Genomic DNA, 144,179 nt, shown 5'->3' with positions numbered 1-144,179 from the left:
CATTGAACAAATATGCATAAATAGCATAATGGAAATTATATTTATTTTCAACTTGATGAATAAAGGGAGGTTCTTTTAATTCACATTTTGCCTAGGGGCTTTAGGTGCAGTCAACAGAAAATAACTTTGAATGGTGACCTCCAAGATTTTTTTTGCATGCTTAACCATCAAGTGTACTTTTATAATATAATTACAAGGAATATCACACAAGGCAAAACAAACGACTTCTACGTAGAGTTGCATGTTACATTCAGGATATTAATTTCATCAGATAATGAAAGGCGGAAAATCATAACTTAGTTTTTGGGTCACTAAAACTGCAGAGATTTTTTGTTCTGAGAAGGTAGAGAATGCCCCTATTGATGGATTTATTTGGCTTCTTTTGGGTCATGAGACAGGTCTTAAGACGAACATCCTTCCTGATCATGAGATCCCAAATTACTTAGAATTGTTCAGGTTTTTCCTTCACATGCTTATCACATGAACAGAACTAATATAAAAGGCTCTGGATTCAAACTGTTGTCAGATAACTGGGGCATTTGATTTAGCAACAAGTTGCCTGCATTTGTACGGGTGTGCAGGACTAATGGAGGGTAACGGACAAAGACAAGATGAAAAATAGAGTAAACTGAGAATGAAAAGTGGAGAGATAAAGAAAGAAAGGAATTTAGGAATAGGCAAGACAAGGAAATTGAAACATGAAATAACATTTCAATGCAATAGTGTTTTTTGTTTCTGGTTTTTCTAAATTGCATGAAGCGATTTTATGTATTTAATTTACTTATTTTCTTTGAACATTATGTTTGGTGTGAATTAGTGTTTAACTATTTTGACTGCACTGTGCTTGTTTGATGAACACTAATTTATAATTGTATTCTTCAGTCTGACTGCAGGTCCTCTCTCTGCTAAGCAAAGATTGCGATGGAAGGAATGTGAGACCAAGAAATGAAGAAAATGGCGTGAGCTTCTCTGTCTCCTAGTTGTAAGACATGGAAGCAAAATTATTTCCCTAATACAAACATAGCAAATGGGGATAAAATAGCTACATCAGCCATGGATCATCTCAAGCCATTCCGCTGTGCACATTAGAGGTACGAAAGGAATTGTTTGATTTACATAAAACTTAAATTTTCTTACATAAATTTTCTTTCCTTGTTCTATCCTCACAACTGAGAAATTAATATGTTCCCAGACTGCAAATACTGTGGGAAACCCAAAGATTTGACAGGATTTCATCTGCCCAGGTACTCCCTATATTAATGTTGAATATAAAGCCATAGCTGGTCCCAAATTTTTATCTGGCATTTGATGTTGACAAATTCCTGAGTAAATATATTGTGGAACTTTTCAAAATGTTCTGAGAGATCTGCTGGCACTTAAATGGGACATAACCTCCTTTATCAAACCATTTTGTGAAAAGAACATTGTGGTTAGATCTTGTCAACAGTTCCAACTAAACATTAGTAAGGTACAGTTGGCAGTTTTTAAAAAAAAAGTTTCCAATGCTAAGCAGAAATGTTAGATGTGATTTACAGCTGTAAAGGTTCTATTCATACATTGATTTGATTAACAGGTTCTTGTGGAAAACGACCTAGACGAGATTGTATCTAAAGGTATTTTACACAATCTAAAAAAATGTTTCTGTCTGGGAAGAAGTTGCCAATCTCCATAGTGCTGCTGGGCTCCATTGTATAGTGTGGACACTTGTGAGCAAAATACAGAGTTAATGGAATACCAGGATATCAACCGGGAAAATGTCTGTAGTCCAGAAAATTGATTCCTACCTTAAATGATTGAACCAGATAATGAATTCCACCATATTTGTCTTAGTTCTGATCAAATTTCTCTTTTGTTCTCTCTCTCTGCTCTGGTGAAAGTCATTGCAACAGGAAGCTCTATTACAACAGCTCTCTGTGAGTGAGCTCTAGTGCCAGTCAGAAAAATAAAATAGTGGCTGCAAACGTCATGATTAATAAAGGAGTGTCAATATGGGGGACTGGTGGCTTCAGCCTGACAGCAGGCACATCGACTCTTGTTTTCCTGCTGCCATTGGTTGCAAGACGGTCAGTCTTCTATAGTAAGATTCTTGGAGGGAGAAGTGGACGTTTTCTGTCAAGTGTAATAGAAAAGTATTTTGATACTTTATTTGTACTGCACCAGTCAAATCAGCACCAAGTGCATTGCTACAGGGATAGAGGCAGAGAAGAGCCATGTTCTTTGCTATGGGACAGGGAAGCCAGAGCTCAGTAAATGTATGCACACTCATACACAGGTATTGAACCCTGTAACCAGTCCTGTGACTAGCATTTTGTATTTTACTAATTACAAGAGGGACAAAACAGCTCTTTATTTCATCCTTATAAGGTGAATGGTGGTGTAATAACTGTTAGTCATATTTTTTTAATTTTCCTCTGCTAATTTTCTCAATTCTTCCCTTCGGAAAGTGTTGACTCCTTGCTGGGGTTTTAAAAGTGCTCATTACCCTTTGGCACACTTTTCCAAATGTCCGTTGTTAGTGTGAACCTCGACAGTGAGTGCCAGCAAACTATTCGCATCATAGTCAAGCCTGCTCCTTCCCTCACCTGATGCCCACACGCGTGCACTTGCCAGGAGAGTTCACTGGCCAATACCGTGAGTGGGTGCTGAGGCCAATTATAGTATCCCGAACAATACCAAGCTGATGACAGCTGATTTAGCACACAGAGCAGGAATTGAACTTAGTTTCCCACTGGTCACTAGGCCTTTGAGCGAACCACCATTTTAAGTTTTTTTTAACAGTAAGTTCAAAACGTGGGCTTCGCACTGTCTGCAGCTATATGAGTAGGCAATATTTCTACAGTCACAAGTTTGTGTAGAGCTGCCATAGAAGCCTTGATAAGTTGCTGCAGTGTAGATTGTACACTATGTAGCTATGGTGGGCCAATGGCGGAGAGAATGGATAATTAAGCTGGTGCATGTTGATGGTTTACTATGGTATCGAGCAGGCTAGATCTATCTCCAGGAGCTAGAATTCTTCCCTCCTCTCCAGATAATTCGGCTTGCTCTAGTGATTAAGATTGTCCTAGCTGGACAAGCAGCAGGGAGCATACCAGTGTTTTTGCCATTAGAGTGCAAGTCTTTAACTGGAAAACTCCACCTTCTTTTCAGTCTCAGGGTAATTTTTGCGAAAAGGCAACAGAATAATTCTCAACTGATCCGAACATTTTTGGCTTTATCAGAATGCTTTTTAACAGAGAGAATGGAGGACTCTGAGAATGAGAATATTTTAAAAATGAATAAGTATTAAATAACATGGATAGCTTGGATAAGTCTAGAAACAAGCACTTATTATTCTTAGTATGGGGAGGGGGTGGACAGTTTGCTGCATAGCAATTAGAAGTGGAAACATTAGCTTATTTATGTCTCCCTTCTCTAACTTAAAGGAGCATCTTCTGCTATCCTACCTGAGATTAGATAATGTAATATCAACTAAGGATCAAACCAGGGACCTTCCTGGTCTGTATGGGGTAATTCTTTACTGGACAGCACATTTGTCGACTGAAAATGAGGGAGCTGTAAGTAACCATTTTAATCCTGAAATTTTATATGGCAAAATGTGATTGTGTGATATTGTAACATCATATTGGATCCAAAAAGTGGAGCCTTCATTCCTAAACATTTAAGGACTGTTCCCTAATTAATTTTTTTTCTCTCATATGTGGTATTTTCTTTAAAAGACTCCAATGGGTACTAGCTCATCTCAGTGATAGCACTCTTGCCTTTGAATCTGAAAATTATGGCTTCAAGTCCTAATTTAGGTTGCTGCTTTAGTACTGACACTGCTACTGTTACTTTAGTACTGCCACTGCCACTGTTACTTTAGTACTGACACTGCCACTGTTACTTTAGTAGACACTGCTACTGTTACTTTAGTACTGACACTGCCACTGTTACTTTAGTACTGACACTGCCACTGTTACTTTAGTACTGACACTGCCACTGTTACTTTAGTACTGACACTGCCACTGTTACTTTAGTACTGACACTGCTACTGTTACTTTAGTACTGACACTGCCACTGTTACTTTAGTACTGACACTGCTACTGTTACTTTAGTACTGACACTGCTACTGTTACTTTAGTACTGACACTGCCACTGTTACTTTAGTACTGACACTGCCACTGTTACTTTAGTATTGACACTGCCACTGTTACTTTAGTATTGACACTGCCACTGTTACTTTAATACTGTCAGAATTCTTGTCTTTTGGGTGACATGCTAAACAGATGCCCCACCTGCCTATTCAGGTTCAGGTAAAGGACCCCATGTAATTTTTTTAAGAATGGGCAGAGAGTTCTCTCAGTGTTCTAGCCAATATTCATTCCTCAACTGATGGTACAAATGCAGAATGGCTGGCCTTTAATCTCACTGCTATATGTGGAATATAGCTGTGTGCAAATTGGCTGCAGCATTTACCTTTAAAACAACAGTGACTACCCTCAAGTAATTCATTGGACATAGAGCCCTTTGGGATGCGGCAGGTGTCATGTAAATGCAAGTTCTTTCTTTGAATGAATGAATGGGAGGAGTAACTAACAGTTTGACAAATGTACCCCCTTCCCACACTACTCAGTGATAGGGCAAGTTCCTTCCCCATATACTCCCTGTGAAGAATGGGCCCAGACTTGTAAGTGGCATAAATAAAGCAGTCAGAAAGCTTTCCTTTGAAGTCAATCCCAGGGCTCCTACAGACACCCACTATGTTGACTGAATGAAACTTTACATGCAGCAAAAACAAGGTCTGCAGCATTATTAAAGGGTCAGTCCATCCTTATTATAGCCAGGGACACTATAACTAGCAAATGCTTTAGTTTTATTGCTGTTTTAGAGTAATTTTGGAGGAGGTCTACTATGGTATCAGAGCCTTATCATGCAGGTTAACAGGGGGAAAAAGAAACTTGAAAATATTTTCATAAAAGAATGTTATAAGTAGGTTTTAATGTATGTCAGGATTTTGTTTCTTTAACAAGCAGGGTTCTGTCAGGCTAAGTTTTACTACTTTGATAAAGACTAATTAATTTCTGTAAATGAAAGCAGGCAGGTCATTCTGTGAACAATTGTGCTTAATCATGTGACTTGTGGGCTTCCCTTTGTCATCCTATGCCTGATGGTATGATGGGGGCTGGGACGGTAAGGGGATGTTCAGCTGTCAATTACTCCATCATTTTCACTGTTCTGTCAAAACAAAATGGTTACAACCGGTTCATTTAACCACAAATTGCGTCAAAGCAGTTTCCTCTTTTTTTATACATTAGATGTTAGGTGGCATAACAACACAGTGCAGAGGAAGATGATTATAACAAGAATAAATGCCTAATAAACTTGAGCCCTGTGATTTTTGAATCCAAATTATGTACATGTGAATTACTGAAAATAACAAATGAAGGTCCAGGCTGGGACTGTTCCACAATCATGGGAATTAAAGGTTGATTACCCACTCTTGCCAAAGTGCCAGTTACACCAGAATACACCATGTGCACAGTGCTCAAGTGATTCAGAGAGTTGGCCATGTGTGACATTACAAGGTCAGCATCCTTTAATAATTGTCAAACTTTCCCTGCATAGATTGACTAATGCATGGGGAATGTGTGCATTAGCTAGATATCCAATGGCATCAGCAGGTGTTAAAGAGCTGCTGCTCACAGTTTAGGCAGAGCTGCATAGTTTTAAAAAATGTTAAAGCTTTGCTGCTGGCAATTGAAAATGGAAGCCAAGAAGGCCAAGACCAGGTCTGCTCCTTTGAGAATGCAGATCTTTCCCAAAAGGTGGATTTGCTTCTTTAGAGTTGAGGGGCCCATTCCAGTTAGGAGCAGTGCTAGAAGTGCTTAGGTTGAAATGGAGTCATTGTAGTCTTCTCTGTCCATAGATCATAGGAGCAACAATAACAATTTGCGTTTATATAGTGCCTTTAAGATAATAAAAACATCTCAAGGCATTTCACAGGAATGTTATCAAACAAAATTTGACATAAAGCCACAGAAAGAGATGTTAGGATGGGTGACCAAAACCCATTCATGCCAACATAAATACAGGATGCAATGGGGCAGCAAATTAACAACTGGGCCACAACTGAAACCAGCAGTAAATACAACAACAAAAAACTGAATTAGCATCGCAGGAAAAAACAGTCTTTCGGCTAAGAAAGGCACTCCACTTTTGAGAGAAAAATAGTCAAAATGGTTGAAGAGTCTTTTTATACAATTCCCATTTTAAATGGGTGCTGAATGACTTTGGTGCATTCATGTTGCAAAAAGTAGGAAATGACACCACCAAGTAATTAATGCAATTTGTGCATCCTTAATTAGGATATATATTGCATGTAAAAGTAGGATTGCCATTCACACTCAGAAAGCAGCCAGACCACAGAACAGCTCTTGGCATTGTCACCATGTGCAAATATCTTCTTGCGTGTCTAAATAGAAATGTTTGGGCCTGTAGAGACACAAAGTCACATCTTACATAAGCTAAGAAGGTACTGATTGCACATGGCTGGCAGGCCTTTTAATTCTCCTCTCTAAAACCTTGCAAAACTGGAGCGGTGTGTAGATGAATGCATATATGTATCACACACTAATATTTCTGAATTAAAAGGCTGAGCTAGCAGATGGAGTACAGCTTTAAGAATCTGAGATTGCAGGTTAAAAGCCCTTTGTTCCTAACCACAAAATTGAAAAGGTGATCATGACCCAGCTCTACCACAAAGAGGCTTTATTAAATAAGAAAATAAGTCACGATTGTGAATTTTTGACAAAACCCCACTTGTAAAACATTGGTGAAGGGGTCTCCCTTGAAACACATGTTTCAAACAGGTGCTGCTCAGGTACCTCAAGCACATTATGGAGCTGTGACCAGTGCATACGCTGACTCTAAAGGCTGAATTCTATAAGCCTGCTGCCGAAATTAGCGGCGGGCGAAAAAATGGCAGTCCGCCTTTGCGAGCCGCACTATTCCAAGCTCATTTAAATAGCCAAGCGGGCCACCTCCCCACCCCCTCCGCCCACCCCGATCATGTGGGGAGGGTGGGCTGTCTGTCCCCGGAAACAGCATCTGCTGCCAGTGCATAGATGCTGACACCATCTTTAAAGGGCTGTAAGCCCTACCTGCAAATTTAAACATTTCAAGTTAAATGGCATAAAAAAAAAACCTTTCTTTTGCCCCTCTCCCACCCCCAATAACAATTAATTATTTGCCCTTCCCCCCCCAACACTTAACTTCACAATCCGAAAACTGCACAAACTTTACACTATAACCCTTCCCACTATCCCCTACACCATGACGTTAATTTGAACCCGTCCCCTCCCTCCCACACTGGGAAACTTACCTCCTCTCCCCTCCCCACCAGTATTGCACCTCATTTCCCCAGTCAGGGATCTGAAAGCATGGTAGTGCCGGCTGTCAGGGTGAAGATCATGGCGAGCTTCAGGAGGCGACGGGAGTGTCCTTAATGCAGGTAATTTAATTTCTTTACATTGCGGCCCCGTCGCTGAGCGTCGGTGGGGGTGGGGGTGGGGGTGGGGGTGGGGGGGGGTTGTGGAGGAGCTGCCACGAGACCTGGCCACTGTCAGCAATATTGGGCCGAGCCCTGCTTTTTTTTTAACTTTGCAAAACATAGCTTTATTTGTCGTGTAGATACACCGACAGTTTATGCAGTGCTGGAGGAAGCCATTGCGGCGCGTCTGGGCTTCGGGGTGGTCCCTTCACGGAATCCATTCCTGAATCTGCGATACACCACCTTCAAGTGCCTCATGCGGCCTGTACCAGTTGTGTTTCTCCTTTTGGCTTTAGTACTCCAGTTGTACTTCCTCTTTCTCTTGGCAGGGTAGGCCTGCTGGTGTCAAGGTCCGTGGTGGGCCTTATCCAGGGCCATGCTCATGCCCCGCCCCGCCACGCCATGGATCCCAATGTCAAGGGCTCTATAGAATCCTGCCCTAAGTGTGCAAAGCACATGGCATGCACATTGGGTGCAGAGCATGACACAGACCTCCACGCCTGATGATACAGGCTTCAGTGCCCAATGCAGAGCAGTGCCTTGACCACCACACAATGCATTGCCCCTGTATGCACTTTACTAACTTTTAGTTAAATTTAATCATGACAAAGTCTGCTCAGTGACAATTTCAGTCAAGCACAGGTCTTTGTCAGGAAATCCTACATTTTTCCAAGAAGAATCAACTGCTATTGTGCTTTTCTATAAGGGAATCGCCATAGCAATACAGGCTTGTTTCCACTAAAGACTTTGATGTAATTATGTCATTACAAGGCATTAGGTGAATTCTTTTTAATAAATTCAGACAGTGATCTATTTCAGAAGCTCCTGGAGTCTGAACATGTGAAATATCAAATCTCAAAAATATATATACACTTCAATAGAGATATACAATATAATCAATATAACATTTTCACACATGGAATTGGTTGTAAAGTTTCAATTTTCCTCCATTTGTTGCTATCTAATTTCACCAGTGTCCTTTAAGTGAAATGTTTGCACCGAGTAACTTAAGTTTCTGTTTATGTGCAAGTAAAACATTTATGCTAATGTACATGACTCTATTGTAGTTTTGTAAAGTGTCATAATCACACCAGCACTGTGACACCCTCTATTGTGCATTTGGAATGAGGCGTGAATCTTTGCTGCATTGTATCTGTCTTTCCTTTGAAATAAGGCGGTAGGGAGCCAACTACAAGCACATGGCGGTTTATTACATCGATGCGGAGTTCTCTATGTGCAGCACTCATTTGTATAAAAAAGTAGCAACAATAATTTGCAGGCCTGATTTGAGCCCCGCCTTGCCTGACAAGACCTGAGCATGTGGGGTGTTAAAATAGGGGCAGAGTATTTACCTCTCCCCCATTTGAGCTGCACATCGCCCACCATTAATTTAACACCAGGGTTTCAGGAAACGTATGACCCTGTTTTAGCAGAGTGAGGACAGTTAGACCCGAGAGCATTTGATGTGGTCCTGCAGAGCTGATGATTAATGGCGCAACACATATGCTCAGTCTGCACTTCTTAGACTTGAGGGATCACAGATCAGGGTAATATCAAAGGGAAAAACCAGGAAAGGAGGGAGGAAAGTTTTTACTGAGGACGTGGATATCAAAAATGTTGGTGTGGGAGTGATTGAGTTGCAGAAGTATTGGAGTATCAGCTGCAATGTCTTCTCTTCCCGATTCTGCATTGTTACCAAGGATCTCTCCTGTGCCCCCTTCTATTTCTCAACTTCATGCTACCCCTTGGCAACATCATCAGAAAACACAGCACCAGTTTTCACAAGTATACTGACAGCACCCAGCTCTACCTTAACCAGCACCTCTTTGCCTAAATTTCTCCTCCTCTTCACTGCCTCTAAATTGCCAGAATGCAGGTCTGACATCCAGTACTGGATGAGCAGAAATTTCTTCCAATTAAATATTGGGAAGACCGAAGCCATTTTCCTCAGACCTCACTACAAACTCTATTCCCTAGCCATCCACTCCATCCCTCTCCCTGGTAGCTGAACCAGACTGGTTGCAACCTTGGTGTCATATTTGACCCTGAGATGAGCTTCCGACCACATAATCACGCCATCATGAAGACCACCTATTTCCAACTCTGTAACATCTTGCGACTCCTCCCCTTGCCTCAGCTCATCTGCTGCTAAAACCCTCATTCATGTCTTTGTTACCTCTAGACTTGACTCTTCTAATGCACTTCTGGCCTGCCTCCCACACTCTACCCTCTGTAAACCTGAGGTCATCCACAGCTCTGCTGCCTGTGTCTTAACTCATACCAACTCCTACTCACCTATCACCCCTGTGCTTACTGACTTAAATTGGCTCCCAGTCAAGCAACATCTTGACCATCTACAAGATGCTCTGCAGCAATGCACCAAGGCTCCTTAGACAGCACCTTCCAAACCTGCGACCTCTACCACCTCGAAGGACAACAGCAGCAGATGCATGGGAACACCACCACCTGCAAGTTCCCGTCCAAGTCACACACCATCCTGACTTGGAACTATATTGCCGTTCCTTCACTGTTGCTGGGTCAAAATCCTGGAACTCCCTTCCTAACAGCACTGTGGGTGTACCTACCTCACATGGACTTCAGGGGTTCAAGAAGGCAGCTCACCACCACCTTCTCAAGGGCAATTAGGGATGGGCAATAAATGCTGGCCTAGTCAGTGATGCCCACATCCCATGAATGAATAAGAAAAAAAAATCTTGATTTTAAAATTCTCATTCTTGTTTTCAAATAATCCATGGCAGTAATGTGTTCTTTATGTTGTCTTGTGCAACATAAATGAGATGTGTGGAGTCCAGTTGGTTGAAGATCTCAAACAGGGTTATTAACAGCTAACAGGTATATACAGTACAGAGCAAGCTATTTACAGAACCTTCCTCTATGTGTTACAGTTGCAGAGTGACTCTGGCTTCAAGTCACATGATGACGTCCTGGTACTTAGCTCGTTAGTATACTAAGATCTTAAAGGGATATCACTCTTAAAGCAATCATATAACATCCCCTTTCTTTCCAAAGATAAATCTCGTATGCTGCAAGTAAAAAAACACATACAATTAGATATCAAAATTAGTTATATGGGATATAGATTATAACATTTACAAGTATAGAAGCTTAAGAGTCCATATATCATGGTTTGACAACTCTTCCAGATCAGGTTATGGCGTAACCTTCTGGGGATGTGGATTTCGCCATTGACTGTTTTGGGTTTGCTGGCATGTTGTCAATGTGTTGGTTGTTGTCCTGTTGTTCCGTCACACCCATATCGTCTGAGTGTGTTCTTTCGAGTCCGCTGTGTGCAATTGGAGTATTACACACTTCTCTTAGTTGGCATTGGTTCCTTTTCAACACCGTTCCGCTGGATGTTGTAATCTCGTAGGACCTAGGTTCACCACATACTTTGGATACCTCTGCGGGTAACCATGTTCTCATCGTGGGGTGTATGACCCTGACCTTTTGCCCTGAGGTAGTTCCGCCCCTGTGTGTCGGTCATGCACCATCTTCATTCTCCCCTGTTTTTCGAGCAGTTTCTCCTGCATCTCAGAAAATTTGTACATATGATGGCATGGCAGAGTCATCCGCACTTGTCTGCTAAACATGATCTCTGCTGGTGATGGTAAGCCCATATCCATAGGTGTAGCTTTGAGGTGGAGCATGGCAACATGAAAATCTTTTATCACTGTCCTACACTTCAGGATAAGTGCTTTGAATGTGTGAAACATTCGCTCGGCAAGACCATTAGACCTAGGGTAATGTGGTGAGAACATCACATGGTCTACGCCCCATTTGGCACACATATCCCTGAAAGGTTTGCCCTTATACTGTGGTCCATTGTCAGAAATAATTTCTTCAGGTGCACCGAATAGACTGAATATGGCATTCAGTATATCTACAACGACCACGTTTGAAGTGGCTTTTACCTGTCTGACATTTGGAAATTCGGAGAAATAATCAGTGACTAAGATAAAGTCGTCTCTATTAACGGAAAATAGGTCAGTGGCGATTTTGGGCCGAGGGACGAACGGAATCTCGTGAGGGTGTAGAGGTTCTTTGCTTTGTTGTGCCTGGTGGATCTGGCATGCCTCGCACCTCCTCACTAACTTTTCCATGTCACTGTTTATCCCTGGCCAACAAACAGTGTCCCATGCCAGTTGTCTCATTTGCTCTATGCCCATATGGCCTTGGTGAAGTTGTGACAAGATATCCTATCAGAGAGCTTTGGGCACAATCATTTGTTTTCCCTTGAAGGTGACGCCTCTCGAGATACCAAGTTCATCTCTATAAGGCCAAAAGCATCTGAGGGTTTCTGGCACCTCTTTTACCATGCCAGGCCAGCCTTCTATGATGACTCTCCACATGCCTTTAGTTGCTGGTCATTGCCTGTTTCTGATTGTAGTTGGTCACATTTGTGTTGCCCAAAATGCAATAAATTGATTTTGAACACATCTTCCACCTCGATGTCCATGCAGTCCACTTGTAGATCCAGTGGAACTTCTTCATTCTTGTTCGGGTTTGGCAATTTGCTCAGTGTATCTGAGGTGACCATTTTGGTACCCGGCTTGTAGCAGACGTCGAAGTTGTATCCCTGTACTTTCACTAAGAGCCTCTGTAGTCGAGGTGGTTCGCTTGTCAATGGTTTGAGCCAGATCATCTCCAGTGGTTTGTGGTCAGTTTCCACAGTAAACTGCTTACCGAGCAGGTAGGTGTGGAACCTTGTGACCCCAAACACCGGAGCAAGTGTTTCACGCTCTATGTTTGAGTAATTGGATTGTGCTGGGGATAAACATTTGGACCCGAATGCAATCGGTTTGTCATCCTGTTGGATGCACACTCCTAGCCCTTTCTGTGAGACACAACTTCCAGGATTGTCTTCTTCCTTGGATCGTAGTACTGTAAGGTGCAGGCTTCTGCTGACAATGCTTGTTTGAGAGACTCAAACATATGCTGATGGTCTTCCTGCCGTACAAATGGTACATGTTTCTTTAAGAGCTCCCTCAGCAATGATGCTTTGTCAGAAAAATTTGTAAAGTATTGTGCCAAGAAGTTGAAAAATCCAAGACATTTCTATAGATCTTCTTTGTCTTGTGAGCAGGCATATGCCTTACATCTTCGATTTTGCCTGGGTCAGGACGGATTCCGCAACCGGAATAGATGGAGCCAAAGAAATTGATCTGTCTTACATTCATCTGGCACTTCTTGCTGTTAACAATGAGCAATTCACGATGAGCTATTGCCATCAGTGAATCAAGATCTCTATCATGCTCTTGTCTTGTACAGCATAAATGAGATGCATGGAGTCCAATTGGTTGAAGATCTCAAACAGGGTTATTAACAGCTAACAAGTATATACAGTACAGAGCAAACTATTTACAGACCTCTAGGTATTACAGTTGCAGAGTGACTCTGGCTTCAAGTCACATGACTACATCCTGGTACTTAGCTTATTAGTATACTAAGATCTTAAAGGGATGTCACTCTTAAAGGCAATCATACAACAATGGCCTCGCCCCTTCCTATCTCTGTCACCATCTCCAGCTCACAACCCTCCAACCTACCTGTGCACCTCTAATTCTGGCCTCTTGAGCAGCTCCGATGGTAACAGGGTCCTAAGCTCTAGAATTCCCTTCATAAACCTCTCCACCTCTCTGCCTTTCTTTCCTCCTTTAAGATGCTTCTTAAAACCTGCTCTAATAACTTCTTATGTGGCTCAGTGTAACATTTTGCTTTATAACTCTCCTGTGAAGTGGCTTGGGACATTTTATTATGTTAAAGATGCTATATAGATACAAGTTGTTGTTGTAAATGGAGGGCCAAAGGCTAAACAGTTGGCAGTTTTAAATTACAGTTGTCAGTGATATAGGAGATATTTTGTTTACCAGGGTAACTGCAGGAAGGCAGTTTGAAAGGATGAAAGGAAATGTGGCTAATGAGGGATATAAAGAAGTGGTCAGAGGTGGTGGTGGCTGTGATTGAAATGATGGCAAATTCAAGGGAATAGTCATAACTCAGTAGGGATGCTGAGTTTTGATCCCACTACCAGTATCTGTGAAAATATAGCCGAGTAAGAGTCAGTTTCTTCAGACGAGGGGTATAAATTTGGGAAAAATGGGAAGAAATTACATAATAATTGACATCATATATTGCTGACTGTTATTCAACAGTACCTTGAAGAATCGTACCAATTGTGTATATATTAACCAAGTATTGCATTGAGTATTAATTATAATGTTAACAAGCACTTATATATGTCATTTAATGTGCTTTACATTCTTAAGTGTTACATAGAAGAGAAACTAACTCTGATCAGTAATGGGAGAATTGGCGAGATGCCCAAAAGTATGATCAAACCAATACATTTTCAGTAGGCTTTGATAACAGGGAGAGAGTTAATGGGATTAGATTTGATCACCTTTATAGTAATCTGGTACAGCAATCAACACCCTTTATAGAATCTGTCCAACTTTAATTCAAAAACAACGACAATTTGTAGATATACACCCGGGTGTGGGGGTAGGGTTGGGGTGGTGGGTATTTTGCATTCCAGGATGATCCTGCAGCCCAGAGCTTATGGGCTGACCTTTTTAAAGTATAACTGATGACGCCACTTTAAGAAGAAAGGAAGCAGTAATAAAGAAAGTTAAGAATAGCGGCCACTTGCAGTTCAGAAGCTGAGCACATCCATGATCAGACTTTTTTCTGTTGGCTTGCATTCAAAATAAGCATCACATTCTAGCATATATTTATGCCATGTCATCTAACTCATTGTTCACAAGCAAGAAATGAAAGTTGGTTTGGTATGAAGATATAATTGCTGAACACTGACAAAATCATCGGCCACAAAATTGGACAGGGCCAGAAATGGTGGGGGGAAGGGGTGTGGAATCACAATGCGGGATTACTCCGCACCTATTTCTTCTGACGTAGTCAGGGTGCAAACTTTGTGCTGCCTGCTAATTTAAATGATATATTACATTTAGCGGGCTGTTGAGTTGCTGCACACCTGAGGGGGCAGTAAAATCCTGAGAGGCTAGTACACATTAAAGTCAATCTGCACCTCTTCGAGGTGAGGTGCATTGTGGATGCAGTAGGTGTTGGAAGTTATTCTAAAAATGATTTTGACATGTGGAACACTCAACAAGGCAGGGAGGGCTCCAAGACTTTATAACACTGCACTGGAGGCCTTGGTAGTGTAGGTGGAGAGGAAGAGATCTGTCATCTATCTGCAATGGACTAGGAGGTCCTCCAGACAAAATGCGAAGGCAGTTGGACCAGATAGCCATGGCTGTTAATGCCAGGAGTCCAGCCGCAAGGACATGAATGCAGTGTTGCAAAAAGTTAATTGACCTCACACGAGTGGTTAGGGTAAGTGAATACTTCTAATGCCATATCCCACCAACTGCACCACTAGCCTCACACACTGCTCAATGCATCACACCCACATTACTCACTTACCGGCAATCTGTATCAATCACCCCTTATACCTAACATTTATGGCTTCCTCCCTCCCTCAAACACTTAGCACTGCTGCAAGCCTCACACCCACATCTTACACCTTGCACTCACTGCCAGCTATTCAACCATGGCAATTACATCACCCAAACAGATTGCCCCACACTCACTAACACACTTTCCTCTCCCTTGCAGGACAAAGTGATGCACAACTGGAGGCAGCGGACCTAACTGGCAGGGATGCATATTAATACCCCGATTGAGGAAGCTGTTGTTGTCCTCATTGGACCAGCCTTGGCTGAGGCTGTGGCCAGTTGAGGGGCTGAAACCATTGCAGGTGACAGTATCCTCTTATCTGATCCTCTTTCTCACATCCCTCTTCCGCCTCGTCCCACATTCTCTTCTGATTTACAAGCTGCAGGTGGTGTAAGCATGCACCTTTTTCATTCCCCCCTCCCCTCACCACAGTCTTACCTTTGTGCCTTTTTTCTTTCTGATACCCAAGAACTGCAACTCAGGCCAGACGGTAGTGGAAGAGTAAAAGATGGAAGAGCAGGAAGATAGTGATGAGGAAGAAACACCATCACTCATTCTTACACTTGCAGCCACCTGCTCAGATACTAGCTTAAAGGTGGGATCTGCACATGGTGAGACACTGGTCATGAGTGGCCTGCAGCCTGGGCAGAGGACGATGATAGTGCAGATGTCAGCTCGCTAGAGGGCAGGGTGACACGTGTTCTGCTGCAGAGGAATCAAATGAGGGTTTTGATGTGGCAGTCTACAGAAGAAGGCTGATGGGTTTGTACAATGAAATACTTGGTGTAGTGGCAGGCTTGCCAGAATGCCTGCAGTCAATGTCAAGGAGCATGGAGGATTCCGGCACCAACTTGGCACACGGCTTTGCTAAGAGCTTGGAACCCATCCTTTCCACTGTGGAAATGGTGACCAATTTCATTAGCACAATTTGAAGATCCAACTATGATGCAGCGTCTGGCAGCCAATGTCTCAGCTTCCATTGCAGCACATACAAAAGCCATCCAATGTCTAGGTGGTGCAGTGGAAGCTCAGACTGCTGTCATGTAAGCTGAGCTTGCTCCTGTGCAAACTGAGACTGCTGCTATCATTGCTGCAGATGCCAGTGTTCAAAGGGACTTGTAGGGTATCACAACAGCCCAGGAATCTGTCCTGCAACAGATTACTAGGATTGCTGAGGCACTTCCCCAGGTAGTGACGCTGTGGAGCAAGAACCTGTTGTCCTATCTTAGAAGTTTGCACATGTGCCATGCCAGACGTAATTTAGGAGCCAAAACGACACTCACAGCACCAAAAAAAAACAGGAGCTAATGAGCTGAATTTCATGAACATGGTCTCTTATTAGCCAACATTTCAGAAGTGCAGAGTAGTACTGGTGATCACAAAGTTAACTATAGATATTATAGTAATCTTTGTGTCAGTAAAATTTCTAATATTTTCTTAAAGACTCTTTAATGTAACAATGTTTTATGTATATTGAAATGCAAACCAGGTACAAAGGAATTCAATTTTTTTTTGTCACACAACAACATGCATTCACAGTCTCTGATGGATAAGTCTTCCAGCTCTCGCTGTTTTATCAGTGCACAGGAAACTTCTGCAACTTCAGAGTGATGTGGTCGCTTTTGGAATCCACTCACCCTGTTCTAATAGTAAGGTAAATATCCCAAACAGGATTCTGTGATTTGACATGGTGGGAGGTGGTGAATTTCTGTGGGTGCTCTTCTGCTTCTCCATCATAACTTCATTGGCAGAAGTAAAGATTTTAGTTGTCTTGATCGATTTGCATTAAAATAATGGTATGCAATCACTATGATTTAAAAAAAAAAATTTCTGTCTTTATGCTTGACTTTTGCATTATAATTAGCCCTACATACCTCCATGTCAAATCTGTGATCAAATTCTCGTGATTCATGTTGCATGGTACAAAATTATCACACCAAAGCTGTTTTGAGGATTTGGATAAACAAAGACCAAGGAACCTTAGCGATTACGGTTTGCACTAAAAATGTTAAATATCACCAATTTAAATCTTTTTATTTATTTATCCTAGCCAAGAAATGTCATGAATTGAAAGAGGCACTTAACACTTTAACATTCTTTTAGCTTCAATCCCTCAGGAGCCTTTCTGAGTTCCCGTTGTGAAGGCTGGAATAAAGTGTGCAGTGTATAATGCATTGGTTCCATGCTGGAATGGCGGAATAGAGAAGTGATTAAAGCATGAGGCAATAGTCAATGTTTTAATTAGCTTAAGATCCCATATATTTCAGCACAGGGCCTCTGTGATTCCACACTGTAGCCATTATACTCTGAATAAACACAGGACTGCTCTGCACGCTGACCAGCTAATCAATCAGATCACTGCATTTTAAAAACTACTTAATATTGCACATTCCAAATATTTTGTAACATTTGAGTAACTGAATCTAGATGTCTAAAGTTGTGAAGGAAGTTCAAAATTCAGTTAATTTCTGTGTTGCTGCTCATGAGTCAACTTATTTTGGTGCACCAGTCCAGAACCATAGAATAATTATGGCACAGAAGGAGGCCATTCAGCACATCGTGTCCATGCCGTCCGAACAAACTAGCCACTATTTAATCCCACCTTCCAGCATCTGGTCCATTGCCTTATGGCTTGCAGCACTTCAGGTGCATGTCCAGGTACCTTTTAAAAGAATTGAGGGTTTCTGCCTCCACCACCATTCCTGGCAGTGAATTCCAGACACACACCACCCTCTGGGTAAAAAAGTTTTTCCTCATGCCCCCTCTAATCCTTCTACCACTCACCTTGAATCTGTGCCCCCGGTAATTGACCTCTCTGCTCGGGGAAACGGTTCCTTCCTGTCCACTCTATCTAGGCCCCTCATAATTTTGTACACCTCAGTTAAGTCACCCCTCCGCCTCCTCTGTTCTAGGGAAAACAACCCTAGCCTATCCAATCTTTCCTCATAGCTGCAACTTTCAAGCCCTGGCAACATTCTTGTAAATCTCCTCTGTACTCTCTCCAGAGCAATTATGTCCTTTCTGTAATGTGGTGACCAGAACTGTACGCAATACTCCAACTGTGGCCTAACCAGCGTTTTATACAGTTCCAGCATTACCTCCCTGCTTTTGTATTCTATACCTCGGCCAATAAAGGAAAGCATTCCATATGCCTTCTTCAGCACTCTATCTACCTGTCCTGCACCTTAAGGGACCTGTGGACATGCAGTCCAAGGTCTCTCACTTCTTCTACCCCTTTCAATATCCTCCTGTTTATTGTGTATTCTCTCGCTTTAATTGCCCTCCCCAAATGCATTACCTCACACTTCTCTGGATTGAATATAGAACCATTGGGTTTGACAATTATTTTTCTTATCAGTGTTGTGGACTCTCATGTTGATCTCATCAATGATGCAACTGTATCAAATTTTAATTTTTAAGCTTTTGACTGATGGGAAACTGGCATTTGGAGCTTACAATCTATTAGAGTTTGAGTTTTGCTTCCATGGGTCTCAGCTCCAAAATGGAGAACAGAGCAGAACCTGCACAAAAACACAGGGCGGCTTCTGTTTTTAAAGAAAGTAAAAAAAGTTAATATTGATAGGAATGATATAAGTGCTGAGGGTGTTTTGGTCAGTTGGATATCTGATATCCACACAGTGCTCAGATTGCATGATCTTCAGGTGATAAGGTAGTCACTAATAAATCCAATAAAGAATTCAAGAGAAATTTTGTTACCCAGAAAGTGGTTCGAATGTGGAACTTGCTATCTATCACATGAGTAGTTGAAGCAAATAGCATAGATGCCTTTAAGGGGAAGCTAGATAAGCATAAGAAGGAGAAAGGAATAGAGGAATGTGCAGTTAGGGTTAGATGAGGTAGGGTGGGAGGAGGCTCATGTGGAGCACACTGACACAGACCAGTTGGGCTGAATGGATTGTTTCTGTGCTATAGACTGTGTGTAACTCTATATAGATTCTGTTTGCTCAATATGGAGTGCTTCTCTCACTATAGGAATGCATTGCACTTACCTAAAGCGTATAATCAGGTTGCCAAAAGTCAAAGCTTAGTGAATCCCCAAGATGTGCAGCTGGAGTTGAACCAGCTAAAAGTGAGCAGCTTCCCATCACAAAACACTGGTAAACTTTCTGCTGTTTGTCCAACTGAATCATCGGGATATTGCCAAAAAGGAAGTACCTCTGCTCTTAAAGACCAATCCACCCCACCAGGTGCCAATGTGAGCCAGAGAGGCAGGTCAATTATCAACAACACACAAGAATACAGCAGAGCTCTAGCTCCTTGCCCCAGGTATTGGATGGTTTTAAACTTTCATCACGAGTGTGTAACTTTGGAACTTCCCAAGCACAACTAGATGTTGCTCATCTCTCCCCAAGGAACATAGTCATTCCATGGCCTCTCCCTTCCCAATTTCTGTAACTGCCTCCAGCCCTACAATCCTTCAAGATCTCTGCACTCCTTGAGTTCTAGCCCCTTACACATCCTCGATTTTCATTGCTCCACCATTGGCGGCTGTGCCTTCAGCTGCCAAAGCTCTAAGTCCTAGAATTCCCTTTTTAAACATCTTCGTCTCTCTATATCTTTCTCCTCCTTTAAGAAGCTGCTTAGAACTACCTCACCTGTCCTAATATCTCGGTGTCAAATTTTGTTTGATAATGCTCCTGTGAAGCATCTTGTGATGTATTCCTATGTTAAAGGTGTTGTTGTTATTGGTGGGGGAATTTGATAATGGGAGATGTTTAAATTCTTTCTTTTTGGAGATGGTCATTGCCTGCACTTGTGTGGCGCAAATGTTACTTGCCACTTATCAGCTCAAGCCTGAATGTTGTCCAGGTTTTGCTAAATGCAGGCATGGCTGCTTCATTATTTGCAAACATCAGTGAGCATCCTCCCTTCTAGTCTTATGATCAAGGGAAAGTTATTGATGGCCTTTTACTTTACTGGCAGTCCCTCAACCCAATTGGAATAACTATCCACACAGGTCTTTTCTTTCCTAAGGAATACTTCAGGGAAGCTTCACAAAAATTGTAATTATAAGCTTCACTTCAGTCACTGTAAATTCTTAACTCATAGTGTTACGACCAGGTGAGAAAGGTATCTAGGGCCTTTTACTGTCTTCACCTGGTCTTATTGTAACAGGGTTTAATTTTAAACACATTGTGTTTTGAGCTCCCTCTTTGGTGAATCCTTGTTCACTTTCCAATTATAAGGCAAAGAAATGAGCAAAACCAGGTTTTCTTAGGTTTAAAGAAGAAAAGTGAAATTTATTAAACTTACTTAAACTCTAATACGGTTAATGCCTACGGATCGGGTATATGACACTCCCACGCTAGCATGCACACACGATACACACATGCAGATAGGGACAGAAAAGAGCAGAAGAAAGATAAAATGGAGAAGTTTGAGGCAATCTCTGAAGAGGGTTTTTTTTACTGTGCTTCGAGCTCTCTGTAGGGTCCTTGATTGTAGGTAGTCTTGCTTTTCGTTGGGGCCTAGTATTCTTCTTAAACCTTGTTCACTGTAGGAGACTTTTCTCTCTTGGGGTTCATATGTCTTCAATGGTTTCCGAAGCTGATGAGAGTAGACAGGAGAGAGGTGTTCTATGTCCAGGAGCAAAACAGCTTTCTGAGTTCAGATTCCCTGTTGGAAGTTGGAAATTCAAAAAACTCCAACAGTCAGTTAGTCATGTGACTAAACTGGTCTGACCACATCTGTTTGTGCATTCAGCCATCTTAGCCGTTAACCTAGAATGCTAGCCTTTCCACCTTTAGCGTCTGGTCATCAAAAGTTCATTGTGGATTAAATTGGAGCAGGGTATAGCTCCTTTGTCCTTTGAAGTACTGTCTGTTGATATGCTAATGTCTCTCTCCAGCCAAAGTCTCCAATTGTTTTTTAAAGCAAGTTCTTTCTTCACCATCAGTTTAAAATCAATGTTCATGTGGCAAAATTAATTTTCCTCATTCTTGGCAGGTGGAGGAGCTTGCCTGACAATTGACATTGCTCCACAAATGGTAACAATTAAATTGTTCCTGTGCTCAGGCTCCTGTGATGACTTAGTGGGTGGGAACTGAGTGAGTTGCTCTTTTGGAGAGCCAGTGCAGACACGATGGGCCGAATGATTCAGTGATTCTGTGAAATAAACCTCAGGGCTGAACCACTGTGACCATAGGAAAGGCCAGGCTCAATTCTGGTCCATGCAGAGTTAGCTATCTCACCGCAGTAGGGATGCTGCAATGGGTCCCAGCGTCTTCAAGCTAGAGAAAGAAATTCAACCAATGTTCCCACTCTTGATTACTATGCATTGATCCCCTGCTGAAAAGCCCGTGTGTTTGTAGATGTCAAGTGAGGAAAGTATTAGAATAAAAGCAAAATACTGCGGATGCTGGAAATCTGAAATAAAAACAAGAAATGCTGGAATCACTCAGCAGGTCTGGCAGCATCTGTGGAAAGAGAAGCAGAGTTAAAGTTTCGGGTCAGTGACCCTTCTTCGAGGAAAGTATTAGGTACAGTTGTGATGCCCCTATGGTAGATTAGCCTGCCAATGCACTAGAATTTCCGATCTGCATAATTTTAACAGGTTAAAATAATTGGGTTACCGCCAGCATCAAAATAATGTCAATCCGAAATCTGAGCTTCAGTGCCTAATGCTTGAAAATGGGCAAGGTATCAGAGGGCAGCCAGTGGTCATGGACTGTGTTAGTATGAGGTACTAGGATAGACAAAGGAGACAAGGGGAGAGTATTGAGGAACTAAAGCACGATTGCTGTGTTCATTTTAGGAACCGTGTGATGAAAATTTAACTGTCTATTGTCAGGGAGGATTTTTTATAATAAAATTTTATTTTAATTTGGTATCTAGCTCAAACCTGAAGACATGGATTGGGGATTACACACCCAGGACTTCGCACATTTTTCCAAAATGACTGTGCAAGCAGTCTAGTGGTCACAATGATTCTCACACTCACTCACTCACTCACACTCACTCACTCACTCACACAACATCCATTTGTGAAATAAAAAATAAAGCATGTAATTAAAAGGTTTACTTCCAGTTTTTACCAAACAGTAGCAAGATGAAGGTCAGTAATATAATATAATTTTCATGAGCCCACCCTAAATTACTTTGTGAATGTATAGACCTCTTCTATAATTGACAAGTTTCCTTGGGAAAGAAGTAGTCTAGTCTTAAAATAAATGATATAGGATGTAAATACCACATTTGTCATACCATGCGTATCTATGAGAGCAATTGTGTTAGACCAGTGGACCTAACATATGTACATCAATCAAGCTTAAATAGAGCTTTATTCCCCATAGGAATACAATCTGTTCAGTCATGAAAATAAATATTTTTTGGTAGATCATTTTCAAAGCTCCAGCTTAACAGTTATTTTAACCCTTATCCCTGGAGCTGTTGGAAACATATTTTACTCTTCTTACAAGACATTTATGGAAACTACAATAAGCACTGAACAGAGGAACAGAATGAAGAATATGCCATTGTGATGGTATAAAATACAAAATGCAGTGTCTGTTACTTATATGTTACTGCAGATAAAAAGAACACAGATGAGCCAAAAATGTATATTTCTGCTAATACGGTATTTTCCCTTTGCACAGCTTAATTTTTCTTGTTTATGTGGGACTGTTTTCAGTGTTTAATAAAAGGCACCGCATTTAATAAGTGAAAAAATAGACTTGCGTTTATATGGTGCTTTATCATATCTAACAGAAAGCTCTCTGTGTTTCGCATTTTGACAACATCTCAATCACCATGGAGATGGATTCAGCTAAAAGAGCCATGTGCCATATCTTTAGTGATGGCATCATACACAATTAATCTGATAATCCTACGACATAATCACCTGTTTACGCTGAGATGAAGAATGTTGTGTCAAGCATGGGGATCAAAATGAGGAGAGGAATATCAATTAAACAGAGTTCAAACAATAGAATAAATAGCTCAATATTTCCATTTCACAATGGAGGTAAATGATATTGATTCACTACGAAATGTATTTTATATTCAGGTAGAAGGGGAAGAAGCAAAAAAAGATGTGTAGACTATATGCCATGTTTTCCACAGCTATAACAAATGAAATGTAAAAAAAAAACAATGTTCTGGCTTATTTTTAATGGCCTGGTTAATAATGTCAATGAATGGCTGTTAATGGCAAGCACTCCATCAAATGCAATAAATTCTGTAATGCCACCCATTGCTCCTGACTTGAAGTATTATAAAGTGAATGTGCTGGAGATCCTTTACAGCTGCATCTCTGCTGCCTATAGCAATGGCTCCGTGGAAGAGTCACCAGTGCACACAAACTAACCCTGGGGCTTTGCGTGGCTCTAGGCTAAAGTCCATCTTTTTGTCTATAACAGAGCAACCGTGCATGCATTGGCTGAGGCTGTCTAGGGGAATAGTTACTGACATGTGCCACATCCTGACTGAAAGGACAGTCTTCCGTTAGGATTGTCCTCCCTGTGGCAGTCAGAAATAATACCAGCTGTCTATGCCACTGGCCCTAACAAGAAACATCATGGATGTGAGCTGCTATTTAGTCCACTGTAGCCACAAAACAGGTGACTAGTGCCCTATATGGCAACGTCCAACAGTACATCAACTTTGTCACCAAGCAGTATGTGCAATTACAAAGGCAACAGAGTTGCTGACAACACATACAGTTGCCCTGGATTTAGGAAATAATTGATCATGCCCATGTGGCTATTTGAGCAGGCTAGTAATGACATGGCATGCTTAACTCAAAAAGGTTTCATTCCTTTAATGTGCAGATGGTACATGACTACTGATCTTAGATTATATGACTCAATGCCCACAGTGCCGAAGTACCATTATTTATAAATCCTGAGCCAATTGAGCATTAACAAACCCTTCTAAAAGGAGGTAAGGCTTGGTCACTTGTTGCTGGGAGACAGGGTAATATGTTGTACCACATGGCTGATCATGTCTCTACACAACCTGTGTACTAGGTATGAGGTGCATTGCAATCAGGCACATGATCAGAACAGGGAGCTGATCAAGCTATGCTTCAGCTACATGGACCAGCTTGACAGCTACGTCATGTATGACCTAAGTAACTGGATACAAAAACAGGTTTTTGCCTAAGGGTACCCATGGTTCATACATCCTGAGCCAATACAGAATATGGCCAAAACAGCAATGGTGTGCTTACTGTCGCAGTTTACTACTGGAAATGAGAGAAGGATGAGTAGGGGCTACATTATTCACCGCTTGAGGAAGAAGAACCAACCCATGCTCGTGCAGGACGCCATTGTTCTGATGAAAGGTCATCAACATGAAACGTTAATTCTTTACGTAGAATTACATGGAATGTACAGCAGAAAAACAGGCCCGACTAGTCTGTGCTGGTGTCTATGCTCCTCCCACTTCTGATGAAAGGTCATCGACTTAAAATGTTAACTCTGTTTCTCTCTCCACCCTTGCTGCCAGACCTGCTGAGTATTTCCAGCATTTTCTGTCTCCTCCATCCCTCTTCATCTAACCTGATCAGTATAACCCTCTATTCCAGTTTCCCTCATTTGTTTATTTAGCTTCCCTTTAAATGCATCTATGCTATTTGCCTCAACTACTCCTTATGGTAGTGAGTTTCATATTCCAGGCAAAGATGTTTTTCCTGAATTCCCTCTCTATATGGAAGAGCTCATGCACACAAAGCCATGAGCCATGGTGGCACACATGAGCTGGGGGAATTCCTCAATCCTCAGTCTATGGCCCCGCACTGCCTCAGGGAACTCTGACATGTAGAAGCACATCTGCTGCTGTTGTTTCAGGTAGAGCCTCCTTTCCAGTGACTCCTGAGGCCCTGCATCTATGTCGAGCTGAACAAGGCCGTGTCTGTCCTCGCTCCTCTGAGGGGAGCTGCCCACAGCTGCCTCTGCCTCTGGCACCTCCTCCTGCACACTTGTACTGCATTCCTCACCCTATTTGAATGTGCGCTGGGTATGAGTATCTCTCATAGAGTCATAGAGTCGTACAGCATAGAAACAGGCCCTTCGGCCCACCACTATCCTGGTGGATAGTGCGCTTGTCAGGCATGATGCTGTTTTTATTATCAGAGGTACATTGGGATTGATCAGACTTCCAGCAATAATATTAACCTAAACACTGTGCCCTCACTGAATGTTTATGTCTCCAGTCTTCAGCATTTATAGTGGTTAATAATTGTATGTGAGTTGTTAACTTCGACCATTAACAAATAATCTAAATCTCTATATTTCAGTTCCACACAAACAGAAAATCTTGCAAATTGGAGCAAGCAGCAGCTGAATTTCTGTAATTTATTTTCCCCCTTTCACATGCTTAGGCAAAGTGTAAATTGCAAATGCTAACAATCATGTTTCACCTCTACCAGAGGCAAACTGGGACTAAAAGTCCACAGGCCCTGGCCTCTCAGTGCTGATTTATGACTTTCGGCGCAATACCCACCAAAGTATGTGGGGTCAGGAAGAGGTCACCTTACCTAAACAGGCCAGTGGCACCACATCTCAGGTCAGATGGGGAAGGCCAAAAAATCTAGCAGTGACTGGTTGCCCCCAGAAACAGTTACCGAAGTTCCCTCCAGAAACAGCCCAATTGTGTCTAATTGGTTCCCTTGATGAGTCGTCAGAGGTCCAGGCTGTTGCAGGCCAATATCCGGCCAATATTCCGATAAGCTGGGTACAAAGCAACTGCCAACCTGAGAGTCACCTCACCCAGCCAAGCCTCCTCTGATGCCAGTATTCTTTCTTGGGGAGAGCAAAGGTTCGACCTCAAACAAGGCCCTGAGAAGCTGCCAAGGAAGATTGGGAATTGGCTTTTTCAGGTCCCAACCAAATTCTCGACCCTTCTACTACATTCCAAATGGACGTGTTCTGGGGTGCTCTGCAAGGGTTGCAGATTTTCCTCAGAAGCCCGTCTTTCATCAATTGCAGCCCCTCTGTTTAGTTTCAGTCTTTTTTTCTCCTCCTCCAAATATGGCAAGCCATGCTCAGATAGATCCCTGGCCGCCAAAAGTTTTCCTGTACCTCTGTCAGAGTGACTATTCTTCATGTATGAACTTAAACATTGCTATTGCAACATGGGATGAAGGAATCACAGTTGATCCTGATCCTGTCCATATCCAATATCCACAAATATGTACTTTCTAGGAAGGAGACACTAGACAAGGAATGGGAATGGTAATTTGGTTGAATTTTTTCATCTGCCTAGGCCAGAGGCATTAGGGTAGATCTTGCATTTGTGTGCAGTGTAAAACAGGTGATAATGAGTCGGCAGTCCATTTTCATCTTTCCCAATTCTTCTTTCCAAGGGACTGTTCCCACTGTTCCAACTGAGATCTGCACAGACCAGGGATCAAAACTGAAAACTTCTTGCATGTGAGGCTAAGAACCACTAAACAATCAGGAGAGTCCAGTAACATTTTTTATCAGTAGATGACACCTTGGCACTGTCTTTGTTGGGTTCATCTGTTTCCTGGGTGCAAAGGTTTGGAAGAACAGGGCAGAGGCCCTAGCTAGTGGGCTCCAATCTGTTTAATTGGCGTAGGATTTTCAGAACTGTCCCTGAGGTGCAGAGGTTGCTGGCATAGAAGAGCATTCCAGGTCTTCCCATCTCACTTCCCTGCCATGGCAGCATACCCAAAAGAGGAGACAAGGGGCTGGGGCTGGCTCCACTCATCAGGAATAAAAGAGTTGGATTTCTTTTTATTGTTGTGGGTTTATCTTTTTCCCATTGTCCCATTCCACATGGTATTTCTTTGTCAAGGTGATGGACAACTGACTCAAATTTGTGCCTTGAACTACATCACTTTGAAGCAGTCAGTAAACCAGTGGTATACTTCAGTAATATGTATTGACTTGTCCTTCAGGTTTTTCTTTCATCTTCGGGAGACGTGCCCTCTGATTGAGATCGGAAGCTCTGTGTGGGAATAACAGGAACTGCACTAACCCCTCAGGGTGCAGTGTATTACCAAACAAAAAATTATTTCACTAAGTTCTTATTACAAAATCACATCCTTGAAAACTATAGTGCTTGTTTTAAATAGTTTATTTTATTTCAATGTGCCCTGTACATTGTGTTTTTCAACTGAGATTATCTCTTAATTTTAGTTAACCTTTCATAAATACTCTCCCAATAGAGGGCAGAATTCTATTTAGAATATTTGCATTGGAAAAGATGACAACTCATTGTGACTCAGAGTGCCTCAAGATGTTTTGCTCGGTTCCCCTACAACAGTACTTTACATTGCCAAATAAACATAAATTGTCTTATTTCCATTAACTTTGATTTGTTTTTAATAAAACTAGCAAAAATTTTGTTGTGCTGGTTGCAATTAGTGATAAATTATGTAACTGCACCACTGACTGCATCACCATGCCCTGCTGTGGGGTTTTTCCTCTTCAGTTTTCCCTTCCTGCCCAGAAGTTACTGACTCATCTCAGGGTACAGTTCCCCAGGTGTTCCATAGGCCAGTCAGTGCTTTGCCAAGTAGCCAAGCTTCAGCTGTGAGGTTAGACAGTGAGTGTTAACAGAGTATATATTATTTTCATCTCCTCATCTCTGAACCTAATTACAACTCCCTTCCCCTTCCCCATGGCTTCTACAGCTGAGGTTAACTAACTCAGCTCAAACCCAAAACTTTAGAAGATTGCTAGTGGTACAAAGGGTAAATATGTTGACCAATGTAGCCATGAGTTGTAGGAGACCAAAGAAGTACCAGGTTTGATTCCTGGTCTATGCCTGATTATTTAGCTGATCTCAGCCAGGGAAGCAGCAGGGACGTTGCAATTGGTTTAGCACCCATGGGCCAGAGAGGGGAAAGCTCAGCCAGGGTGTCTGCTCCTAATCGCTATCCTAAGGGACTCAAGCTGAAGAATGGAAAGAAGGGCAAGGTAATGGAGGATGTTTTGTGCCCTACAAGCTCCCCTAGATATCTGCGCTCTGCCAGTTCTGGCCTCTTGAGCATTCCCAATTTTAATCGCTCCATTGGAGGCTGTGCCTTCAACTGTCTAGGCCTTAAGCTCTGGAATTCCATCCCTACATCTCTCCGCTTCTCTACATCTCTTTCCTCTTTTAAGAGGCTCCTTAAAACCTACCTCTTTGACCCCAAGCTTTTGGTCATCTGGCCTAATATCTCCACATGTGGCTCGGAGTCAAATTTCATTCTATAAAGCTTCTGTAAACTGCCTTGGAACCTTTTACTATGTTGCAAGAGCTATATAAATGCAAGTTGATGTTGTTGTCGAGCCACACCCCAGCATGAGTTCTGCCTTCATATAGATTTTTTTTAAAATCTGAGATCTTCCTGGGCTCTATACTTCAGCACCACAGCACGGAATGAATACATTTACTTACCGAGCCATTGTGGGAGCTCCGTCTTCTGCTATTAGCTTTGAAAATGACATCACTCCACTCTTGGTGTTATGATAACACTTGGGCTAGCTGTTCCAGTTGTGGTGTTTTTGCCCCAGACAGCCAGACAGGCCCCTAAGCTCTGCCCATATAAATGAACAATAAGTTAGTTTTTCCAGTTTACTGTGTTTTTAGCTGTCAGTATTTATTGTAGAACCTAGCACCTGAGTTAGTTTAATATGGAGTCCTAAAGTTAGGATTCAGTCTATTTTTGTGTATCCTGATTCCAAATAAACTCCTCACTGTATAAAAGAAGTCATTCAGTTCAATTCACCAGAACGTGACCCTCCTAAATAAATGAACTGAATCACTGTTTAAGGAAACCCAGATTGAGCTAATTTTAAACCACGTATCAAAGTACAGTAAATAGAATCATTGACTGTCCTAGGTGCAAGTACAGCCCACAGATTACGCAGTCTAAGTGACTGCTTCTTCGATCAAATGCAGTCACTGTATGAGAAAGGGTATGAGTGGAAAGGAATTAAAGTAAGATTTGTCTTCCATGGTAGCATTTGATAATTAGCCAAGACTGTCGAGTATTCTGATCATCAAACATTTGTTGCTGCTTTAAGAGAATGTTTGTTGTTCAGCATACAATTTCCTCAAGTGTGTAAGTAAAAGGAAGCCAAGACTTCAATGAGCGTCTTTTCTTATGCCCGTATATGGAACGAGTACACTCTCTGGAGGTATCTCAAAAGTGCTACTTTAACTCGAGGTATGTAAAGTGTTTAAATTATTCACAACTGCATTGCATAGTATTACAGTTGTAATTTTAGTCCTGCTCTTCATCCTTTTTAATTATGATTTTCCCAAAAAGGGAGCAGTTCCTGGAATCAGTGAAACATATTGCATCATTGCCAACAGTTTGTGGCAACTGGAGTTTACAAATATGCAGGAAATGCAGAACTACTGACTTTTGTTCTACTTTACTGATGCTGAATTTCTCAGAATGGCAGATCAGTCTGAACTGTACTTTATATTCTGGACTGCTATTTACAGGATTTTATCATGGATGCAGACTTCAGGATGGAATGTAAATATGTGTTATCTTTGCACTTCTGTATATGCATTTATAGGTGTGTTTGTAGGGTCACTGACCATTTTACTGTAGGATTGTTCTTACACATCATTACATCTCATAATTATTGCTGTCATTTTTTTCGTGTTTTGGCCCATGTTTATTGCTGTCAATTTGTTTTTAAGTGTCCATCTTCTGTTTCAATCAGTATATCTAAGGATGTACAAAAACTCTTCTTGAGCTGGTCTCGAGTGTTTTGTTTTCAAAAGTGCTGTGGGTTTATTATTGGATGTTCTTCCCCTTACTAAGTATCTGTGAGGTGAATTTTGAGGGCCATGTCCAGTGGAAACGGGTGGTAGTACCTTGAAAATCACAGGGAAAGAGTCACTCCCGCATTTCAATGGTGCTTCCAGGGCCATTTATCCAGGATCTTATAGGTGACTATAGCAATCAGTTAATAATCTTATACAAATCTAGATCCTGTGATGCAAATTAGATCCCAATGCTATTTTTAGTGATTAAAACAGAAGTAGTACTGAAGGATAGGACCATTCTGTAATCCTTGGTAGTAAAGGCCTATTGTCTTGGATGATGACACCCATCCAGCACTCAGGAACCCCAGCTGAAACTGGGTGTTTCCTTCAATATTGACCACATTGCATCGCCTGTATCATGGATGGCTGCTGCATCCTCTGCAGCAGAAGCAAGACATTGAGCCAACAGCAGCTGAGGAGGACTCACCTAGAAGAGCCGCAGGATGTAGAGGATGCAGGAAAAGCTGCAGCAAGACCTGCACCAGTGAGCAGCCAGGACTATTAGGCAGCACCTCATAGACCACTGCTTCTGGTAAAATAGCACAGCCAAACCATTCACATTTCCCACTGTATTAACAATTCCTTCAACACCAATCCACCTTAACCCTCTTTGCACAGATACCATCTGCCATTGTTGGCTAAATACCTCATTATAATCTAGTGAAGAGACAAACATACTCTGCTCGGCTGTTGTAATTTTTAATGCTTTCACAGAATAGGCATTACAGAGTAATTTCACCTCAGTGTTATCCCCATTATGCTGTCCTTTCGTTCTTTTACCTAATCAACTGATTCTATGAAGTGCTGCCCCAATGGCTTCAGTAGGGGTGGGGGAAGTTGATTGATGTTCAGGTGAGAGTCCTTGAAATGCACATGGCTGTCGACCTCTGGCAGCTCCGGTCTTGAGAGACCAGCTGGGGGCTGTGCATCTTGGCTGATGCTGGGGCTGTCTGGCGAACTGTCATTCCTGCAATAATGTGAACTCTGGGTTCAGTGGGAGGAGTGGGAACTGGCCTGCTGTCATCCTGAGAGAGGGCAGCATGTGCCACTCCCATTGAGCCACTGTCACTCCCATAGGGCTGCTGGACCTCACTAATAGTGATTTGCAGCAGAGCAGAGTGTAGGAGATGAGAGACGCTTTGGAAGCCCACATCAAGCTCCACCAGCATCTTGAAGCTGGCAGTTACTGAGGAGGCAAGAGACTGAATGGCACCAGTCTGGGCCTCCTTCAAAGCTGCCCGAACTAGTGATACAGACTCGTGTACGTTGGGCCTGGCTACAGTGTCCATGGAGGTGACCATATGCTCTGTGGTAGGCTGCAGTCTGCAGAAGCCACTGCATAGAATGCCGCACACGCTAGAATGGAACTCTGCCATAGTCTCAAAACGTGTTGCAGTAACTCCTAGGCAGGCAGTTTAACAACCCCAACAACTTCTCATGTGTGTCAATGTAGTTTGAGCCTCTGAGGTCTGCATCTCAATCCTCTATATCAGAGCTAGTACCTGGGCTTGCGCAATGGAAAGCCATTTCCTGGATTTCCCTTTCCATTTCCTCATGCTCTTGCTTGCAAATCCCTTTGTGTATCCCCCTCTACCCCAACTGGGGTGCTGATCTCTGAACTGGTGTTTGGGAGAGATAGAGCAAGGAGCAGTGCTTCTTTGGAAGGTCTCTCCCCTCCTAAACGTCTGCTTCACCTTCCAAATGATGAGGAGAATCTGAAGAAGGGGAGAAGGCACAAGGGCTACTATGGAGATAAGAGCTAACAAACCAGTGGATGACTGCCAGCTCTAGACAGCATCAACATGCCACACCTGCAGGTAGCAAGAGAAAAGAAAGATTGTAGTAATGAAGGCAGAACCCCCCCCTCCATCCCCCCCCCCACTGTGAGCTATGCCAGCCTCACTATTTCCACTGCTTCTGCCTGTTCCTTGCCCCAAGTTTGGTATCATTTCCTCCTGAATGAGTAGGTGGATGGAGGTGGGCTCAGTGCCCCCTCCCCCACATTTGGGTCTCTCTTTTTGTGGGCTCTCTTCTCATTGAGAAAGAATTGTATTTCTTTTCTATAAACCACTGATCAGCTGCATGAGGCTTCTTTGTCTAAAGAGCATGCCGTAGGGGAGAAGCAGCAAGCTTTGTAAGGATGGGGAGGTGTTTGTGCGAGGGAATGGCTGCATAGAGAAAAAGTGAAAGTAATGAGTAGAACAGCAAAAGGCTTCCTAGTTGGGAGCAGATATGTCTGTCTGGTACTCTGCGATTTGTTTCTCTTGTCTACATGATCTGACACTTTGCACATTTTAATTTGTTCTAGTCCACTGTACCACCTAAATCTTTCAATGATTTCACCCACCAGTGGGTTAGGGTACAATCCCTTTATTTCTGAGAGCTGCAATTGAATTTGGCTTAGAATTTTTAAGTCAGATTCTGGGAGGCCAGCATCTGTGACCCAATTCCTGGCATTTACACTGTTAAATCCAGCACCCTTATTCCAACAGCGGAATCATAGACCCATGAAATGCTAATAGAGTGAATAAGAGAAAAGATTTAGTATTGTAAACATAGAAAGCTAACTTATGGGCATGATCTGACTTAAACAAGGGCCACATAAAATCAGCTTTTGTTTGCTGCCTTCAAAGACCCTAAGTAAAATGAGTACGGGCATTTTCCAGCCAGCTATTAGTCGGCCAATAGCATTGAACTCATTCTTTTGGCACAGCCGTACAAATGAACTGAACTGCTTGTCCATTACCTCACAATTGTTCACTTGTTGATGGCTGCATGAGTTTATTTGATTGCTGCATTAAAGTCACTTACTGTTTTCCTTCTGTGAAACAGCACTGCGGGGGCACCTTCACACCACAGGGACTGCAGCACCTCCTTCCCAAGGGCAACTGGGGATGAGCAAGAAATACAAGCCTTGCCAGTGATGCCATATCCAGAGAATTAATTTTTTTAAATGTTTCTATGGCATCAAATCATTTCGAGGTTTCAACCTGCTGTTTTAGCACATTAAAGGCAACTTTCCTAAAAATGTCTTAAATTCTTTTAGGTTTTTAAAAAATTATATCAAGCCACATTCCAGTGGTTCATGAATAAATGTGTTACTAAGTGGACTTTAGATCTGAAAGCTCCCAAATTTAATCCGAACTCTGTGTTGAGTTAGTTAGTGCAGTGAAAGGAATTATTTTCAGAATTATCTGCATTGGAAGCAGTACAGCGAAGGTTCACTAGATTGGTCCCTGGGTGAAGAGGGTTATCCCATGATGAGAGGCTGAGTAAATTGGGCCTCTATTTTCTGGAGTTTAGAAGAATGAGAGGTGATCTCATTGAAATTTACAAGATTCTGAAGGGGCTTGACAGGATAGTCACCGAGAGCTTTTGGTCAGCAATGTGGCCTTGTCCAATCTATACCTTCTCCTTTGATATCTCTTGCCCCACCCCCACCTCACTTGCTTATAACCTGTGACATTTCTAATATTTGTCAGTTCCGAAGAAGGGTCACTGACCCGAAACGTTAACTCTGCTTCTCTTTCCACAGATGCTGCCAGACTTGCTGAGTGGTTCCAGCATTTCTTGTTTTTATTTCAGATTTCCAGCAGCTGCAGTATTTTGCTTTTATTATAGACACCGAGAGGTTGTTTCTGCAGATCTGGGAATCTAAAACACAGGGGCATAGTCTCAGGATTACGGGACGATCATTTAGGACTGAGATTAGGAGAAATTTCTTCACCCAAAGGGTTGTGAATCTTTGGAATTCTCTACCCCAGAGGTACCTTGTGTCCTCAGTACCTTGCTCTACGGCAGTGAGGCCTGGACAACGTATGTCAGCCAAGAGCGACGTCTCAATTCATTCCATCTTCGCTGCCTCCGGAGAATACTTGGCATCAGGTGGCAGGACCATATCTCCAATACAGAAGTCCTCGAGGTGACCAACATCTCCAGCTTATACACACTACTGAGTCAGCGGCGCTTGAGATGGCTTGGCCATGTGAGCCGCATGGAAGATGGCAGGATCCCCAAAGACACATTGTACAGCGAGCTCGCCACTGGTATCAGACCCAGAGGCCGTCCATGTCACCGCTTTAAAGACGTCTGCAAACGCGACATGAAGTCCTGTGACATTGATCACAAGTCGTGGGAGTCAGTTGCCAGTGATCGCCAGAGCTGGCGGGCAGCCATAAAGGCGGGGCTAAAGTGTGGCGAGTCGAAGAGACTTAGCAGTTGGCAGGAAAAAAGACAAAAGCGCAAGGGAAAGCCAACTGTGTAACAGCCCTGACAAACAAATTTCTCTGCAGCACCTGTGGAAGAGCCTGTCACTCTAGAATTGGCCTTTATAGCCACTCCAGGCGCTGCTCCACACACCACTGACCACCTCCAGGCGCTTAGCCATTGTCTCTCGAGATAAGGAGGCCAAAGAAGACCCCAGAGGATAGTGGATTCCAGATCATTGAATATATTTAAGGCTGAGATAGATCAGATTTTCGGTCTCAGGGAATCAAAGAATAAGGGGAGTAGTTGGAAAAGTGGACTTGAAGCCCAAGATCAGCCATGATCATATTGAATGACGGGGTATGCTCGATGGGCTGTATGGGCTACTCCTGCCCCTATTTCTTATGTACTTTTGTGTCCCTGGCTAGAGGTGGGGAAAATCAAACAGGATTCCTGATGTGTATTGGATTCCATGCCTCTTTCTTCATTGGATTACTATCCAACAGTGGAAAGTACACTGATGTGGATATTGGGTGTAGACAAAATTGGGCTTAGTTATAATGCTACCCTCACTAATGTAGTATTAAGACAGACAAACAAGAAGAACTCAGGTTCAACTCATAATCTGTGCTGAGTTAACTGGTCTCAGCCAGCATGGTAGTTGAGGTTCTATATTTGGCTTCCAAGGCTAGTGAGGGAAAAATCATTCAAGATACCTGCAGCAATTTCTAGCCAGTGACTCCTGCTGGAAAATGTGGATTTGTGGACATTGGATGTGGGCTAGATCAGGTTTACCTATGATAAACCTACAATTTAATAGCTGGCCAAGGGGGAGGGTGAACAGCCAGTGGTCGTGGTACACATTGGTACAAACGACATAGGTAAAAAAAAGGATGAGGTCCTAAAAGCAGAATATAGGGAGCTAGGAAGTAAGTTGAAAAGTAGGACCTCAAAGGTAGTGATCTCAGAATTACTACCAGTGCCACGTGCTAGTCAGAGTAGAAATAGCAGGATATATCGGATGAATACTTGGCTGAAGAGATGGTATGAGGGGGAGAGTTTTAGATTCCTGGGGCATTGGGACTTGTTCTGGGGAGGTGGGGCCAGTACAAACAGGATGGGTTACACCTGGGCAGGACCGGGACTGATGTCCTAGAGGGAGTATTTGCTAGAGTGGTTGGGGAGGGTTTAAACTAAAATGGCAGGGGGATGGGAACCTTTGCAAGGAGTCAGAGGAGGGTGGATCAAAGACAAGAAAAAAAGACAGTAAGGGGAATAAGAAAAGTGATAGCCAGAGAAATCAAGGCCAGAATCAAACAGGGCCACAGTGAAAAATAGTGGGAAGGGGACAAGTAATGTTAAAAAGACAAGCCTTAAGGCTTTGTGCCTTAATGCGCAGAGCATTCGCAATAAAGTGGATGAATTAAGCGCACATATAGATGTAAACGGGTATGATATAGGCGGGATTACGGAGACATGGCTGCAAGATGACCAGGGATGGGAATTGAATATCCAGGGATATTCAGTATTTAGGAAGGACAGACAAAAAGCAAAAGGCAGTGGAGTTGCATTGCTGGTTAAAGAGGAAATTAATGCAATAGTGAGGAAAGATATTAGCTCTGATGATGTGGAATCTGTATGGGTAGAGCTGAGAAACACTAAGGGGCAAAAAACATTAGCGGGGGTTGTATATAGACCCCCAAACTGTAGTGGTGATGTTGGGATTGGCATTAAACAGGAAATTAGAGAAGCATACGATAAAGGAACATCTGTAATTATGGGTGACTTTAATCTGCATATAGATTGACAAATCAAATTAATCACAATACCATAGAGGAGGAATTCTTGGAGTGTATATGGGATGGTTTTCTGGACCAATACGTTGAGGAACCAACTAGAGAACAGGACATCCTAGACTGGGTATTGTGTAATAAGAGAGGAATAATTGACAATCTAGTGGTGCGAGACCCCTTGGGGATGAGCGACCATAATATGATAGAATTCTTCACCGGGATGGAGAGTGACGTAGTTGATTCTGAGACTAGGGTCCTGAATTTTAGTAAAGGAAACTACGAAGGTATGAGGTGCGAGTTGGCTATGACGGATTGGGAAATGTTACTTAAATGGATAATTTTAAGTGGATAGGCAATGGCAAACATTTAAAGAGCGCATGGATGAACTGCAACAATTGTTTCTCCCTGTCTGGCACAAAAGTAAAACAAGAAAGGTAGCCAAACCATGGCTTACAAGGGAAATTAGAAATAGCATTAGATCCATGGAAGAGGCATATAGATTCACCAGAAAAAACAACAGACCTAAGGGTTGAGAGCAGTTTAGAATTCAGCAAAGGAGGACCAAGGGATTGATTAAAAAGGGGAAAATAGAGCACAAGAGTAAGCTTGCGGGGAACATAAAAACAGACTGTAAAAGTTTCTATAGGTATGTGAAGAGAAAAAGATTGGTGAAGACAAATGTAGGTCCCTTACAGTCAGAAACAGAAATTTATTATGGGGAACAAAGAAATGGCTGAACAACTAAATGCATACTTTGGTTCTGTCTTCACAAAGGAGGACACAAATATCATACCAGAAATGTTGGGGAACACAGGGTTTAGTGAGAGAGAAGAACTGAAAGAAATCAGTATTAGTAGAGAAATAGTGTTGGGGAAATTGATGGGATTGAAGGCCGATAAATCCCCAGAGCCTGATAATCTACCTCCCAGAGTACTTAAGGAAGTGGCCCTAGAAATAGTGGATGCATTGGTGGACATCTTCCAAGATTCTAGAGACTCTGGAAAAGTTTCCTGAGATTGGAGAGTAGCTAATGTAACCCCACTATTTAAAAAGTGAGTTAGAGAGATAGCAGGGAATTATAGACCAGTCAGCCTGACGTCGGTAGTGGGGAAGATTCTAGAGTCCATTATCAAAGATTTTATAGCAGAGCACTTAGACAACAGTGGTAGAATCGGACAGAGTCAGCATGGATTTATGAAAGGGAAATCATGCTTGACAAATCTACTAGAATTCTTCAAGGATGTAACTAGTAGAGTTGATGAGGGAGAGCCAGTAGATGTGGTTTATTTGGACTTTCAGAAGGCTTTCGGCAAAGTCCCACATAAGAGATTAGCGTGTAAAATTAAAGCGCATGGGACTGGGGATAGTGTATTGCGATGAATAGAAAATTGGTTGTCAGACAGAAAACAAAGAGTAGGGATAAATGGGTCTTTTTCCGAATGGCAGGCAGTGACTAGTGGGATACCGCAGGGATCGGTGCTAGGACCCCAGCTATTCACAATATATATTAATGATTTAGATGAGGGAACTAAATGTAATATCTCCAAATTTGCAGATGACACAAAACTGGGTGGGAGGGTGAGTTGTGAGGAGGATGCAGGGAGGCTTCAGGGTGATTTGGACAAGTTGAGTGAGTGGGCTAATGCATGGCAGATGCAGTGTAATGTGGATAAATGTGAGGTTATACACTTTGGTAACAAAAACAGGAAGGCAGATTATTATCTGAACGGCTATAAACTGAGAGAGGGGAATATGCAACGAGACCTGGGTGTTCTTGTACACCAGTCGCTGAAGGTAAGCATGCAGGTCCAACAGGAGGTAAAAAAGGCAAATGGTATGTTGGCCTTCATAGCGAAAAGATTCAAGTACAGGAGCAGGGATGTCTTGCTGCAATTATACAGGGCCTTGGTGAGGCCACACCTGGAATATTGTGTGCAGTTTTGGTCTCCTTATCTGAGGAAGGATGTTCTTACTATAGAGGGAGTGCAGTGAAGATTTACCAGACTGATTCCTGGGATGGCGGGACTGACGTATGAGGAGAGTTTGAGTCGGTTAGGATTATATTCACTGGAGTTCAGAAGAGTGAGGGGGGGATCTCATAGAAACCTATAAAATTCTAACAGGACTTGACAGGGTAGATGCAGGAAGGATGTTCCCGATAGTGGGGGAGTCCAGAACTAGGGGTCATAGTCTAAAGATACAGGGTAAACCTTTCAGGCCTGAGATGAGGAGAAATTACTTCACCCAGAGATTGGTGAGCCTGTGGAATTCGCTGCCAGAGAAAGCAGTTGAGGCCAAAACATTGTTTGTTTTCAAGAAGGAGTTAGATATAGCTCTTGGGGCGAAAGGGATCAAAGGGTATGGGGCGAAAGCGGGAACAGGTTACTGATTTGGATGATCAGCCATGATCATAATGAGCAGCAGAGCAGGCTCGAAGGGCCGAATGGCCTACTCCTGCTCCTATTTTCTATGTTTCTATGTTACTATCTTCAATGGAAAAGAAAGTTGGCATGGTCTAAAATGGGAAGCCCATTCGCACTTTGCTCTACTGGCATTGACCAATTTCACCCCTGTAGTGTTGAGATGTTGGAAGTTTAGACACCACATAGTAATACCCCAAGTGCCCATTCTGCATCTCAGCATTCCCTTGTGCAATATAAGTATGCATGTGAAACTAGGCAAAGTGTAAGGTTTTCTAGGTGGTTTGTGTATGGCTTTAGTCAAGGTGTAACAAGTTGTAAGGAAACTCTTTGCATTTTGCATATTTGTCTTATCCATTTTGTATATTGTCACGATCCTGTGTTTTTTTTTTCCGCTGAGGAAATATTGTGGTGCGCCTTTGGCTGTAAAAGCTCAGTACTTATTTAAGGCAGCAAGCTCTGGAAACTGTTAGCCAAAGTGCATTCTGGTTGTCAGGCAACAGCCATACAGAGAGGGAGAACGGGGCTTCAATGTATCCATTTTGACTTTGAAACTGGCTAGCAGAGACACACAGTTGACAGACTGATTCAGCACGTGAAGGAAATAGGAGAGCTCTCTCTCAGTCAATTTAAACCCAGGGTAGTTTCTCTCTCAAACTTCTAAAAAGCTTCAAGCCAAATTAATTCCTTAAAGAAATAACAAATTATTGATCAGCTGTGTTCATCACTGGAAAAAAGAACTTAATACTACAACTGCCAAACTGAACAGTTGAACCCCTTTCTCTGGAAGGGCCTTTTTCTCATCGCATCTTGGAAGACTGCAAGTGAACTTTGTATTGAATTAGAAGACCATTGGTCGGAAGCACAATCTGCAAAGACTTTATTGTTTTTTTCTATTTTTTCGGGCAGCTAATTAAAAAACAAACTACTGTTAGTTTGAGAATGGCCGGAATTTTACACCGCCCCAGCGAGATGGATGGTGGCGGGGCTGGTGGTGTAAAATGGAGCGGGAGCCTCAGGAAGGCCTTCCCAACCCGCTCATCTCTGCCCCACTTTACGTAGGGTGGGGGGGAGCGAAAAATGGGCCTGCCCACACCGAGCCAATCAAGGCCCTTAAGTTGCCAATTAACAGCCACTTAAGGGCTTTCGCCTGCCTCCACGGGGATTTTACCCATGGCAAGTGGGCGTCCTGGAGCCGGGAAAGGCCACTCGGTGAAAGCTAGCGGCCTCTCAGCGTCCCACGCGTGGGCCCTGACAAACGGGCAGAGGTTGTCCGATCAAGGGCCGCCGCTACTTCCCCAACCACCCCCAGGACACAAGACGTCCCCTTTTCCCCCTTGCCTCGCTGGGGCCCAACCGATTACCCCCGGCGAGGCAACCCAAACTCACCTGCACTCCTGGCTCCATGTCCTCGCATGGGCTGCAGTCCCAGCAATGGCCACCGCTCCCGGTGGCACTGCTGGGACTAAGAGCTGCCGGTCCGATGATTGGCCGGCATCTGAATGAGGTGGGACTTCCTCCCTCACGCAGGTGGAAGTCCCGCCTCAGAACAATTAAAGCAAGAGACCTGTAAAATGCAGGACGGATCCCCAAGCTAGGCAGAAGCGGGGTCGCCACCGATGTTTACGTCAGTAGCCAGCTCCCATCCGCCCGACATAAAATCCAGCCCTATATGTCTGCGAATACAGGAGTTAGATTTTTAAATAAGACGTTATACGGTCTTTAGATATTGGTTTATCTTAGTCGTGCTTAAGATTTTGTTTAATTTTTTTAATAAACAGTTAATTTGTGGATATTTAAAGATACCTGGTTTGGTTCGCTTCATTCGGGGGTTACTAGATTGTTTCAATTCGGATTCTACTCTCTTCGATTTGGAAAGCTTAAAGAAATATGATGCGGCCTCTGAAGCAATGGGACTGAATCGACAGTGCGTTGCTCCCAACGCAATCATAATCATATATTTTGATTGGGGGCTTTGTCCTGAGCAGTTGTAACAATATGGAAGTGTTGCGTAAGTCTTACCTCAGCATATTTCTGAGGCTGGCAAATGTTTTCCTCATTTGTTCCCAAACCCTCTGAATATTGGACACTACGTTGACCCTTTATGCCTCCTCCTCCCATTGTAGGGAGCATGCCTTTCAGGGGCAAACAAAATAACTCTCCTTAGTGAAGGAGAAGCTCCACGGTTGCAACATTGAATCGAGGAATACTTTGTGAGTCTGCAACATTTTGGACGTCCTATCTAGGCTGGAAACTTGCAAAACATATTTAATAGGAGCCGTTCCTAGAAGATTTGCTGGGGTTGGCAATGCCTATTGCATACAAGAGCAGAGATCGGAGAGACTGGGCCCACAGCCTGATTGCCAATGCTGGGAAATTTATCCAATAGTTGCTTTAAACATCCTGGGGTAAATTTTCTGCATGGTTTCCCTTGATCTTCTGCTTTATCTGTGGCAGCAACCCCAGAGAAACGGTGTCTCTAGAACATTTAGACAGTTGGTGTCATTAAAAGTCATGGATGATGTAAGAAGAAGACACTGAAATGTTAGCTCAGTTTGATTGTTATTCCACAATCACAAACCTGGATTCTGCTTATTTATTTTTTAAAAATCCTAACTACAAATCAATGGCAAATGTGCACTAAAAACAAAAAATGCTGGAAATACTCAGCAGGTCAGATCGCCTCTGTGGAGAGAGAAACAGAGTCAATGGGCAGAACCTTCTGAACTTACTCCCTGCCGGAATGCTGTGACTATTTTCGGGTCTGGAACCCAATTTCCTAATGGCCGGGCATTGCTGAGGCTCTTTCCCAGAGCAATTTTTTATTTTTTAGAGATACAGCACTGAAACAGGCCCCTCGGCCCACCGAGTCCGTGCCGACCATCAATCACCCATTTATACTAATCCTACACCAATTCCACATTCCTACCACATCCCCACTAGTCCCTATATTTCCCTACCACCTACCTATCCTAGGGGTAATTTATAATGGTCAATTTACCTATTAACCTGCAAGTCTTTGGCATGTGGGAGGAAACCGGAGCACCTGGAGGAAACCCACGCAGACACAGGGAGAACATGCAAACTCCACACAGGCAGTACCCGGAATTGAACCTGGGTCGCTGGAGCTGTGAGGCTGCGGTGCCAACCACTGCGCCACTGTGCCGCAATGTTATGAGACTGCCGCTTCTGGCCTCCCCGACCAATCAGGGAGGTCGGGCAGGACGACGCGTCCATTCAGTCAAAGAAAGGATTTCTAATTAAAGGGACTCCGGCATGGGTTACAAGTGCTCACCAGCACTTGGATTTTTGAGACTGCAGCAACTACAGGAATGGAGAGGAATCCTGGGAACATTGCCTCTGGGTCTCTGAAACTTACCTGGGTGTCCTGCTGTGAGATCTGTGGGGCTGCAGTGAGCTGAGCTCTCCCAAGGACAATAGGAAGAGGGAAATCTCTCCAATCAAGCAATTATGGATGGACGTGGCTGAGGAAGTCAATGCAGAAGTGTGGTCCCTTCAACCTGGAGACAGTGTACCAAGGGGACTCAGGACGACATGAGGGCATGACAGGTGAGTGGCATAACACTTTCAGGTGCCAAGCCCCACACTCTGACTTGCCCAACACTCCTCAGTTCAACATACCTTGCAGCTCCATTCATTCCTCTCTCTTCAGGCACCTCACATCCCCTTCTCAACAGTTATCACTCACATTTATCCCCAGCCTACTGCCCTCTCATACCCATGCATCACAGACACCCTCCACAAATGGTGTCTTTCCCTGCTCTCCACAAAAACCATTACAAATATTCATGCCTCTCTTCTATCTCTCCTTGCAAGAGGAGATAACACATAAGGAGATAAACTCTTCCCGCTGGGCATTCGCCTCAGTGACCCTGGCGAGTCGCTGACAGATCAGGAAACAAGTCCCCTAGCTTGGAAATCCAGAACTGAGGGTTAAAACAGTTCTTGATTGACTTCTAAACTATTATAATTACTTACCCGACAGATCCTTGCCTTCAATTCCCCCCTCCCCCAGGAAAGTTGGAAGAGGATGGGATGATGACAGGATCCCAACCTAATGCCAATTTCAGGGGATTTAACTCCCTGCATGCTCACTCCCCAAAGTTTCTGACCTTTTTTCAGGACTGGAAGAAGTTGGGGACGTAACAGTTTTAAGCAAGTACAGAGGCAGGGAAAGGGGAAAGGGAGAAGGGGAGGAAGAAAACAGAAGGGAAGGTCTGTGATAGGGTGGAAGGCAGGAGTGATTAAATGACAAAAGGGATGATGGTGCATGCCAAAAATGGGTGGTAATTGGGCAAATAAAGAAACACAAGATAATAATGTGTGGATCTCTCTTTTGATTCAGCTGTAGTTTTGAAACAAATTCCTTTTTTTCGCTCATTGGAGTGCAGCTTATCAACTGGAAACTTCATATGCATGAGGTTCCACTTTTGGGGATTTTAGGAGTGGTGGTGAGAATTTGTACTTCAGCCAAAAGCAGTAATTCTGAGTTGTAAAAATTTAGATTTGTTCAGTGTCACTATTCCCCTTCAAAGGTTCAGGCAAATGCAAGGTTCTGGGTCATGACTGTTTACAATAGAGAAATCTCTCTGACACAGTACAATAAGTCAAGTGTATATACCCAGCAGGAAATGTGATGGTGATGAGGTGTTAAATTCACCACATTAGCTTGTTTACTGTCAAATGACAGAGCACACGGAGACTTTAAGTACATTTGTCAGAAGTATTTAGAGTGGCTTATGCCATAAGAAGGGGGAAATGAACTTCATACAACAAATCCAAGTTTTGGCCAGAAGGGGAAAGACCCAGTTTTGGATTGCTTTGGATAGGTCACCCTGATTGTCCTCCTACCTCTATGTTATGTCTGTCACCTCACTACATTTTCTGAAACAAACAACCCTGTTCCAGTTTGATCAAAGTAATCAAAGTTTAGTCAAACCTGCTGGGTTAGTACAATTTTATCTGTATCATTAACAATAAATCCCTCAGTGTTGAGGTGGGACCACACCTTAGATGGAGTCAGGGAGACTGCCTTCTAACAAGATGACTAACAGCAAGCACCTACACAAAATATGTACTAAAAGTTTCAAGACACAAAATAAATTTGAAGTAGCCTTGTCTTAATTTATAAATAAACATCTTGGTGAAGACTTTGGACACAATTCTCCTTCACAATCCCATCCAAAATTGGCCAAGGTTGCATCGGAGAATGTGGAATAATTCTGGTGGTGAGGCCCAACTATTGGTGGGATCGATGCTGGCGGTCTCTTCCTTGCCGGTCGCATGCAGATTGCAGTGGGAGCGTGGTGCCTGGGTCTCCAGAGGATTTCCTTCTTACTGTCACTGCCCATCCCAGGGTCACTATGGGATGAAGACATTAGGCCCTGCGCTGTGGCAGTCACCCGAGCCATTTTCCGCTTCATCTGGGGATCCAAAATGGACTGGGTCCGGAGGGACACGATGTTCAAACCTCTAGATAAGGGCAGGAAAAATGTACCCAACACCGCCCTCATCCTGATGACTACCTTCGTGTGCGGCTGCATCAAGCTGTGTGTAGACCTCCAGTATGCAAACTCCAAGTGTCGCCACGTGCTGACGTTCTATCTGTCCCCGGTGTTGCGAAGGATGGGCCTGGTTACATTGCCGCGTAACGCTCCATCCAGTTGGACCGTGCCGTACCACCTATCCTTCGTGGAGCAGTTTCTGCGGAAAAGCACCTTTGACCACCGATCCATCAGGCAGTGGTCTGCACGGAATGTTCTCAAGGCCCTACAGGAAAAGGAGACGGTGGATCCTGTTGGATGGTTCCCCGAGCAGACCGCCGAAGTCATTTGGCGGAATGCGTCATCACCAGAACTTTCAAACAAGCACCAAGATGTAGCTTGGCTGGTGGTGAGAAGAGCCCTCCCCGTCAGATCCTTCCTGCACGCCCGAAGTCTCACCCCCTCCGCACAATGCCCTCGCGGTGGCTGTGGTGGGGAAGAGACAGTTGCCCACCTCCTTTTGGAATGTGTCTTTGCGAAGCAGGTGTGGAAAGAGATGCAGTGGTTTTTGTCGAGGTTCATCCCAAGCAGCTCTGTAACACAGGAGTCTGTACTCTACGGGCTGTTCCCAGGGACTCACACCGAGACAAACATCAACTGCTGCTGGAGGACTATCAATTCGGTGAAAGACGCCCTTTGGTCTGCCCGAAACTTGCTGGTCTTCCAGCGCAAAGAGTTGTCCATGACCAAATGTTGCAGACTGGCACATTCCAAGGTCCAGGACTACATGCTGAGAGACGCACTAAAGCTTGGGGCAGCCACAGAAAAGGCTCAATGGGGAAAGACCACTGTGTAAGGTCCCCCCACCAAGCTGAACGGAGGGGCTGGATCCATGGAAAACCCCTCGAACTGTATCGGGAAAATTTTCGTTTGCTGTAAAATGTATATGGCACGAGAAATGAAATGGGAGGGTTGTGAGGCAACTCATGATTGTATTGAAGGAAACTGACCTCCTTTGCACTGGTTGTAACTTGTGACTTGGTGCTGTTTGGAACTGTTTTGTCATGTATTTTTTTTACAGATTTTTATAAATAAAGTATATTTTGGAAAAAAAAATAAACATTAGGCCCTGGAAAAGGGTGTGAGACTCCCCCTAGGGGATTCTGCAAAATGCCTTGGGATGTTTTTCTACATTAGAGATGCTATATAAGTTGTTGTTTGTTGAAACCACCTCTTCTCATTCAGCCTGTCCCCAAACACTGAAGTCCCCAGTCTTGATTGAGGTGTTTCACAGGTCTGCGACGCCAGTTTTTGGGGTGCGACTGCCTCTTTCATGACCCTTGATAACTCCTGGTTCCATTCCCACCATTGACGTTCCCATTTAGCTCTGCTGGACTCCCTCTTGACAGTGGGTGGGTTTCTTGCTGGGATCCTGAGCTGCTTATGGGATTGGGGCAGATTTGGTCGGGTGAATAGAGCTCTACCCTAAAGAGGGGAATCTTGGTCCTTTTACCTGATGAGACAAATAAGGGAAGAATCTGATAAATTTAAAACAATGACAACACACATGTTATACGATCCCAGATAATTCACTCAGAATATTTAAACATGCTGGCCTAGTGCCTATTTTCAATTGTAATACGTTGACACCTGTCAGTGCAACCACCCTTGATCATTACCAAGATAATGTACTCTGAATGTTAGGACATGTAGCGCTTGCAAGGAAATGAGCCTAGATTTCCCCACAGGGCACAAACACCACCAGAAAATTGCAGGGCAGGAATGGTGTCTATACAATGTCGTGAGGAATGACCCCATTATAATTTCCAGGGTCAAGCTCATGTGAATAATTAAAGGAGCTCCTGCCATTGGAAACTTTGGGAGCTTGTCTATGGGAAAATGGGAAATAACATGTGAATGGGACCTGCCATAATTAGCACCATGCAAGAGACGCACTTATTATTATCCAAATATCAGAGAGATCTAATGAAGATATAGAGCCACCCCCTCCCCAACACACCCCCCCACCCCCCCCCCCCCCCCCCGCCCCATGCCCCAACTGATTTACAGACTCCGATATTGGAATGCGGCTACAGAAGATTTGGTCAATGAGGGAGATGCTCTTTTGAAAGGACAGGTGGACGGTCACAAGGACAGTTGCTTAGGGCTAGTGCAAGGAAGTGTCTATAGCAGTGAGTGTCACTGCAAATAGCCCACACAAAGACATCCAATTCGGGGAAACATTTAGTGACTTAACTAGGTCAGACAAGGCAAAATAAGCCAGCCACATCATCCAATTATGCAGGTCTACAATCACCTCCCCTTCACACTATGTCAAAGTACTTGATTTGCTTATCCATGATCCATGAGGTACAGTGGTGCCCATTACATCACCAGCTTCACCTGGAAGTGCACTTTCATTCACATCCTTACATTTATTCACCCCATGTGGAACATAATGCTTATTACTTTCACCTGTCATCTCATTAATTATGGGCGCCATACTCATATTTGGGTTTATTAATCGTCATAGCAACAAAATGGAATTCTCACTTTCTTCATTATTTTCAAGGAAAGATAAACAACTGGTGGATCCGAGGAGACCTCCGCCCTCTCATCCCCTATGAAGAGGATGCACATCGTGAGGGGGAAGACCATAGAAGGTGCTAGAGATAGAGTAGGAAGGTACGTGCTACCTTAAAAGTTCTTCTTTGCAGTTTGCTTCTCTCTCTTGCACCCTACTTTAATATTAATAAACCATATCATGAAACGTCAGCCTTCTTACTGAAAGTGGCATGTAAATTTCATTCCTCAGGAAACTGCTCGAGCCTCTTTTCCTCCTTAAAGTGTGCCACAGCAAGAGGAAGCCTCGGCTGTCAGATTGGAGTAGTCTGTCCTTTCTGCCTTTGACAGACTTGGCAGCTGGTTACCATGGCCCATAAGATGTGGGTTCACTGATACCATTGGTATCATTAGATCTGCTTTCCAGTAGGTCAGCAACCATTCTGAATCATGCCCAGTACCAACTGCATGACAAAAATGCCCTCACAGAATATGCATGCCCTTCTGCCAGCTTCCTCCAAAGCCTGCAAATGTGGCAAACAAGGGCGCAGGGCCAGGTTGCCCATGCAGCAGCACAAGAAATGCCGTGTCCATCTCAGGATAGCTGTCATGAGGCAAAAGGCTCATATCGGGCGGGAAGCACTGGCTTCCCAAGAGGCTCTCTTGGGAAACAACTGGCAGCTTTCTTAACACCTTCTGCCTTTGGGAATTCTGTCACTATAAAACTGCACCACTCTGTCTGGTTGCTGCTGGTTGTCTGGATGAACTGGTTTGTTATAGCATCAATATATCTGGGACTTGCTTATTCCCACTCGAGATGTTTGATTAACTAATGTTTGTGATATCCCTAAATAGCAGTATAAAGGTTTAAGATTGATTGTGACCTTAATGTTTGAGGGTAAATCAACATCTGACATGTGGGAGTCTTTCAAACGTCAGCTGATTAGAATCCAGGACCAGCATGTTCCTGTGAGGAGGAAAGACAAGTTGGCAAGTTTCAGGAAGCTTGGATAACATGGGATATTGTGAGCCTAGTCAAAAAGAAAAAGGAAGCATTTGTAAGGGCTGGAAGGCTAGGAACAGATGAAGCACTTGAGGAATATAAAGACAGTAGGAAGGAACTTAAGCAAGGAGTTAGGAGGGCTAAAAGGGGTCATGAAAAGTCATTGGCAAACAGGATGAAGGAAAATCCCAAGGCTTTTTATATATATATATATAAAGAGCAAGAGGGTAACCAGGGAAAGGGTTGACCCACTCAAGGACAGAGATGGGAATCTATGTGTGGCGCCAGAGGAAATGGGTGAGGTGCTAAATGAGTACTTTGCATCAGTATTCACCAAAGAGAAGGACTTGGTGGATGATGGGCCTAGGGAAGGGAGTGTAGATAGTCTCAGTCATCTCATTATCAAAAAGGAGGAGGTGTTGGGTGTCTTGCAAAGCATTAAGATAGATAAGTCCCCAGGGCCTGATGGGATCTACCCTAGAATACTGAGGGAGGCAAGGGAAGAAATTGCTGGGGCCTTGACAGAAATCTTTGCATCCTCATTGGCTACAGGTGAGGTCCCAGACGACAGGAGAATAGCCAATGTTGTGCCTTTGTTTAAGAAGGATGGCAAGGATAATCCAGGAAATTATAGGCCTGTGAGCCTTACGTCAGTGGTAGGGAAACTATTAGAGAGGATTCTTCGGGACAGAATTTACTCCCATTTGGAAACAAACGAACTTATTAGCGAGAGACAGCATGGTTTTGTGAAGGGGAGGTCATGTCTTACTAATTTGATTGAGTTTTTTGAGGAAGTGACGAAGATGATTGATGAAGGAAGGGCAGTGGATGTTATCTATATGGACTTTAGTAAAGCCTTTGAAAAGGTCCCGCATGGCAGACTGGTACAAAAGGTGAAGTCACACGGGATCAGAGGTGAGTTGGCAAGATGGATACAGAACTGGCTAGGTCATAGAAGACAGAGGGTAGCAGTGGAAGGGTGTTTTTCTGAATGGAGGGATGTGACTAGTGGTGTTCCGCAGGGATCAGTGCTGGGACCTTTGCTGTTTGCAGTATATATAAATGATTTGGAGGAAAATGTAGCTGGTCTGATTAGTAAGTTTGCGGATGACACAAAGGTTGGTGGAGTTGCGGATAATGATGAGGATTGTCAGAGGATACAGCAGGATATAGATCGGTTGGAGACTTGGGCGGAAAATGGCAGATGGAGTTTAATCCGGACAAATGTGAGGTAATGCATTTTGGAAGGTCGAATGCAGGTGGGAGGTATACAGTAAATGGCAGAACCCTTAGGAGTATTGACAGGCAGAGAGATCTGGGCATACAGGTCCACAGGTCACTGAAAGTGGCAACGCAGGTGGATAAGGTAGTCAAGAAGGCATACGGCATGCTTTCCTTCATCGGTCGGGGCATAGAGTATAAAAATTGGCAAGTCATGTTGCAGCTGTACAGAACCTTAGTTAGGCCACACTTAGAATATTGCGTGCAATTCTGGTCGCCACACTACCAGAAGGACGTGGAGGCTTTGGAGAGGGTACAGAGGAGGTTTACCAGGATGTTGCCTGGTCTGGAGGGCATTAGCTATGCGGAGAGGTTGGAAAAACTCGGATTGTTTTCACTGGAACGACAGAGGTGGAGGGGCAACATGATAGAGGTTTACAAAGTTATGAGCGGCATGGACAGAGTGGATAGTCAGAAGCTTTTTCCCAGGGTGTAAGAGTCAGTTATTAGGGGACATAGGTTTAAGGTGCGAGGGGCAAAGTTTAGAGGGGATGTGCGAGGCAAGTTTTTTACACAGAGGGTGGTGAGTGCCTGGAACTTGCTGCCAGGGGACGTGGTGGAAGCAGATACGATAGCGACTTTTAAGAGACATCTTGACAAATACATGAATAGGAAGGGAATAGAGGGATACGGTCCCCGGAAGTGCAGAAGGTGTTTGTTTAGGCAGGCATCAAGATCGGCGCAGGCTTGGAGGGCCGAATGGCCTGTTCCTGTGCTGTACTGTTCTTTGTTCTTTGTTTGTTCTTAACAGTCACTGGCAATGTGGTGTCTATGTTGAAGGTAGACTGTAGGTCAAATTGCAACACATGGCTTAACTCATTGATGGCTTCCTTTGCCTTTTCTGCAGTGCATAGCAACCTTGTTTGTCTATTTCATATGGGAACAATGTGATCTGGTTCAAATGAGGTGGAAATTGTGGAAAATGTATGATATTGCAATGTCACTTCCATTTAATTGAACCACACCCCTGAGCTTTCCCTGCCTAATGGACATTGCATCGGAAAATGGGTGGGTGCTAAAGTTTGCAAGTGGACAGGAATTCTGTCCCATTTTCTACGACCAGTTGGTATCTTTTACACCACAAGTAGCCAGGAGAGGAAATCCCACTTCTCTAAGATGCAACCCGTGTTGCTGTTAAATTTCTGTAACTCCAATGTTTTAAAGAGGTAAATTATATGAACTACTGTGAAATGCTGCCAGCAACATTATTCTCACGGGACTGTTCACTAACATTTTTCTTGCTTGTAAGTAAAATGAGATATCATACAGGAACTTTAAAATCCTTTGACACCACAAAATTGACACCACCAACGCAACATGGCTGCAGAGTGTACCATCTATAAGATGCACTGCAGCAACTCGCCAAGGCTCCTTCGACAGCACCTTCCAAACTTTTGACCTCTACCACCTAGAAGGACAAGGGCAGCAGATGCATGGGAACACCACCACCTGCAGGTTCCCCTCCAAGCCACACACCATCCTGACTTGGAACTACATCGCTGTTCCTTCATTGTCACTGGAACTCCCTACCTAACAGCACTGTGGGAGCCCCTTTATTGCAAGGATTGCAACAGTTCAAGAAGGCAACTCATCACCACCTTCTCAAGGGCAATTAAGGTAGTCAATAAATGCTGACATTGCCAGTGATGCCCACATCCTGTGAATGAATAAAAATATTGTCACTTAATAGAAGGAGTTTCATATCTATATGATATATAAAGTTAGTTGAGGTCTTCCTCCCATGTACTTATGAAATTCCGTACATTCATAGAAAGTATTAATACACTTATTAGTATGTATTTGCCCCTAATAAACACAATTGTGAAAACAGTGCATTGGGGTGTGTCTCAAAATAAGGTTTTTTTTCTAGGTAGAAATAACACTTCCAACTTCACACCCAAGCTAACATTGCGGGGTGGGGCGGGGCTTTTTCAGTAACATCTCAATGTCTAATAAGTGAGTCTGTATAAAGGTGGCTATCTATACATGGAGAGTTGTTGTGCTGCTGTGGAATTTTCTCTGGCTTGTCCACATTTCTTGCCTCAAAGGCTGTTAATTATTACTAAGTTAGTAAGTTAATAAGGTCATATCTACCTGAATTGTATTGGTACTGCTGCTTGTGTGAAGTGTAAATCTACATAAAGTTAGTTAGGCAACAAAATAAATTTTAAGCACATGATACACACCAATTTAATTTTGCCTCTCTGCAGCACCTAGGGACATTTCATTATGTTAAAGGTGCAATATAAATATAAGTTATTACTGTGTGAGCCTAGACATTGAGGGGAAAATTTAAGATGCTTCTGTCCAATTTTACTTTTTCATAAAAGGCAGAAATCTGATCCCTTCAGTTTCCCACCAGATAGCTTAGGTTACAATGACCTACGAATGTCAGCAGGGTCTTCTGTAAGAAATCCATCATACATTCACGCTTATCAGCAGTGGTCAGTAGGAGGTGCCCTAACTGATATTTCCCCCCCTGACCCGGAGGTGCTGAGGTCAATTCTAGCTCCTTGACCACCACCCCAGAATAGAGCAGTTAACACAGATTAGGGCTCAAATTTGGAACTATCTTGGTATGTGTGACTCAGTACCACAACACAATTACCCAGCACTGCCTTTAGGGAGACTTTGACTATATGTCATAAATCTTCTTCTTCTTTGGCCTCCTTGTCTCAAGAGACAATGGGTAAGCGCCTGGAGGTGGTCAGTGGTTTTTGAAGCAGCGCCTGGAGTGGCTATAAAGGCCAATTCTAGAGCGACAGACTCTTCCACAGGTGCTGCAGATAAAATTGGCTGTCGGGGCTGTTACACAGTTGGCTCTCCCCTTGCGCTTCTGTCTTTTTTCCTGCCAACTGCTAAGTCTCTTCGACTCGCCACACTTTAGCCCGCCTTTATGGCTGCCTGCCAGCTCTGGCGATCACTGGCAGCTGACTCCCACGACTTGTGATCAATGTCACAGGACTTCATGTCGCATTTGCAGACGTCTTTAAAGCGGAGACATGGACGGCTGGTGGGTCTGATACCAGTGACGAGCTCGCTGTACAATGTGTCCTTGGGGATCCTGCCATCTTCCATGCGGCTCACATGGCCAAGCCATCTCAAGCGCCGCTGGCTCAGTAGGGTGTATATGCTGGGGATGTTGGCCACCTCGAGGACTTCTGTGTTGGAGATACGGTCCTGCCACCTGATGCCAAGGATTCTCCTGAGGCAGCGAAGATGGAATGAATTGAGACGTCGCTCTTGGCTGACATACGTTGTCCAGGCCTCGCTGCCGTAGAGAAAGGTACTGAGGACACAGGCTTGATACACTCGGACTTTTGTGTTCTGTGCCAGTGTGCCATTTTCCCACACTCTCTTGGCCAGTCTGGACATAGCAGTGGAAGCCTTTCCCATGTGCTTGTTGGTTTCTGCATCGAGAGACAGGTTACTGGTGATAGTTGAGCCTAGGTAGGTGAACTCTTGAACCACTTACAGAGCGTTGGTCGCCGATATTGATAGATGGAGCATTTCTGACAACCTGTCCCATGATGTTCATTTTCTTGAGGCTGATGGTTAGGCCAAATTCATTGCAGGCAGCAGCAATCCTGTCGATGAGTCTCTGCAGACACTCTTCTGTGTGAGATGTTAATGTAGCATCATCAGCAAAGAGGAGTTCCCTGATGAGGACTTTCCATACTTTGGTCTTCGCTCTTAGACGGGCAAGGTTGAACAACCTGCCACCTGATCTTGTGTGGAGGAAAATTCCTTCTTCTGAAGACTTGAACGCATGTGAGAGCAGCAGGGAGAAGAAGATCCCAAACAGTGTAGGTGCGAGAACACAGCCCTGTTTCACACCACTCAGGATGGGAAAGGGGTCTGATGAGGCACCACTATGCTGAATTGTGCCTTTCATAATGTCATGGAATGAGGTGATGATATTTCATAGCTTTGGTGAACATCCGATTTTTTCTAGTAGTCTGAAGAGCGTGTCTGCTGACGAGATCAAAGGCTTTGGTGAGATCAATGAAAGCAATATAGAGGGGCATCTGTTGTTTGCAGCATTTCTCCTGTAGCTGGCGAAGGGAGAACAGCATGTCAATGGTGGATCTCTCTGCTCGAAAGCCACACTGTGCCTCAGGGTAGACATGCTCAGCCAGCTTCTGGAGCCTGTTTAAAGCAACTCGAGCGAAGACTTTCCCCCCTATGCTGAGCAGGGAGATTCCACGGTAGCTGTTGCAGTCACCGCGGTCACCCTTTTTCTTATAGAGGGTGATGATCTTGGCATCGCGCATGTCCTGTGGTACTTGCTCCCTTGTCCCAACACAGGCAAAGCAGTTTGTAGAGTGCTGAAAGTATAGCAGGCTTGGCACTCTTGATTATTTCAGGGGTAATGCTGTCCTTCCCAGGGGCTTTTCCGCTGGCTAGAGAATCAATGGCATCACTGAGTTCCGATTTTGTTGGCTGTACGTCCAGCTCATCGATGACTGGCAGAGATTGGGCTTCATTGAGGGCGGTCTCAGTGACAACATTTTCCCTGGAGTACAGTTCTAGGTAGCGCTCCACCCAGTGGTCCATTTGCTTGCGTTGGTCAGTGATTATGTCCCCTGATTTAGATTTGAGGGGGGCGATCTTCTTGATGGTTGGCCCAAAAGCTCTCTTATTGCCATCCATTCCTCTGATGTTTCCGGTGTCAGAGGCCAGCTGAATATGACTGCATCGGTGTTGCCAGCAGTTATTTGCGCAGCGCCTGGCTGTTCTTTGTGCAGCACTTCTGGCTGCTTTAAGTGCTATGGATGTTAACTCGCTGGGGGCTTTTTTGTAGTTCAGCAGTGCAATTTCTTATCCGCAGCTGTGACATAAGTTTCTAAATTCACTTGAAAAAGCCCTTCAAAATACTCCTACAGGGGATGCAGAGACCAAGTGGGCCCACATCAGAGACGCCATCTATGACTCAGCAATGACCACCTATGGCAAACGTGTGAAGCAGAATGCAGACTGGTTTCAATCTCACTTTGAAGAGCTGGAACCTGTCATAGCTGCTAAGCACATGTCATAAATAGCTCTCGTATATTGTCTGTCAAATGATTTGTCAAATTATACGTTTCAGCTCTCGAGCTGCGGATGGACTCACTTTGGAGCATGCGCGATGCTGAGGAGGTCGTGGATAGCACGTTTAGTGAATTGGTCACACCGCAGATTAGGATTGCTGAGGGAGAAAGGGAATGGGTGACCAAAAGGCAGAGAAAGAGCAGGAAGGCAGCGCAGGAGTCCCCTGCGGTCATCTCCCTCCAAAACAAGTATACCGTTTTGGATACTGTTGGGGGAGATGGCTCACCAGGGGAAGGCAGCAGTAGCCAGGTCCATGGCACCGTGGCTGGCTCTTCTGTTCAGAAGGGCGGGAAAAAGAGTGGAAGGGCTATAGTCGTAGGGGATTCGATTGTAAGGGGAGTAGATAGGCGGTTCTGTGGTCGAAAACGAGGCTCCCGAATGGTATGTTGCCTCCCAGGTGCACGGGTCAGGGATGTCTCAGATCGGCTGCAGAACATTCTAAAGGGGGAGGGTGAACAGCCAGTTGTCATTGTGCACATAGGCACTAATGATATAGGTAAAAAACGGGATGAGGTCCTACAAGCAGAGTTTAGGGAGTTAGGAGCCAAGTTAAAAAGTAGGACCTCAGAGGTAGTAATCTCAGGATTACTACCAGTGCCACGTGATAGTCAGAGTAAAAATGAAAGAATAGTCAGGATGAATGCGTGGCTTGAGAGATGGTGCAGGAAGGAGGGGTTCAGATTTTTGGGACATTGGGACCGGTTCTGGGGGAGGTGGGACTTTTACAAATTGGACGGTCTACACCTGGGCCGGACTGGAACCAATGTCCTTGGAGGTGCTTTTGCTGACGCTGTTGGGGAGGGTTTAAACTAATGTGGCAGGGGGATGGGAACCAATTGAGGTCAGTTGACAGTAAGGAGGTAGTAACAAAAGCCTGTAAGGAACTAGATAATGAAGTCAGTGTGACTAAGGGGAAGATCAGGCAGGGAGCAGATGATGAATATAAAGGGACTGGTGGTCTGAGGTGCATTTGTTTTAATGCAAGAAGTGTAGTAGGTAAGGCAGATGAACTTAGGGCTTGGATTAGTACCTGGGAGTATGATGTTATTGCTATTACTGAGACTTGGTTGAGGGAAGGGCATGATTGGCAACTAAATATCCCAGGATATCGATGCTTCAGGCGGGATAGAGAGGGAGGTAAAAGGGGTGGAGGAGTTGCATTACTGGTCAAAGAGGATATCACAGCTGTGCTGAAGGAGGGCACTATGGAGGACTCGAGCAGTGAGGCAATATGGACAGAACTCAGAAATAGGAAGGGTGCGGTAACAATGTTGGGGCTGTACTACAGGCCTCCCAACAGCAAGCGTGAGATAGAGGTACAAATATGTAAACAGATTATGGAAAGATGTAGGAGCAACAGGGTGGTGGTGATAGGAGATTTTAATTTTCCCAACATTGACTGGGATTCGCTTAGTGTTAGAGGTCCAGATGGAGCAGAATTTGTAAGGAGCATCCAGGAAGGTTTTCTAGAGCAGTATGTAAATAGTCCAACTCGGGAAGGGGCCATACTGGACCTGGTGTTGGGAATGAGCCCGGCCAGGTTGTTGAAGTTTCAGTAGGGGACTACTTTGGGAATAGTGATCACAATTCCGTAAGCTTTAAAATACTCATGGACAAAGACGAGAGTGGTCCTAAAGGAAGAGTGCTAAATTGGGGGAAGGCCAACTATACCAAAATTCGGCAGGAGCTGGGAAATGTAGATTGGGAGCAGCTGTTTGAAGGTAAATCCACATGTGATATGTGGGAGGCTTTTAAAGAGAGGTTGATTAGCGTTCAGGAGAGACATGTTCCTGTGAAAATGAGGGATAGAAATGGCAAGATTAGGGAACCATGGATGACAGGTGAAATTGTGAGACTAGCTAAGAGGAAAAAGGAAGCATACATAAGGTGTAGGCGGCTGATGAAAGACGAAGCTTTGAAAGAATATCGGGAATGTAGGACCAATCTGAAACGAGGAATTAAGAGGGCTAAAAGGGGTCATGAAATATCTTTAGCAAACAGGGTTAAGGAAAATCCCAAAGCCTTTTATTCATATATAAGGAGAAAGAGGGTAACTAGAGAAAGGATTGGCCCACTAAAGGACAAAGGAGGAATGTTATGCTTGGACTCAGAGAAAATGGGTGAGATTCTAAACGAGTACTTTGCATCGGTATTCACCGAGGAGAGGGACATGACGGATGTTGAGGTTAGGAACAGATGTTTGATTACTCTAGGTCAAGTCGGCATAAGGAGGGAGGAAGTGTTGGGTATTCTAAAGGGCATTAAGGTGGACAAGTCCCCAGGTCCGGATGGGATCTATCCCAGGTTACTGAGGGAAGCGAGAGAGGAAATAGCTGGGGCCTTAACAGATATCTTTGCAGCATCCTTAAACACGGGTGAGGTCCCGGAGGACTGGAGAATTGCTAATGTTGTCCCCTTGTTTAAGAAGGGTAGCAGAGATAATCCAGGTAATTATAGACCGGTGAGCCTGACGTCAGTGGTAGGGAAGCTGCTGGAGAAGATACTGAGGGATAGGATCTATTCCCATTTGGAAGAAAATGGGCTCATCAGTGATAGGCAACATGGTTTTGTGCAGGGAAGGTCATGTCTTACCAACTTAATAGAATTCTTTGAGGAAGTGACAAAGTTGATTGATGAGGGAAGGGCTGTCGATGTCATATACATGGACTTCAGTAAGGCGTTTGATAAGGTTCCCCATGGCAGGCTGATGGAGAAAGTGAAGGCGCTTGGGGTCCAAGGTGTACTAGCTAGATGGATAAAGAACTGGCTGGGCAACAGGAGACAGAGAGTAGCAGTAGAGGGGAGTTTCTCAAAATGGAGACGTGTGACCAGTGGTGTTCCACAGGGATCCGTGCTGGGACCACTGTTGTTTGTGATATACATTAATGGTTTGGAGGAAAGTATAGGTGGACTGATTAGCAAGTTTGCAGACGACACTAAGATTGGTGGAGTAGCAGATAGTGAAGGGGACTGTCAGAGAATACAGCAGAATATAGATATATTAGAGAGTTGGGCAGAGAAATGGCAGATGGAGTTCAATCAGGGCAAATGCGAGGTGATGCATTTTGGAAGATCCAATTCAAGAGTGAACTATACAGTAAATGGAAAAGTCCTGGGGAAAATTGATGTCCAGAGAGATTTGGGTGTTCAGGTCCACTGTTCCCTGAAGGTGGCAACGCAGGTAAATAGAGTGGTCAAGAAGGCATACGGCATGCTTTCCTTCATCGGACGGGGCATTGAGTACAAGAGTTGGCAGGTCATGTTACAGTTGTATAGGACTTTGGTTCGGCCACATTTGGAATACTGCGTACAGTTCTGGTCGCCACATTATCAAAAGGATGTGGATGCTTTGGAGAGGGTGCAGAGGAGGTTCACCAGGATGTTGCCTGGTATGGAGGGCGCTAGCTATGAAGAGAGGTTGAGTAGATTAGGATTATTTTCATTAGAAAGACGGAGGTTGAGGGGGGACCTGATTGAGGTGTACAAAATCATGAGAGGTATAGACAGGGTGGACAGCAAGAGGCTTTTTCCCAGAGTGGGGGTTTCAATTACGAGAGGACACGAGTTCAAAGTGAAAGGGGAAATGTTTAGGGGGGATATGCGTGGAAAGTTCTTTACGCAGAGGGAGGTGGGCACCTGGAACGCGTTGCCAGCGGAGGTGGTAGACGCGGGCACGATGGAGTCTTTTAAGATGTATCTAGACAGATACATGAATGGGCAGGAAGAAAAGAGATACAGAACCTTAGAAAATAGGCGACATGTTTAGAGAGAGGATCTGGATCGGCGCAGGCTTGGAGGGCCGAAGGGCCTGTTCCTGTGCTGTAATTATCTTTGTTCTTTGTTCTTTTTTGTTCTAATACCACAATAATATGTTCCCCATCCCTCCCATGATGGATGGGAATAGTACTTTGACAGCAGGCTTCTCAGTAGCATTAATTTTGCTGATAGTATTTAGTCCATTACTAATACCAATCTTCCATCTTTGGCCTCCTTATCTCGAGAGACAATGGATAAGTGCCTGGAGGTTGTCAGTGATTTGTGCAGCAGCGCCTGGAGTGGCTATAAAGGCCAAATCTAATACCAATATTAACTGAATATTTAACAGAATTGAGACCAGACATCAGACAGGAAACCAGATATCAGTCAGATTCCCACCTGTCTGATTTTAGACCATGCAATCTTTGGATTTCTAAGATGCAGGCAAAACCTTTTAAGTTCTTTTAAATAGAAGTTTATTTTTAAAACCACTTACTTCTGTACCTTAGTATTGAAGACATTAATTATTAAGGCTTTCAGTGGTTTATTTTGTATCAACAGTGAAGGAAACTATTTGAACATGGTTGTACCCTAACCTGCCCACTGTTCTGTTTTAGACCTGGCAAGAAGTGACAACTCGAAACATCAGGGGCCCCTTCCTCTCAGTTTGTTTTAAAACTTTATATAGAATAGCTCAGTTTAGCTGGAAGCCACTTGTTTACAAAAATGTCCTAGAATAAGAGTTTAGCTGCTGATCAGTATGAGTCATTGCACCAGTGAGCTGGCCAATAACTGACTGAGTGCTTCTCATCTGCAGTTGGCAGACTTGAGCAGCATGAGTACTGAAAACTCACCATCGTAGAGTTGTAAAGCGAGTATTCTATGATGTCTTCTTCAACACTAACTCATAAACACACAATTTTTTTGTGCTATCAATTTTGCATTATATTGTCTGTTTGGTCAACAGAGGAAAGGCTCCATTTACCAATGAACCATGTATTAACATTATGGAACAAACACAGATCGTGGTTGTGAACGGCCCATGTCTTTAAAAGGAGTCAGTTCATTTAGGAGTGGATTTACATTATTTATTTTGAAAATTTACTATTAGCAATATGGGTCAAAGTTTAGCAACTTCATCTAATATATAATAAACTGTTATGCATCCAAGTTACAAAAATAATACAGCCAAAAGATAAATGCAGGTACCAACTGTAACAGAAACAAACAGTAAAAAAAATCAGCTTAGAAAGTCGACCACACTGTGCCCATTTTTCAAATGATAAATGGGCACCTAAACCTAAATGGCGGGCAGGAAGCATGCACTCATTACTATCCAGAAATACACCACCCACCATCTTGGTATAGGCAAAAAAAGACACTCAGAGCCCACATCAAAACAGGCATTAGATACTTTACATATGAGAAAAAAAGAGACTAACACTTGTTTGAGGGCTCATGTGTATAATTGGGTTGAAATCTAAGTATATTAAATCTGATGAGTTCCCTTTGTCAGTTATATCCTCTAAGAACTCTTGGAAATTTGTCTACCAGCTGTAAAACCATGCTAACAGCTTTTAGGTTTCTCCTCATGCTTCATTAATACCTCTTTCAGGAAACTTAATTTTTTTTCCCCAACTAGCGATGCCAAGCTCGCAATGTATGATAATGTATCAGTTATGATACTGGACTAGAAACCCAGAGATTGTGAGTTTAAACTCCACTGTGGCAAAATATAACATTGAATTCCTTAAATCTGATTTTTTGTAGGCTGGCACAAGGAGAAAGAAATGAAAGCTGCTGGATTATCCTGGAAAGCCCACAGCTTCACAAATGTTCTTCAGAAAGGGGACCCATTTTTGGTCTGGTCCACATGCAATTCTTAATGGCCTAGCAAGCCACACAGTTGTAAAAGCCCATTCGCACCTTATAAGAGCAACTCAGGATACACAGTAAATATGGCCTTGCCAATATCCTGAAAATATATATATTTTTTAAATCTACAGTTTCTTGCATTATCCCTTTTCATAGTTTGGCATCCCATACATCTCTTTCCAGTCTTTGGAGACTTATCCTATTAGCTATAATAAAAGCAGAAAGTGCTGAAAATACTCAGCAGGTCAGACAGCATCTGTGGAGACAGAAACAGATTTAACGTTTCAGGTCTGTGATGTTTCATCAGAACCCCAAAGTGCTTTACAGCCAGTGAAGTACCGTTGAAATGTCGTCACTGTTGTAATGTAGGAAATGCAGCAGACAATTTGTGCACAGCAAGCTCCCACAAACAGCGGTGTGATAATGACTAAACAATCTGTTTTTGCGATGTTGATTGAGGGATAAAGGGGAGGAAATATGTCACTGGGAATAACTTCCCTGCAAGCAAGTTTACACTGGTGTTACTCAAAGCACCTCAATGCTTCAGTGAGTAAATACATTGTGTGATATCTTACTGAATGATACAGATCAAGAAGTCCCAAATTTAAACCCTTAAGCTTTGCTGAGTTAACTATCATAAATGTCAAGGTATTCCAAGGTTAAGGAAGGCAGAATTAACCAACATGCCTACACCTCACTAAGATGGCAGCTACTGGTAAGAATGTAGCTGTAAAGCAGCAAATCTCCCTGACTTTGACATTGTTCTCCTTAGAGCAGAGAAGGCTAAGAGGAGATTTGATAGAGGTGTTTCAAATCATGAGGGTTTAACTGGAGTAAATAAGGAGAAACTTTTTCTGATCGATAACCAGAGGACACAGATTTAAGGTGATTCACAAAAGAACCAGAGATGATGAAATGAGTGGTTGAGATTTGGAATGCACTGCCTGATAAGGTGGTGGATACAGGTTCAATAGTAGCCATCAAAAGGGAATTGGATAAATATTTGAAGAACAAAACATTTCAGGGATATGTGGAAAGAGCATGGAAGTGGGACTAACTCCATTGCTCTCCAAAATAGCCAACCCAGGCTCACATGACCTTCCTTCAATGCTGTACGATTCTATGATCTACGATCTCTCTAGATTCATCCCAGAAATTAGCCTGGAAAGGGTTCTCTGGAACCATGGCTTACAAGGGAAATTTGAGCTAGCATTAGATCCAAGGAAGAGGTATACACATTTGCTAGAAAAAACAACAGACCTGAGGATTGGGAACAGTTCAGAATTCAACAAAGGAGGATGAAGGGATTGATTAAGAAGAGGAAAATAGAGTACGAGAGTAAGCTTGCGGGGAACATAAAAACTGACTGTAAAAGTTTCTATAGGTATGTGAAGAGAAAAAGATTGGTGAAGATAAATGTAGGTCCCTTACAGTCAGAAACAGGGGAATTTATTATGGGGAACAAAGAAATGGCTGAACAACTAAATGCATACTTTGGTTCTGTCTTCACAAAGGAGGACACAAATATCATACCAGAAATGTTGGGGAACACAGGGTTTAGTGAGAGGGAGGAACTGAAGGAAATCAGTAGAGAATTAGTAGAGAAATGGTGTGAGGGAAATTGATGGGATTGAAGGCCGATAAATCCCCAGGGCCTGATAATCTACATCCCAGAGTACTTAAGGAAGTGGCCCTAGAAATAGCGGATGCATTGGTTGTCATCTTCCAAGATTCTATAGACTCTGGAACAGTTGCTGCAGATTGGAGAGTAGCTAATGTAACCCCATTATTTAAAAAGTGAGGTAAAGAGAAAGCAGGGAATTATAGACCAGCCAGCCCGACGTCGGTAGTGGGGAAAATTCTAGAGTCCATTATCAAAGATTTTATAGCAGAGCACTTGGAGAACAGTGGTAGAATCGGAGAGAGTCAGCATGGATTTACGAAAGGGAAATCATGCTTGACAAATCTACTAGAATTCTTCGAGGATGTAACTAGTACAGTTGATGAGGGACAGCCAGTGGATATGGTTTATTTGGACTTTCAGAAGGCTTTCGACAAAATCCCACATAATAAGTTAGCATGTAAAATTAAAGCGCATGGGATTGGGGGTAGTGTATTGCGGTGGATAGAAAATTGGTTGGCAGACAGGAAACAAAGAGTAGGAACAAATGGGTCTTTTTCCGATCGGTAAGCAGTGACTAGTGGGGTACCGCAGGGATCGGTGCTAGGACCCCAGCTATTCACAATATACATTAGTGATTTAGATGAGGGAACTAAATGTAATATCTCCAAATTTGCAGATGACACCAAACTGGGTGGGAGGGTGAGTTGTGAGGAGGATGCAGAGAGGTTTCAGGGTGATTTGGACAAGTTGAGTGAGTGGGCTAATGCATGGCAGATGCAGTATAATGTGGATAAACGTGAGGTTATCCATTTTGGTAGGAAAAACGGGAAGGCAGATTATTATCTGAATGGCTATAAACTGAGGGAGGGGAATATGCAACGAGACCTGGGTGTTCTCGTACACAAGTCGCTGAAGGTAAGCATGCAGGTCCAACAGGCGGTAAAAAAGGCAAATGGTATGTTGGCCTTCATAGCGAGAGGATTCGAGTACAGGAGCAGGGATGTCTTGCTGCAATTATACAGGGCCTTGGTGAGGCCACACCTGGAATATTGTGTGCAATTTTGGTCTCCTTATCTGAGGAAGGATGTTCTTGCTATCGAGGGAGTGCAGTGAAGGTTTACCGGGATGGCGGGACTGATGTATGAGAAGAGATTGAGTCGGTTAGGATTATATTCGCTGGAGTTCAGAAGAGTGAGCGGGGATCACATAGAAACCTATAAAATTCTAACAGGACTTGACAGGGCAGATACAGGAAGGATGTTCCCGATGGTGGGAGAGTCCAGAACCAGGGGTCATAGTCTAAGGATAAGGGGTAAACCTTTCAGGACTGAGATGAGGAGAAATTATTTCACCCAGAGAGTGGTGAGCCTGTGGAATTCGCTACCACAGAAAGCAGTTGAGGCCAAAACATTGTATGTTTTCAAGAAGGAGTTAGATATAGCTCTTGGGGCGAAAGGGATCAAAAGATATGGGGGGAAAGCGGGAACAGGTTACTGAGTTGGATGATCAGCCATGATCATAATGAATGGCAGAGCAGGCTCGAAGGGCCGAATGGCCTACTCCTGCTCCTATTTTCTATGTTTCTAAAATCCCATGCCATCAAATTGGAAAAGTTTGGTTTCCCTAGGATTGCAGTTCTGGCAGCTTCCTGCCAGGTCACCTAAATGCAGAACTGATGTCAGCTCGACTGTGGACCTGTGACCTTGTGGCCACCCCCGCCTTACCCGCTCCCCCACACCCCTCCCCCACCCCCACTCCCACAGCCCCCAGCTCACTCCACTACTGAAATATCCATAACAGTGGGCTTTAAAAGAGGTTAGGAGATATAGCGTAAGGGTCTTTTTGCCTGTCTAGGCTTCATAACAGTAAGTTGCCAGCAGAGATGCAACCAGATCCAGCTGTTCAGGTCAGATGAGGACCAGATACAGCAGGGAGGGCCACAGACAATAACACAGTTACCCTGCAACTGAAGATACAGCAGATTGACCTTAAGGTAGGAATGCTCATGTGCTCTTGTTGCCTCCTTCAGTCTAGCTGTTTAAATAGAAGTATTGGAAAGTGGGCCAGACAAAAGATGTTGCAGCACAGAGAATTCTGTATGAGCTGTATAGTTATGCGTGGTTCAGGGTGTGTAGTTGTACCCACAAACTCATAAGCTATCCCTGTCACAGGAACCTAACAAACAGCCCAAGTGTTTCTGCTACTATTTCCATTGGCATCTATTCTTAGTATTAGTCTTAGCTGGATGAGTAGTTACACAGAGATTCCCACCCCCTAAGTATGTGACACGTGGATGCCAGGTATGAGCAGGTTACGTTTGGCTGTGATGATGCAATAGCCTTCCGACATGTACTGCCCAAGATCCCACAGCAAGAGCGGCACCTTGGCAAGCAGCCAGAGGGCTACTGCTGGCTGCAGAGCTGTCTTGCAGTATGAATCACCATAGAGGAAATGAGGAACAAAGGGAAAGCAGGAGACAAAAACTTGAAAAAATTCTCTCAAAGAACCTCTACTTTAAAGCATCAGACAACTTGTGTAAAAATGTGCCATTTAACTTGGCACTATTTTAAACAATCTTAAGCTGCATTTATATTACAGAGCTTCTGTAAAATAGAAAGGAAAAGTTAGACTAATATAATTTTTCACTGTGGCTCCTTATAGTCTGGAAATCTAATTGATTTTCAATGACTTACCTCAATTCATGAGAAACTAAAATGGGAGCTAATAAGAAATAAGTTGCATTTACGTAGCACCTATCACAACATCAAAACATTCCAAGCTGCTTTACAGCCAAGGCTGTAGTTACTGTTGTAATGAAAGAAATGCAGCAGCCAATTTGCACTGCACAAAAAGGGAAATTTGTATCATTGTCAAGACTCCTGATTCTTTCTGATGTCCAGGAGAGTGGGCAGCTTGACTTTTCAGTCAGCATTGGAATACTACTCACTTCCATTCATGCACAAGCTGTGCCTTGTTACATGCAATCTTTGCATCTGAGATAAATGTCAATAACAATTGTGGTTTCAAGCAGAACAAAGAACTGTTATAAATGCTTAATGCTTCACTTTTACTCTAAGTACCAGTGTGATGCTAGTACGATTTTTGCAGTGTTATGAATAGTTAGCATGGAATTAAGTTATCTTCTTTCACAGTCCTTGGAATGGTGTCAAGGATCACGAGCTCAGGAGTTCTGCATTTGAGTATATGAAACCAAGAAAGAAGGAGGGAAAAAAAACCTTAGAAAATGGAGTGTCACTTTGTTATTAAGAAAGCTTGGGCTAAAAATAAGTCTCCTCACGTTTTCAGTTGTGGGGATCGATATCCACAATCTGCCCGCGCCTGGTCCCTTTGGGACAGACAACACATAAAGTCTGTGCTGCATCCTCATTAGAATGATTGTAGTGTTCAGCCAAGCACCACCCTAGCTGCTGGCAGGCTGACTGCACGCTCAACAGAGGGCCCAGTGGTTGCATGGCTAGCATGCGTTTCAGCTATCCTGCACCACTTAAAAACAGCCTACCCCTTTTAAAGGCAAGCTGCACCTATTAGAAGGAAGCCACTGCTGACTTCTTGTAGTGCAATTGGCTGCAAGTTGAAGCTGAACAAATGGAGCACCAGGGAAGAGAGAGGGCTGCCAGGTTCAGAGATGCAGCGCTGGAGGCGTTAATGATGTCAGTCAACAGGAGGAGATAGGCCATATTTCCGAGGGGGACCTGGTGACCCTCAAGGAACACCCTCCAAAGGGAATAGGAAGAGATGGCCAGGGAGCTCAATGCCCTGCATCTGACCCCAAGGACCTGGCAGCAATGATGGAAGAAGTTTAATGACCTCCCGAGGGCAGTCAAGATAAGTGAATGCATCTTCAAAGAGTTCTTGCTATAGAGGGAGTGCAGCGACGGTTTACCAGACTGATTCCTGGGATGGTGGGACTGACGTATGAGGAGAGATTGAGTCAGTTGGGATTATATTCCCTGGAGCAAAGGAAGCTGAGAGGGGACATGATAGAGGTATATAAAATTATGAGAGACATAGATAGGGTAGATAGCCAGAGTCTGTTTCCCATGGGAGGGGTGACTAAAACTAGAGGGCATAGATTTAAGGTGAGAGGGAGGAGGTTTAAAGGGGATCAAAGGGGTAAATTTTTCACACAAAGAATAGTGGGTATCTGGAATGAGCTGCCTGAGGAGGTAGTGGAGGCAGGAACAGTAGCAACATTTAAGAGGCATCTGGACAGGTGCTTGAATGAGCAAGGCATAGAGGGATATGGAATTAATGCAGGCAGGTGGTATTAATATAGATAAGCATTATGGTCGGCATAGACGCGGTGGGCCGAAGGGCCTGTTTCTATGCTGTACGACTCTATGACTCTATATTCGCTGGAGTTCAGAACAGTGAGGGGGATCTCATAGAAACCTATAAAATTCTAACAGGACTTGACAGGGTAGATGCAGGAAGGCTGTTCCCGATGGTGGGGGAGTCCAGAACCAGGGGTCATAGTCGAAGGATACAGGGTAAACCTTTCAGGACTGAGATGAGGAGACATTTCTTCACCCAGAGAGTGGTGAGCCTGTGGAATTTGCTACCACAAAAAGCAGTTGAGGCCAAAACATTGTATGTTTTCAAGAAGGAGTTAGATATAGCTCTTGGGGCGAAAGGGATCAAAAGATATGGGGGGAAAGCGGGAACAGGTTACTGAGTTGGATGATCAGCCATGATCATAATGAATGGCAGAGCAGGCTCGAAGGGCCGAATGGCCTACTCCTGCTCCTATTTTCTATGTTTTCTATGTTTTCAAAGGACATCTTCTATGTACCACACCACCAATCTCTCACGCTGCTCAATGTGCCACACCCCCATCACGTCCCCATAAGCAGTCCCTAGCAGTCAGGATGCAGGCCTAACATTTGGATGCTCCATCTCACCCTCACACATCTTCCAATGATGCTAGACTCACAGCTTCAACATAATTTCAGCTATTCAGCTATGGCAGGCACATTACCCAAACACAGTGCAACACAATCACTGACATTCTTCCCCCTCTCTTGCAGGACAAGGTGGAACACAATCGTAGGAAGTAGAGCTGAGCTGGCAGGGGACAGGCACGCCTGCATTTCCTGAGCCCTATGGAGGAGGTGGTGCCTTGCATTTGGGGGCTGGCTGTGACAGAGCCCGTTGCATCCAGGGTCGCTGAGAACATCCAGGATGACATGTCCTGCCTTATGCCCCTTCTCAACTCCTATCTCATCCTCATCCTGCATTCTGGCATGAGGTGCAAGCTGCAGATGGTATTGTCGTAGATCTCTTGCTTTCCACCTCACCTCATCTTTCCTCACCCTAACCGTCCCCTTCCGATTTTCTGCTTTCAGACAACAAAGAACTGCCATCTGCCCAGCTGCAGGAGGAAGGGCAAGAACAACACACCACTGATGAAGAAGCACTGCCACTTGGTTGCAAATAATCTTTACTGAGATTAACTGAGTCTTAACATACTCATTGTCTTAAGTAATTGTCTTACAGAGCAATAAATATTACCGGTTTTGACTTTGGATAGAGCTCTTGTCTCTCTCTCTCTCTCTCTCTCTCTCTCTCCAAATTGTGAAGGATATTTTAATAGGGCTCTAGTCATGGACAACCATCCATTAAAAGGAATTGTTTTTCAGATTCCTAACTGATCTCTTGATCATTGTGTTTTTTAATTGTGATATAGGCACCCACTTATCTGGGAGACTATTGATCCTTTATTTAGCATTCCTTGCTAACAAAAGAACTCTCCTTACTGACAAAGCTTTTTCTTGCTTAAATGTCAGCCATACCCTGAAGAATTCTGGGAAGATTCAACTTAACCATCTTATTATTTCTAGCTACAGTGCATGTCTACAAGCCATTGATAAGTGAAAAGAAAACATAAACCTTAAATCATATGAGACTAAACCAAATCATAATCCTTCATACATATATAAAAACATAATATAATATATATAAGAATAGAATATCATACCACCATGACAAAGGTAATTTGCAGCCTGCAGAATTGTGTCAGGAATCCATGTCCTAAGCTCTCTGTAATGTGAAGCGTCAACATATTTTGCCACTGTACATCTGCTAGGTTCATTTTGATTGCTAATATTCCCTTACCCCAAGGTGCCACCAAGTATGAAGGGGAAGCATCAAAAGCAATAGTAGGATTTGTGATTGGGGAAAAGAGGGACAGAAAACACATCAAAATATTGTGGGAGTACATCTATTTTTTTTCCTGTCAGTGGTTATGCCTATGCTCCACTTACATTATGATGCAGTCACTAGAAGCAACACTGTAAATATACAAGGCAGTGTTGATAACTACAAAAGGCGCCACCATGCCAGATGGTTTCATTCTCTGCTGCTGGGGACAAAGTAGCTGATCACCACAGGCGACATTGGATGCTGCTGCTGCCGTGTTGCTTTGGATGCATGCCGGAGGAGCTTTCTGCCCACCCAGGTCAGTAATGTGGTTTCATTTCCTTCTGACATTCTGGTCTGTGTTGAGAATCAGAAAGCCATGACTTCTGAACTAATGTACGTGTGCAAGATTTACTGCCAGCAAAATTTTCTACTGTGTCTCAGCTCCATAGTGTAAATGGAACATGTTTGTAGCCACACCATATTGCTGATCTTACCAGTGGAAGCATTAGGATTTATTTTATCTTCTGATGCTTGTGTATGCAAATAATAGATTATTATTGAAGAGCGGCTGACTTGATGAAAAGGTAAAGCAACTCAATACTCAACTATTGATTTGCCCCCTTTCCTGCTCTGGTCTGACAGACTTTTTTTTTATTTATCCGTTCTTGGAATGTGTCACTGGCCAGGCCAGCTTTTATTGCCCATCCCTAATTGCCTTTGAGAAGGTGGTGGTGGTGATCCACCCTCTTGAACGTGGTGTAGGTACACCCATAGTGCTGCTAGGAAAGGAGTTCCAGGATTTTGACCCAGTGATTATGAAGGAATGGTGATATGTTCCAAGTCAGGATGGTGAGTGACTTGAAGGGGGACTTGCATGTGGTGGTGTTCCCATGCGTATGCTGCCCTTGTCCTTCTAGGTGGTAGAGGTCAAGGGTTTGCAAGGTGCTGTTGACGGAGCCTTGGTGAGTTGCTGCAGTGCATCTGGTACATGGTACACACTGCTGTCACTGTGCACTGGTGGTTGAGGGAATGAATGTTTAAGGTGGTGGATGGGATACCGATCATGCGGGCTGCTTTGTCCTGGTTGGTGTGGAGCTTCTCGAGTGTTGTTGGAGCTGCACTTATCCAGGAAAGTGGAGAGTATTCCATCACATTCCTGACTTAGAGTCATAACTTATGCCTTGTAGATGGTGGACAGGCTTTGGGGGAGCCAGGAGGTGGGTTACTCACCGCAGAATTCCCAGCCTCTAACCTGTTCTTGCAGCCACAGTATTTATATGGCTGGTCCAGTTCAGTTTCTGGTCAATGGTAACGCCTAGAATTTTGATAGTGGGGGATTCAGCGATGGTAATGCCGCTGAATTTCAAGCGGAGATGATTGGATGCTGTCTTGTTGGAGATGGCCATTGCTTGGCACTTGTGTGGTACAAATGTCACTTGCCACTTATCAGCCCAAGCCTTAATGTTGTTCAGGTCTTGCTGCATGCGACCACGGGCTGCTTCAAGTATCTGAGGAGGTGTGAATTGTACGGAACACTGTGCAATCATCTGCCCCAGAGGGCTGTGAAGGCTCAGTCGTTGAGTATGTTCAAGACTGAGATCGATAGATTTCGACATATTAAAAACATCAAGGGATAGTGCAGGAAAATGGTGTTGAAGTAGAAGATTGGCCATGATCTCACTGAGTGGCGGAGCAGCCTCGAAGGGCTGAATGGCCTACTGCTGCTGCTATTTCTATGCTGTTATGTTGGAGGCAAGGTTATTCATGAAGCAGCTGAAGATGGTTGGGTCTAGGACACTACCCTGAGGAACTCCTGCAGCAATGTCCTGGGGCTGAGATGATTGACCTCCAACAACCACAACCATCTTCCTTTGTGCTAGAGTGGAGAGCTCCCCCCCATCCCACCCCCGATTTCCATTGACTTCAGTTTTGCTAGGAGTCCTTGATCCCACACTTGGTCAAATTTTAAATTGCAGGCAGCAAGGACATATGTCCAAAGCATGTTTGGTCCTTTTAAATATGCAGATCAAGATCCAATGTCATCATCGGTGCCTGAGCAGAGAAACACAGTGATGGCTTCCCACCAGGTCAAACCTGCTGGATTCCAAGTTGAGGGCCAGAGGAGGCCCAAAAATATTTAATTATTTTGCTGTTCCTCTGTGGGCCAGAAGCAACATGATTGCTCCTCTGGGTCACATAAGGAAACATTGGGCTTCTCCCCTCCACGGTTTGGGATTCCCTTCCTCGAGATCTACCTGACGCTCAAATTCCTATTCCTACCCACTGGTCAAACAGTGATTTATACAGAAGTACGATCCTGAATATGGAAATGAGGCTCTGGAGCTAAAATTACATCAGGCCTCAGCGTGCATTTGTCATTCGCCCTGGCATCCCACCCAACACCCGCACCCCACCCGCTCCACCCCCCCCCCTGCCCCCCATGCACTGATCCCACCCTGAGTATAATGTGAGGGCCATGTCTCCATCCTCTTTACATGCCCCAGAATTTGCAGGGTTTGTTCAAAAGGGGAAGATGTGGATGTGCAGCTTCAATAGGTGCAAACCAAGTGCCCTCATTGGACGTAGAAAATTGTGGCAGTACTCAGCAGGCCAGGCAGCATCTGTGGCGAGAGAAGCCAAGTGAATGTTTCAGGTTGATGACCTTTCATCAGAACTTGAAAAAGTTAGAGATGTGCCAGGTTTTAAGTAAGTACAGAAGCAGGAAGGGGGTGCTGGTGAAGGAAAGAGCAAAAGGAAAGGTCTGTGATAGGGTGAAAGGCAGAAGAGATTAAGTAACAAAAAGGATAATGGCGCAAGACAAAAGGGAATGGTAATGGAACAAGAAACAAAAGATGCATCTAGAGGAGGTGTAAATGGCAATAGCAAAATTATTACTAACAGCTGCTCTCTGAAAAAATAGGAGCAGAAGGAATGTTCTGAATTTGTTGAACTCTGTGTTGAATCCAGAGGCTGTAAAGTCCCTAATTGAAAGGTGAAGTACTGTTCCTTGAACTACCGTAAAGCTTCCTTAGAACCATGTAGTGCACCGAGGACAGAGAGATCAGAGTGGGTGTTGGGTGGAGATTTAAAATGATGGGCAACTGGAAGCTTAGGGTCACATTTCATAGAATCATAGTAACTTACAGCATAGAAGGAGGCCATTCAGCCCATCGTGTCTGTGCTAGCTCTTTGAAAGAGCATTTGTGCTTATTCCAACACTTTTTATGAGTAATCCTATATGTTCCTCATCCTCAAGTATCTGTCCAACTCCTTTTTAAAATTATGCGAACATACAAATTAGGAGCTGGAATGGGCCATTCAGCTCTTCAAGCCTGCTCCGCTATTTGATAAGATCATGGCTGATCTGGTTGTGGCTTCAACTCTATTATCCTGTCTACCTGCTATAACTTTTGACTTCCATGTCAATCAAGAATCTATCTAAGTCAGCCTTAAAAATATTCAATGACCCTGCCTCCACTGCTTCTGGGGGAAATTATTTATGGAATCAGCTTGCACCACCTTTTCAAGTACAGCATTTTGGATCCCAATAACTCTCTGAGTGAAAAATACATTCTCCTCATTTCTCTTCTAGATCTTTTTCCAATGGTTTTCAATCTTTGGCCTCTGGTTATTGCTCCACTTGCCACATGGAATATATTTTCCCTATTTACTCTATCAAAACCTCTCATCATCTGGAAAATCTCTATCAGGTCACCATCTCTGTTCCAAGGAGAACAATCCTAATTTTTCCAACCTCTCCTCATAACTGAAGTCGCTCATTTCTAATAATGTCCGTCCTCTGTACTCTTTCTAATGCCTTTGCAACATAAATGCTGGTATAGACCAGTTGGGCCAAATTGTCTGTTTCTGTGCTGTAGACTCTATGTAACTCTATTATTTTTCCTGGAGTATGGTGCCCAGAGTTTTCCACAATACTCCAGCTGAGGCCTAACCAGTGATTTATAAAGTTCTAGCATGATCTCTTTACTTTGCTTTTATATTCTATTCCTTTATTTATAAAGTCTAGTTACCCAAATGCATTTTTTAATTAACTCATCAACTCGCCCTGCTACTTTTAAGGACTTGTATATATGGAGACCCATATCTCTCTTCTCATCTACACTTTTCAAAATTGTGTCATTTACGGTATACAGTCTTTCCACATTAGTGTTCCCAAAGTGCATCAGTGGTTCACACCACAGCCTCACAGCTCCGGAGACCTGGGTTTGATTCTGGGTACTGCCTGTGCGGAGTTTGCAAGTTCTCCCTGTGACCGCGTGGGTTTTCACCGGGTGCTCTGGTTTCCTCCCACCGCCAAAGACTTACAGGTGACAGGTAAATTGGCCATTGTAAATTGCCCCTAGTGGAGGTAGGTGGTAGGGAATATGGGATTACTGTAGGGTTAGTATAAGTTTAGGTTAGTTTAGTTTAGAGATACAGCACTGAAACAGGCCCTTCGGCCCACCGAGTCTGTGCCGACCATCAACCACCCATTTATACTAATCCCATATTCCTACCACATCCCCACCTGTCCCTATATATTTCCCTACCACCTACCTATACTAGGGGCAATTTATAATGGCGAATTAACCTATCAACCTGCAAGTCTTTGGCATGTGGGTGGAAACCGGAGCACCCGGAGGAAACCCACGCAGACACAGGGAAAACTTGCAAACTCCGCACAGGCAGTACCCAGAATCGAACCCGGGTCCCTGGAGCTGTGAGGCTGCGGTGCTAACCACTGCGCCACTGTGCCGCCCCATAAATGGGTGGTTGTTGGTCGGCACAGACACGGTGGGCCGAAGGGCCTGTTTCAGTGCTGTATCTCTAAATAAAATAAATAGATCTGAAACATGGGGCTGAATTTTCATCCCGAGATGGATTTTGAGGTGGGTATGCTGGAAATTTCTCGCTACCTGCAAGTGGGCCGGTCTGCCAGCACATTCCCACCTCTGGCCTATTTTCAGGGATGTGACTTCTGTGGTGGTGGTGGGTTGATGGCTACCCACCCACCAGTGTTAGGTAACCAATTAGGCCAATCAAAGTGCCAAGTGAGGGCACTTTTTTCCATGCCATCTGGATTTTCCAGATGGCGATGGGCCCTTTGATGTGTCTAGAGCTCATAGATGGAATGGTGGCAACAGGCCAGGGATGCCAGAGGAGCATTCTGCAAAGCGACCCAGCATGGACCCATTGGGTTGTGATGGCCTCAGCTACGGACACAGGCCATCTTCTGGAAAGGTTTCCCCTTCCACAATGATGGCCTGGCCACTTTGGCCAGTTTACTTTCAGCTCTTTTCGAACTCTTCAGATTGCGCCTCCATCTTGAGGTGGCCTCTTGGTTCCCCCACCTACAGTGGCAATACCCACCTCTCCTGCTGGAGCTGCTAGCTGTCCACAGCCTTGGGCGCTGCCATTGGCCCTCCTGGCTGCGGAGCCCACCTGCCATCCTTCATTGGACAGGACACCCAGAGGCAGCCTCTTAATTAGCTGCTTCTGGTAAGATCATCCAGGCACGTGGATCTCATAAACCATCGAGGTTGGGACCCAGAAATAGTCCCGTCCCTTGTTTAGCAACTAAGGCAGTAAGATTCCACCCCTCATGTGTAAATCCCTCCATGGCCTCACCCTTCCCTATCTCTATAAAGTACATTTGAGAACTCTGTGTTCCTCCAACTCTGGCCTCCTGTGGCATCCCATGGAACTTTTGCCCCACCATCGGCAACTGTGCCTTCAGGTATCTAGGCCCCAAGCTCTGGAATGCCCTCCCCAAAGCTTCTCACCTCTCTTCTCTTGTAAGATGCTGCTTAAAACCTATGTCTTTGACATAGTGGTTGGTCATCTGTCCTAATGTCTCCTTTTTTGGCCTGGAGGCAATTTTTTCTGATTTTGCTCCTATGAAGCACCTATGAAGGTTTATGTTAAAGGTGCTATATAAATGCAAGTTGTTGTTGTAAAATTAAGAGCTTGTCTTTATATCACGCCATTCACAAACTCAGGATGTTCCCAAAGCCTTTCACAACCAACTAAAGCTTCTGAACTGTAGTTGCTGTTGTGATGTAAGCACAAGAAGAACTCAGAAACAGCAATGAGATAAATGGTCAGGTAATCTGTTTCATTGATGTTGGTTGACGGATAAACTTTTTATTTATTTCCAAAATATACTTTATCTGTAAAAATGCATTACCAAACAGTTTCAAAAAATACAAACAGTGCCAGGGAGATCAGTTTCCTTCAATACAATCATGAGTTGCCTCACAACCCTTCCATTTCATTTGTCATGCCATATACATTTTTACATTTTACAGCAAATGAAAATTTTCCCAATACAGTTTGAGGGGTTTCCCATGGATCCAGCCCCTCAGTTCAGCTTACACAGTGGTCTTTCCCCATTGAGTCTTTGCTGCGGCTGCCCCAAGCTTTAGTGCGTCCCTCAACACATAGTCCTGGATAAACATTGATCAGTACCCTACCCTGCTGTTCTACGAATAGAGAAGGTATACAGAGCTTTGCTCTAATATCCATCTGAAGACAGCACTTCCGACAGTGCAGTACACTCCCAGTACTGTGTGCTCAAATGCAGGAGTGAGGGTTGAACCCATGACCTTCTGACGCAGGGGCTAGAGTGCTATTTTGAGCCAAGACTAACACCTTTTGGGTCCAAACACTATTTTCCAACTGCTCTACTGTTCAAAAGTTCAGAGAAAATCTACCTGACTAAATACAAGAAGACATTAATTAAATCACATTTAACGTACTGTGCACAGTTCTGGTCTCCAAATTGTTGAAAGAGAGGCACTGGAGAAGGTTACACCTATCAGGTAAGATTGAACAAGGTGGCACTCCTCTCTAGAAAAGAGACAGCAGAGGGGTAATCTGATCGGGATTTTTAAGGTTATGAAGGGTCTAATACGGCAGATGCAGAGATGTTTCCAGTTGTGTGGGGCGGAGGGGGGCAAAACTAGGGGCTTATAAATATAAGATTGGCATTAATAAATCCAACAGGGAATTCAAGAGAGACTTCTTTTCTCAGAGTGGGTGGAATCTGGGGCTCAAGAGTAATCGAGGTGAATAGCATAGATGCATTTAAGGGGAATATAGATATACACATGAGGGGGTAAGGAAGGTTATGCTGATTGGGTTACAGAAAGAGGGATGTGAGGAGGTTCAGGCATGAATCATTTGGCCTGAATGGCCTGTCTGTGCTGTGCATTCTAAATAAAAGCCAAAGTCTTTTAGTCTTCTATCACTTGCAGATGTCTTTCAGCCTCTCCCCCAGCCAGACCGAGGGCACATGGTATTAGGGCTACCGCTCACATGAAGGATGAAACTGATGATAGACTGGTTAAGCTAAACGATATTTCCGCGTTGAAATCTCGATGTAATTCTTAGTAATTTGATTATCAAATATGCCCCCTAAAAAAAACAAAATCATTCTTAAGGCATTCTGCACTTCTCTAGTGAATTTCATGGGCTGGGGTTCCGCCCACTAACACATTTTGTCTGGCTCTTACTGAAGTCTGACTCCAGTAGTTGCACCTCCCCCGCCTCATTCAGCATTATCTGCCAATTTCATGATACGCCCGCATCAGAATGGCCTGTAGGAGAAATGATACCGAATACATCTTCAGTCTCACGCACTCTATTTTTTTTTGACTATGAGATTTGGGAAGATGCCAAACTTTTTTTTTTGTTCGCTCTTGCGTCGTGCTCTTCTCTCTCTTCCCCTGGAGACAGGGGTTTCCAGCGTCAATAAACGCGCGTCAGCCAGTGGCTTTGAGCCTGGGATCCGCCCGGCGCGTCACACCACATTTGGAGGAGGCGTGTTGCACGTCCACCCCTCTCCCAGACAAAGCATCGGGGCCGCGGCACAGCGGGCTCAGTTCGCCGGTTCGTATCCAGCTGGAGACTGCATTCTCATTAAACACCGGCCAGTCCCTTAGGAAGAGGGGGAGGGAGAGTGAGAGTAAAGGAAAGACACACACACACACATAGGAGAGACCCTCCTTTCCATTCTCAGCCATGGCTGCGTTCGCTTGTCGCGACTACTTCGCTGCCGAGTGCCTGATGTCCATCTCCAGCGGGGCGGTGGTGCACGGTTCGCGGCTGAAAGAGGAGGAAAGTTCCGAGGCAACTTCAAAGGAGGACAAAGAAGTGAGCGACACGCTGAAAGAGGGCGGCAACCTGCTGATCCTGGCCAGCATTTTGACCGACCTGCAGCAATCTAGGCCGATGTCCTCCAATTCGGAGAGCAGCCACTCCTCGTCCGGCGAGAGCCTGGAGAGCGGCTACACCACCCTGTCCGAGGGTCCCTGCACCCCGACCCTGAGGACGACCAGCTGCACGGCGGAAAAGCGGAAAAGCAAGCGCTCCGACAAATCCACGGTGAAAAAACATCACTGTTACTTCGCGGGATGCGACAAAGTGTACGGGAAATCGTCCCATCTGAAAGCACACATGAGAACTCACACAGGTAGAGAGCAATGCTTTATTCTGATCTTTGGAAACCAAGTTGTCGCCACGTTTCATTTTTGTGCCTTGATGCTCCTCCAGTTTTCTTTGTTCTTAAACACTCGCATTCCTTATGTCTTTTGTTACACCACGCTGCTTTTATAGTGCAAACTCGGGGGAACTTATGGCGATGAACTGTGGTAGATATATAGTTTCATTCGGATGTTTTCTGTTTTAATCTACAGTATTCCTTCCCTCGGTGTTGCTAACGATAGCTAACCCTTTAATCTGTGCTAAAATACCGTAGATTTTTGTGTAGAACAAAGAAGTTTGCTTTAATCGTCCTTTTTCTCTTGCAGGTTAATGTCCCCTTTTTTGCAGATTTAGCAAATCCGAGGAGGGGAGGGGTCACTGGTGAAGTAGACAATGGAGCTCTGGATAATAAGCCATAAATATTGTATCATTGAGTCGGTTCAGTTTGACGTTTGTCGCTGAACAAAAGGGAAGTGATATTTTAGAAGTTGTTTGAGGGGTTAAGTTTCTCCGGGATCTACATGTATCAACTTGTCTGGAAGAACACAAGACAGATCTTTTGACCTGTGTGTGAGTGACTTGCTCTGGCTGGGAGGACTACACCTCGCAGGGTCCGTAGAGGGCAGAGTATAACGACTTCTATAACCGGATTAGAAATGATGCTGTCAGAATTCTAGCCTTTTTTGAGAGATCCTTTAGATAATCTTGAGATGGGGGCGGGGGAGATAACACTACCTGTTACTGCGTCGATCAACGTGCAGTGACCATCTTATCGGCAGCCCTTATAACGATTTAGTCATGGCACTCGGGGCAGTCACCTTCCTCTTACCCCCAAGCCTGGGCACAAACAGCCGGGCCAGTCTGGGTAAGCCCTTCTCCGCCTCATTGCAGGCTCACCAAGCCTGTCTAATAAGTCGTCAGATTGTCCCTGGGCTTTCGTCATTTCCCACCCCTTTGCAATGTGTGCCCTTGGCGGAGGGTTTTTAGTCCACGGGGGTGTGGTGGGAGGGAGACTGAACTCGGGATCCTGACACTGGCAGAGAGCCAGTATCGCGCTCTCCGCCTCCTCTTTCTTGAGTCATCACGGCCGGGGTGGGAATACACACGCGTTTCTCTTTCTGGGGAAAAAAAGCCCATAATAGGGAGAGACCGGAATTTCCTGTAAATTGACAGGAATAAGACAGCTGAGTGGGATGATCGCAGTATTTTGGCGAGGAGAGATTCTTTTGGCTTTTAAAAAAAAAAAAATTCCAATAAATTTTAACAGTTATGGGGATGGTATCCAAATGTGTGATCAGCACAATGTATGCCGTTTTGCTACTGTAAACCTGATGTGATCAGTGTAATAACAAGTCAAACAAGATATGAGTGCAGATTGTGACATTTTATGGTGAAAGCAGGTTAGTATCAGGCAGGTTATAACTGAGGCATTTGTGGCGTGGGTGGAAATTCTAATTGGCAGGGAGAAAGTTGGGAAGAAAGTGATGAATTTGGTAAAATAGACATTGAGAATTTGATGAGTTAAAAGGCTGGGATCAGTCCCGAGAACTGCAACTCCCACGCTGCGTCGCCGGATGGAGGGGCGGGGTTATAACTCAGCCAATGATTAACAATCTAGGGTGTGGTTGGTGTGTTGTCAGCCAATCAGTGGAGAGGGGCGGGGCGCTGCCTGCCTGGGCCCCACGTGCTTCACTCGGTGTGCCCTGCAGGGTTTGGCGAGCTCACTCCTGCACGCACGCTATCTCACTCATTTTGGGAGCCCGTGGCTGTGAATAAACACAGACTCACTAGGAAGATGTGGTGCAACCGAATGGCGTTTCTGCCAGCTGCATGATATATTATGGAATTGTTCAGCCACACTCACATTTCACAGGTTGAATGATTAATTTGAAAATCTGTACAGGATTTTAATGTGCAATTCCATTAAAAAGCATTGTTCCGCTTTCAAGTCCCACTCCAGGACTTGAGCACAAAAATCAAGGCTGACACTCTAGAACAATACTGAGGGTGTGCTGCACTGTCAGAGGTGCTGTCTTTCAGATGAGACATTAAAACCGAGGCCCCATCTTACTCTGGTGGGTGTAAAAGATCCCGTGGCACTATTTCGAAGAAGAGCAAGGGAGTTGGCCGATTATTTATCCCTCAATCAGCATCACAAAAAGCAGATTATCTGGACATTATCCCATTGCTGTTTGTGGGAGCTTGCTGCGCGCTTACTGGCTGCTGTATTTCCTACATTACAACAGTGACTACACCTCAAAGTACTTGCGTCAGCTGTAAAGTGCTTTGAGATGCCTGGTCATCAATGAAAGGCGCCATATAAATGCAACATGCAGTGGATGCTGGAAATCTGAAAGAAAAACAAAGTGATGGAAATACTCAGCTGGTCTGGCAGCATTTATGAGGAGGGAAAGAGTTGATGTTTCAAGTTGGATATGACTCTTGCGTGCAACTTGAAGCCAACTTTGTTTCTCTCCAGATACTGCCAGACCTGCTGAGTATTTCCAGCATTTCGTTTTATCATAATAACAAAAAAAGGTTTTTTGTTAACAGGGTAAAGACCAGTCTGATGAAGTAGTTAATCTCGAGCGAGCAGATTTCAAGGACAATAATAATCCGCACTGTAATTCAAAGTGCATTTTCTGATTGATTTTTTTTGACTAGCAATAGAATGTGGCTTGGGGGACCTAACAATACAAGGTTACAACACAGCTGGAGATCATTCAGCCCTTTGTAGAACAAATCATAACTAATCCAATTTCCCTGCCCCATATCTTCCCTGATCAAGCACTCCTGGAGGGGACTAAACTGATAAATAGAAAGTGTAGAGTTTGAAGCAAAGTCTGATTCTCATTGTATTGACTGGGAATTGAGTGAAAAATTAATTCAATTACACACAGAAGGTATACGTTTTGATTCCTGGTGTCTGAGATGATCTCAGCAGGAAAGGTTTCTGCATCCTTGGGCTAGGGAGGGAGTGACCTCTATTGGATGGATAGTGGACAGCAACCAGGCTCAGTTGCTGGGTGGCTCTGGTCAAACGTTCGATAAAGATCACTGGGATCACATATGAAGAATGGCCTCGTTGATCAGATACTGGAGGTTGCCTATAAGCAGTTCACCCATATGCCTGTAGGAAAAGAGGGGAAATAATAATCCCAACCATTTGATGTATGTTCAGTATATTCACTTTGACTAACTTTACTACAAATTCCTACTGAGAGTATTTGCAGAAAAAATATGCATCCAGTTTGCAGTGCACACCCTGTATAGATCCTTCAAATGGTTCCCAGCTTGTTGAAGAGAACAATGTACTGTTAAACTGTTTGCATTTAGAATAATCTTCATTGCGTTAAAGTAATGTGTGTAGCAGAACAATTTTGTAGTTCCTGACTAGTGCAAAATGACCCATCACTTCCGAAGAGACAATTGGATGTCATGGCAGGGGTCTGGGAGGGAATGAATCTGGAGATACTGTCAGTTTTGCTATTATTATTATTTAACGATTGCTGGTTAAATAAACTAAATAGATTATGTAGAAACTAAGCAGGGAAAGAAAATAGGGATGGGTGGCATGCATAGTTGGTCAGCAGGACGAAAGGTACTTGAATGATCCTAAGCAAATTGCTATCGGGCTGTTTTGTATCTCAATAGGCCAGAGCTCCTCAGTTATTTACATTAGTGTTGTGTCAAATGTAGCTGTGCTTCTATGATTTTCATCAAAGAAGCTAATCCCAGTTTTATCTCTCCTGCTGTGCAACAATAAATCTTGCTGTTATTTCCAAATCCCAAACGAAGATTAGTAAAATGTCAGCCCAGGTTTAGTTGTGGGACGAGATACGGTTTCTAAATGGACACGGGCAAATTACCTGAGGGCCATGACACTCAAAACAGTTACATAATCTACTTAACACTATATAGTTTTGATTCATCTCGACTAGGTCATTGTGATGACTTCCTTCTCTTTCCAGCTGGGAAGTACATGCCATTTGTGAAGCAGAATTAACCTGGAGATGGATTGGGGGAGAGGATGTTTTTCCCTTTTAAAAATATTTGATACAGCTGAGGAAGACCATTTGACTCACTGTGGTTTACGAATCCACTAAGCCCCTGTGCCTTCCCCTTTTACCACCATGGCATCTTACTTTTTTTTAGAGCCGCTTTTATACTGTGCCCATTCTGCTGACTCCCAACTTGCCGGCCTTTGGTCAGGACCAGTCATAGGAAAATTAGGAACAGGACGGGTGCCTGCTTTGCATTCATTCAGATCATGGCTGATCTGCACCTCCAGTCCATTTTTACACTCTTGCCTCATATCCCCTGATACCTTTGCTTAACAATCTTATCTGTCTGTCTTGGAAGCAATTGCTGTAACATCCATGGCCTTTTAGGGGGGAGAAAATTCCAAATTTCTGCTACCCTTTATGTGGGGAAAAAGTGCTTCCTGAACTCCCTTGCTCTAATTTTAAGATTGTCCTTTTGTTTCTGAGTTCCCCAACCAGAGGAAATAGGCTATTTGTATGTACCCTAGCATTGTAAACATCTCAAATCTCCTATACGCAGGGAAGTACAAGCCAAGTTTATGTAACCTGTGCTCAGTCATTTTATTTTCCCCATCCCTTACCTCCCACCTCTTCTGCAGATGGTACTGTGGCATGGTTCCATGGCATGAGCTGCAGCTCAACATTGTACCCTCGTGACCCTGGATGATTTGTCAGTCGGTGAAATACCAGGTTAGGTGTGAGCATCCTTCTCGGATGTCCACACAAACCCCTCACAGGGAGGCCAGTAAATAACAATTGAGATGGGGAACCCACGTTGTTTTTCTCTGTATCGGTGGGTGGAGATATTGAAACCAATTGTAGGGCACACATCACTGTCCAGCTAACTCATCACACAACAAGGATCAAATCTGACCGTACTGTTTTCTTTCTGCCTTAGTAATGTTACATATCATAAAATCACAGCATTCGATCCATCGGGTGGTTTTACTCTTAGGCACATTAAGGAAGCAGTGACCCAAGACCTTATAAAAACAAAACTATTATTTAAGTTTATCTTGATGAACTTTTCTCCCAATTATTTATTAACATGCTTGATTAGACTCATTACCTATTTAGTAACTTCCAGTATATCTTAAACATAGCTAATATACTGTTATACTCATTTAAATGTTAGCACTACCTGTAATTCTGTTACTTATGGTCGTGGGGCTATAATAATCCCCACTTTTATATCACAGGGTGGGTTTCCCTGCACTGGATTAACAAACAACTGCTGATGTACAAGCTAGTTTTTTTTTGCCTTATGCGTCTACTTGAACATTGAGGTTTTTATCCTGAACAGCCAGACCATCTCTGCTGAGGAGGTCAGTACAGGCCAGTGTTGAGGGAAACCTCATTGCTGATCTGTAACCAAGAAAATTGGTACTTTGTCTCTGGTGGTGATAACCCCAGGACTGAGGATTCAGTCTCGGCACATATACGGCAGGACTACTGTAGTTTAGGCCCTCCGCGATCCTGAACTGAACTGACCTCGCTCTATAAAGCAAGTTTGACTGATTTGAATTCTGGCATGGTGCTCTCTGGGGTGGGGGACGCAAGGCACTAGGAAAGGCGTGAGGGCGAGCAGATTGTGCAGCTGACCCTTAAAGGAAAAACTCCTCTCAAAATTTAAAAAAAATGTTTTAATGTTTGAAGGTAGATGAGTTCCAGCTATAAAAAAACTATCTAAATTTACTTGCAATGCAGTTTAATAGATGAACAAAGAAGCACAGAAATAGTGCAGCAGCAAATCAATCCAGTTAAAGCTAAAGGATTCAACAAAGGGGAAGGGACTTCCCATGCAGAGCCCATTTTATGTGGGTGCTGAGTATCTGGAGCACTATTAAGACACTTCAGGTGTGTTAAAGTCTCCCCTACTTTGCATACACTTTACATATTTAGTGAGCACAAAGGTTTGGAGGGTCTGTGCCACATTTGCTTTTCAAGACTGCTTTAGTCCCCCATGCATGGGCCATGTAGCAGATCTTAGCATCCCACAATGCAGGATCCTGATGAATAATGCACTAGTTTTTTTTTTTTAATTTCCAAAATATACTTTATTCATAAAAATCTGTAAAAATTACATTGCCAAACAGTTTCCAAACAGCACCAAAAAATACAAACATTGCAAGGGAGATCAGTTTCCTTCAATACTGTCATGAGTTTCTTCCCAACCCTTCCGTTTCTCAATTGTCATGTCAATTACAGTTTTACATTTACAGCAATTCAGAATATTAACGATACAGTTCGAGGGGTTTCCCATGGATCCAGCCCCTCAGTCTAGCTTGGTGGGGGAACCTTACACTGTGGTCTTTCCCCATTGAGCCTTTGCTGCGGCTGCCCCAAGCTTTAGTGCGTCCCTCAGCACGTAGTCCTGGACCTTGGAATGTGCCAGTCTGCAACATTCGGTGGTGGACAACTCTTTGCGCTGGAAGACCAGCAAGTTTTGGGCAGACCAAAGGGCGTCTTTCACCGAATTGATAGTCCTCCAGCAGCAGTTGATGTTTGTCTCGGTGTGCGTCCCTGGGAACAGCCCGTAGAGCACAGACTCCTGTGTTACAGAGCTGCTTGGGATGAACCTTGACAAAAACCACTGCATCTCTTTCCACACCTGCTTTGCAAAGGCACATTCCAGGAGGAGGTGGGCGACCGTCTCTTCCCCACCACAGCCAACGCGGGGGCACTGTGCGGAGGGGGCAAGACTTCGGGTGTGCATGAAGGATCTGACGGGGAGGGCCCTTCTCACCACCAGCCAAGCTACGTCTTGGTGCTTGTTTGAAAGTTCTGGTGATGAGGCATTCCGCCAAATGACTTTGACGGTCTGCTCGGGGAACCATCCGACAGGATCCACCGTTTCCTTTTCCCGTAGGGCCTTGAGGACATTCCGTGCAGACCACTGCCTGATGGAATGCACTAGTATATTTATCTAGCTTATCTCTGCAGTGCATTCACCTGCTTATATTTTCAGCACTGTCACTGCAGTAAAGGTTGTTGGCAACCACATTGAAAGTTACTTAAGGCTGTTACTGTACATTATAAACCTAAAACCATCCCCTGCCCAAACAGCTGCATAAACCAAGTACAATGTAATTTCTGTACCTTGTATCATTAACCTGTCTTAGTCTTAGTTTTTTCAGTGACTCCAACAAGCAATTCCTTAATCCAGGTTCAAATGCTATTGAAATGAGTGCTCTATTGGAGATTAGATGGTGTAATGGATTAGCATGAACAGTCCTTTTAATTTGTGACCAGACAGATGGGTGAAAGGCACAGGAGGGATTAAAACAAAATGGACATTCAGCTGATCTTGGCTCTGCAGTCTTGAAGAACAGTTGCACCTATTTCCTGGCTCAGTCTACTTTAAATTCAGTTAATGAATTCAAATGGACCAAGTTCATTTTTAAGTACTAAATTTCCACTTTGCAGTGTTTGCATTACTTGATTCAAATTATTGGATTTAATTCTGTTTTTGTTTAGCTCAAAATTGTCCGAATTATTAGTCGGCCGCATGTAGCCCCAAGGGTTTTCACTCCCGGTTTTAGTGGACTAAGTCTGAAGTGAAGAAAGAGCATTACAATTTGTGGTCGTATAAAAATTGGAGTAAACTTTTGAATGTGCACGAGAGATAATTGGCCTCTATCCTGCACTTTTTAATGTGCTGTAAAATTTGTGAGTCACTAGAGAATTTTTCTTGTGTGGGAAGGAGTCAATATTGTGCTATCAACAAAAAGCTTTATCTCTCAATTAACACTATCAAGTTATTACCCAAGATATTGGATAGCTTGGAGTAATCTTATCAAAGGACTCAAATGACAGAAACCACAAGTGTACTTTTTAGCAGCAGGATAGGTAGGAGCAAGGCTCCCAATCCAAGGAATACTGTATCACCCCTGCAACTGCTGAGATCAGCTAAGTCCAGCACAGGCTATCAGTGTTGTGCAAGTGTGTGGGTATCCTGCAGAGTTCAGGATTTTCCTTGGTCATGATTTTTACATTTGTTAAATAGTGTACTGACACTAAAGGGGGTCATTTTAATCTAACTTGGTGGGTGGGAAATTGATGGGATTGGGTGCATTGCCGGTTTAACATCCTACCTGATTTTGATCTCAACGTGTAATATTGGGTGGAGTGTAAAACCAGCATTCCACCCGATCCCGTGGATTTCTCAGTCGATGAGTTATGTTTGTAGGCTTACACATTGGGGAGAAAGGTACCAGCGGGCTGCTTGGAACTCCACCCAACAATGGGTAAGTGTGTGTGTGCAGGGGAGGAGGAGGGCAAAGAAATCCATGAGTAAAATGTGCATATGGACTTAAATTGTTCCCATGCTTGTGTTTAAATTGATCTCACAATCATGGTGTCTTTTTTTTTTATCCCATTTTGTCTTTCAGGGGAGCGGCCATTTCCTTGCACCTGGCCACAGTGTTTGAAGAAATTTGCCCGTTCCGATGAGCTGGCTCGACATTATCGTACCCATACGGGTGAGAAGAAATTCAAGTGCCCAATGTGTGAGAAGAGGTTCATGCGCAGCGACCATTTGATGAAGCACGCTCGCCGACATCCTGACTTCAAGCCTGGCATGATCGTCAAGCCAAACAGCAGGAGTGCATCACCCCCCAACGTGATGGCACCCACCTTCCACAGCCTGGCGTCTCCTTCCATTGTCAGTCCTCCTGGTCCTGTGTTCAATTAGACTGGAGGGGGAAAACAAAACCAGTTTGTACCAAAATTCTTGTTAAACTGAGAGTCTAGCATCCCATCCTCCAAGCATGTGTGGACTGTGCTTGTAGATCTTTGCTTTCGTACCATTTGATCTTTGCAGACTAGTGTTGGGGGAAGGGCCTTTTTAATATGCATTGTTTTTGCACACACTGACTGTAACCAGCAGTAGAGGTTCAGCAGCTTGCTTCTTTGTTGGGTTAGTGCGAGAGTAAAATAGTGTGAGTTGTGAACCTTGTGTTAATATTGTCTGCATTATTATCTGCCCTTGTTGGACCTGATGCCCATTTTTATTTTTGAATTTTTAACTTATTGCAGTAACTCCAGACAGGCTTTTGGAGTATATTGAAGTGCAACCATTGTGTTTAGTCAACCTAGTTGAAAATTGACCTATTTTAGTAGCTTCTTCTGAAATTAATAAAAGGTCATGCAGACTGACCGAGGCACAACTTTTTACAAGTAAACTAAACAACCACACAAAGCTCCACTGTGTTAATATGGTGACATAAAGCTTGATAGCACATCCTTGAACAAGAAATCTAAAAGACACTTTAGGGCAGTTTTAACTGGAGCAGGGAGAGTAAAAATGAAGTCACATTATCGCAGTTTTTCAGGTTTTATCACTGTCTTAATACTATGTTCACATAGGAATTAAAAACCATAAGGAATAAATTTTGCTTAGTTTCTCCATCAATTTGCAGTTATCTATTGTGATCTTACAGCTCAGTTTAACTGGGTTATACATTTTTCTTCTCAAGAGAGAGTTCTCATTGAGTTCAACTCAGGAATTGAATTACTGTAAATTGCAGGATTCCTACAGTGACAATGATTTGCAGCTATTTAATTGATATGTCTCAGGGGCTACAAAGGATCTTGCCAACATGTCACAGAAACAGACATAGCACTGCAATTCTGGACACTGGTATACCTCTTGCAGAAACTTCTTAAATTTTTTTTGTTTTGGGGGGTAAAGTGCTGTTTTGTACAGTGAAAGTGCTGAAATATGTCTGCACTTTTGTATGCAAGTAATGTATGGTAATCATACTGCTGGTATGATGATCCTTACATGAGTAGGCCAGACTGGACACAACAACCATGTGATTGAGATTACTACCAGCCTATTGGAAATTTTCTGGTTTAGAACTCAGTTGAACTCTGTTGCTGTGAGATTTTAAGATTACAAAGAAGAGTACCAATCGATCCCAAACATGGTTCTAGATTTACACTGGTAGCGTCAATCTGGCCTTACATGTGATCAATCTTTTTGTTGATAAAATGTGCCCCTGGTCTTAAACTAGCATGGAGGAATCAAGCTTGTAGCATGGTATCTATGGTGGCGATGGCCTGCCTGTTGACTCACATCATGCGACCTGTTGCTAGCAATAATGTGCCAGAGCAGGACATCTTTATTCAGATTGCTTGATTACAACAGTATTTTGTATCCCAGTACACTGGAGGACCTAATTTGTGACCACTTTTTCTAGGAAACGTGCTTACGTTGAAGTTGGTAGGAAGAAGGTAAAATTACATTGTCCATTTTGATTATAGAACAAATGTTACAAGCTGCTTCTGCACAAAAGCTGCAGTCCGTTCAGGATACTTGATGGGCTAGTTACACAGATCTGCTCATTATTGGTGACAATTGTACAAACACGTTACACAAAAGGAAAGTCATAGTCAAAGCTTTCACTGGAGTTTTATTGAAAGGTAATTGACTGGCATTACCTGCTCAGGTCATCTGTGTGCAAAAATGATATAGCTATGGGGTTATGTGCATACTGCCTTTCTTAAAATGCTCCTATATATAAGGTATTTTTGTAATGTTTCTACTCAGGGGGCTGTTTTGCTGATGCATGCATTTCACCATACATATGTGGAGCGTGTGTGTATCTAAGTTTGTACCTGTTCAGTGTGTGAAATTGGAACAGTGTTGTTCCCAGTAATTTGCTTATGGTAAACTGTTGATCAGTTACCAAAAGGGAAGATATTCTTTATCTTAAAGTGTTCTACTCTACTAAAATTGCTAGCTGTGTGTTTGGGGGGAAAAAAGTGATAAATATAACTTTAAAAAGTAATGTAAATATTTGTGGAAAGCATGTTTTTAAGGTAGTGATTTAAATTTACACTAATAACTATTTTACTATAAAGAGCTTGTGCACTAATGCACACACCTCTTAACCAGTTGTGTTTCAGGAATTCAAGTATAAACTGTAATCCATATAAATGCCTCTATTTCAGTCTCCAATCTTGTATTGTTCTCCAGGGAAAAACACACATTTTAGAGTTCTGACCAGAAAACTTCATGGGCAGCTGTATTCTCTCGTCCTGATGTATATTTTTATTGTTGAGAGGCTGGGTATAACTTGCCTAGTAACTTTCCATGAGTTATCTGGTCAGATTCAAGTAAAAAAAACTTACTGGTACAGGTTTGATGGTGGACACAATTCTGTTGTTTTTATGTGTCATGAGTGTCTTGACATAATCAGTGGGAGTTTGCAGTAGAATTGTGGCAGGTATATATGTAATAGTATCATGAATTCAAAATTCTTTTACTTATCAAGATAGGGAAGGAAGAAAATAAAATATCAATATATTTAATGACTTTTTTGAATCATGGGCCAAAATTCCCCTCTCAATGAAAAGTGTAGTAAGTGACAGGTTGGTGAGATCACAGGAATAATCGGCTTTGAAACGCTCCAATTTCTGTGAATGTAGTTTGATACAAATCAGATTTACATCCATTTTTACAGAGAAATTTCACTGCTTCATCTCTCTCACTCTTAACATTGCCACAACGATACCAAGGTTGGTATGGTCTCTGCTGCATCTGAATGTTTTGGGCACCAAACAGTGGTGCTCAGGTGCTGTCATCCTGTTTGCGGTATTATTAAATTAATCTAAAAAGATCATAATTACTGCGCAACAGTTTTATAATTACAAAAGCAACGGAGGATGTGGAATCTGATTCATAAGAACACGCAGCCAGGACAGAAAAGGCCATTCAGCCAATAAAGCTCATCTGTCTGGTATTATAATTTCCGTCCCACCCTTTTTAAAAAATAAATCAACTGCCTTTTAGCAAATCAACCCTTATTTAACATTGATTATTCAATTTCTTTAATTTAAATAATTATCCCACATTGGTTGCTTTTTAAAATCATAAGTGTAACTATTTATTTTGTAGTCCCATTGAGTGTGGCGTGTTATCTTGATCAGGAACAGCCCCAAGATACTTGAGTTGCATTTTCACTGTCTTGAAACACTCGATCATCAAGGTGTCTTACAACATGGCTGTTGCTTTAGCGAGAGAAATGCTAATATTCCCAATGCCAAGCAGACCTGTGATGCTGGCAGTAGTATGGGTTATTTTTGAGTATGAAGATTGATTTGTGCCACTATACCAATCAACCTGCCACATTTGGGATAAAGCTTGTTTTTCAGGTGTGTCACATGTAATTGTCCAGTTGTTTGACTGGGATGTCTAGCAGATTACATGTGATGGTCTAGCTTTGTTTGACTAAGATGCCAGGTACATAATACACCTTGTTCAGTCCATTTGTTGTTCATGAAATGATATTGGAGAAGCTTGCTGCTTGGATTGCACCACCCGAGCACTCCAGGGTGCTGCTTGGAGCTGAGAAGCTGTCTGGAGCGGAAACATTTTTTTCCGTGATGTGTGACTGAAAAATGAGTAACCAAGAAGTTTCAATTTATAGTGTACTTTATTTTATTTGTAAGTGTTGCTAATGAGGTGTGAGGAATGCCATACATTGAGATGTTAGTATTTAAGAATGTAAGAATTGTAACATTCCAGTTTGTAATTCATAATCTTCATCCATGGCTGCGGGCAGCTCACCATTTATTTGCAATAAAATAAATATTCAATACAATGAGGCCAGTCATGGGGCATAGGTGAAAATTTAGCATTAGGATTGCAGATTAAGCAGGCATTATTTCTCCTGGGCCAATTTTGTCTTAAGTTGTGTAAGTTGCCATTTCCACATGTGGTGGAATAAATTATGCAACTTCTCAATCAGCTGCAGTGATATGTGAAATCTGTAACATTTTAAATTGAAGGCCAATGTCGACTTGACATTTTGCCATCTCCTCCCACTTTCTAGCATTCTCTGATATTACTCTGAGTAACTGCGGACAGGGGGAAGTTGTTAGGCACGACTCCTGCATGATTGAGGCCCATGGAAACAATACTGTCTCTTGGGAGCAATCTTACTGGTAGACACATTCACTGAAAAGGATGCTCTTCTGGTTTCCAGAACATATTGCACATTTTTTTAAATAGACCGTTATTGTATTCAATGTGTGTTTTGATTGCTTTGGCAACCTTTTATTCTTTTGATTTTTGTATATATAATTGTGAGAAAATAGAGGACAAGCATTAGCTATGTGATGAGGGAATGCTTTTTGCTTTATCCCCCTTTTTAGTTTTCTTCCCCTTTTCGTCCCTTTTGTGAAAGTGACAACTCATGCTGGTGTACCATTTTACATGTAATCTTTGGTACTTTCTCCAAATGGGTATTCTGTATGTGAGTGTCTGGGCAGCAAATGTCTGTCAATGCAATAATGTCCTTATCTGATGTCCAAAAGTGCATAATGGTCAGGAGCAGGAATCCTAGCTGAGGTGTTTTTTTTTTCTCCCCACCTAGGCTGTAGCGTCCCCATCAACTGAGATCACTTAACTTAGGACAGGTCTGGGATTTCCTTGGTCTGTTGGGGTCACTGCATCCCATTTCCATCCTGAGCCATTAGGACAAGGGGGAAGTTGTGACGAGAGTTTTGCAATGAAGGAACAGCTTTTAAATTGGCTTTTTTTGGAAACGTCATTTTTGTTTAAAAAGTGGTGACATGAAAATTTTATTTTAAAAAAAAATTGTCAAAAATAACATTGAATAATCTTCAAATTGCAGACTATTGTGGATTATGAACTAGATCTTTGTGTATGTATCTATCAAAGTTTGACAATTTAAAATAACTTTTTTTAAATTTTTTCAAAATAGACATAGCTTTGAAAAGAAGCTTCTTCAGGAATTACCAGTAAATGTGCCTATAGGAATCCTGTTCCTCACTCGGTATCCCTGTGTTTCAAGTCTGTTTAGTACCCATGTAGCAGTTGGTATTACTGGAAGCTTTACTTTACTTTTTTACAGTAATTTTATGGATATTGTATTTTATAACATTCTGGTGATCAGTTATATTAGTACATGTGCTAATAAATACAGGAAACTATGAAGCATTACAGAAAGATTGCTGTTTGAAATTTTGCATGGATGACTGAATTTTGTATACAGTGAATAAACAATGACATCCTAATTAAAGCGTACTTTTTTATAGAAAGGGACCTGTGGACCGTAGACATACGAATTAGGAGCAGAAGTAGGCCATTCGGCCCCTCGAGCCTCCTCTGCCATTCAATAAGATCCTGGCTGATCTGTTCCTGTTTTGAATTCCACAATCCCGTCTACCCCCGATAACCCGTGATTCCCTTACCTAACAAGAATCTATCTACCTCTGCCTTAAAAATATTCTGCCTCCAACACCTTCTGAGGTGGAGGTCCAAAGTCACACAACCCTCAGAGAAAAAATTTCTCCTCATCTCTGTCATAAAAGGGCGTCCTCTAATTTTAAAACAATGCTCCCTAGTTCTGAACTTGCCCACAAGAGGAAACATCCTTTCCGCATCCACCTTGTCAAGACGGTTCAGGATCTTATATACTTCAAAAAAGTCTCTCCTCACTCTTCTAAACTCCAGTGAAAACAAGCCCAGTCTGTCCAACCTTTCCTCATAAGACAACCCGCTCATTCCAGGTATCAATCTAGTAAACCGCCTCCAACGCATTTACATCCTTAAATAAGGAGACAAAACTGTACACAGTATTTGCGATGTAGTCTCACCAATGCCCTCTATAACTGAAGCATAGCATCCTTACTTTTATTTTCAATTCCTCTAGTTATAAAGGATTCCATTAACCTTCTCTATTACCTGCCGTACCTGCATACAAACTTTTTGTGAATCCTGCACTAGAACACCTAGATCCCTCTGCACCTCAGAATTTTGCAGTCGTTCTCCATTTAATTAAAACTTTTTTTTTTATTCTTCCTGCCAAAGTGAGCAACTTCACATTTTCCCACATTATACTCCATCCGCTAGATTTATGCCCACACAACATATCTATATCGGTCTGCAACCACCTTATGCCCTCTTCACAACATACTTTCTACCTACCTTAGTGTCATCTGCAAATTTAGCTACCATGCCATCGCTCCCCTCATGATCTCTTTTAAAATAAGTTTATTGTTGGCTCTAATTTTTTCCTTTTTATTCCCCACTCTGCAGATGGTACCTAATTCATGCTGGGAAACTTGCAGAGGTGGCAGTAGTTCTCCAACTGCTGCTCCTGGGCCCTTCTCTATCAGCCAGTGTTAAGCTATTTGACCACATGGTGCATGACCAACCATATGCAGTTTGCAGTAAGTGTCAATTTGGCTCGGCACTCTTGGCCTTTTAAGTCTAGAAGGTTGTGGTCCAAGTCTTGGTCCAAAACTTGGGCACATAATCTACACCCACATTTGTGTATAGTATGGAAGGAGCACTGTATTGCATTGTCAGCAGTTATTTCTGGAAGGGCTTTGGATATACTGTTCCAATCAAAGTTGCAGTGGTTCTGGTGCACACTACTGATCACGTGGCACTATTTGCAGCAGAGCAGCAACGTCTCCTGATATCACTTACAACATTGCTGTCTGAACCAACATCACCAAAACAGATCAACTGATTATTCAGCTCTTTGTGGGATCATGCTGTGCGCAATGGCTATTGTTTGCATATCAACAGTAACAGTCTAATTGCACTTCTTCAGAAAGTAACCAATGAATATGATGCATTTTAGGGTTTTCTGAGTGATGTGATTGGCGCTATACAAGTACAATACTGCAAAACTGCTGTTATCAAGGTTGGAGGAAAGATTTCAGGCACAGCCCAGTTATTGGTATTTGGGAGTCTGTCCCTTTTTATGGGCATTCTCAATTTCCATCAGCAGTGGGTTAGGACAGACAGATGATTGGTCTAGGTAACTTTCACTTCTCAACTCCCAACTGACCGCAATAGGGTTTTGTTAAAAATGGTGTGTTAGTCCCTGAGCATTTTAAGGGTCAAACCGACAGATGACAGGTTTTCTCGTAGGTTTAACAAAAAAAAGTTACATTTTTATTTAAACGGCAAAATCCGAATTGTTTGCAACCTTCACCTACTTGTGTATACATATGTGAGAGAATGCACAAGAATGGATAGAAAAAGGGTAGGATGCAGCAAAAGCCCAAAGTGATACAAGAGTTTGTGGTTCACAGAAACCTGTTGAATCTTCTCAGGAGGAAAGTCTTTTCAAAGGTGTAGGCCTCGATGTTGGTGTGGATTTTTGGTGGTTAGAACTTCAGACTGGAGGTGGTGGTGACTTTAAGTTCTCTGCTGCAGCAAGTGCAGTCTCAGCAACAGGGCTTCTTCCTTGTGCTGGGCTGATCTTGCATCCTTTGGCTGGAACTGGCTTTCTGTGGTCTTGATCGTCTCTCTCTCACCAGAGGGCTACCTTTTTAAGGTTAAAAACCCATCACATTTGAGTCCCTCGGGTGACACGGCCCTCTCCCCTGGTGTCACTATACAATGGTCCAGGCTATGAAAACCATTGCTATCTTGGTGTCTGGATGGGGACCATTCTGTTACAATGGCGTGACTTCACACTCACTCATCTGGGTTTGGACTGTGGAATCAGTCTGCCTTACAGCACCTTTGTTAGTCCCGTTCCTGTAGGTAGGAGTTATTAACATGTAATGGGCTCCTTTGAATTAGCTCCAAGGAAAACACATTGAAGTTAAGACGCAGTTAATGAGTTTCGTCTTTGCAGACAGGCTTGTTTGCCAGTACATGAAAGGTCACCTGACCTCTACTCCATTTTGTCTGTGGTACAGATGTGCCCATTTTCTTCAGTTTACCAGTGGACTTTTTAATTGTCATAATTCCTTCAGTTCATTGTTTATTTCATTATGGCTTCTTCTGAGCATGACAAGGTGTCTTTCCCACCAAACATCATTGTGTGGGCATCACTGGAAGAGGCAGCATTGATGGGGTAATGCTATATGACACAATCCCTGCCAGTTCCACCTCTGTAGACTCATGCGAAGTACAACATGCATGATACAAGCAAATATGTAGTGCTGGCATCAGAATCTGGTGGAAGCCACCTTCAGAATGACAATTCAAATGATTTAATTCTTTTGAGAGCAGCAAAAGTAAGTCAGCTCTGGGTTAGAGGCTTTCAAGCTTCTTCAAATCTCTTCAGCTGCTGCCGTAGTACCACTTATGTTATGGCTGCAGGAACATCCTTGTTGAGGCATGTACCCTATAAATGATGAAAATGGTGCAGGCACCTCGCTTTGACTCCAGAATGTAGATTGAGTCAGACACAAAGAGAAATCAGAAGTTTTACCGCGCCTTGATCCATTTTCGGGAGTTTTCCCCAGGAATCTCCATCTTCAGCATATGTTCTTTCAAGGGTCATTAGTAGTAATCAGAGGAGTGGAAACTATGACAACCTTCTGTCCCTCCCCTCCCCCACCCTCATGGGTGTCCTTAGTCCAGAACTGCTGATCCAAATGTTAGAGTGCCCCTACAGTGTGATAGAGGTCAGCTAACCTAAGAATATACCAAGGACTGAACCTGGAGGCTTTCTATTCTGTGACATACCAGATAATGAGCCATTGAGGAACTTCTACTACTGCGTTTAAGTGACTGCATTTTGGAGTTTAATTACAAAGTGACAACCTTTCTGGCTTTGTGAAAACAATTTGTATACTACTAACTGGAAGAAATGTCAAAAACTTTCACATCCCAATTAAAGGATTTTAAGTGGTCCATTTTTGGTTTGTAATCCACACATCTACAAGCTAAATAGTGATTTGCTGACAGGGCTGCCATTTTGAATTTGAGCAATAATATTGAATATTGTGGCTTTGTTCCTAGAATCATAAAATGATACCGCAAAGAAGGAGGCCATTCAGCCCATTGTGCCTGGGCTGGCTCTTTGCTAGAGTGCTCCAATTATTCTTACTCACTGGCACTTTCCCCATAGACCTGTAAATTTTTCTCTTCAACTATATATTCAATTCTCTTTTGAATGTTGCTATTAAATCTGCTTCTACTACCCTTTTCAGGCAGTGCATTCAGGTTACAACAATTTCCTGTGGGGGGAAAAAAGTTTCCTCATGTCACCTCTGGTTCCATGTCCAATAGTTACTGGCCCTTCTCCACTAGAAACAGTTTTTCCTTATACACTCTATCAAAACCATTCATGATTTTGAACACCTCTATCACTCCTCTTAAACTTCTCTGCTCTAGGGAGAATGACCCCGCTTCTCCAGTCGCTCCAATTTACTAAATTCTCTCATCCCTGCTACCATTTTAGTAACTCATTTTTGCACCCTTTCTAAGGTCTTTCTATCCTTCCTAAAGTGTGGTGCTTAGAATTGAACATAGTACTCAAGCTGACGCCTAACCAGTGTTTTACAAAGGTTTAGAATAACTTGCTTGTTTTTGTACTCTATTCCTCTATTAATAAAGTCAAGGATGGCATATGCATTTTTTAAACAGCCTTCTCAACTTGTCTTCCCACCTTCAAAGATTTGTGTGCATAAATCCTCCCTGTTCCTGCACCCCCTTTAAAATTGTACCATTTAGTTAATATTGCCACTCCCCATTCTTACCAAAATATATCGTTTCACACTTACAAAGAATATACAGCATAGAAACAGGCCATTCAGCCTAACTGGTCGATGTTGAACCGAGGAACAAAAAAGAGCAATCATGCTGGTGGGAGTATACTATAGACCCCCAAAGAGCAGAGGGAGATGGAAGAGAAAATATGTAGACAAACTTCTGGGAAGTGTAAAAACAATATGGTAGTAATCACAGGGGACTTTAACTACCCTGGGATAAGATCAATGTAAAAAGTATAGAAGGAGCAGAATTCTTAGAATACATTCAGGAGAACATTTTTAGACGATACGTAGAGAGCCCAGTAAGAGAAGGAGCAGTTCCAAGCTTAATTTTAGGGAATGATCTGAGCAGGTGGAAGGGGTATCAGTGAGAGAGCATTTTGGAGGTGGTGATCATTATTCAGTTAGATTTAGTGTAGTTATGCAAAAAGGACAAAGATAGACCAAGACTAAAAAAAATTTAAGGTCAATTTCACTAAGCTGCTATGTGGTTTGGCAAAAGTGGACTGGAAACAGCTACTTGAAGGTAAATCAATGTCAGACTAGTGGGAGGCATTCAAGGATGAGATAGAGAGGTTTCAGAACAAATATATTCCCACAAAGAAAAAGGGTGGAACATCCAAATCTAGCACCCCCTGGATGTCAAACAGCATGCAGGGTACGATAAGGCAAAAAAAATGGGAGCTTATGTCAAATATAGAGTGCTCAATATTGCAGAAAGCCTATAGGAGTATAAAAAGTGCAGGGGTGAAATTAAAAAGGAAATGAAGGAAGCAAAGAGAGGACATGAAAAAATATTGATAAGTAAAATCAAAGCAAACCCAAAAGTGTTTTATAAATACATAGAAAGCAAAGGTCATTAAGCAAAGAATAGGGACTAGTGAATATCATAAAGGTAACCTGTCTGTGGAGGCGGAAGACATGGGCATGGTTCTTAATGAATACTTCATGTTGGTCTCCAGGCCCAGATGAAATGTATCCCAGGTTGCTGAGAGAAGCAAGGGAGGAAATGGAACAAACTGACTATCATTTCCCAATCAAATATAGAAAGTTGAGAGGATGCAAAAAAGGAAATGAGAGACAAAAAAAGACTATGAGAAGAGACTGACAACTAACACAAAAGGGAATCTAAAAGTTTTCTATAGGTATATAAATAGTAAAAGAGTAGTAAGAGGAAGGGTGGGGCTAATTAGGGACAAAAAAAGCAATCTTTGCATGGAGGCAGAGGGTGTAGCTGAGACATTAAATGAGTACTTTATAACTGTTTTTACCAAAGAAGAAGATGTTGCCAGAGTCATAATGAAAGAAGAGGTAGTTGAGACATTGGATGGGCTAAAAATTGATGAAGATGAGGTATTAGAAAGGCTGTCTGTACTTGATAAGTCACTAGGACCAGATGGGATGCATCTGAGGCTGCTGAGGGACGTAAGGTTGGAAATTGAAGAGCTACTGGCCATAATCTTCCTTAGATATGGTGGTGGGGGTGGGGGGTTTGGTGCCAGAAGACTGGAGAATTGCAAATGTTACATCTTGTTCAAAAATGGATAAACCCAACAACTATAGGCCAGTCAGTTTAACCTCAGTGGTGGGAAAGCTTTTAGAAGCAATAATTCAGGCCAAAATTAACAGTTACTTGGACAATGTGGATTAATTCTGGAAAGCCAGCACAAAATTGTTAAAGGCAATGTTCAACTAAAATAAGAGCAAAATACTGCGGATATTGGAACTCTGAAATGAGAACAGAAAGTGCCGGAAATACTCAGCAGTTCTGGCATCATCTGTGTAGAGAGAAACAGAGTTAACATTTCAGGTCCAAAAAAGTGTTAACTCTGTTTCTCTCTACACAGATGCTGCCAGACCTGCTGAGTATTTCTGGCACTTTCTGTTCTCATTCCGTGTTCAACGAACTTGAATGAGTTTTTTGATGAGGTAACAGAGAGGGTTGATGGGGGCAGTACTGTTGATGTGGTGTACATGGACTTCTAGAAGGCGTTGGATAAAAATGCCACATAATATGTTTGCCAGTAAAGTTGAAGCCCATGGCATGAAAGGGATAGTAGCAGCATGGATACACAGTTGGCTGAGTACAGGAAACAGAGAGTTGTGGTAAACGATTCTTTTTCGGACCGGAGAAAGGTGTACAGCGGGGTTCCGCAGGAGTCAGTAGTAGGAATGCTTTTCTTGATCTATATTAATGATCTAGACTTGGGTATACAGAGCACAATTTCAAAATTTGCAGATGACCCAAAACCTGAAAGTATTGTGAACTGAGAGTAGGATGGTGACAGACTTCAAGAGGACATAGAAATGCTGGTGAAATAGGCAGACTCGTGGCAGATGAAATTTAATGCAGGGAGGTGTGAAGTGATTCATTTTGGTCGGAAGAACAAGGAGAGGCAAGACAGAATAGGGCACAATTCTAAAGGGGGTGCACAAACAGAGCGACCTAGGGGTAATTGTGCACAAACCATTGAATGTGGCAGGGCAGATTGAGAAATTAGTTGAAAAGGCATATGGGATCCTAAGTTTTATAAGTTGAGGCATAGAGTACAAAAGCAAGGAAGTTATGATGAACCTTTATAAAATACTGGTTTGTCCTCCGCACTGGGCACCGCATTTTAGGAAGGATGTGAAGGCTTTAGAGAGGGTGCAGAAAGATTTACAAGAAAGTTTCGCAGCGTCACCAATGTGGAAGCAGGTGCTGGCTCCATTTTGAAAAGGCTGTCAGCCCTGTAGACAGTTCAACAAAGTGCAGAGTTCAACCCTTCCCCCGCTTCCCCCCTTCCCTATACATAAAGTGCAGAGTTCACCCCTTCCCCCTCCTTCCCTACACGCAAAGTGCAGAGTTCACCCCTTCCCCCTCCTTCCCTACACACAAGGTTCAGAGTTCACCCCTTCCCCCACCGTCCCTACACGCAAAGTGCAGAGTTCACCCCTTCCCCCTCCTTCTCTACACACAAAGTTCAGAGTTCATCCGTTCCCCACCTCGGTGGTGCCAGCTTTCCCTAGACGGGAAAGTGAAGGCGCGTGAGTGCTGCTCGTCACACTGAGGATTGGGAACTGAACGTAAGATCGCTGTAGTTTAGATTTCAATTCATGCAAATGTGAAATTTAAATATGCTAAGTTGGGTCCCATCGCAGAGCGTTGGAGGGGTCACCCCGGAGCTTCCCCACCGTTGGGAAGATTGGACCCAACAATCCCGGCGTCAGATTCCATGGCGGCTGCTGCTGCTCCGACATTCCGGCCGCCCCTGCCACAAAACCTGAAGTCAGGCTGGGAACAAAATCTCTCAGGCTACAGGCATGGTGCCAGAGGACTGGAAGACTGCTAACATTGTACCGTTGTTTAAAAAGGGAGTAAGGGACAGAGCGAGTAACTACAGGCCATTCAGCCTAACCTCAACAGTGGCCAAATTATTGGAAAAAATTCTGATGAACAATGTCAATCATTACTTAGAAAGGCACAGATTAATCAAGGGCAGTCAACATGGATTTGTTAAGGGAAGGTCATGTCTGACTAAACTGTTTTTTTGAGGAAGTAATAAAGAAGGTCGATGAGGGTAGCACATTTGATGTAGCCTACATGGATTTTAGCTTGGCTTTTGACAAGATCCCACACGACTAATTTGATTGAGTTTTTTGAGGAAGTGACGAAGATGATTGATGAGAGAAGGGCGGTGGATGTTGTCTATATGGACTTTAGTAAAGCCTTTGACAAGGTCCCGCACGCATGGCAGACTGGTGCAAAAGGTGAAGTCACACGGGATCAGAGGTGAGCTGGCAAGATGGATACAGAACTGGCTCAGTCACAGAAGACAGAGGGTAACAGTAGATGGGTGTTTTCCTGAATGGAGGGATGTGACTCATGGTGTTCCGCAGGGATCAGTGCTGGGACCTTTGCTGTTTGTAGTATATAAATGATTTGGAGGAAAATGTAGCTGGTCTGATTAGTAAGTTTGCAGACGACACAAAGTTTGGTGGAGTTGCAGATAATGATGAGGATTGTCAGAGGATACAGCAGGATATAGATCGGTTGGAGACTTGGGCGGAGAAATGGCAGATGGAGTTTAATCCGGACAAATGTGAGGTAATGCATTTTGGAAGGTCTAATGCAGGTGGGAGGTATACAGTAAATGGCAGAACCCTTGGGAGAATTGACAGGCAGAGAGATCTGGGCATACAGGTCCACAGGTCACTGAAAGTGGCAATGCAGGTGGATAAGGTAGTCAAGAAGGCAAACGGCATGCTTTCCTTCATCGGTCGGGGCATAGAGTATAAAAATTGGCAAGTCATGTTGCAGCTGTACAGAACCTTAGTTAGGCCACACTTAGAATATTGCGTGCAATTCTGGTCGCCACACTTCCAGAAGGACGTGGAGGCTTTGGAGAGGGTACAGAGGAGGCTTACCAGGATGTTGCCTGGTCTGGAGGGCATTAGCTATGAGGAGAGGTTGGAAAAACTCGGATTGTTTTCACTGGAACGACGGAGGTGGAGTGGCGACTTGATAGAGGTTTACAAAGTTAGGAGCGGCATGGACAGAGTGGATAGTCAGAAGCTTTTTCCCAGGGTGGAAGAGTCAGTTACTAGGGGACATAGGTTTAAGGTGCGAGCGGCAAAGTTTAGAGGGGATGTGAGAGGCAAGTTTTTTACACAGAGGGTGGTGAGTACCTGGAACTTGCTGCCAGGGGAGGTGGTGGAAGCAGATACGATAGTGACGTTTAAGAGACATCTTGACAAATATATGAATAGGAAGGGAATAGAGGGATATGGGCCCCGGAAGTGCAGAAGGTGTTAGTTTAGGCAGGCATCAAGATCGGCGCAGGCTTGGAGGGCCGAATGGCCTGTTCCTGTGTTGTACTGTTCTTTGTTCTTTGACAGACTGGTCATAAAAGTAAAAGCCCATAGAATCCAAGGGAAAGTAGCAAGTTGGATCCAAAATGGCTCAGTGATAGGAAGCAAAGGATAATGGTCGATGGAAGTTTTTGTGACTGCAAGGCTGATTCTAGTGGTGTTCCACCGGGCTCAGTACTCAGTATATATCAATGATTTAGCCTCAAATGTAGGAGGCATGATTAAGAGGTTTGCAGATGATACAAAAATTGGTTGTGTGAGTGATAGTGAGGAAGAAAATATAGACTACATGAAAATATCAATGAACTGGTCAGGTGGGCAGAAAAGTAGCAAACTGAATTCAATCTGGAGAAGTGAGAGGTAGTGCATTTGGGGAGGGCAAACAAGGTAGGGTAATATACGAACATACGAATTAGGAGCAGAAGTAGGCCAATCAGCCCCTTGAACCTGCTCCGTCATTCAATAAGATCATGGCTGATCTGTTCCTGTTTCGAATTCTACATTCCCATCTAACCCAATACCCCTTGATTCCCTTGCCTGATAAGAATCTATCTACCTCCACCTTAAAAATATTCAATGTTACTGCCTCCACCACCTTCTGAGGTAGAGAGTTCCAAAGTCGCACAACCCTCTGAGAGAAAAGATTTCTCCTCATCTCTGTCCTAAAAGGACACCCACAATTTTAAAACAGTGCCCCCTAGTTCTGGACGGACTCACTCACAAGAAGAAACGTCGTCGCCACATGAACCTTGTCAAGACCATTCAGGATTTTATATACTTCAATCAGGTCTCCCCTCACTTTTCTAAACTCCAGTGAAAACAAGCGTAGTCTGTCCAATCATTCCTCATAAGACAACTCGGTCATTTCAGGTATCAATCCAGTAAACTCCTCTGAACTGCCTCCAACATATTTACAACCATCCTTAAATAAGGAGACCAAAACTGCACACAGTATTAGAGATGTGGTCTCACCAATGCCCTGTATAATTGAAGCATAACATCCTTACTTTTATTTTCAATTCCTCTCATAATAAAGGATAGCATTCCATTAGCCTTCTTTATTACTTGCTGTACCTGCATACTAACTTTTTGTGACTCCTGCACTCGAACACCTAGATCCCTCTGCACCTCAGAATTTTGCAGTCGTTCTCCTTTTGAGTAATACTCTGCTTTTTTATTCTTCCTGCCAAAGTGAACAACTTCACATTTTCCCACATTATACTCCATTTGCCAGATTTTTGCCCACTCACTCAACCTATCTATATCGGTCTGCAACCTCCTTATGTCCTCTGCACAACATACTTTCCTACCTATCTTTGTGTCATCAGCAAATTTAGCTACCATGTCATTGCTCACCTCATCTAAGTCATTGATATAAATTGTAAAAAGTTGAGGCCCCAGCACAGACCTGTGCGGGACTCCACTCATCACAATCAGAAAGGGACCCATTCATGCATGCACTCTGTTTTCTGCCCAGTCAGCCAATCTTCTATCCATGCGAATATGTTACCCCCCACAACATGAGCTTTTACTTTGCGCAATAACCTTTTATGTGACTTGGATGAAGGGACTGAATGCATGGTTGCTAAATTTGCTGATGACACAAAGATAGGATAGTAAGTTGTGAAGAGGATATCAAGAGACTGCAAAGGGATTTAGATAGGTTAAGTGAGTGGGCAAAAATTGGGCAGATGGAAGATAATGTGGAAAAATGTAAACTTGTCCACTTTGGCAGGAAGAATAGAAAAGCAGTATATTATCTAAATGGAGAGAGATTGCAGAACTCTGTGGTATGGAGGGATATGGGTGTCCTGGTACATGATTCACAAAAGGTTATTATGTAGGTACAGCAAGTGATTAGAAAGGCAAATGGAATGTTGTAAGAGGAATGGAATATAAAAGTAGGGAAGTTTTGCTTCAGTTATACAGGGTGTTGGTGAGACCACATCTGGAGTACTGTGAACAGTTTTGGTCTCCTTACTTAAGAAAGGATATAATTGCTTGAGAAGCAGTTCAGAGAAGGTTCACTTGACTGATTCCTGGGATGAAGGGGTTATCTTATGAGGAAAGGTTGAACAGGTTGGGCCTGTATCCAGTACAGTTTAGAAGATTAAGAGGTGATCTTACTGAAACATATAAGACCTTGAGAGGACTTGACAGGGTGGATGTTGAGAGGATGTTTCCCCTTATTGGAGAGACTAGAACTAGGGGACACAGTTTAAAAATTAGGGGTCTCCCATTTAAGACAGAGATGAGGAGAATTTTTTCGCGTAGAGTGTTGTTAGTCTGTGGAATTCTCTTTTCCAGAGAGCAGTGGAGGCAGGGTCATTGAGCATTTTTAAGGCTGAGTTAGATAGATTCTTGATTGACAAGGGAGTCAAAGGTTATAGCAGGTAGACAGGAAAGTAGAGTTGAGGCCACAATTAGATCTTAGCAAATGGCAGAGTGGGCTTGAGGGGCTGAATGGCCTACTCCTTCTCCTAATTCATAGGTTTGTATGTATAAAATTATGAGGGGCCTAGATGAAATGGATAGTGAGGACCTATTTCCCTTCGTAGAGAGGCCAATAACCATGGGGAAAAGATTTAAAGGATTTGGAAGAAGGATTAACGGGGAGTTGAGAAGAAACTTTTTAACCCATAGATTGCTGGGGGTCTGGAACTCGCTGCCTTGAAGGGCGGTAGAGGCAGAAATCCTCATGGCATCTAAAATTACATGGATATGCAATTGAAGTGCCTTAGCCTACAGGGCTACAGAGTAAGAGCTGGAACGTGGGATTAGGCTGGATAGCTCTTTTTTGGCTGGCACAGGCACGATGGGCTGAATGGCCACTCTCTGTGTTGAAAATATTCTATGTTTCTATGCTTCACATATACCTCCTCTCATCCTACTTCATCTAACCCTATCAACATATCCTTCTACTCTTTTCTCCCTCATGTGTTTTTCTAGCTTCCCCTTAAATGCATCTGGGTTGTTTGCCTCAGCTACTGCTTGTGGCAGTGAGTTCTGCATTCTAAAGTTAATGGTGATAGTCAAATCATGCCTGCTTTTGTGCAAATGGGAGACCAGGGACAGAGGTAGCATCAGCTCAGATAAGGATGTGTTAATTCAACTCAAAGTAAAAAAAATGGAAATGTGGTAATTTAGCAAATAAATGCACCACTCATTAATATCAGCCAATGTTCCCTCTAAGCTGCACGACTGCACAGCAACTCGAAAATTCCCACGTAAGATGCGCACCTGGAGTACTGTGTGCAGTTCTGGTCCTCTTACCTTAGGAAGGATATCATTGCCATAGAGGGAGTGCAACGAAGATTCACCAGACTTGTTCCTGGAATAGCGGGACTGTCCTATGAAGAGAGATTTGGGAAACTGGGCCTGTATTCTCGAGTTTCGAAGAATGAGAGGTGATCACATTGAAACCTACAAAATACTTAAAGGGATAGACAGGGTAGATGCAGCTAAGATGTTTCCCCTGGTTGGGGAGTCAAGAACCAGGGGACACAATTTCAAAATAAGGGGGAAGCCACATAGGACAGAGATAAGGAGATATTTCTTTACACAGAGGGTTGTGAATCTTCAGAATTCTCTACCCCAGAGAGCTGTGGAAGCTCAGTCATTGAGTATGCTTACAGCAGAGATTGACAGATTTCTAAATACAAATGACGTTAGGAGATATGGGGATAGTGTGGGAAAAAGACATTGAAGTGGATGATCAGCCATGATCATATTGAATGGCGGGGCAGGCTCGATGGGCTGAATGGCCTACTCCTGCTCCTATGTTCCTATGTTCCTATTACCACTGTGTCACCATCTCCCCCTATCTCTAGTGCTGGGGATTGGAACACTTTCTTTTTCTGGTATTCAGCATTAAGTATTTCCCAATTGTTGCAAAGTAGCAGCATGCTAATGTTTTGATTTCATGATTGTGTGCTGCAGTGCATAAGGCTCCTCAACAGGAAGATGATTTTGTAAAATTGGCCTTAACTGTTTACTCAAAGTAGCACGACAATGGCTACAACAAAGTATGGTTGGGTTGCTGACACATGGCAATATAAGTAAATACCACAAGCTGAGAAGATAAATCAAGAAAGCACAGCAGGCTTTTGGGACACGCTCCTTTTGAACAAATATGATGAAATAGCTTAATCATTGGATTAAATCAGCTTATGATGTATGTTTTGCTTGCCTCGCAAAGTGTAAGCTTGTGATTCTTCTTTCCAAAACAAATAAAGTATCTCATTTCCCATTGTTGATCTAGATTGCTTCCAGGTAAAGCATAGGCTGTGATGGCACTTCTGTGAAGAACACAATAAGATTTCTATAATGAGACATTGCACAATGCAGATAGTTATGCAATTTTTGATAATTCCTACTTGCAACCAGGAGTTGCAGAAATTGTTGTCCACCAGCTGTTTGAATAGAAGACATGGGGAAACTCTGCCTCTGGGTAGGATAAGAGTCCCTTAATGCCTCAGTTGGTAAACGCAGCCTGTAATTGCGACATGGAAACCATTCAGTGCAGAGCTGGCAGATTTCAGCCAGACTGGCAGCTGGTGGGGTTGTTACAGCTGGCCTCAGGTATGGGAGGAGAAATTCAGCTGAAGTTTCTGCTTGTGATTGCTATCCCTGCTGGAAAGTGCATGTCAGTAGACCTTGGGTGAAGGCAGGTTCAGGCACAGCTATAATGCCGCATTGGTTAAGTAGCCTGCGCTCTTGGCTTGCACATGAAGTAATGATCCTTTTAGTCAGGATGTTGGAAGCTATCTGGCAATTGTGGAATCCTACTTCTGCAGGAATCAACATCTTCAGGAAATGGGGAGACAATTGGCAATAAAAGAGGATAGCTGAAATAAAGATTCCCTCTGACTCACTTTCCAACAGCTCTTATTTCTGGAATAGGAATACTGAGTATGAAGAGTAGTTTTTCTTTCCAAAAACAATGAATGAGCTGCAGTTAATGTAAATTTTCAGTAGTGCATGTAAGCACCAATGAACAGAGCATCTGGACCTTGATACCACACCAAAATCCTTCAATGTAAACTGAGCCACTTCACTGAAATACAAGTGGACAACATGAATTTAAGAACCAGATATAGATTATGTCACAAGAGTTTGTGCCTTTAAGACTGAGAGAAGGATTTCTATGAGAATAGTAAATGCTGAACTGGGTGGGGCAATTGCAAGACAATCTGTTTCTTCAAGTCACTCAGCAGACAGAAATGACTGTCACATCAATGCAAGCTCGAGGAACAGCATCTCATTTACCGATTAGGCACACTACAGCCTGCCAGACTGAACATTGAGCTCAATCATTTCAGAGCATGACGGGCCCCCAATTTTATTTTTAGTTTTTTTTTTCTTTTTCCTTTTTTATTTATATATGTATATATTTGTGTTTATTTTATTTTATTTCATCTTAGTTTGTTCAGTTTGCTTACCCAATGTTTTTTTCATGTTTGTACTTGCAGCTGTTCAATTTTCAATCCGTTAACACCTTATCTGTACTGATGCTTTGTCTTTCAACACACCATTAACATATTGTTTGCCTTTGCTCCACGACCTTCTGGTCAGCTATTCTGTGACCTTGTCTATCTACACCTTCTCCTTTGTTATCTCTTGCCCCACCTCCGCTTTACTTGCTTATAACCTTTTACATTTCTAATATTTGCCAGTTCTGATGAAGGGTCACTGACCTGAACTGTTAACTCTGCTTCTCTCTCCACAGATGCTGCCAGACCTGCTGAGTATTTCCAGCATTTCTTGTTTTTATTTTATATAAATGACTATCACATGACTGGCTGCTAGGGAATTTTTAGTTTCACTTTTGCAAGAAGCAAACAGCTTTGGCTGGAACCTGTTTGGGGACCAAAGAAAGAGACCTCTCTCTCAGAAAGAAAATAAAAGACCAGTTTGCTGCTATAAACTGAATAAGAAACTTTTTCTCTTGAGGAATACTTCCTGTATTAAGTGAAATTTGTATTTCTTCATAAAGTTAAAGGAACTTTGAAGGAATTGCAGATTGTCGGTATGGGAGCTAAAGCCCTGGTTGCTGTTTATGCCTGAAGAGAGAGGGGAGACCCAGGAAGAAGAGTTACAACACTCTGTGGAGAATCACTGCTTTGGAGAAAGGCTCCTTTGCTGATAGGAAGCCTTGCATTGTAACGGGTGGAAAGATTCCTGTTGTCGCCAGTCTCTGGAAACTCTCTGCCTGAATAGTGAGTCTGGTTGCCTTTTTGTATGTTTGAAAGATCCTGATACCTCAGGAACATTTCTTCTGTTGGACTGCTACTTAGAAATCCAAATCCATGTTTGGACCAAGGCTGTGATGAGGTCAGGAGCTGAGTGCCCCTGGCGGAACCCAAGTTGAGCGTCACTGAGCAGGTTATTGCTGAGCAAAAGCCACTTGATAGCACTGTCGACAACCCTTTCCATCACTTTACTGTAGACCTGTTGCTACACCTTTTGCTGGGAGATCTGTATGACACCTGCCTTGAATGCCTACCCACTAAAGACTGTTCATTAATTTCACCTGGAGACTTTGAGTGGCATCTGACTATTCAACTCTGGGACACCTCACCAATCTGGAAATATTCTATCAGGAGTTACAACCCAGTTATTTTGTTATTCCTAAGAAACAGTTCTAATTTAAAACAACATTTTAAAACCAGTTAATCATTGGTAATTTAAGGTATGCGTGTGCATGAGGGTTAGGAAGAATAAGAAGTTATAAAATCTGTTCATACATGTAAATTTATCTCTATCATTTAAATTTGATTTATTAATAAATGGTTAATTTGTTGTTGTTTAAAGAAACCTGGTTTGGTGTCTTCATTCTGGGGAATAAATACGGTGTTTAATTTGGCTAATTTCCAGTAGGTGGAAACTTTACTAAAATACTGTGACCTGTGGGATAATGGGACTGAATTAGCAGTGCATTACTCCCGCCTTGGTCGTAACAATTAGCTATCCAAAATCTAAAATTATTTCGCTTTGGAGGGTTCCCTACTAAAGCTGAGGTATTAAATATTATAAGAAAACTGATTAAACATTTCCGGAGTAAATTGTAGTGCTCATCTGATGCCATTATGAAAGAAACCTTGAGTGTTACCTGGAGATCCATTGAATTGAAAAGGGAGAGTGTGCTTGGAGTGTAGAGACTGGATTCTAACAGCGTACAGCTGTCTTAAGTTACCTGTGCCCATTGAAACTGAACTAGATCCACTGATAATTAAATTCCTGGATTAGAATGTGACATTCAAGCCTGTTTCCTTTCCCCCAACCACCGCCAATTCTCTTCTCTCTGCCACTAAATTAGCTGACTCTGGTTGGTGTATGATTCTATAGGTGCCAGCTCTTTGATACTGTTATTCTGCCACTTAAGGCATTATAACCAAGCTGATCCTGTTCTCACATGGCAACAGCATGCAGGCATTCCAGCAGAAATTAGTAAATAAAGATCAGGCGAGGAAATCCAGTGCAAACAGAGACAAATGAGGTGTCAGCCTCGGGAAGCTACAATACAGGACTACTTGCATGCCAAACAGCAGAAGCAACATGCAATATAGAGAGGGCTAAGCGATCCCAGAACCAATGGATCAGATCTAAGCTCTGCAGTCTTGCCACATCCAGTCATGAAAGGTGGTGGACAATTAAACAACTGACAGGAGGAGGAAATATCCCCATCTTCAATGATGGGGGAGCCCAGCACATCAGTGCAATAGACAAGGCTGAAGCATTTGCATCCATCTTCAGCCAGAAATGCCAAGTGGATGGTCCATCTCAGCCTCATCCAGAGGTCCCCAGAATGATCGATGCCAGTCTTCAGCCAATCTGATTCACTCCACGTGATATTCAGAAATGGCTGAAGGCACTGGAAACTGTAAAGGCTAAGGACCCTGACAATATTCCGGCAATGGTGCTGAAGACTTGTGCTCCAGAACTAGCCATGACGCTAGCCAAGCTGTGCCAGTACAGCTACAACACTGGCATCTACCCGGCAATGTGAAAAATTGCCCAGGTATTTCCTGTCCACAAAAGGCAGGACAAATCCGACCTGGCCAATTACCGCCCTATCAGTCTACTCTCGATCATCAGCAAAGTGATGGAAGGGGTTGTCGACAGTACTATCAAGTGGCTTTTGCTCAGCAATAACCTGCTCAGTGACGCTCAACTTGGGTTCCGCCAGGGGCATCAGCTCCTGACCTCATCACAGCCTTGGTCCAAACATGGACAAAAGAGCTGAACACCAGAGGTGAGGTGAGAGTGACTGCCCTTGACATCAAGGCAGCATTTGACCAAGTATGGCATCAAGGAGCCCCAGCAAGACTGGAGTCACTGGGAATCAGGGGAAAACTTTCTACTGGTTGGAGTCATACCCAGCACAAAGGAAGAAGGTTGTGGTTGTTGGAGGTCAATCATCTCATTCCCAGGGCATCACTGCAGGAGTTCCTCAGGGTAGTATCCTAGGCTCAACCATCTTCAGCTGCTTCATCAATGACCTTCATTATAAGGTCAGAAATGGGGAAATTTTCTGATGATTGCACAATGTTCAGCGTCATTCATGACTCCTCAGATACTGAAGCAGCCCATGTCCATATGCAGCAAGACCTGGCAACATCCAGGCTTGGGCTGTTAAGTGGCAAGTAACATTTGAACCACACAAGTGCCAGGCAATGACCATCTCAAACAAGAGAGAATCTAACCATCTCCCCTTGACATTCAATGGCATTACCATCACTGAATCCCCCACTATCAACATCCTGGTGGTTACCATTGATCAGAGGACTGTACTGGAGTAGCCATATAAATACTGTGGCTACAAGAACAAGTCAGAGGCTGGGAATTCTGCGGTGAGTCACTCACCTCCTGACTCCCCAAAGCCTCTCCACCATCTAAAAGGCACAAGTCAGGAGTGTGATGGAATACTCTCCACTTGCCTGGATGAGTGCAACTCCAACAACACTCTAGAAGCTCGACACCATCCAGGACAAAGCAACCCACTTAACTGGCACCCCATCCACCACCTTCAATATTCACTCCCTTCACCACCGACGCACAGTGGCAGCAGTGTGTACCATCTATAAGATGCACTGTAGCAACACACTCCTTCGACAGCACCTTCCAAACCCATGACCTCTACCACCTAAAAGGACAAGGACAGCAGAGGCATGGGAACACCACCGCCTGCAAGATCTCCTCCAAGCCACACACCATCCTGACTTGAAATTATATCGCCGTTCCTTCACTGTCACTGGGTCAAAATCCTGGAACTCCCTTCCTAACAGCACTGTGGGTGCACCTGCCCCACATGGACTGCAGTGGTTCAAGAAGGCAGCTCACCACCACCTTCTCAAGGGCAATTAGGGATGGGCAATAAATGCTGGCCTAGCCAGCGATGCCCACATCCCATGAACGAATAAAAAGATTTTGCAACTCCACTACTGCACAACTCAGTACACACCAGAATTTGAACCTCAGCTCTTCTTACTTTGTTTGGTTCGTTATCAATCCATGAACCATTCGGGAAACTCCTGATGTTCCTTTATTAAAAGTAATTTTTAACTCAGTGATATGTCAGAGATAGGTTTTTCACACCTTATTCACCTATCAGCCATTATTTACAGTGTTGCCAATTGTCTATGGTCACTAGGAATTTTTGTATTTAGAAATAAACTTGGCAGTTTTGTAAACAGTTCTACATGTAGGTTTACAGCCCTGTTGAAAATATGGGTTTCCATTGTTTGTCTTATCTCACTGCTGTTTACTGCCTCTGTGGTATGGAAGAAAGTGATTTAAAGCAGTCAGGTAGCTTACTTCTGAAATATAAGGCTGTAATTTGGAACAATTGTAACTGACTGTTGGTTAACCGTTTAATTTTTCTACCAGTGAAAAAGCTAATATTGTTGGGAAAGATGATTCAGCAGTGAATGCTCAATGAAATATTTTCCTTCAAAAGTGTATCTGCACTAGATGCTTTTTCACCCTCTAACTACAAAACTTGCTGCACCAATTTAATCAATTTCCATGGGGGTTTCCCCGATCAACTGCTGTAGCTTCAGTGGAAGCTCGGGATAAACTGTGTAGACAGGGTTTTTGCTGAACTTACATTGGTCAATCGAGAGACTCTTAAGAAAATTCCTGCTGCGTGTCTCAGAGTCCCGGCACGCGTTTTTTTCTCGCTCACACATCTTTTCTCAATTTTCTTTTCTTTTCTCCTGAAGGCACTGATGGTGGGGTATAGTTTGTTGAATGCCAGGCCCCCTGAGGTATCTCATCCAAGTGATTATTCTTCATGTGTGAACTGTGATGGTGAACGTTGGCAGCTTGTTTGACCTTGGAGGAGGACATCAAACTCAAGCCCAATACAATCTTCACCCGACATCCACTTTCATGCACTTTCTACCAGGACTTACTGGAGCAGGAATTCTGGTTGATCCCACCAACCCACCTCCCCCCCCACCCGCCCCCCACCCCCCCCCCCACCCCCGTTCCAGTCCAATGGCACTGACACTAATGATAGTGACACCCATCGCTAACCTAGCTGAGATCAGTTAATGCAACATTGCCTAGACATTGAATTGATCCTGGACTGTGTGGTTCAAATGTATCATCTCAGTTCGCATATGGAGAATAATCATTTGGATGAAATACTGTGGGGGTCCTGGCACTCGACAGAGACTCACAGATTGTGGATTCTGTCAAGTCTATCCATTGTACTGAAGGAAAAGTCTCTTTTCTGTACAGCCTTAAATTCATTGCCAGATCTGACCATGGCCTCTCCCCATCCTATCTCTGTATCCACCTGCAGCCCTACAACCCTCCGAGAACTCAACTCTGGACTCTTGTGTATCACCCAGTCCTTTCACCCACCATTAAACCCTCCTTAAAAATTATGTCTTTGATCAAGATTTAATAACCTATCCTAATATCTCCTCCTTTGTCTTGGTGTCAATTTTTATCTTCTTATGCTCCTGTGAAGTACTTTGGAATGTTTCCTCCATTAAAGGTGCTATATAAATGCAAGTTTTTGTGATTATTTTCTTTTTAATATAATTACATGGCAGGCACATTTCCACAACAAAGGCATAGATAAAGCTGTAAAACCAGACAGTGATTCATGGCCTGAAGGCATAATGCTACATGACAGGAGATTTACTGTTCTGCCTTCTTTCGGTAGCATAAGACAGGGGATAGGAAGAAGGGGATGAAATTGGGCCCTGGTGAGGGAACTTGCAAGATGGCCAAAAGTCACATTTGGAGAGGTGAGAAGCTGGCCATATGGTATAAATGCGAACAAAATGCCATTTAGACTTACAGAAGTTGAATTTTGATGAAAATAAAGAAAAAATCATGTATTTTATTTTGGGAAACTTATTAAACTCAATGTATAACTAGAATACAATACAGGAAACATCAAAACACCTTCATTTTACTTCAATTTAGAAAGATCTTGGTAACACTAATGTGAGTTATTGGTTCTTTCTTACTTGTGTGTCAGCTAGACTTAATTGGTAGTGCTGTCATCTCTGGGTCTGAAAATGTTGGTTTGAAGACCCACACCAGGATCTGAGTGCAAAATCTAGACTGAGTGCTCCATTTACTTGGCAGGGGAGAGACCATGATCAGTGGCCTTTGTTCCTGTTGCAGGTAGGTTTTGAGTAAAATGGCTGTAACCAATTCGAGAGCTTCAGACCAGGGCATGCATAACACCGTTCGGGTGCTGGTGAAGGATAAGGAAGGAGATGCACCGGTTGACCGTACCTTCTTCACCAAGAAAATCCTTATTGATTGCTGTGGATTCCAACCTGCGGACATCTTCTGCCTGCAGGACTTCCCCAGCAGTGGATATTTTGATGTGACTTTCAAGAAGGTGGCGGGATGCATCATGTTCCTGAAGGTGTTCAAGGAAAAGGGAAACCAGGCACCGCTATCGATCCTGACAGTGGAGCCACTCTTCACGCTGCTGTCACAACGTGACCGGGTGGTGATAACTCACCTCTATAACCCCCATGTTCCTGATGTGGATGTACTCACCTTCCTTGCCAGGTACATCGAAGTGGCCGGCAGCAGCACTGATGTCAAGGACCCATTTGGGATTTGGACCAGCAAGCGGCAGGTCAAGGTGACATTGAAGGTCGATGCCAATGGAGCCATCATCCGTCCTCCCTCCAGCTTCGCTATCGGGGGAAGTCGAGGCTTCTTGGTCTATGCGGGGCAGCCCAGAGTTTGTCGCACCCGTGGCAAATCTGGTCACGTGGCAGCTAACTGCAGCACAGCCGTCTGCAAGAACTGCAAGAAGGAAGGCCATCAGACCAAGGACTGTAAGCAGAGTAAGTGTTACAACGTGTGCGGTGCGGCAGGCCACCGCTACAAAACCTGCCCCAAACGCTGCCTCAGTTATGCTCAGGTGGCAAGGTCCAAGGAAAGGCCGGGAGAAGGAACAGCGAATGCGTCTGGTGCTGGGAAGGAGACAAGCAACCCCCTCCACAGCAAGGAAAGTCTACCTGAGAAGGAGAAGAAAGGGGAGGCAGCTGAAACCAGCGACCCAGCACCTACCCTGTGCCCGGAAACCCCTCCTCTATAGACAAAATCATTGGAGGAGGAGCCAGCAGATGGACAATCAAGTCAGTGGCAGATGGTACAAAGGAAAGCCACAAAGAAAAAACCTCCAAAAACAGAACAGGCCACCACCCAAACCAGCGGCAAGAGGAGGGCTACCGTCTGAGACAGACTACGGCAGCTCCTCCTCACTGGACGAGGAAGTGCCGGAACGATGGCACCTGCAAAAGAAGCGGCAGAACTCAAAGGAGTTGGAAGATAAAGCCCCCCAGCTCCAGGGCACTAGAAGCTGTGATGGGCCCAGCATGTCCCAAACCCAAAGCGCCGAACTGAGAGACATGCCCAGCGCATCCCAGCTCCGGGACACTGAGAACAAAGAAGTGTCGGGCGCACTCCAGCTCCAGGAAGCCGGGAGCAGTGATGTTTTCGAGGAGGAACAGAGGGGAAAGATACCAACAGCAGAGGACAGCCCAAGCCTTGCTGCCTACAAGACCCCCCCGATGTCACCCCAGCGGAACAAACCCTGCATGAGAAACCAGGAGGGGTTTTTGAGCCCAACGATCATGAAACAGCTTGTGTACACGATGGGTATGCAGGAACATACTGAAGGACTGGGACTAGCAAGGATAAATGGTGTAGGAAGCAACAACTAACTTAAAAATGGGTATAAAGATTGCTTCAATTAACGTGCGTACCATTAAATACACTACACGATGTGTTTCAACCTTGGACTACCTCGCCAAGGTCAAAGCTGACCTACTGTTTCTGCAGGAGTGTGGAATACCACACCTCAGCACCTACAGGCAATGGTTGAGATGGGGTCCCACGGGCCATCGATCTGGTCAGGGGGTAATGATTCCCGTTCCTCTGGTCTGGGTATTCTGCTGTGAGGAGGCAATTTCACCATCTCCGAAGTTAAGGAGGTGGTGGACGGTTGCCTCCTCATAGCAGATGTAATGTACAACAATGCTCCGCTCCGGTTGATCAACATGTACGCCCCGGTTCAATGCAGAGAGCAGCAGACTGTCTTCCAGCAGCTCCCACTGCTGCTGGCGACCACCAGGCTGGTCATTCTAGGCAGTGACTTCAACTGCATCATTGATGCAGCTGGACAATCCGGCAGTGACGACAGCAAAGTGGACGCTATGTCCAGATTCCTAATGGAAACAGTTAAAGATGCCAAGCTGCACGACGTCTTCAGCAAACCTGCAGACGGAGCACAGCGTAGATACACATGGTCAAGGTCGGACAGGTCTGCCCGTTCCAGGATTGACTTCCTGTTTGTGTCCCGTACTGTCACGGTCAGATCCACCGACGTCAAGCGGTGGATCTTCTTCTCTGACCATTGCCTCTTACTGGCTGACTGTCACTTACAGGATGACCAGTGGGTTAGAAGGGGGATATGGAAGCTCAATGCTACACTGCTAACCCCAGAGAACATTGAGGAACTCAAAAGGGATTACAAAGGTTGGAGAACGGTGAAACCCCTCTTTAATTCTCCAGTTCACTGGTGGGAGGGGATCAAGGAGAACATCAAGAGGTTCTTTATCTTCAAAGGTGTTCAGAGGGCGAGAGAGTGACAGGGGGAAATGTCCCGACTCCAGAGAAGAATGCAAAATCTGCTCCAGCTGCAGTCGGTGGGCGTCGAGGTAAAGGAGGACCTCCATGAGGTGAACAGCCAGTAGCCCTTGCTCTTTGTCACGGAGGCCTCCAAGATCATCTTCCGCTCCAGAATCCGCTCCATTGAACAGGATGAAACGTGCTCGCGCTACTTCTTCCAAAAGGTACAGAGAGAGCTCTGTGATCAGCAGCCTGAAGGAAGAGGATGGCTCGGTAACGTCTTCACAGTCCGACATAATAAGGATCAGCAAATCCTTTTATGCTGAGCTGTATGACGCGAAGCCCACAGACAGCACAGCCTCCCAGTCCTTCCTGTCATCTATCACAGAGGTCTTAGATGACAGCATGAGGGAGAGACTGGACAAGCCGCTAACTGTGGACGAGCTGACAAAGGCCGTCAGGTCCTTTGAGACGAGTAAAACTCCCAGAAGCGATGGCTCACCGGTTGTGTTGTATTCGACTCTGGGCGACTGGGTCGGCCCGGACCTGCTGGAAGTATACAAGAGTATGCTTCTGGCTGGCAGCATGTCAGAATCCATGATGAAAGGCATTATCACCCTCATCTACAAGCGGAAGGGGGAGAGGGCAGAAATCAGAAATTGGCGGCCCATCTCACTGCTTAATGTTGACTACAAGATTCTGTCCAAAGTCATGGGCAATCAAGTCAAGTCTGCTCTGGAGTTGGTAATTCACCCTGACCAGACCTGCACTGTACCCAGCAGAAAGATCTCTGATAGTCTTGCGCTACTCAGAGATATGATCGCCTGTGTCTGGGACAGGTGAGTGGACACCTGCCTCATCAGCTTGGACCAGGAGAAGGCTTTTGACAGGATATCACACACCTACATGATGGACGTGGTCTCCAAAATGGGGTTTAGGGAGGGAATCTGCAATTGGATCAAACTGCTCTACACAAACATCAGTAGCGCAGTCTCAATCAATGGGTGGGAATCAGAAAGTTTCCCTATCCAATCTGGAGTCAGACAGGGCTGTCCTCTCTCCCCTGTCTTGTTTGATTGCTGTATTTAACTCTTTGCTGAGTCTATTAGGAAGGATGCAGGCATAAGAGGGATGACAATCCCAGGCAGCGGAGGCACTCAGGTTAAAACCTCCCTGTACATGGACGACGTCTCCGTCTTCTGCTCGGACCCGCTGTCCGTGCGCAGACTGATGAGCATCTGCGACCAGTTCGAACTGGCCTTGGGAGCCAAAGTTAACTACGGCAAGAGTGAGGCCATGTTCTTTGGGAACTGGGCTAACCGATTCTTTGTCCCCTTCACCATCAGGTCAGACTACCTGAAGGTGCTGGGGATATGGTTCGGAAGGGCTTGGGTGTGCGCCAAAACCTGGAGGGAGCGAGTAGCCAGGGTACACCATAAACTGAGTATGTGGGAGCAGCGATCTCTCTCCATTGTGGGGAAGAACTTGGTAATCAGGTGCAAGGTGCTCACATTGTTGCTGTACGTGGTGCAGGTCTGGCCCATAGCCCACTCTTGTGGCGGTCACCTGAGCCATTTTCCGCTTCATCTGGGGATCCAAAATGGACCGGGTCCGGAGGGACATGATGTTCAAACCTCTGGATAAGGGCGAGAAAAATGTACCCAACATCGCCCTCATCCTGATGACCACCTTTGTGTGCGGCTGTATCAAGCTGTGCATAGAGCCCCAGTACGCAAACACCAAGTGTCACGATGAGCTGAGGTTCTATCTGTCTCCGGTGTTGAGAAGGATGGGCCTGGTCACATTGCTGCGGAACGCTCCATCCAGTTGAACCGTGAGTACCATCTATCCTTCGTGGAAAGGTTTCTGTGGAAAAGCACCTTTGACCACCAATCCATCAGGCAGTGGACTGCACGGAATGTCCTCAAGGCCCTACAGTAAAAGGAGATGGTGGATCCTGTCAGATGGTTCCCCGAGCAGACTGCCAAAGTCACTTGGCAGAATACCTCATCAGCAGAACTTTCAAACAAGCACCAAGATGTAGCTTGGCTGGTGGTGAGAAGGACCCACCCCGTCAGATCTTTCCTGCATGCCCGGAGTCTCACCCCTTCCGCCTAATGCCCTCGAGGTGGCTGTGGTGGGCAAGAGACTGTTGCCCACCTCCTTCTGGAATGTGTCTTTGCAAAGAAGGTGTGGAAAGAGGTACAGTAGTTTTTGTCGAGGCTCATCCCAAGCAGCTCTGTAACACAGGAGTCTGTGCTCTACGGGCTGTTCCCAGGGACGCACACTGAGATAAACATCAACTGCTGCTGGAGGACCATCAATTTGGTGAAAGACGCTCTTTGGTCTGCCCGAAACTTGCTGGTCTTCCAGCGCAAAGAGTTGTCCACGACCGAATGTTGCAGACTGGCACTTTCCAAGGTCCAGGACTATGTGCTGAGGGACGCACTAAAGCTTGGGGCAGCCATGGCAAAGTCTCCATCGGGAAAGACCACTGTGTAAGGTCCCCCCACCAAAGTGAACTGAGGGGCTGGATCCATGGGAAACCCCTCGGGCTGTATCCGGAAAATATGGATTTGCTGCAAAATGTACATGGCATGTAAAATGAAATGGAAGGGTTGTGAGGCAACTCACTCCTGTATTGAAGGAAACTGATCTCCTTTGCACTTTTTGTATTGTCAACTTGGTGCTGTTTTGAACTGTTTTATAATGTATTTTTTTAACAGATTTTTATGAATAAAGTATATTTTGGAAAAAAAAAGCTGCACTATCAGAGGTGCTGTATCTTAAATTAAATGCTACAGTCTTCCTGTTCTGTTGATTTAAGTGAAAAGTTAAAAGATCCCGTTGCACTATTCAAAGAAGATCAGGCTGTTTTCCCCTGCGCTGACCAACATTCCTGCCTCGACCAAAACCATAAAAATTAGATTATACTGGTTATTCATCTCACTGCTATAGAATTGCTGTGTGTTTGCCAACATAACGACAATCATTGTATCTCAAAAATGATTCATCTTTTGTAGCATTGTGAAATGTTTAGTACAAGGAGAATATAATTGCAAATTTTTTTGGAAGAAACTAACCACTTACTTTGCAAATAATGCTTTTCTGAATGCAGTGTCCTGAACTAACCAGAAGCACTTATGTGTTGAGTTGCCTTAGCTACTGTGATATTGTGGGTTTGTTTCCTGTTTCCTGGTGCATTGTATATATTTGGTAAATCGAAGAGATTATCCAATTATGGTAACTGCTTCTTCCACATATGGTCATGTGACATATTCTTACATTGTGTCCGAGTCAAATAGGGGTAGCAATATCAACCTAGTTTTACTGTGGTTAAGTTGCATTATTGAACAAAAGGAGATAGGGAGTCCCCAATCTTCACACTGAGGGTAATGTGTTAGACAAATGTTCCATCCTCCAGCAATGAGAACCACCTTTCACCTCGACAGGTATAACTTCTTAAAATCTTCCCAAAATGAAACAAAAAAGATTTCACAATAAACTTGCTAAAAAAAAAGTCACTTTTTTGCAGTGACCACAGTTGCAGTTTGCTTATGATTTTGATCGTACTGGCTGTTCAGAAGGAGTTGTAATGATTAGCAAGAGTCTGATAATAAAACATATGTGAGTGTCAAACTGGTGTATAAAACTGGTGAGAACTGCTTACAAAGTTATATCAAATAAACGATGGCTGGGAAGCTACTAGAAAGAAATGGAGCTCCTAAAAACATAAGGATGAACAGAAAGTTTACAAAAAGTAAACGAGTTTACAAAAGGGTCAAGTTCATGCTGTTAAGGAAAATGCAGCAAAAACCCCCATATGTGGTGATGAGAACAAGCAGGGTGGAGAAAGAACCAGACAGCAACTAAGTGGATAGGAAGAGATCAGTCTAAATTCTAATCATACAGAAACACAGTTCTATCATTGATAAATGCAGGAGGTTGAATTGTGCCCCACCTATACAGACCACACATAAGCCGAGTGTATTCAGCCCACATTATGGCCATAATGCTGCACAATTATAAAACAGTTACTTTGCCCTTTCTTTTGTTCTTTTGCTCCCTCTATCACTGGTTCATGATTACCTGAAGACTGCTTATAAGTAGGACTTTGTCACAACTGTAATTTAAAAAACAGGTTGTAATACAATAATAAGACAAGAACATGTATTCATATAGCACCTTAACATAATAAAACATTCCAAGCCACTTCACAGGAACCTTATAAAACAAAATTTAACACCGAGTCACATAAAGAGATATTACGGCAGTTGACCAAAAGCCTGGTCGAAGAGGTAGGCTGTGAGGAGCATCTTAAAAGGAGGAAAGCAAGGTAGAGAGGTGCAAAGCTTTAGGGAGGGAATTCCAAGAGCTTAGGGTCTTGGCAGCTGAAGGCATTGTCACCAATAGTGGACCATTTAAAGTCAGGGATGCTCAAGAAGGCAGAATTAGAGGAACAGAGATATCTCAGAGGCTCGTGAGGCTGGAATAGGGAGGGGAGAGACCATGGAGTGATTTGAAAACAATGACAAGAATTTTAAAATCGAGGCATTGCTATAATATTTATAATTTAATGATATAAATGGAGTATGTTGGTCTCTGCTTCTAAAGCCACTTAGGAGATAGCACTCAATCTATCTAATAGATGTTTGCTTGGTTGAAGTAATGTAGATTGACTCAGCAGCCTGCCAAAAGACGAGCACTGTACAAAATCCATTGGATGAAAGGAGGATATTCGTAATACTGGTTAAAATGATTGAAAAATGTAAATCAAATTGAGAATATTTTCCCTCCTCCAAACGGATGCCCTGGACACTGACTGGAGAACCAAGCATACATTTTCCTGACTTGAGAATACTTGATCAATGTGTTGCAAACTGCATGTCAACTCATTTAAAACATCTCTTGTCCTACTGTGCTTAACTTTTCATAATATGTATTTCAGTACTGTTCGTCTATTGGAATGTGTATCAAAAATCACCACATACGTAGACATTACAAGTTTGATGATAATTACTGACTTAAGCCATAAATCTTGAATGAGTAAAACTTAGCACTGACTACTCCCAGTTTTTGAATCTGCCCCTTAATCCTATGTTTACTAAACAATAGAATCTCCCAAATTCTGTTGTTTAAATTGTCATTTGCTGCTCATTCATTTATAATGCAAAGTAAACTTCCTGTAGATTGCACACGTCCATTAAGACACTTGAACATCATTTTTAAATGTTTTCTTTGGAAATGGGATTATTTATACTTTATAGCTGAGATTACTAAAGGTTTTTGGAACAGAGTGCACGTAGTATCAGAGCTGTTACCTCAATCACACATTCAAGTTTCACCTCGCCCAATACAAGGTACTAATTATTCCATAATTCATCTGGAGCAGAAGCCAATACAGAGAAATTAGTTATTGAAAATGTACAGAAGTTGTCCTGTCCATATTCTCTCTGGAGTAGATTTATCTATCCTACAGTGGTTTTATCCCACTGAAGTTGGTGCTTTCAAAATACAGGCCCTTTGGGATTTGCCTTGAAAATTGCCCATAAATTCGAAGTAACCAGAAGTTTTGCCATATGGAACTCCAATGCCTCCATATTGTTCTCATTGCTATGTGTGTTTATAAGTCAATACCATTGATCAGTTGCTTTTATCTCGAATGTCATCTCTTTGCTTTTAATTAAAGAAAATTGGATTTGCTGAATAGAACCTAATTGTGGCTGTCATGAGTTAACATTCTCATCAGGTCACCTAACCATTTTAATTCTCACTCCATTCAAGGACTTGATCCCATTGTCTAGACTAGCACATTGGTGTATACTAAGGGACAGCTACATTGTCAGAGGTCAATGCCACTTCCAGGTGAGATGTTCAACCGGGACTGTATCAGCTTGCGATGGACACAAAAGATTCCCATGGCACTATTCGAAGAAGAGAAAGGAGTGTTCCCAGTGTCCTAGCCAGTATTCCTCCCATAACTAAAACCACCAGAAACAGATCAAACGCCGCTTGTTTCATTTGCTGATAGTAGGATCTTACTGGGTGCAATTTGGCTGCTGCTTTTACAACAACAACTACTTACACTTATATAGTGCCTTTAACATAAGAAGACGTTCCAAGGTGCTTTATGGGAACATTATTAAATGAAGAATGAAACCAAGCCACAATAGGAGATAGTAGGTCAGATGGTCAAAAGCTTGGTCAAAGAGGTAGGTTTTAAGGAGTGTCTTAAAGGAGAAAAACAAGGGGGAGAGATGTAGGGAGGGTATTCTAGAGCTTGGAGCCTAGGCAACTGAAGGCGCGCCCACTAATGATGGAGCGATTAAAATCAGGGATGCACAAGAGGCCAGAATTAGAGCAGCACAGATATCTTGGAAGCTTGTGGGGCTGGAGGAGATTACAGAGATAGGGAGGGGTGACCCATGAAGGGATTTGAAAACAAGGATGAGAATTTTAAAATCAAGACATTACTTGACCGGGAGACAATGTAGGTCAGTGAGCGCAGGCGTGATAGGTGAACAGGACTTGGTGCGAGTTAAGACACGGAGCAGCAGAGTTTTGGATGACCTCAAGTTTACAGAGAATAGTATGTGGGAGACCAGCCAGGAGTGCATTGGAATAGTCAAGTCTAGAGGTAACAAGCACATAAATGAGGGTTTCAGCAGCAAATGAGCTGAGACAGGAGTGACGTCGGGCGAAGTTACGGAGGTGGAAATATGTGGTCTTAGTGATGGCACAAATATGAGGTCAGAAGCTCATCTCGGGGTCAAATGTGACACTAAGGTTACGAACAGACTGGTTTGATGTCAGACTGTTGTCAGAGAGAGGAATGGAGTCAGTAGATAGGGAATGGAGTTTGGAGGGGGAAATGAAATCAGTGGCTTCAGTCTTCCCAATGTTTAATTGGAGGAAATTTCTGCTCATCTAGTACTGTATGTCAGATAAGCAGTTCTGATAATTTAGCAACAGTGGAGGAGTGATTGTACTTCAAAAGTTGGCTCTGAATCACCTTGGGATGTCCTGAAGATATAAGATGCTGTAAATGCAAGACTTTCTTCTTCTTTCTCTAAATGAATGCAAGTAATAGCTGAGCCTAACAACATGATGCTAGTAGTGACTCAAGAGTTTATTCTTCCTGGTATTGTCTTCATTTATTGTTTCACCAAGTGAGAGGAGCCAAATAGGACTGCCCCCTCACACTCCTGGGCAGAAACCCCTCAAGCATGAATCTATCCGAAATGTGGCTCCTCTTGGTGTGGTTCAAAAAAAATTTAAAGACTATCTTTTAAAAATGTTATAAAAGAGGGCTCCCCAATATCCGAGTGGATAATTGCATCATGTAGTGCAGTGATACTGACTAGGAAGATCCAAGGTTCGATTCTGACCTGCGTTGTGCTAGTTGTTGAATCAAGGAAGCACTTCAGATACTGTATATTGACATTAGCACCATTATGCTAGAGATGGCAAAAATCCATCAGGCTTTCTGTTCCTGGTGACTATCCAGTGACTGCAGCTTGAGAGTGCTTGTGTGTGGACATCAGATGCACATAGGAGCAGGCATGTCTGTGATAATCAAATCAGCCTGCCACTTGGGCAAAAGCATTAAAGGACTGCCAGTGTCAGGGAACCCCATACTCCAGCATGAGTCACTGTCTTTGGGACAGGAAGGAATAAGTTGGGGAAAAATAAGAAAGGAATATATTCACAAAGTTAAAAATATAAACAGGGAAAGAGCAAGAATGTGAGGCTGTTTGCATCATCATACAAAGTGACTTTTTTAATATTTACATAAATGGCTTGTGCCTCCAGCATGCCTCTTATGATGCAGCAGGAGTATCAGGGCTTCACCGGTGAGTGGCAGCAGCAGTGAAGGGCTGCTGGCTACCTGCTGTGAACCAGTCGTATTCTCGCCATAGCAGAAGAGGAAACAAGCAAGGAGAAGGGATAGGGGGTGGGGAATGTCAAGAACACTGGGTAAGGGTAAAGGAGTTAACAATGGTCAGGAGAGGCAATGGAGAAGAGTGCCTTTTTTATAAATAGTGTAATGGCATCACCTCAGCACCTGATTCAAACAAATGCTGAGGAATTGGAGCATTGCTCAGATGCTCAAGTTGCATTATGGATCAGCAACCGCATTTCAATAGAACTCATGAGGACAATAAGACCAATAGGTCAATAAGTCCTCCAGTGTCCAGGCACCCAGCTGCTTTGTGCTCATTGCTTGCATTGGAGAACACTCGATGCCCCAGCTTAGACTTCCAGATCTTTTATTTTTCAGTTAGCGGCACCTGAAGTGTTTCAGCCACTACATTATCAATTTGGGGAAAGATAAAAAGAAAAACGAGAATGAGGATGAGAACTGAAATGTATATGTGCAGAGACAAACAGGAGAGGTTTTCCAAACATCCCCTCTGTCTTTTGGATATGAGGGGATCAAATAAGGAACAAATCTGTTTTTATCTTATTTTGAGGATATACTGTAAAAGACTGGTTGTATGGCTCTGGATGTTGTTTTGATTCTATTTTACAGCTCTCAGCATTAGGTTACTAAGGGTCATAGCTGCAGATATTATTAACGAGCTTATTTTAAAAGCTGTGCGGAATCATTCTGCTCCGACTGGCAACGTCCAGATTATCTGGCCACCAGGGGGCACAGCAAAAATGACCTGAACAGTACAAAGTAAAGAGAGCAAAGGAAGTTCTATACCACATTAATTAAGAATATTAATAGTTATTACAACTGACTCATAATCTCAGTCTTCATGAGGTCAGAGTGGAGCAGTACTCCTTCTAAATGGGTACTTGGCTGGAGTTAGGTCAAATTCTAATTGCAGATATTCTTAACAGATGTCCCGATGGTAACTTTCTAAATTTGTTCTCACGATTTGGGTAATAGCGGCAAGGCCACCTTTTACTTGTCCATCACTAGTTGCCCTGAGAAGGTGGTGGTGGGTCTTTGAATAGCTGCAGTGCTTCTGGTGATGTTGCTTCCACAATAGTGTTAGGTTAGGAAATAGTAGGTTACTGACCCAGTGACAATGTAGGAATGACAATATATAGCCAAGTCAGGATGTGACTTGAAGGGATGGGCTGAATTTTATGTACCACCCTGAGACAGATTCAGAGGCGGGGTCCCATAGAATGCAACAGGTGCCGGGGCAGGATAGGCCTTCCCGCCCAGGCGCCAATTGACGCCCTTAAGGGGCTCTTCCTGCCACCACTGGGATTTAACCAGCAGCGGGGGTGGTGGTGGGAGGGTTCCTCAGCCACCCGGGGAGGTCACCCAGTAAACTAAAGCGACCTCCCTGCAGGCTTGGGAGGGGGGGCCTTCCTCCGTGGTCAATCTGTGAGACCAGAGTCAGAGGAATAAAGAGGTCTGGGGAGAGTTATAACACTGCAGGGGGTTATAGAGATATAGAGAGGGGAGGCCAAGGATTCAAACATGTTGGGGTCTACAGGGATGAGATTGGGCAAGAAGGATCTGGGACATCTAGGAGGGAACGATAACACTAAATTCTCGAATGCAATTACGTTTTTAAAATACATAAAATAAATCTATTACGTCAGACATATTGTGATAGAATGATATCATCACATTACTAATCATGTAAGAGTGCGTCCCTCTGTAATTAAACAGTACTGTATTACAGGGCATTTTTACCATGTTGACACTGCCCCATTTAACAAAACCAACTCGAAATGTAAACAAATCTTGTCTGTGGTATACGGCCTGCATAATTGGTTCAGAATCTAGTGTACCCATCCTCCCAGCTGAAGGAGCCTTTGAAGAGACAGGTCATGATCAAAATTTGAACTCAACTTTGTTCATAAACATCATACAGAGCTACTTGGTGTCCAACTAACCATCAATTCAGTTCACAAATGGATGAATTGAAGAACTGAGGACATTACTCAAAATCTCTCCACATACCAGCTAAATGTATCTGTAACTTAACATCTCACAAGCCGGTTACAGTCACAAAGGTAAGGTGATTAATTTTCAGGTGGAGTATTTCCTTTTAGTTCCACATAAATATATCAGTGTGTCTTTGAATTTTGTCTCCTTGTATGACATTCATGTATTGAATTAAGATGTTCCACAAAAACCAGCCGCATTTAATTACATTGGTATTTTAGTTGCTCTGTATTAAAGATGGTTCATTTAAATTACATGGGGATGCATCACATTGTATATCAAACACTACTACCATCATTATGTTCAAACAGATCTGTGCCACGAGAGTGAGGTTGTTGTTAGGTTCATTGCAGGAGTAAGATGGATTGGAAGGAGGATTATACAGATGTAGGAAGATGGCAAACTGGCAGCGAGTTATGGTGCTGGTAATGCAGTATAACAATTGTACACAGATTTGAGTAATTTAGAACCTTCAGAAGAACATTAAGATTGAATAGCTGCATTAAACTCTGAGTATTTCTTACATACGGAATAGATTTTTAAAAAAGTTTGTTTTATACATTTATTATTTTGCAATAAAGACAATGAGAAAAGCACTCCACCCGCCATCTTCCCTCGCAATTTTATGGCCCCCGCCACCTGCCCGAACCTAGAGGGCTAATAAAATTCAACCCGATATTTGCAGACATGTAGTGAAAAAAGACATCTGTTAGTGGTGGGATTCAGTTAAATTGAAAATTTGACGGCATAGGAAATGGAAATTCAATACTCACTACCATCAAAGGCGAGGTGAGTATGACAGACTGCCAGCTACCTACACCTCTGTGAGCAACAATTTGTAATGAGAATGCAACTGGACAGGGATATAGGCCCTGATATATGCAGGGATGGAGGTTCAGCAACCAGGATTCCTGGAGGTCCTGCCGAGTTTAACAGTAGGACCTGATTAACATTTGTTGAATCTGTTTCCTAGCCCCAGCTAGTCAGATTCATAGAACATAGAACAGTACAGCACAGTACAGGCCCTTCGGAGGCTTTCAGGCAGGTAATGCATCAAGCTGCAGCCTGGGAGCGGCAAGGGAGGGAGAGATCATCGATCGTACATCAAGGGTGGATTAGAGAGGTGGTTGGGGGTGGGGGTGAGGTAGAGATGGCCCTGGAGAGATTGGTTAAGAGAGCTCGTGGGGCAGCGCGGTGCAGTGGGAAGAGGGTTCCATTGAGGGTGGGAGGAGGGACTCTGCTCACAGGGGTCCAAACATAGGGAGATTTACAGGTTAGCTTAGAGAACCATGGTGGGGAAACACTCCTGCTCCTCTTGGCCCACAAGCAGTGCTGGAAAGGCTCCTAACTGTTCGATCCAGTGCTCCTGTTTCCATTCAGCTGGCAGGTTTCATGAGGCCTGAAACAGAGATAAACAGAAATAACAGAGATAAAATCTTAGAGGCACACAGTCTCATTAAAACATTTAAATGAGGGGCCCACCTTCAGAGAGCAGGTTAGTCACCTGACCCCAACCCACCTCTATTAAAACTGGAATTGGACACATTTGAAGTGAGTTGGGTCAGGTCTCCATTTTTAAAATCTTAATCCTGCCTCCCACTTACCCACCCGTCCTAGGGTGTTAAAATTAACCCCATAAACTCTGCATTCCACCATCTCTTTGAACCAAACCTGCAGCCAAGAAGCAACACCGGGAAGTTCCAATTAGAGGCAAACCCAATTTGCCAGTCACTTGGTACTTCCCAAGTAGAAGACATCAATGATTGCACTCACATCACCATTCCTGTGTTACTGGGCAACAGCCTTCCTCTTATCAATAAAAAGGATTATGGATTTTGTAACATTCAAATAATGTGCAAATACTAGCAAAGACGTATTTAATACATTCCTGAAATACAACTCTTAAAAGCATCAAGGGTTCCAAATGTTCTGAAGGGAATACAGAATGCATAGAAACATAGTTTATGTACAACTGTTCCTGACACATCTGTCAATTCTCCAGGCACCGCATTAAATGGCTTACAATGACATAAAGCTGTGAGGCAAAGAATTAATTGAGAAGACTATGATTTGATAAAATTGCAGATGTTTGGGCTACTCATCAGGCCTGAAGTTAGCTGCAAAACAACAGTAATATGTTGCATTATCATTGAAAGAGGTACACGCATGATTGCTTCAACAAGGCAGTTCCCAAGAAGAGGACAAGGGGGATCTTGATTCCCATGCAGGACGTCAAACAGGGCCCAAAGTATCACATGTGCAATGGGCGTATATCAATATATTTTTCCCCCGCGGTTCACATTTGGAAACATAGAATGCAGAACATTGTATAAACATTTTCACAATTCTATTAATTCTTTGTTTTATGACAAAAATAAAACTTTTAATTTTAATTTTTTTGTATAGAAAATTAATTTATTTTTAAATAAATAGGTTACTGCAATATTTATTCCTTTGATTGTTTGACTCATGAAAAGATGAACATGTCCAACATGGTTAATGTCTTGCACCTACTACATTGTCTTCTTGTGTTGCAAGTCCCAGAGCACCATCTTCTTTCTGAACTATTACTAGGCATCTGTTAGTTCTGAAGTATCTGAGCAGTAAGAATGTGAGATGACTAGATCTGTGAGTTCATGTGTGTGCTAAGAAAGGATGAAAATGGAGTCTCATTCATTGCACAAGTAGGGTGGAATTTAGTGAGGCCATTAGGAGCGTGAATGGAGGTGGGAGGGGGTGGGGTGGGGGGAGGGGGAGGGGGGCACTGAGAACAGCGATGGAGGCGCCTGCCCCGAAATCCCATCTCATGACGTCGGTTCCTGATTTACTCAGCAGCAGGAAAGCTCCAAGGCAGTGTTGCCGCCCCGACGCGATTGGACTACCATTTGAATTGCTGAGCAGGTCATTATAATACATTAGCATGCAATTGATTGCGATTCAATGGAGGGGTTTAAAATTAAGTGAATGGTGGGCGAGCCTCGTGTGCCTTTGATTCCCAACTGTTGGAAGGTGGCGGCACTGAGGTGTCACCTCAGTGCCATGACGAGAAGGCAGCCATGATGAACAGTGTATAGGGAAGATGGGGGAGCAGAGACCATTGTCGGCCTGCAGCACTGTGCAATCTACACGGGTGGGCTGGGTCTCAGGTGGCAGTAGTACTGGGTGAGAGGGTCAGGTGGCCATACTACTGTGTGCTGGGCTGGGTCTCAGCAAGGGTGTGCACTAAGGGCCATTAGTGCAAATGCTGAGGGGAGTAGCAAAGGCAAAGATGCCAAGGCAAGATTGTCTCTGCACGGACAGCACCTTGATGGCCTACTGATCAGTTGGCATGGGTCTCAGATACCCTGTCTTTATGGACCCTGTGACATGATGCAGTGCCTCTGATGACAGAGGGCCACGAGGCAGCTGTGCCTGCCCATGAAGCACCACGGCGAGAGCGCCAGCAGCCGGCCATGCTATGACGGGCCCACTTGCACCAGAGAGTGTACCAGACTCGACTCAGCTATCTCCAAACGCCCGAACAGCAGTGTCAGCAAAGATTGTGGCTCTCCAGGAAGGCTGCCACTGTGCCATGCTGCAGGAAGAGTTGCGACCTGTGGGATTTGGTAGTTACCCTATGCCAGTGGCCCAGAGGATCACCGTGGCACTCAACTTTTATATGTCAGGATCTTTCCAGAGATCCACCAGGGACACGTGTGAGGTCTCCCAGGCAGCAGCCCACCGCAGCATCAAGGAGATGGCCAATGCCCTGTTCAAGAGGGCCAGCATCTAGTGCAGTCCCGGACCAACCCAGACAGTCAAGTCAAGAGGGCCATCACATTCAGGCCCATTGCTGGATTCCCCCAGGTTCAAGGTGTGAAAGATTGCTCGCATGTGACCATCAAGGCTCCGATGGACCAGCCAGCTGCCTTCATCAATAGAAAAGGCTTCCATTCCATCAACGATCAACTGGTCTGTGACCACTGAAAGCGTTTCCTGCAGGTGTGTGCCCGCTTCCAGGGAAGCAGCCTACATACTTCGACAGTCCCAGGTGCCATAGCTTTTCAGTCCTCCCGCTCGCCTTCAGGGATGGATTCTGAGGGACAAGAGCTACCCATTGAAGACATGGTTACTGAAACCTGGGAGGAACCTCGCACTGCAGCAGAGGAGAGGTAAAACACTTGCCATGGCTCCACCCAAGTGACCATCGAGCAGGCCATTGGGCTGCTGAAGATCAGATTCCGAAGCCCGGATCGATCCGGTGGAGCCCTGCAGGATGCCCCAGAGAGGGTATCATGTATCGTGGTGGTCTGCTATGCTCTGCAGAATCTAGCACTGCAGAGTGGGGAGGCCTTGCACGAAGAGGACATGATTGATCACCACTCCTCAAACGATGAGGAGGACACGGAGGAGGCTAATGAGCAGGCAGCATTGGATGTTGAAGCCCTTGCACTGGAGTCCAGGCACATTGAGCGATGAGCCAGGGAGGCAAAAGAGAGTCGCATACTTACCCACTTCCAGCCACCATGATGGCCTCTCAAAGTGAACTCAATAAAGACTCAGCTCAGTGTATTCAACCTGTCACCTCCTTTCTTTGTGGATTCTGTGCCTAGTGCACAGCTTAACCACATGCTCTGGCACATCTGAGCCGCTTACCAAAGGAAGGCTGTGCCTACAATTGCAGCCTATTGTGGGGGTAAGGGTGAAAGCAGCATCTCACAATTAAGCCATGGAAGAATCAGCATTTTACAATATTGAATGTGAACTGTAATAACAATATAACTTTACACACTATACAAATGGCAAATGTAAAACACCCATGAAACCCTCAAGTATGTCTAGGTGCTTTTCTTTATACGTTTTCGAGTGCATCTATGAGGTGTGACCCTGCGCTATCAGCTGGGCTGGAGACAGGTTGCTGATCAGGCTGCCGCTTGGCCTGGGATGATTTTGGCAGCTGTCCTCTGGCTGTCTGAAGCCTGGAGGGCCCCGGCTGCCAGAGGGATTCATGCGCATACTGGAGCTGGGCTCACTGACTTAGGGGTTGAGGAGCTGCTGTCCATACTCTGAGAGGAGCCTCCAGCTGTGGAAGAAACTCCCTTTCAAGGCTCACTTGAACCTCCCTGCTCACCAGAGATGGACGAGAACCTGGAGAAGACTCCAAGCGTCTCCCATGGTAAAAGAGTTTGGTATCCGTGACTGGGAACTTCAGGGATGAGAAATTTTCCATTGACTTCTTCCAAACCAGTCCAACTTTAAAAAAAATTGCAGCCGTCACTTTCACACTGACAGGTGCTTGAGCAGAAACAGCACTTCCAATTCGGACAAGTTAGGGCTTTTCCAGTGGATTCTGATTTTTTTTAAAAGCCCGCCGAAAAGCCCAAACTTGTCCAAATTGGAAGTGCTGTTTCTGTTCAAGCACCTGTCAGTGTGAAAGTGATGGCTGCAATTTTTAAAATAAAACTGACCATTCATAAAACTGCTCGACTGAGTGTTCCCGCGCTCTGCAACTGTCAGAGAAAGAGAGACAGACACAGAGAGGTGGGGGAGGGGGGTGGGGGGGGGGGGGGGAGACAGAGAGAGAGAGAGAGGAACAGAGAGAGAGAGACGGTGAGGGACAGAGAGAAACAGAGAGAGACAGAGAGGGACAGAGAGAGAGAGACAGAGAGAGAGCGACAGAGAGAGAGAAACAGAGAGAGACAGAGACAGAGAGAGACAGACAGAGAGAGAGAGGTATGGAGAGAGAGACAGAGAGAGAGAAAGGTACAGAAAGGGACAGAGAGAGAGAAACAGAGAGAGGCAGAGACAGAGCGGGACCGAGAGAGACAGACAGACAGACAGAGAGAGGGGGACACAGAAAGACAGAGAGGGATAGAGAGAGAGGAGGTGACACAGCAGGGGACCACAGAGAGGGGTAACACAGAGAGGGAGGGGGAGAGGGAGAGAGAGACAGAGAGAGAGAGAGAGACTGAGGAGGGAGAGAGAGGGTGATCAAGATAACTTCTGATAGATGGACGTCTATCTGGAATACTCCGCATCGCTACAACAAGTGTGCAGAAAAATGCCAGGTATCTCACTAAATCAGTGTCCAACATAGTGAAGAGAACGTAAGTCAATAAATTAGTCTTCTCATTTGAAGCTTCTTGACAAAAATGCACATTTGTTGTTGTTTTGATTAATAGATAAATTTTTTATGCCTTTATCTTTCTGAAATTGTCTCACTGGCCCCCTATGAAAGACAAAAATTGTAATGTGGCTTCCCACGTGAAAAGGTTGGACATCCCTGCTTCAAGCCTTTAAACTTGTGTTTTAAAATAACCTAGCAGCTAAGTATGCCAAAGATCAGAAACTGCAATGCGCATCATTTACTGTCCAGTTTGAGGGCAGATAACCTGAGTGGCCAATGTCATTTGAAAGTTCTCTGTATCATCTAATTACATTATGTTAAAAGTGCACCTTTGCAACATATAATAGATTTGGCTTGGACATAAATTGTTTAGTCTAGAGTACAATCTTACAAATAGTGACTAAACATTTTGCAATAGAATAATACATGCAGTAACAACTGCTCAACCTTTTGCAGAACAGCTTTTTGTTAATAATTATCTTGTCAGAGCTGAACTGGAATCAACAGTGATAGACTAAGATGTAGACATAAATGAATTTAAGAGAATCACTATATTGGAGGAATTGAAGGGGTGCTCTTTATTTGTAATTGTGTTTATCCAATTTTGTCACTGGCTTTGGTGAGCAAATGACATTTTATCCATGAGAGATTCTGTTGTTTCTGTATTTTAGAATCCAGGACCTGGTTTCACAGCCTGTCAAGATGAAGAAACTAGTCTTGCATCCCTACCATTAATCTTTCTGTCTCTTCCTGCCCACTCTGCTTTTCTGTTTTCCATGACTCTTCTGAAGTACAATCTGCTTCACCCTATAAAGTTCTCCTGATTTGGAGATCACTGCCCTTTTGTTGGCTGCCCATCTTCAGATACATATTACAAGCATGTGGAGATGTTGCACAAAGAGACACCATCATGGGTTAAATTGTCTTGTGACAATAGCAGTGTGAGAAATGGTCCACCTTCCTATTGCTAATTTTTCTACTACCTCACCTCAATGATCACAATAACAATCCTGTCTTTGAGTTTCATGGTTTATTGGATGAATTTGCACTCCTGACACAGTGCGAATCCACAGAGGTCATCCAATAAGGTCCATCTACCAGCCCGTGACATGATGTAGCTGGTTCTATTCTGTCAATAAAAACAATTTGTATTGACATTGCATACTAATTTGCTTGCTAGCTAGCTAATACAGTTATGCTGCTGTCCATTGATGTTTGTATGCTTAGCTACTTTATTTATAGGGAGAAACGTGTTTTGATGGCATTAGAGTGGCTATACACTTTATATACAACTTAATTGCCCCAATGTCCATGTCTGAGTCAATAATTTTGTCAAATGTCTGTGGTGCAACATCCCTATCCCTGGGCATCCCATCCTTCTCTCACCTTGCAACTGCTGTACTGAGCTCATGGCCAAGTGTACAAGGCTGCGCTTATCTGTGGGATCTGGCTCTCCTTGAGGGTCACCAAATTCTTGATGGTGGAAGCCATGTGGTCACACGTTTGTGACATGGCAGTGCTCATGACATGGATGGACTCCTTTGCTGTCGACATTAGAGGCTCATCATAAGCCTGGGGCTCAGTGTAGGCCTAGTCACCCATAGTCCTCCAACTGTCAGAGGCCTCAGCTGTCTCAGCTTCAGCCAGCTGCTTGGGCATGTGTGCAGTGCTCTCACCAGCTTGTGACCCTGATTCTACAGCTGAGCGGAAACCCATGGAGGTGAATGCCTCTGCGCTGGTTGGAGGTGCAGGAGAGTCATGTGATGGTGCATCGTCTGACTGCTCCTCCAAGGTTAACGGCTGTCCCCCTTTCGTTGGAGCTTCCTGCGGACAGCCACCTGCATGAAAGAACACAAACATCTGTGGGTTAGGCTGATCTGGTCATGCCAACCATGCATGACATGGATCTCACTCTCTTGTGCAGAGACTCCAGTCTCACCATTCACTATTGAGCGGCTGCCCAGGGCTCCCACTAATTCCAGTACCTTCTCAGCCGTGGAAAGAGGGGCATAGTAAGATTTTTCAGGAAGAGCAAGAGAACAATTCTGCTTGTGGCAGCTCCTTGTACCCTGCTGGGGTTTCCTACATGGCTCCTAACCACATCCATTCTGAGGGGATGCCATTGGCTGGGTTGTGAAAGAAGGTGGGCTGTCGCCAAGATGCAGCCATACATCTGCCAGGATGTGATGATGCCTAACCCCCTTGCCTTCACCTTTGTGGTGACTCCCTCCCCATATCGTGCTGCCACTTGTGTGGCCACATGAAAGCCCCAAAGACAAGAGAGGTATGAAGTACTCAGCTTGGCAGAACAAAGTAGGTTATTAACTCTTTCCTGCACTGGACCCAGTTGCATAGGGTGACCTCGTCTGGGACCTCCATCCAGGCTTGCTTGGTCAGGAGAGTCATAGAGTCATACAGCACAGAAACAGGCCCTTTGGCCCATTGTGTCTGTGCCGGCCATCAAGCACCTAACTATTCTAATCGCATTTTCCAGCACTTGGCCTGTAGCCTTGTATGCTATGGCATTTCAAGTGATCATCTAAATACTTCTTAAATGTTGTGAGGGTTCCTGCCTCCACCACCTCTTCAGGCAGTGCATTCCAGATTCCAACCACCGTCTGGGTGAAAATTATTTCCTCAAATCCACTCTAAACCTCCTGCACCTTGCCTTAAATCTATGCCCCCTGGTTATTGACCCCTCCTCTAAGGGAAAAAGTTTCTTCCTATCTAACCTATCAATGCCCCTCATAATTTTGTATACCTCAATCATACTCCCCTCAACCTTCTCTTCTGTAAGGAAAACAACCCGAGCCTTTTCAGTCTCTCTTCATAGCTGAAATGCTCCAGCCCAGGCAACATCCTGGCAAATCTCCTCTGCACCCTCTCCAGTGCAATCATATCCTTCCTATAGTGTGGTGCCCAGAACTGTACACAGTACTCCAGCTGTGGCCTAACTAGCGTTTTGCACAGCTCCATCATAACCTCCCTGCTCTTATATTCTATGCCTCGACTAATAAAGGCAAGTATCCCGTATGCCTTCCTAACCACCTTATCTACCTGTGCTGCTGCCTTCAGTGATCTATGGACAAGTACACCAAGGTCCCTCTGACCCTCTGTACTTCCTAGGGTCCTACTATCCATTGTATATTCCCTTGCCTTGTTAGTCCTCCCAAAATGCATCACCTCACGCTTCTCAGGATTAAATTCCATTTGCCACTGCTCCACCCATCTTACCAGCCCATCTATATCGTCCTGTAATCTAAGGCTTTCCTCCTCACTATTTGCGACACTGCCAATTTTCGTGTCATCTGCGAACTTACTGATCATACCTCCTATATTCACCTCTAAATCATTAACGTACACTACAAATGGCAAGGGTCCCAGCACCGATCCCTGCAGTACACCACTGGTCACAGGCTTTCACTCGCAAAAACAACCCTCGACCATTACCCTCTGCCTCCTGCCACTAAGCCAATTTTGGAGCCAGTTTGCCAAATTGCCCTGGATCCCATGGGCTCTTACCTTCTTAACCAGTCTCCCCTGTGTGACTTTATCAAAAACCTTAATGAGAGAGAGGATCGCTTCTTGCCATCCCTGAGAAAAAGGACTCCCACCTTTCCCTTGCATCCTGGAGGAGAATCTCCAGGGAGACATCGCTAAACCATGGGGCCACTCAGCCAGAGTGCCCAGTAGCTCCCACTGTGGCCAACATTTGTACATGCTTCTCCGGGGGGCGGTGGGGGGGGGGGGGGTGGGTGGTTGGGGGGGTCAGGAGTTCCAACAGCTGCTCACCGGGTCCAGCAGCAATCCAGAATAATTGATTCAGTAAAGATCAGCATTACAAGCAGGGCTGATAATGCTTTAAATGTGGTGCGTTCCAGTCATCTGATGTCGCATTCACCACCTTGGAGCCCACTCCAGTCGCGTGATTGGATGGGTCCCACACCTCCATTATGTAAAGTGGCTTCCTGCCACGTGATCGCGGTCGGCCGACCACACATATCATACTGGCTTCCAGGTCTGCCACCCATAGTATGTTAAGAGCCTCTTAAAGAGTGAGAAAAATAGATAGTAGTCTAAAATTAGTACCTACTTAGTTAGAAAGATATTAATGAAAATACTTGATCATGATTTGAAAAGTTTTATGTCATATCATTGACATTGAACCTAAAGCTTATTTCAGATAAAGAACACACAGTGTATTTTACCATGAGAGATACAGTCAATGTGAGTAAAAGAAAATTGGCTTAAGGAAAAGAGAGATTCAGGTCACTGATGTTTTTAATAGTAATGGCATTCAGGACATTTTTTTTAAAAAGTGTAATTGCCCTACACCTGTCCCCAGCCACATTCTTCTTTCCTCCTCACTTGAAGAGTTCCTTTCAGCTGTTGCTGGGTGTGGTTCAGCAGGACATGGGAGCTGTCAGCATCTCTCAAGTCTAAGGAGAAATCAGCCTGGTTTTCCACTACTGACTACTAACCAATGACTCCCACTGGAAGATAGCACTTGTTAACATTAGGCAAGTTCAGTCAGGTTGTGATTCACTTCATTGTTGAAGAGCCTGGCAGAGCCCCCTCTCTAGGCTCACGCCTGAAGAATGCCCACAGGAACCAGATACCAGAGACTGCCATCCACAGAAACCACTTGAAATATTGCAGCTGAATGTTTAAGCTAACCTCTTCCTTCAAAAGCTGATCAATCTGCCATCAGCATTTTCTGATTTTCATTAGAGATTTTCTGAATTCCTGGCTTCTCTATTTTTTCATTCCAGCATGTCACTTTTCAACAAAGAGGAGAGAAGGAAAACCAGTTGGAAAAACATAAATGGCAATACTTGATCAGAATTTGAAAATTTTTAAGTCACATCACTGACATCTAACCTAAAACTTATTTTTGTTTTTTCCCATTCCCTTTTGCCATTACATTTCTAATACTCTTTCATGCAAATACTCCACCTCTAAAATAATATACATTTCCTTCCTTTTCCACTTTATAATTTGCATCAGATAAAAACTAATTCACTCATACAAACTAATTCACCCATCCCCCAAGGAAGTTAAATTTCTCTGAATTTTGGTTCACAGGAACCCTGACTCTGGTTCTGTTAAGGTCTACAGCCTGCATTTATTCTGCTCTAAAACCAGTTCTTAAGTCACAGCTTTTGTACTACTTTGTAGCAGATATCATTTTCATGGCTTTTACATTGGATGTTTTCAAATCTAAATATCTCATGTTATTTGGGCTTCAGAAAACTAAAGCCAACTTTTACTACTAGACTGGGTTACCAGTCCTTTTTGATATGATAAGTGATTTCTTAATCTAGTGAATGACCCATTTTTAGGTGATCGTTTTGCCCACATTGACTAGTACAGCCCCTTGCCTTTTGATGAGACACATCCATATTCATGGCAGAAAGCATTTGTGTTTAGATCCTACCTCTCGGCAATAACTTCGATAAAGAGGGAGAAATTAGAATATGAGAGTAAACTAGCAAGAAATATAAAAACAGCCAGTAAAAGCTTCCAAAAATATATGAAAAGGAAGAGAGTAGCGAAAGTAAGTGTTGGAACCTTACAGGATGAGACTGGGAATTAATAATAGGAAACAAGGAAATGGCAGAGACTTTGAACAAGTATTTTATATGTCTTTACAGTAGAAGATATAAAAAGCATCCCAAGAATAGTAGAAAATCAGGAGGCAAAAAGGACAGAGGAACATAAAACTAGTGAAAAAGTACCAATAAGTACCAAGAAAACTAATGGGACTAAAGGCTAACAAGTCCCCTGGACCTGATGGTCTGCATCCTAGGGTCTTAAATGAAGTGGCTGAAGAGATAGTGGATGCATTGGTTGTAATCTTCCAAAATTCCCTAAATTCTGGCAAGGTCCCAGCAGATTGGAAAACCACAAATATACCACCTCTTTTCAAGAAAGGGCGGGGGCGGGGGGAGGTAGTGGGTGGGGTTGATGTGTGCTGACAGAAAGCAGGAAATTACAGGCCAGTTAACCTAACATCTATCATTGGAAAAATGCTTGAATCCTTTATTCAGGAAGTAGTAGCAAGACATTTAGAAAATAATAATGCAATCAGGCAGAGTCAACATGGTTTTATAAAAGGGAAATCATGTTTGATAAATTTATTAGAGTTCTTTAAGGATGTTAGGAGCAGGGTGGGTAAAAGAGAACCAGTGGATGTAGTGTATTTGGATTTCTAAAAAGCATTTGATAAGGTGTCATATAAAAGGCTACTACAAAAGATAAGAGCTCATGGTGTTGGGGTAATATATTAGCATGGATTGGCTAACTAACAGGAAACAGAGAGTCAGGATAAATGGAGCATTTTCAGGTTGGCAAACTGTAACTAATGGAGTGCCACAGGGATCAGTGCTGGGGCCTCAACTATTTATGATCTATACTAATGACTTGGATGAAGGAACTGAGTATATTGTAACCAAATTTGCAGACGATACAAAGAGAGGTAGGAAAGCAAGTTGCGAGGAACACAATGTGTCTGCAAAGCGATATAGATAGGTAAAGTGAGTTGGCAAAAATTTGGCAGATGGAGTATAATGTGGGAAAATGTAAGGTTGTCCACTTTGGCAGGAAGAATAGAAAAGCAGAATATTATTTACATGGACAGAGACTGCAGAATGCTGTGGTACAGAGGGATCTGGGTATCCTTGTACAGGAATCACAAAAAGTTAGCATGCAGGTACAGCAAGTAATTAGGAAGGTAAATGGAATGTTGGCATTTATTGCAAGAGGATGGAGAATAAAAGGTGGGAAGTCTTGCTATTTCTGTACAGGCATTGGTGAGACCGCACCTCGAGTACTACATACAGTTTTGGTCTCATAACGTAAAGAGGGATATATTTGCATTGTAAGTAGTTCAGAGAAGGTTCACCAGGCTGATTCCTGGGATGAAGGGGTTGTCTTATAAGTAAATGTTGAGTAGGTTGGGCCTATGCTCATTGGAGTTTAGAAGAATAGAGGTGATCTTATTGAAACATATAAGATTCTGAGGGGACTTGACAGGGTAGATGCTGAGAGGATGTTTCCCCTCGTGGGAGAATCTAGAACTAGGGGGCACAGTTTTAAAACGGAGATCTGGAGTAATTTCTTCTCTCAGAGTTAACCTTTGGAATTCTCTTCCCCAGAGAGCAGTGGAGGTTGGGTCATTGAATATATTCAGGGCTGTATTAGACAGATTTTTGATCCACAAGAATCAAGGGTTACGGAGGGCAGACAGGAAAGTGGAGTTAAGGCCACAATCAGATCAGCTATGATCTTATTGAGTGGCAGAGCAGATCAGAGGGGCCAAATGGCCAACTCTTGCTCCTATTTCTTATGTTCTTATATTCTTAACTTCAAATTGTGCAATCTCCATATGCTTCTTAGCCTTTGCTCCCATCAGAATAATCTAAATTTGAACACAGTCTTGCAGAAACAATGGGAGTACACAGATCAATTGGATGTTAAAATTAAACAACTAAACAGAATTTGTAAAGATGAAAGAAAACTGATTAAGAGAATAAGAAGTAAAACTGGGTGAGCTGGGTAACCAGAAATTGTTTGTGGCATCAAAATGTTCATCTGTGCCAAAGGGTGAGAGTTTTATGAAAGTTTCCTGTTTAGAAAGCTGATGTGGTCAGAACAGGGCGTAACTGGTGATTATAGCAGGCTGATAAGCTTGGAAATAAATAGTGTGTACTGGAAAGTGGCACACTGTAACTTGAATCATATGTAGCAGTAGATAAAATTTTGAAAAAATAAATTAAAGTGAACAGCTTTCATTAGTGAAGGTACAGTGCATAATAAGTAGTTCTAATGTAAAAAGGTTCTAAAACAACATTATAATTATATGGCAAAGCCTTTGATGTATTGTCCTGGTTTGACTGAAGTGTAAATTAAATGGTCATTGTCTTTACACTAGCCTGTGTATTGGTAATCACTGCTTTTAGCCATCTCTTGATGTTAGCATACATTCAGTTGGCATAAATATACATGCATTTCTTCCTATTCAGAAAAAAACATTGTCTTTGCATCTGTCTATAGAATGTAAAATCTTATATTTAACGTACACCCATTACATCATACCTTTTACAACACCTCAGGGGATCAAACTCAACTGTAGTATGTCCATTTAGCAAAAAAAGGTGATTGGTTAAAATGAGAACTATCTGTTAAATTACCAAATATCTAATAGACTACATGAGAACGAATCAAAAGCTGCCGTAAATACCAATAAGGAAGGAATGAAAAGCAGAAAATGGAGCAATCAAAGCAGAAAGTGGCACATAGCAGAATTGACTAATCAAATCACTGCTAGAAATAGTGTCTATCCTTAGTTTTTAAAGTACCTTCAAATCAGTCCATGTATGTAACATTTATAAGACACCCATATGAAAAATCAGAACAAAATGCTTATTCTGCCCATGATAGTTTTGTAAATGTTTGGCAAAGGTTTCCTCATCTGTGTCATACATTTAACAGAGAAAAACATCCCAAGACATAACCAACAACAATTTGCATTTATATAGAACCTTTAATGCAGTAAAATATCCCAAGGTGCTTCCCCGAGCTTAGGACCTAGGCAGCTGAATACACAGCCACCAATGGTAGAGCGATGAAAATCAGGGATGCACAAGAGGCTAGAACTGTAGGAGTACAGGGATCTCAGAGGGTTACCGAGATAGTGAGGGGAGAGGCCATGGAGGAATTTGAAAACAAGGATGAGAATTTTAAAATCAAGATGCTGCCAATCCAGGAGCGAATGTAACTCAGTGAGTGAGCACAGGGGCGATGGGTGATTGGGACTTGGTGTGAGTTAAGCTTATTGATATACCTATTCTACAGCCAAGAGCGACGTCTCAATTCATTCCATCTTCGCTGCCTCCGGAGAATCCTTGGCATCAGGTGGCAAGACCGTATCTCCAACACAGAAGTCCTCGAGGCGGCCAACATCCCCAGCTTATACACCCTACTGAGCCAGCGGCGCTCGAGATGGCTTGGCCACGTGAGCCGCATGGAAGATGGCAGGATCCCCAAGGACACATTGTACAGCGAGCTTGTCACTGGTATCAGACCCACCAGCCGTCCATGTCTCCGCTTTAAAGACATCTGCAAATGCGACATGAAGTCCTGTGACATTGATCACAAGTCGTGGGAGTCAGTTGCCAGTGATCGCCAGAGCTGGCGGGCAGCCATAAAGGCGGGGCTAAAGTGTGGCGAGTCAATGAGACTTAGCAGTTGGCAGGAAAAAAGACAGAAGCGCAAGGGGAGAGCCAACTGTGTAACAGCCCCGACAACCAATTTTATCTGCAGCACCTGTGGAAGAGTCTGTCACTCTAGAATTGGCCTTTATAGCCACTCCAGGCGCTGCTTCACAAACCACTGACCACCTCCAGGCGCTTACCAATTGTCTCTTGAGACAAGGAGGCCAAAGAAGAAGAAGAATAAGAAGAGTTCTACATGTCTCCTTAAATGAAGCAATACCTGCATCTTCAACTTATCCTGTGAACGTCCATGAGTACTCCTTTGCTTGATTTATGGGTGTTTTTCTTTCGCTTTGACAGGGTGACATTATAAGCAGAATTACCTGTGACATATACCTTGTATGCCATTCCAAATGCAATTGCTGAACTGCATTACCTCATAATGGCTTTTGAACACTTAGTTAATGGTTAAGTGGATTGCTTTCTGCTTGAGAAATGTTAAAGGATCACTATTATGTTAAGATCGGCTGTTTCTTTCCCTCTAATCCTGTTAATGCAATTGTATTCAACAAAATTGCATGTTTTAAATCCACGTGTTCCCCTCATTTTGTTATCAGGTCAGTAATCCAATTTTTGGACAAAAGAGGAAAACATGGTTCTGGATGTTAAAACTGGTAAATACCTTTTTGCATCCCTACTGCAGACTATTCCTGAACAAGAGGACAAATGTAACCTTAGTAACCACCTTGCCACCAATAAACAAGAAGACCTAAGCAAACCAATTAAAAAGGTTTCTGCAGTCACAGTCATGACAACAGCAGAACCAATCATTTGCTTTGCAGCGTTGTAAAGACATTCATATCCTTGATAGCATAATGTTGAAACAGGTTGCACAAACCATATTTTGTGGTTAGAAAAGGGATCTCGCTTTCAGTTCTGCATTCTGAACCACTGAAAATGTATTAATTGTAATAAATGATTTTTTAAAACTTCAAGGGTCAATTCAATATACTTATCCAACAGGTATATCCATTGTTAGATATAGGACTTGGTTGTGTTATTTGGCCAGGTCTGCCTTTTGGATCAATCTATCCAGACAACCTTTGATGTGTATCCTATCAGTAGATATGTATGAAGATATAGCATTTAGTGGTGCTAGTGTTATGAATGGTGTATTTTTTTAAGTGCCGTCAGCTAACCAGCTTGTGTCCCTTACAAATACAGTACAGGGGTAGAAAATATATTTTTTCTCTTTTAAACTACATTTTGAAAATAATAAAGCTAATGCTCCATCTAGTGGCTATTGTGAACAGTGCTTTCCCTTTCACCATTGTAATATTGGGACAGAAATTGCTCGGCTGCGCTGCTAACCAGCTTCTCACTAGATGTGAGTACTGAGCAAAGGTAGATAGGGCTTTAACAATGTAGCCCTGATTCTGCATCCCACAGTCTGGTGAGGCTCGCAGTACCAGAGGTGCCTCACAACCTCTGCCCTAATATTAGATGACATTGGGCTTCTTAATAGCAAAAGAGATCATGACATCTTTTTGCAGCCTTTTTATGGCCCATGCAAAATGATAAGTGTGAGCAATTTTACTGCATGGTGATTTGTCCAATTTGAATTAATTAACAATTTTTCTAATCAGTTGTGATGGATTTGGAACAGCTACTTCAGACGCTGAGTTTTTAGAACTCAAAGAACCAGCACAAAATAGATGACTGGGTGGTTAATTTCTGAATAGATCAAGGATATAAAATTAAGCAGATTAGTGAGAAAGGGAATAGGCATCTTTACACATAGTGGGATTTCTAACAAGGAAAATTAGGTTTTCTCCCCTTACCCCCCAAGATTGTACTCTGATGAATCTGCCAGTAATATATATTCAATATAAACAAGTACTGTAGCCGAGTGGTTATGGGACTGGCCTAGTGACCCAGAGGTAGCCACTTCAAGTCCCATAATGATAAGCTGTGCAATTAAGTCTATAATTAGTGGACTGGTAACAGAAAATGACCATAAAAAACATTTGAAAAATCCAACTGCTTCAATAATACCCTTCAGGAATGGAACATGTTGTGACCTACATGTAACTCCAGTTTCATACTATGTCCTTGACTCTTAAGTGGTAGAATTTCTGTGGGGATTCTCCGATCTCCTACTATAAGATTGACAGAAACAGTGTGAGCATCTCCCTGGGCCTTCCACCAAAGTTGGCTGTTACAACAGGAGCTTGAAACAACTCCTCCAGGGGAATTACCACAGTGAATCTCCACATCCCAAGAACAAATTTTAAAAAGTACAGAATTTAGATGACATATACTGTTGAAAGTTAAATCCACAAGGTGTGTAGTATTAGAAGGGTTAACACTTGTGGAAACAGGAATGTTTGCATCAGCATTATTTAGCTGAAATATGCCACACCCCCAACATTCCAATATACTTACAGACCATAGAAAGCAAATCACTATGATGTTTCTCCTTTGCTGAAGCACATTGTTTAATGTCCGATTAAAGAAAATGCAGCAGTTTATATAGTGCAGAAGATTTTTGATTTCTAATGCATAGTTCCTGACATTTTTGCAATTGGATAGGGAAATAAGGTGTAAGTCAACGATTGGCTTAAACTGGTCTTCATAGGATTTGCTCTGTAACGAAGTGTAAGAAGGGATTCCCTGAGCACAGAAGGTGTAGGGGCATTTGGTCAGGAGCTTGGGATCATTCAACAGACGCAGCCAAGGAAGGGACAGGCTGACGGAGGTATCCCACACATGTCACACTGCCTGGACACAAAGGTGCCTAAGACATGGGCCAGCTGGGGTGGGATGGAATTCGTGGAGATTGCGACCTTTTACCCAGGGCATAATGGGTAATATAACTCATGCTTGCACCTTGTTAACTACTGTTCAGATAATGGAATATATCAAGTCTCACTCATACTGAATAAAATATATAATTATGAATATGGTCACATCAAATCATTTGGAAGTTAAGAGGGAAATACTTAATTGGCCCGAATCATGAAACTCTAACTCAATATTTTAGATTTTTAATACATAGCATTTGCTGAAGACACAGTGGCGCAGTGGTTAGCACCGCAGCCTCACAGCTCCAGCGACCCGGGTTCAATTCTGGGTACTGTCTGTGTGGAGTTTGCAAGTTCTCCCTGTGTCTGCGTGGATTTCCTCCGGGTGCTCTGGTTTCCTCCCACAAGCCAAAGACTTGCAGGTTGATAGGTAAATTGGCCATTAGCAATTGCCCCTAGTATAGGTAGGTGGTAGGGAAATATAGGGACAGGTGGGGATGTGGTAGGAATATGGAATTAGTGTAGGATTAGTATAAATGGGTGGTTGATGGTCGGCACAGACTCGGTGGGCCGAAGGGCCTGTTTCAGTGCTGTATCTCTAAACTAAACTAAACACATTCTGGACAGCAGAGTTTAAATTGCAAAGCTGATTCTCTGAGGTTCCGCCAGCAGCATGCAACGAGGGTGAAATCTGACATGTGAACATGTGCTTGCTTTGCAGCAGACCCCATTTTCTAACTGGAGATTTTCTGGGCAAAAATAAGGATATGCTGCAAGGGCTTCACATAAATTGATTCTTTTATGCAAAAGAAGTCCTCTCACCAGAATTCCCAACTGCTAGTGTGAGACCAGCTATGATGTTTTACATGGGCACATCTTGGATCCTGGACCATGGCTGAGGACTCTTATTATCATCATCAGCAAAGTAATTTTGCTTTTCTCTGGTCAACGATTCTATATTTTTTCCCAGGCATTCATTGTTTTTGCTTGGAAGTCTGCCATTTCTGCATTTTGAGTTTTCTTTTTGCTGCCAATGCTTTCCTTCAGTGTTCTTGGTTTCTCTAAGAATTTAATTATCATCATATAAAGTGCTGAGCATGGGCTTCGGTGGGAGGAATCCAGAACAAAAGAGCATAACCCTAAAATTTGAGCTAGACCACTTAGGAGTGAATCAGGAAGCACATTTTAACACAAGAGGTAGTGGAAATTTGGAACTGTCATCCCACCCAACAGATTGTAGATACTGGATCAATTGAAATTTACAAAACTGAGATCCATAGATTTTTGTTGGGTACAGATATCAAAGGATTTTGAGCTAAGGCAGATAAATGTTGAGGTGTAGATCAACCGTTATATATTTGAATGATGGAATAGGCTCGAGGGCTCAATAGCCTACCCCTGTTCCTGTTTTCAGAAGAAGAATTCATGACTGGCCACCAAATGGAGGTCGAATGACAACCAGGCTTTTGGCCTGTGGCTGCCACTACCCCAGCGATCTTCCAGGCATATCCACCCATGTCAGAAAGGAGCTGTATTGGCTGCCTCTGCTTCATAAGACTGTGGCTGTCATGCAATTGCGCCACCTGCTGCAGGATGACCTGCGGACAACACCTAGAGCAGGGCAGTCTTCCTGTAGAAGTGAAGGTTACTGTAGCATAAGATTTTTATGTTACTACATGTGTCCTTTATAGGCCAGAATTGGCCTTTATAGCCACTCCAGGCGCTGCTTCACAAACCACTGACCACCTCCAGGCGCGTATCCATTGTCTCTCGAGATAAGGAGGCCCAAAAGAAAGAAGAAAGAACATGTGTCCAATCCACCCCAGATATGTGTGCTATATCAGACAGCCAATAATGCCCACCTGTATCATGCAAGTGATAGATGCAATAGGCAACAACTTCATCACTTTCCCTGTGGATAGAAAGTATCAGCTGGGCAGTATAGACAGCTTTCACAGTGTTTCCTCCAGTGCCATATTTGACGCATGATACAGATGGGAAACGGAGCTTTTCATAATAGTTCCAAGGTTTCACAAGTAGCAAGAGTTTGCACTCAATTAATGTTTAGGTGGAAGCCTCCTTGACCTGGACTTCCCCCCCACTGAACTCCATCATTCATTGCTTCACATTCCACAGCACCCCTAATATTAGGAGAAGAAACACTATGAAAACAGGACTATGTTCTGCTACCTCACTGAAATACACCTTAACAGCAGAAGAGATCTTGGATCGAACACCTCAGCATCTGTTTGATACCTCTTGTTCTCCACCTCTACAATGAAAATGAGTGCACAAAAGGGCAATAGTTGTGCACAATGCTTGAAATAATACCTTTCAGAAGATGTGTGAGTTCCCAACCTAGATTTGTGCCAAGCTTGAAGGGCCCTGAAAAATTTGGCGACAGAAAGGCACTTGCCTTCCTTATGATACCAGCAAACTTCATCCTTAGATGCTAGTGATCTAGTCAACAGCATCTACTCATTCAGCTATCTGCCTTAATGCAGCTTGCACCTGTGCTTTTACTGGGGATGGTCTTCAGTCCCAAATAGAGCCAACCAGTGCCTACAGGAGGACCTCTAAGTCTTTAGTATCAAAAGGAACAATGCTATCTTATATCATCCAAGATACTTGATTTTTAGAAGAGATAGGCAAAACAGAAAAGGTAAGGAGTTGGCCCTGATAATAAAGGATGCCAGTAGTGAGAAAGAATCTTAGCTCGTAAAATCAAGATGTAGAATTTGTTTGAGTGAAGCTAAGAAACAACAAGGGACAGAAAAAACTGGTGGGGGCAGCTTATAGCAACCCCCCCAAACACCACCTCCACCACCCCCCCCCCCCCACCCCCCACCCCCACAACAGTAACTGTAGTGTTGGGCAGTGCATAAATCAGGAAATTAGAAGTGCATGCAAAAAAGGGAATACAGTAATTATGTGGCTTTTAATCTGTCAGCTGTGGCTTAATTGGTAGCACTCTTTTTCCTCTGGGCCGCAAGATTTTGGGTTCAAGTCCCACTCCAGGGCTTGAGCACAAAAATCAAGGCTGATGCTGCAGTGTATTACTGAGGGAGCGCTGCA

At 43.5% G+C, this 144,179-nt stretch overlaps 1 protein-coding gene and 1 long non-coding RNA gene across 3 annotated transcripts; both read left to right on the top strand.

The window, feature by feature from the left end:
* Positions 1 to 28,838: 28,838 nt before the first annotated feature.
* On the top strand, positions 28,839 to 66,464 carry LOC137351365 (uncharacterized). 2 transcript variants are annotated; one of them, XR_010969492.1, is made up of 3 exons: positions 28,839 to 29,168; positions 46,281 to 46,393; positions 65,949 to 66,464. It is a non-coding gene; the product is annotated as an uncharacterized lncRNA (long non-coding RNA). The 2 variants fall into 2 exon arrangements; XR_010969493.1 differs by having other exon boundaries at positions 28,842 to 29,168; positions 66,267 to 66,462.
* An 8,376-nt stretch (positions 66,465 to 74,840) lies between these two features.
* Positions 74,841 to 89,556, top strand: LOC137351638 (Krueppel-like factor 9). Its single transcript, XM_068016289.1, has 2 exons — positions 74,841 to 75,535; positions 83,981 to 89,556. Exons 1-2 carry the CDS (start codon positions 75,085 to 75,087, stop codon positions 84,280 to 84,282), a joined length of 753 nt encoding a protein of 250 aa, XP_067872390.1. The 5' UTR covers positions 74,841 to 75,084; the 3' UTR covers positions 84,283 to 89,556.
* The last annotated feature ends 54,623 nt before the right edge of the window (positions 89,557 to 144,179 follow it).

The sequence above is a fragment of the Heterodontus francisci genome, chromosome 36 (assembly GCF_036365525.1).
Source record: "Heterodontus francisci isolate sHetFra1 chromosome 36, sHetFra1.hap1, whole genome shotgun sequence".
Classification (NCBI taxonomy): domain Eukaryota; kingdom Metazoa; phylum Chordata; class Chondrichthyes; order Heterodontiformes; family Heterodontidae; genus Heterodontus; species Heterodontus francisci.
This window is presented reverse-complemented; position numbering and strand designations above follow the sequence as displayed.

What these genes read in the sequence shown, in the direction of transcription:
- LOC137351638 (XM_068016289.1), top strand. Translation starts at nt 75,085, where the DNA reads ATGGCTGCGTTCGCTTGTCGCGACTACTTCGCTGCCGAGTGCCTGATG. An exon ending in ACACATGAGAACTCACACAG is followed by an intron (nt 75,536 to 83,980) that starts GTAGAGAGCAAT and finishes TTTGTCTTTCAG; the next exon opens with GGGAGCGGCCATTTCCTTGC.